The 144179-nt window shown below is 38.5% G+C and overlaps 1 protein-coding gene across 2 annotated transcripts; it reads right to left on the reverse strand.

Annotated features, from left to right (window-relative positions):
- Positions 1-42666: 42666 nt before the first annotated feature.
- gramd4.L (GRAM domain containing 4 L homeolog) lies at positions 42667-109931 on the reverse strand. Of its 2 annotated transcripts, XM_041586440.1 has the most exons (19): positions 109674-109931; positions 90848-91055; positions 86388-86508; positions 82660-82780; positions 80186-80244; positions 79471-79606; positions 78372-78397; positions 75599-75690; positions 74412-74503; positions 70179-70227; positions 67456-67527; positions 66782-66825; positions 66576-66685; positions 64796-64950; positions 59534-59681; positions 57502-57595; positions 54373-54457; positions 46604-46672; positions 42667-44399 (listed from the first exon to the last, which is right to left on the reverse strand). In XM_041586440.1, the coding sequence occupies exons 1-19, from the start codon at positions 109700-109702 to the stop codon at positions 44298-44300; spliced, it is 1812 nt and encodes a 603-aa protein (XP_041442374.1). In that variant the 5' UTR covers positions 109703-109931; the 3' UTR covers positions 42667-44297. The 2 variants fall into 2 exon arrangements, with proteins under 2 accessions (XP_041442374.1, XP_041442375.1); XM_041586441.1 differs by lacking the exons at positions 90848-91055; positions 109674-109931 and adding an exon at positions 86893-87502.
- Positions 109932-144179: the final 34248 nt, after the last annotated feature.

The raw sequence follows: 144179 nt of genomic DNA on the forward strand, positions 1-144179 counted from the left end.
TATTGCTGATTTGAATGGCTATTGTTCAGTCAGTGACACAGATTTCTCACAGTGGGTGAAGCGATTGGATGGGGTGATTTCTCTGCCGTGCTTTGATAAGTTCTCATCATGGTGCAGTGGAGTGTAAACCTTCTATATACACATAGTATCACATTTTCTTGGCTGAGTCCCTAGATCAGCTTGCAGATGGAATAATAACTGAATTAGATGCACTATCACAGATGTTACTTTGGACCCTGGCTCCATGTCCTTTTGCATTTCATTCCTTCTCTCAACTTTCTGCCTCAAATAGAGTTTGTTGACTGCTTCATTTTTAACCACTGATGCTTTTATGATGAAGTGTTTGTTGGAATTTTAGAAGTGGGAAAGTCATTTCTGTTTTCCCACTTTCAACCTTGCCTGGCTATTTTAACATTCATTCCAAAGAGCACATGTGGATTTCAGAGATAGCAGTGGATTGATTGACATTACACTTTCCACATGATCAGCACCTTCCAGGTGGAAAGCAGCATAAATGTGTTTATTTTTATTATTCCTAGATGGCCCCTGATGTGGCCTGAGCCATTTCTAATCACATTTTATACAGAAGGTCATAGCAATATACAATGAAACCAAAGCAGGAAAAAGTGGTTTGACATTCTGTATAAAATATACAAGCAGTGTTATTGATATAAAGAAAAAAAGAACATATGAAAAATATAAAACTGAAATAGCAGCAGAAAGAGATAAAATAAATATCAACAGATGATTAAGCGAGCAATGCACTGAATCCATCATTTTAGATTACGTAAATGAGATGGCCAAATACTAAACTGAATCTGAAACCTAAATTGCACATTTAAATCTGAGTACAATACTGCTTCATCTGTGAGCAACAAAAATGTTCTCCTTTTCTCCTTCTACAGTTGTGCAGTGCTTAACATAGTTACATAGTTAAGTTGGGATGAAAAAAGACCATCAAGTTCAACCCCTCCAAATAAAACCCATTGAACGCATCTACACACACTCACACCGATCCCTCCATACACTCACATAAACTTTATAGCTAATACATTAAGTAAATCAAAATAGGAACTATGGGTAGACATAAGAGCCATGTGCCTAAGATGTAATTCTGAGGCTCTTCTGCCTGCCTACCCCTAGTAACTTAGTATTCTGTACTTCATGAGGGATCAAGGGGGCTATCACGCTCCATGACTCAGGTAAGTCATATAATAGTGCTCCTATCCACCCCACTCATCACCCCATGAAAAGGGCAGGTGTTGCTGGGGCAAGTGAGGGTGTGGTGGATTGCCTCAAACACTAGTTTTTGTAGTGCTTTAAGAAACCATAGTATCAGGAGCATAGTGTTGCCACCTGCCCATTTCTGACAGCCTGGTTTTCTGGATGGCTGTCTGGGTCAAAACTGCCTGCCCAGATTTCCAACTTAGGAAAACCAGACAGGACTCAATTAGATGTAGCGATCGGCCAATTGCTGATCACCATGTCATACCCCTGACATCACTGCTGCTCCCCTGTCAGCAGCAACCCTGCCCCCAATTGCATCCACTCCATCCCAACGTCAGTGCCTGCCCCTCTGCCCGGTCTCACTAAAGCCCAAAGGTGGCAACCTATCAAAAGGAATGCTTGAGCTGAGTCCATAAACATAATCTTCCTCCTAATCACATAATTAAAAAATTAATATGGTTCAGTTTATACATAATCAAGCAAATGGAATGAGGGTCTTACATGTAAATGCTAAAAGCAAGCATACAAAAACTTTGCTGACCAAAGATGATTCACAAAATATCTTTTTGCTTAGGGCCAAAAAGATTTTGTTAAATGGACAAAAAAGCTTTGGGTTGAATAGAGAAGCAAGTTTGCCCGTTGGCCATTACAAAGCCAATGAGTAATACATAAAATGACTTGTACTGAATATTCAATTTGCGGCATGCGTATATTCTCACTAATCAGCTTTAAAATATTAATGTTTCATAAAAACCGATTAAGTTAAAGTAATTGCTTGTTTTCCCTGCTGAGTTCAGAAATGATGACATGTGGAATAGAAGGCAAAGCATACATATGGCATTTTGGCATGAATCAGCACACTAACATACCATTTGCAGTTATATTTTTAGCATGTATTTATAAAGCAACACTTTGCACAGCTCTTTGCAGAGATTGCTCATCACTGATACTCTGCTTCTGTGTTTTGAAAGAGAAGTAAAAACTAAGCATAACTATGGGTGGTGGGTGATTTTTAGCACATTGCAAAGCCCTAGGCCTGCATAGCCTTGTTACATCCATGTGGCTATTGATTGAAAGCCATGAACCCCTAAAGTGCCTAGATAAGAACAAATACATTGACTCCTGTTTTCTAAGGCTATAAAAAAATTATTTACTGCACACAACTAAGCACACAGCCCTGTAAATTAAACAAGACCTCAAATGGGAAAATCATTCTAGAGTAAAATTCAGTTTGGCTATAATAAACATAGTACTCTAAATTAGCAAAGTATTAACATAATACAAGACTACCATACTTGGATCTATACTTGGATCAGTACAAAGATTGGTAGTGTATGAGGATCCATCAATAGCTTCACTAGAAAGCTGCGCAAATAGTGGAAGCCATGTTTACCTCCACCGGTGTGTGTAACAAGTATCAAAATTGTTTTGGGGTTACCAGGATGCAAACTAAAAAATTACTGTTAGTAACTTCTGATTAAAGGTCTAAAAATCAAAGTCTTTACCAAGCCTGTAAAATGAAAGTTTTATATGTCTTTTTTACCTGAGATATCATAAGATATATCCAGTGAGGTGTACAGCTGACTCTGAACCCCCATATTCCCCAAATTACAGAAAAATAGCATTGGGGTAAAAAGAAAAAAAAGGGCCACATACACCATTAGTGTCAAAAGCCTTGTGGGCAGGTTGGAAGGGGACATGCAAGTGGAGACAAGCATCTGCATCTGAACACTTTATCAACAGTCTAATGCGTTCACAAAACTGCGTTCAAGCAGCAGAAACATTAACAAATGGTTTGAAAAGGGATGCATTGTTCCTTACAGTGCTGTGGTTCTAAGAAGATTTATGAAGACAGAAGTCAACTTGTAGTATGTCATTATACATTGCAGTTGCTTATGCTAATGTTACACCTGGCAGTTTCTGTGCAGGAACCACCAATGACACCTGTCACTTCTGTTACAGTCAGTCAGAGTCCAAAAACCAAGGCGCTTCGCTACAAGCACTTTATTTTTCCAGCAGAGAAAATAGTGGGTGGTAGATTAGCCTTAGCAGGCTAACAGTAGGCTGTATATTGCATTTGCTAAGATAATGTTCTAAGGCCTGAAATAGTGTTCACAGAGAAAGCAACTGCTTTTTGCATTGACGTAATTTCAATTCTGTTGTATTGTCTGTGCCTTTTCTGTATTCCCTTGTGGATGAAAGTCTTTATGCATATTTTGTTTCTGATTGCTTAGACACCCACTCTGTGGGAACAAGAGTACTTATATACAGATTCTGACAGTACTGTCTTGGTATGTGAATTCCAGCAGATTCTACAGCCTATCACTATAAGCCTATGTATGTTCTGTTATGGACATCTGACTTTCTTTCACTAGGCTAAAATGTTCCCCTATTCAGCCACGGTTTTACTGTTTATTTGAATTGCTGCTTCTGACTTGTTTTCATTGGCCTCTTTTACAAAGGCAGTGCGGTGTGCTAAGTTCAATTTTATTTGCCATGTTTTTTAGCAACTCTGTAAAAAAATTGACCCTAATTATGGGTAAATGCAAAAGTTGCATCTACTGCAATTTGTCATTCACCAATATGGAGGCAGGTATGATTTGTGTCTGTAAATCACATGTGGTGCATGCATTGCCAATCCGTTGTATCTATGGTTCATGGTGGCATTTATGGCATGCAGTGCAATGACCACATTAGCATCCGAAACACTTGGTGCAACAATCATCTGATACTTTGTGCTTATCATCCATTTCTCTATCTATGCGTTTCAAATTATTTTCTTAATATTATTTGACATTGCCTGCTCCTGATTCTATCCTGATTGCTGCCTGTCCTGACTCTTGCCTGTTTTCTGACCATTCTCTCGGATCCTGATTTGTACCCGCTACCTTTGTAATATGACCCAGCCTGTGAATTTGATTATGCTCCTGTCTCTCGATTTTGTACCGCGCTGCATGATTTGCTATTCTGACTCAGCCTGTGACTCTGACTACGTTCCTGTCTCTCGATCGTGTACTGCACATTATTCAGCTTGGTATTGACTCGGCCTGCCCTTGCCTACGCTCCTATTCTCAGTTCCAGTAGTACGTACGGTTCTCTTGCTTGCCCAGAGTTCTTACCTTGGTCCTCTCACATTAAGACCTGGCGGCATCTGAGAAGCGGAGGGCTCCTCCTGAAGTGAAAGGCGGTTGTTGAAGACAGAACAGTGAGCCATGACTGGGACCTTGGGGTTTACTCTGAGTTTGGGAGACCATATGTCACAATATAACTCCATTCTGATAGCCCATATAATGTTGCCACTTTGACCAAACCCATCCCATAGTTTTGCTCTACCAAATACATAAGAGGCTTCATTCAGGTCCTTTGATCATACAGTAGAAATATTATTAGGGATATTCTAACCCCTTGTACATTCTCCACAATCAGAGGTTGAATCTAGGGGACTTTTGTTTTTTTTTCAGTCTCAGCTACCATGTTCTTACATTAGAATAAGACAGAATGCGCATTTCGTTTCATGTGCAGTGTTCCCGAACTATATTATTCATGTTCAAACACAATTAGCACTGCCATAACAGTGCCTCGCAGTAAAGGATGAAAGGAGATTTATAGGCTGCTAACATAAAGATGTTCCCAGGGCAATCTCATATTCATATTATATGTATTTACTCATGTGGATGCACAATTTGACTAAAATGTGTATTTTTAGTCTCACAGGGTCAGTCTATGGATGGCTGAGCACTGATATAATTATCATGTTATGAAAAGAAAGTGCTCAGCATTTTAACACCAAAGATGTGCAAAATCTCTTTCCATGGCCACATGCACAGCATCGGTCAAAAGAAACACTAGAGAAATAAGATGAGCAGCATTTGTTTCATTTGGATTTCTTTACTAAAAAAAAAGACATTTCATGCAAATGTTTTCATTTCACCCATAGTGAACATACAATGTTTATAATGGAGTTTTGCCACAATTACCCTGTCTCTTGGACCACATCACTGGTTGTTTCTGCATGATCACTAAAGGATTTTAGTACGACCAGAAATTTTTCATAGCAAGGATCAAGTCTAGTAATGCACAAAATCCATAATATTTTGGGATAATGATAAGCATCATCTGAATAAACAATCGTTACCTTTTAGTTTTCACACTAATTTAAGGTTGCAGATAGAGCACAATGTAACATGGCTGCTTTAACGCTGCTATATGCTGTGTATAATCTCATGTAGTACTTAAATTTTGCATTTGTGATGTGCAGGTCATCAAAAGTCCACCTGTACCTAACCTAAACCTGCGGGGAGAGCAGAAGCAAGAGCTCAACCCGAACCCGACCCAGAAATCTCATGCGGAATTCGGTACGAAGCCCCCTGATCAGCAAGTAAACCCGTGGGTCCTGCAGGCTTCAGCCCCACACATCACTACTGTGCATGTATGTAACAAGTGTCAGATTGGCCCACCAGGATACCAGAAAAACTCCTAGTAGGCCAAGATGTCATTGGATAATCCTGTTCATCCAACCATCTGTATACCTATAGGCAATTCCCTATTTCTATCTGAGATCAAAGAGATGAAACAGAAGGAAGGATAGATGTTAAAATGGGAGGGAACCGATTAAAAGAATAAAGGAAGTTACTCAAGAATGAAGGAGGAAATAGTTTGGAGAGTGGACCTGCAGTCTAAGATCCAGATCAGTCTAGTTCTGTTCATCATGGACCAGGTGATACACTCTTGTTATATTATTTACATGTACATTTCATTACAGTTTACTGTGTCACCTGCACAGAGGCAACAAAAACCGGCATCTACCACAGTAAATGAGCACCAGTTTTAAGTGCAGCACTGCTGTTTTGAAATATACTTTTCCACTGATAGCAATTAGTCTTTCATCTTAAAAAGACATATCGGCACTGGCAGCCATTGTCCTATCTACAGATATCTCACTTCTGGTTTATACGTGTGCCTCTCTACTTCAACAATACTCGACCCACCCCTTACTTGACAGGGAGGCCCTATTTACCAGTTCCTCAAACTGAAAAAGCAACCCAAACTACCAGATTTTTTTTTTAAATGGTTTTTACAGATGTAGGCAACTGAATTATTTGATTCCCCACTTAATATCAAAAATCAACATACGCAATGAAGGTGGGGTACAATACAGTATTTTATAGAATACAGAAGTGCACAGCCGTTGTAAACATGTAAAAATGATTACACAGTTATTTGAACTTAGTAGTATATAAACTAATTTCCATTTGCATTTCTTTATGACAATATAATGAAATTTCGTTTGGTTCAATGTGTCGTGACTGTTTGGTGAGATAGGGAACTTGACAGAGAATTTCTATGCAGTTATTTTCATTAAAGCCCTATCTCAGCAAATACAGAGACTTAGTGAATTGAATCAATGATTTAAGCTTGCATTAACTCCTTTGAAACAGAGAGCTGTAATACAGCCTGGAAATTCAATTCAGAATGGAAAGTCTAGAAACTTCATTTATGAACACAACTACAGAGAGCTAAGTGCAATTTCACATATAAGTCACCACATGTTTTTTTATTTACCCACATTTCCCCTCCACAATTCCAGGGTAATTGCAGATGTAAGATGGCAGTGTGCCTGTTGCACTTGCAGCAGATGAAGTAAAACACACATGGTTGTGATTTGTATGCCATTTTACTGAAAATATTTACTGGTAGTAGCAGAAGTGGTATGTCCAGTGTTCCCTGTGTTAATATGTTTGCAAGAGGTGGTGGGAATGAAACTGCAGTGCTGTAAAACCCTATAGAGTCTGCTCGCAATTATTGCAGCCCAGACTTGCAAACTCCTATACACTTGCATTGCACTTGCTAGTACAAAAAAATTCAAATACTGTGTAACAAACTCACAGGCAAAAACAAGCCTCCATATTTCCAACCTCCTAGGCTGGTGTGGGAGATGTTAGAATTAAGACATAGAGATTACAACGGTCTGCTACACTAGAACAACCATCAGCATATGGCTGGTTTGTTGTGAATTAAAAAGTTAAAGAAGTTAATCACTAACTACTACACAGACAAAAAGGCGGACGCTTATAGCACCAGGTTAACCTTGTGTATTCTCCGCTTTTCACCTTTGGAAATGCAAACTCTGTTGAGCAAAACCTAGATACTACAATTTATGTGTGTTTGATCTACCGTATATACTCGAGTATAAGCCATCCCGAGTATAAGCCGAGGTACCTAATTTTACCTCCAAAAACTGGGAAAGCTTATTGACTCGAGTATAAGCCTAGGGTGAGAAATGCAGCAGCTTCTGGTAAGTTTCAATAAAAAAATTGAGGGGTTCTGCTCCCATTGGAGGTGCCGGCGTCTCGTTTTTGGATGCCGGCGACCATTCTTGGACGCCGGCGAATATTCTTGGAGACTATTCTTGGATGCCGGTGACTATTCTTAGGCGCCGGCGACTATTCTTAGACGCCGGCGACTGTTTTTGCGCTTGACCCGAGTATAAGCCGAGGTAGAGTTTTTCAGCATATTTTGGGGGCTGAAAAACTCGGGTTATACTCGAGTATATACGGTATATGGTCTATGTTACATCCATCTATTTTACAGCACTATGAAATATATTGGCTCTTTATAAATATGTGTTAAAGGGGTGGTTCACCTTTAAGTTCACTTTTGGTATGTTAAGAAATGGGCAATTCTGAGCAACTTTTCAGTTGGTCTTCATTATTTTTTTATAGTTTTTTAATTATTTGCCTACATGTTCTGACTCTTTCAAGCTTTTAAATTGGGGTCACTGACCCCATCTAAAACAAATGCTCTGTAAAGCTACAAATGTATTGTAATTGCTACTTTTTATTACTCATCTTTCTACTCAGGCCCTTTCCTGTTCATATTCCAGTCTGTTAATCAAATCAATGCATGGTTGCTAGGGGTATTTGGACCCTACCTTCCAGATTGCTGAAACTGCAAACTGGAGAGCTGCTGAGTAAAAAGCTAAATAATTAAAAAAACACAAATAATAAAAAATTAAAACCCATTGCAAATTGTCTCAAAATCTAAGTTTTTACATCATACTAAAAGTTAACTCAAAGGTGAACAACACCTTTAATAATAATAATATAATACTACTACTAATACTTATAATAATAATAAAGTGTATGCCATTGTCATTGAACTAGTATGCAGCATGTAACTTATGTTTAATGGGCTTTCCGCAGGACGTTGCATTTTCTCCTCATCAGTTTCCCTTACAGTCGCTGTTTTGGCACAATGAAATATAATACTGATCTATACTAGGAAATTCAAACACATATCCAATAAAATACTGTAAGCAGGAAAGGGCAAGAAATATAGTGGAACAGAAATAATTGGCCAAATCATATGAACAAGGCAGGTTTCATCCCTTCTAACAAGATATGTAACAAGATATTGTTCAGTGATAGGCAGACTGTGACGAACAATTTCATTTAAGCTTTGTCTGCAAGATGCGTAAAAAAACATAAAAAAGCTTCATTTCAGGAATAACCCAGAATTCCAGGGCCTTGTGTATTGTGGAGACAATCCACTATTTTTGTGCACAAAGTTGCAAAAAATGAACTTGACAGATCTGATTGATAGGAGTACTACATCATATAAGTTTAATGTCTACATATTTTATTGTGTGCCAATGAGGCGTAATACCCACGGAACTGTCTGGTTAACTGCCCAAATGCTAGAATATGACTATAAAATACAAGCAAACACAACCTAATAGAAATAACCTGGGAAACATATCATTATACTTTTTTTAGTCTTTGATGTCAGGGAGTGATAAAGAACCATACTACATATTTAACTTCAAAACTCTTACAAACATCTTATCGATAATAAAGAGCACAAAGCTGAAGTTTTCCTTAAAATGAAAAAGTTGGCTTTGCAAGAAATGATGTACTCCCTGGTGTGAACATACAGAATAGAACTTACACAGTTTTTCATGACCTGTAGGAGAGGCCAGAACCCTCATGCTCAGTGAATTCTAATGTCCTGTTATTTCCTAGCAGGGGAGAAGCTTACCCTTATATAGTGTATAAAGTAGGACATTGCAATTTTCTTTGAGACACATGACAGGTACTTGCCATCCCTAACCTAATGCGGTGACACAGTAATAGAACACCGTTGTGTTCACTTTTAATTCAGCCGCAGTTCATCTTCAGACACGGCGAAGATTTCTTAGACATTGTGTGTTATGTTTTGTTAAAGTCCCCACCTCAGGGGTAAGGAGAGCCTAATCTTCCTCATTGCTTGGCATGCAGAAATGCGAATGAACTATTACAGCTCATTTAATGAAAGCCTGTGAGATTCAATGGAAATAGAAATATTAAAATAACGCAGCAGAAGTGACTGTTCTTGGATACGACCCTAAAGGTTATTATTTCATGCATTCCTTTCACTATCTCCAAGCTATTTTAACAGGAAATATGCTTTAGTGGAGTGCATAGATGAAAAACATATTTACAAATATTGAACTAAATCCTTTAGAAAAGTGCTATGTTTTAACCTATGCAGAACACTTGCTCCAGAATTCCCGTATAAGTACAACTGGTGCCATCTCCCATAAACTCCATTTTAAGCAAATAATTTTTTTTTAAAGTTCAGGTATTGGACCTGTGATCTGGGGTTTTCTCGTAAAACAGATCTCTCCATAATTCGGATCTTCATACATTGTCTACTAGAAAATCATGTAAACATAACCCAATAAATAAACCCAATAGGCTGGTTTTAATTCCAATAAGGATTACTAATATCTCAGTTGGGATCAAGCATAAGGTACTATTTTATTATTACAGAGAAAAATTTGGATTATTTGGATAAAATGGAGTCTATGGGAGATGGCCTTGCCGTAATTCAGAACTTTCTGGATAATGGGTTTCCAGATAATGCATCCCAGCCCTGTATTTCCTTGTTATCTGTAATAATACATCATCTTGTACTGGATCCCTACTAATACATAATTAATCCTTAGTAGATGCAGAACAATCCTACAGGGTTTAATGAATGTTCAGTGTTTTTTAGTAGACTTACTGTAAGATAAGGATTTCCAAACTATGGAAAGACCCCTTATCCGGAAAACCCCAGGTCCAAAGCTCTCTGGATAACTGGTACCATACCTGTATAGGCATTTATTGAATCTTCTGCTGACTATTATCTCCACTGCAATTGCAATTGACATCTCAGCACAGATGTATTTACATTGTGTTTTGCCACAAATGGGGTGCAAGTTAGCAGCTAGCATTTCAGAGTCGTGGGAGAGTATTATCACTTCAGGAGAACAGTTACGCACCATTCATCATAAGAGACAGGACTGAAGCATTGACAACCATGTGGGAGTGCAAGAGCTTGTTTGGACACATGTAAAATAAATAAATAAATTGCATCAATTTGCACTCTTCGTTGTGTCCATTTTAGAGCACCAGCTCTTGCACACTCATTTCTCACAATGTCTCGCTTGCTTCTTCACGGGTCTGTTAACCTGCTGGTTTCTGTTACATTCTGTTAACAGTGCAGCAGTGTGGAAAAAATGAGAGGCAGAGATATACTGCTTAAGTAACAATTACATCTACAAATAACTTTGAAACCCATTGAAAATATGTTATAAAAGAATATTGGGAAGTATTTTAGAATTATAGGTGCTTTTACACATTTTACAAATTTGCATGTGTCCCAATATGCACACAATAAAATCCCTCACTTCTCTGTGGCAGATTAAATTATCATACCTGACAAACATTTTCACTTCCACTCACCTTTCTTTCTGCTACGCCTCTACAGTCTTCTTCCAATCTAAAAAAAAAGTGTCAGCTCTTCTTTCGCAGTCCAATATAACAATTTATCAAGGTCCAGGAAAACAGTGTGCAGTTGATCTCCCAGCCAGGTTACTGAGGCTGAGCTGACTCTCAGTAACTTCATTCCACACATTTAACACCCCATTAACAACTGGATGTGCAAGGTAGGGCCCCATTATTACAGCAGGTGTATTCCATTCACACAGCAGTCATTTCATACAGTAGTTCATCCCCCACTGTTTATTTTTTTATTGTCAATGTGGTGCTGAAGGTAAGCAATTGGAAGGCATCACCATCTCACTACTTACAGATGGGTTGCCATCTGTTACATGTTTTTAATTGGGCAAGAATGAGTTCAGGGAGGTTAAATGGCCGTCTCACTGGTCATGTAAGCACATCTGGTCCCCAATTTGCCCATTAGTACAATTAGCTAATGCAGATCCTTCAGAGGTAGCTCCATGGCAGCATCTCACTGACATACCATAGTGTTGTACATCACTGATAACTATGTAGGAATTCTGGTGACTGATATGAAGTCTCTCTGTCATCGCAGGTCATTTTATGATCCTTCAAGCAACAGTGCCACTTAGTAAATGACTGTCCTGATTTAGTCACTAGTTTAACAGGTTCCCCTGGCAGGTCCATTCTTTCTTACACATTAATAAGGAATGGGAAGACATTATGAAGTTGTTTAACATTTCCCTTGCTAGGGACTGAATGTCCTGTTTCCCTACAGTATACAGTATGTGAGCAATGTAGTAATGTGATGTCCAGCTGCCCCATGCAGTGAAAGAGTGATCCTTAATAGATATTTAAGATCACAAATAGGTTCTGAGCACATGTACAAGAAGTCCCACCTGCAGGAGAGATAGGACCTGTAATGGTTGATTCAGCTGATGCCAGAAGTACACAAAGATCACTACAAAGATCAGCTACTGAAATGTGTACATCCATCTGAGTCACCTTCCATGATAGGATTCAAGGACCACTGTATTTCTATATTATATATTAGGATATGTGACACTGCCTATGGAAAAAAGCCAATGCTGCCCTATAGGTCAACAGTGTTTCTTAAATAATGTTCTGACCTTGGCCTGCATATGTATTCATCTAGATCTGATGTTTCATTTTAATGTGATGGTGCAGGTCAGTTTCTTCTTCAGCCACTTTTTTTTTTGCTGCATTAAATAGCAAATATTGCCATATCCTATGTTGAAACAAAAGTCATTAAAGCTGGAAAGACATCAAGCTAATGAATCTCTGCTACCCTCTGCAGGCATGTGTGTGATATTACTCAACTAATATTGGGAAATTCTAATAAAATTGCTCGAAAATACAGCAGCTTGTAAGACAAATGGATTAGCTAAATTATTTTTGACATTGGCTATAACATGAAGTCACACATATCTGTATTCCTTACATTTTCCTTTCAGTTTAATTTTCATTTTTGTGCTGTTAAGTCTTTGTATGCTGTACTGCAATGCAAACATTTTCCATGCTGAAAGCAGTCATCTATGAAAATGGTGGGGGGGAGAGAAGAAGGGAAAGAATTATGAATCTCTGCTGCCCCCTGCTGTCTTGCCGACTATAATACAGAGCTAATAAATGTAGTTTGGTTGAAATTGTAAGAGGACAATTGTGACAGCTTAGTATGCGAGGACATGCCCTGAAATAAACATTGCACATTACATATGTTTAGACTGCACAAAGAAAATGGCAAGACTGGCAATATGTGCCTGGGGCTGCTATGATTTGTACTGCAACGACAGCTGGTAAGCACCAAGTTCCTGCTCCACATAAACACAAATTTAAACCCACTCATCCAATTCCCAGTTCTGTCTCTGTTAACATTGCTATGGGCAATGTAGAGCCAACAAGTCTGACTATGCTCTAGAAGTGGGTTACAAGTGAAATTGCCTTTTGCAGTGCTATTTAAGCAATAGGTGAAAAGTGGGTCATTTGTCAGGGAATATTTGATGGACGCAGAAGAGTTTCAGCTGTATTGCTGCACTACAGTTTTATGTATTTATTTTTTACCATCACTGCCAGAATTACCCACACACACAGCAGTAGGTGACTTAACAGTTGTCTCTATTGCAGTACAGGAACCACAGCCCTTTGGTTTATGCAGGAAGCAGGGGGTGGGTAACAGGCGTATTTCTCTTTAAGGGATAAAGCCCTCAGCCATGTCTTGATTGATGTGCAAGTTCATTATCCTAAAAAGATTTCGCTGTGGGGCCCAGTAGCTTCTCTTTGTGACCTTGCACTGTTTCTAAATATTCCGTTCCATTTATTCTTGACTTATGTAAGGTATACGGCTTATTGGATATAGCTGCCCAGAAGGCAGTGGTGGAGTACACGCATCAGTTAAGACAAGCTGTTTAATGGCATGCAGAGGTGGCTGCACTGTAAACCTTATAGAAAAAAATGAGATTAGAATAGGGCAGAGAAGGAAAAATATTCGAGGCATACACAGGTGAAAGCCTGGTGACAGGAAAGCAGGAGAGCTTCCATTCATAATTATTGTAGGATTGATGTGAGAGCAGTAGTAAAATATGAGGTTTCCTATGCCAGTAGGGTCGCTAACACCAGTGTTAAATTTTGGAAGGCAACATGTACAAATAAAATCCTGGAAACAGTGGACATAAAACTGCTCCAATATTTATTGTGGCATTTGAATGTGGCCTAGAGCACGTTTCTCAACTCAACAAACTATACTCATATAGAGAGTACACCTGCCTTTAAAGGGGTTGTTCACCTCTGAGTTATCTTTTAACGTGCTATTCTAAGACAATTTCCAATTAGCCTTCATTTTTTATTATTGGTGTTTTTTTATTTAACTTCTTTGTTCAGCAGCTCTCCTGTCTGAAATTTCATCAGTTATCTGGTTGCTAAGGTAGCAACCAGGGAGCGGTTTGAATGAGAGACCGATATATGAATAGGCGAGGGACTGAATAGAAAAATAAGTAATAAAAACAATAACAATAAAATAAAAAAGAAGACCAACTGAAAAATTGCTTAGAAGTAACCATTCTATAACATGCTCAAAACTTAAAGGTGAACAACCTCTTTAAGGCTCGCATTCAGGTGCCTTTAACTCATTGTTTGGCCAAGTTTAAACCCTACTTACTAGTAATACCCCTAATATGATTTAAATTATTATTAATTATACATTATGGGGTTGATTTTAAAAGTCGATATTCTGTTTTTCCTGAAAAATTTTAGAGGGTAGTTTCACTAAAAACTAAATTTTCAGGATGAAAAAAAAACACAAATTTTTCGAGATTTACTAAGCTGCAAAAAACCTGAATCCGAAAATACTCCAGCTAAAACCTGTTGAAGTCATGTAGAAGCCAATGGTAGAGGTCCCTTGAACCATTTGAAGATGTTTTTTGCCTTCATGATTTTTGGGTTTTTTATGGTGCTTTTAGCTTGAAAACTCAATCAATTCGAGGTATTCAAGGTTTTGTTTTTTTTGCCAATAATTTGATCAATTCAAGTATTCAAGGTTTTCCCCCCAATTGCATTCAATCGAGTTACATTCAGTTTTTTCATAAATAAGCAAACATTCGAGTTGTGAGTTTATTGAAGAAAAAACTTCACAAACCTCACAAACCCAACCTTTGATAAGTAACCCCCTAAAAGTAATTTCAGCTTTTTTCCTTAAAGATTGATGTCCTAGATGGAAAAGTGTAATGAACTAATCAAGCTTAAGTCAAACTATGACTACATACTACCCCTAGTCCCTACATAAAACCCACAGCAGAATATTTTTAATTTCATGAAAATTGAAAGCATCGAAAGCACAAGCTCATGAAGGAAAGCATTCCAATCAGTAAGTAGTAGACGGACTACTGTAAATTTGCAATTATAAGGAGTTATATCACTGTAGGCTTAAGGTTGCCCCAAAAGAAGCCTTGACTCACATGGGCAAGCTTTGGCATCTACTGCTAGAACTGCTTCATTTCTAGTGCTGTTCTACAGAGCTTATTTTGGAGACTTTGTTTTGTACAACAGATATATTTGGGAGTTTGGCTATGTAATGCACTCCTGAGGAGTTTTTGTTGTTATATGATGCTTTTCTGTATATTTTCTGTAATATAGGACCTATTCTACTTTTTGTCATATAATCAGCTTCTTTCTGTTTAACTATCTGATCTTTATTCCTTATATGTTGTTAGTTCTCTTTTAGCTTGTCTTTTATTATCATTATTTTTTTTATTTTGTTTTATTACATTCCATTCTGCATGCTTTCCTAGTATTTGAAGACCAGGGTAGGGTAAAAAAGAATAAATCATTTGCATTCATTCTAATACAAATTGATTGCAACTGTTTACTAAAAAAAAATCACAAATTATATTTTCCAAGTTTTTAGAGTTAAAAGTTAATTTTAGATTGCCTTCCACCCTAAACATAATAAGACACATTTAAAAAACAGAATAGGAAGGATCTTGTATACAGGAATAACTTTAAACTGGAATCTGTCACATATTTCAGTGATATACTGTAGAACATGGACTTTGTGTCCCAGAGGTGTGCAGCCGGGGTAACCAATCTGTGCCATACAGATATTATCTGTGTGGGAATTGTTGCTCCTAACAGCTGGAGAACCACAAGCTGGCAATCTCTGGTCTGCGGGGTTCATTTAACTCACAGGCATCAAAACATACAGCCATTATGTAGAAAGCTATGCTTTACACCAGGGGGATGTCCATCCTGTGCCTCCATCTGCTGCTGAACTAGAACTCTGCAACTCTCAGGCACAGGACGCTGCAGTCTAACAACAGCTGGGGAACAGGTTTGATGTCTCTGCCCTGTGCGAGGCTATGCATGCATTTCCAATAAAGCGTGGCATTGAAAAATAAAATAGCGTCTTTTACTCGTTTTACTAGCATGAAAGTTTTTACTCCTAAATTTACAATTTAGTCCTGTCAAGGAATTTGGGAGCTGAGTGAGAAGAAGCCAGGCCATTACTTATAGGGATAAGACAATCTCTGAAGGAGAATTTGATTCTTGGGATCCTGATGAAAAAAAGGTGAACACTTTTCCCCTGCATGCCAAGAATTTATCTTGTGTTTGCCAGACTGTGAAGGAAATGAGAAATAGTATGCAATCACGTCTTAAATAGCCAAGCGCCAGACAATGCAGTTTGTGAACAATTACATGGAAATAAAGAAGTGGAGAGGTCTCTTGTAAAAGAATTTTTATAAAGGCTATTCTACATAGACTACTTCAAAATGGGCAGCAATAGAAAATTCAGCTCATGCACAAACTTTGCTCTTATTCACTGTACATGTTTATAAGTCTGCCTGGGCTCTTTTTTCTAATTACTGTTAAAATTACAGAATTTACTTAATATTATGCTGCTGAGCATTGGGAAAAGCCAGCTCAGTTGACAGATACTTGGACCTGCTAAAGGTCATTCACTCAACAGCATTTTGTAGTTTAACTGTGCAATTTCAACCAGGTACAAAATACTGTATATTTTAGTAGAAAGACAATGGGAATGGGTTCCAGAAAAAATATTTGAGTTAGACTGTTCATGCATAACTGAAAATAAACTCCAAATATGCACCCAGTGGACACAATTTCACTAATAAAGATCTCTGTACCTGCTCTAATAATACAGAAGCATTGTGGATTTACATATCAGCATGGGCAGTAAAAAATGATATTTTACAACAGAGGTCTTCAAATTACAGTTTTAAATTTGTTTATTTTACAATACGTCCCATCATCCCCACACAGCCAAAGGATACAGTTCAGATACTCCTGGTATAACAGAAAGAATTGCAATACAACTATACATCTATTTTCTATAGCTTAAAGCTGATAGGTACCCAAGTTCTAATTTTCAAGTCACAGCTGGGAACTTAAATCTGTATAGAAATTCTACCTTGGTATCAAAAATTTAGACACTATATTAATGAAATTATTGAAATAAAATAGCAGTTACTCATATGAGAAAATAAAAGTCTTTGAAGGATTTTCATTAGGAAATTATAGTGTGTTCAGGCATGTGAAAGTCTAGGAGAATTCCCAGTGGACTAAATTAATCAGATGAAAATTATTGCCATTTATAATCAAAACTTGCTCAATAATTTCCCTCTATCCTGTATTTAATTATAATTTCTGCTCATAGGGGATCAAAGACTAGTAGTGATTATCTTTCCTTTCATGCTGCTTTCAATGGCTTATGTATTAAAGATGACAGGTTAAGCATCTTTGAAAAATCCCATTTTGGGATAAAACCTTACATTTGTAATGATCGCAAAGATGGACATAATCCCACTGATCAGAGGATTCAGACTGAAGTCTTGTTGTAAAGTTGCCAATATAAACTGGCAAACAGAAGTTGATTTAAAAGCTACTGTAAAGTTGTATTGGCCATCTTTATTACAGTTGTAAATAAAGTGTCTTTTTTAATAGTGTTACAGTTTAGCAGGAATATCTCTCAGACTATTCAGTCTTCAGGCAACTTAGCCCTTTCTGTAAGAAAACCTACCTGCCCTGGTGGTCTAGTGGGGCGGCGGGAACGCCCGCTGCGCCGCCATCGGCGGGGACGCCCGCCGCGTGGTCCTCTTCCGGCGCCATCTTGCCTGCCTTAGGGCGCGCGCGGCGCGCCTGCGCATTGTTTATAGGCGCAAACACGCGTTTTGTCACAAATGGGCATGTTTTGGGCGCGAATTCTGTCCCCTATAAAAGGCCCATTCTGACTGCAGACAGATGCCCGTGATAGAACTTGTTTCTAGTGGTTTCCTGAGCCTTGTGCATCTGATCTGTATCTTGTCTGTCTGATTACCCGTGTTTGACCCAGCCTGTTCCTGACTATTCTGCATTCTGTATCCTGACCCTCGCCTGCCTACGACAACTCTTCCTGCCTAACCCCTTGATTGACAACCCGGTTTGACCCTAGCCTGCCTGACGATTCTTGATATCTGCCTGCCTCGACCCAGCCTGATATCTCTTGCCTGCTCCATTTGTACCGTGACCTTCGGCCCAAAAGACTCTGCTAACAGCCGTGCCCCTTTGCCAGTTACAATTTGTAACATCAGTGTTTACTCCCTCTTCCATGCCAGGATTTCTGAAGAACTGTTAAACAGCTGGATTTTAGCAGCGCCTGAGAGGATTCCAGGGGCGGCAAAAAGCCGCTCCTGCACCTTTAAGAGCCGAATTTCCGGTTTTTAAACCGGAAATTCAGCTGCGCTATTGCGAGAGAGCGCAATTGCGCTCTCCGCAATCGTGTTCCTGCCTCCCCTCCCGACAGGTAAGTCGGTGCGGGGGCGGCATTGCAGGAGCCGCCTCAGGTGGCTCCTTCCCCAGAAACGGCGCTGGAAACAGGTAACTGTGATGGGTATATTAGAGGTTTCTCTGTTATGTGGGCCTCTTTATCAAGTTTTGGTTTGGAAGCCAGAGTTCCCTTTTACCATGAAGGTTAACTACATCTTTAAGGCATTTATCACCTATAAATATGTATGCTGGGATAATTGACACTTAACATATTATCAGCCCAATAAACCCCAACGCATCAATTCTGGCCAACATAATAATACAGTTAGTACTCATTTAATAAGGTCTGAATTAGACTTACATGTTACTCCTACTATCATGACATCAAACTGGATGCCTGTGGATTTCGATGGTAGAAACACCACTGGTAAAACAGGTGCAGCAAATTTGAACTGAAACCTTTTAAGGTAAAAATACATATTTTGTAATCAGTGCAATTGCCCTTTATCAGAGAGATTCAAAAGTATGCATGGTGATTATTTTTATATCTAATCCTAATTTTGATGGCCCAAACAGTGACAGATAACTCATTACTTTGTCTTTAGAATTTAAGATGCCCCTGGGAAAAATCATTGTAACTATGTATTATAAGTTGGCATGGGTATGTAAGCAACTGCGTGACATGCACATTATAACCAAACAGATTTTTGCCAGCAACTTTTCTGGTATCTGTGCACAGACTTATAAGTGCTCATTTGAAATCCTCCCATCATAAGTAAGACAGATAAATAAAGAGATGCTGAGGTTGCTAAGCAACCAAGATAGTTGGTACTTCGACATTCATCACAAAGACAAGCCACCAATTCAGAAATAATTAACCATGTATATTCTACTGTTCGTGTAAAATGTCTATACACTTGTATTGTCACAACAATGCTTGTGACAAGACTTTGAAGTGTTAATAGTACATTTTGTATTACAGCTCCCATGAACTACAATAGTGGGAGGCCCATTCACCCTTTCCACTGTGTGTGCAGTGAGTATACTTGTAATTCCAGAGCATATTTATGTTATACTACAGTGTAAACCACTAACAACCAGTTTCTCGTGTCCAGCAGCTACACAACGTGCATTATTCAATATGAGGCTGCATCACCACAAAGTGATATTTTTATGATGTAAGTGTAAGTGTGGGTGTATCACCTGCTTCATAAAAAATTCCCAATATACTGAGTGCAGTGCTGGAATTGGGGAGGTATGCACAAGGATTCCATCCCTTCACTTTTTTATTTCTGTGAAATAGCATCCCCTCAGTGGGGATGCAAGAGTTTTGAATCCCGGAACTTTATTTTGCTCCTCTTCACATTTCCATGCAAATAAAATGAAGAGGTAAAATATAATATAGTTAAATATATAGAGGATAAAAGGAGAGAAAAGATTGCTGAGAGAGAGAAGTCGATAAGACATAGAGAAGTGTTAAACAGATAAAGGAGGTGTAGGCATCAGAGAGGGTTATAGAGAAAAGGATAGAAGAAGAAATAGCGAGAGAATGATATATATGAAATAATCTTGGGTGATATAGAATATGATGGGGTTGTGCAATGTTATGCCACACAATACACAGGTGTATGTTTGCAGAAGCTGAATTGCAGCCAAGAAAAGCCAAATTCCAAATTTTCATTTTGGGGTCCCTACAGGTCACATACATAAATGTATGCATACTGGGCATCAAATTGTACATTAGAAGAAAATACAAAAAGCAAAGAAAATAGCAACATGGTTTTGCTTTAAAGTGAGTAAAGCCAGAAAGTATTGGTACGTGAGGCTTTTATAACAATGGGTGTGGCTTATGGTTGTGGGAGGGGCTTGTTTTAACATACCATGCTATGCTCACTACAACGAGCATCCATCCACTTGTTCACTCCATTCCAAGCACTGCCTGAGTGGATGTAGTGGAAAAAACAGGATGTTGATTAAACCATGTGCACAGCATTTGTAATATATTGTGTTTTTATTATTAACTTAATGTAAATAATTTCTATTATAAGATAACGTTTGTTAACATATATTTTCATTGCACACATGCTAGAAGTCCTTAGAGCATTCAATTAAAAGGCACCTAACCACTAAGTAACTAACTAAGTAAATGCTCTGACATGGGCCTGCAGCTGCACACTTCTCTTGGGACATTTAAAGAGGCAATTCACCATAAACTAAACTTTTTAAAGTTTGTTATAGAATGGCCAACTCAAAGCAACTTGTCAATTCGTTTTCATTATTTCTTTTTTTATAGTTTTTGAATTATTTGCTTTCCTCTTCTGACCATTCCAGCTTTCAAATGGGGGTCACTGACCCCCATTTAAAAACAAATGCTCTTTAAGGTTACAAATGTATTGTTATTGCTACAATACTTGCTATTCTGGTCCTGTCTTCTTTCATATTACAGTCTGTTATTCAAATTAATGCATGGCTGCTAGGGTAATTGAACCCTAGCAACCAGGTTGCTGAAATTGCTGACTGGAAAGCTGCTAAATAAAAGCTAAATAACTCAAAAACCACAAATAGTAAAAACAAAAATGAAAACCAATTGAAAATTGTCTTAGAATATCACTCTCTACATCATACTCAAGTTGACTCAAAAGTGAACAACCCCATTAAGGTTATTAAAAAACAATATGCATATAACTATTGTATGAATTTTCCCTAGAATTTCAGTGCAAAGGCACTTGCTGACCTTTTTTGCAAGCTAAGCAGCAACACAGGTTCAAACTGCACCTCTGTTTGTAAATGAACTGCACCCCTGTTTGTAAATGACATGCAAGTTGCTCTGGCATCATTATTGGTGCTTATCCAATGGGAACACTGCGTTTACCTTCTCTTCTGCACCTTATACCTCAGTCACTTTAATGGGTACCAAGGGGAAATAGAGGCAAGTGCTTTATGAAACTGTATTACAAATATGGACCAAACACTTCTACCTATTGAATTAAAACCATAATATCTTTCACTGTGTAATTAACTGCCTATAAAATACTGCTATAAAGGGAAGTTGCACTGGGCTACAACTAAACAGTAAGGATAAGGACAGACATTGACTGGCAATCTGTAGCAAAGCAGTTGCTGTAAGATGCCATAGACAGTCACTATTTATTAGGCATGTTGGGGATTGTTTGGGTCTCTGTATACTTGAAATGCCAGCACCTATTTTTAATCTTAGTCCGGACCTGAATAAGGACAATCTTCAGACTAGTGTAGAACAAAGGCCTTAAGTTTGTTATTACAGTGGAAATTGCAACATCAAATGTACTCACTGAGATATCCACCTTGTAGCTACATAACCTACTAGACAGATACAAGATGCCTACAACTGTTTGTAGTGTAGCCGGTAGGTTTCCATGGTTCCATTTTGTCCAACCAAAAATTTCTTCAATAAATTGCTTCAGCGACACTTCAACATCACCTACTGGTAGTACTATGATTTATGAACTATTTGGGGTTGTGGTATGCACAGTAGTGCCTTGTAAATGCTATAGGTTTCCTATGCAATGATTTTTGTGAGGAGGAACATAAGCAAAATATATCTTTATAATTGCCTCTTTCTGACATCTGACATATATTGTATTATTTTTCTGGTTGAAGCGCTTATATATTATAAATATGAAGGACAAGTACAGCTACAAGGACTGAATAAGCATGAACTGTTTCAACCCATATTTATTACAATAGAAACCCAATTTTACATCTCTGTATTTTACATTTGCCTGGAATTGATGTGATGTTTTTTCAAAGTCCCATTTAGGCAAGCTGTGGTTTTTTTCCCCCCGGATTTGATGTTTTCGCAGAGTTTACGTCCGTTTGACACAGTTGCTGTATTGGCTGAAAGATAAATAAATGCTTGGTAGAAATTCTTTCTAAAAAAATCTCTCACAAACTGTTATGTTTGGATTTCGTAAACTTTTATTTATTCTATGGCTATGATCAAGTTGTAATAATACAGGTTGACTGCAAAAATTATTAAGCACATAAAAGCATGTGACAAAGAGGAAAATGTATTTATTTTGCTAAAGATCTAAACAAATCCATTTAAATCATTAAATCCTGCCAAGAATACCACTCCAGCTAATGTCTGGTTTGATGTGTACTCCACAGAAATTTTTGTCTAGAAAAGGTGTGAAAAGTCAAGGTTCTGTAAAATGCCAACATGCAGTGTGACATAGCAATCAATTAGCAGGTAGCATTAACATTTTATTGGTCTCTCTGGACTTGCACGTTGGCAAACCCTTTTATTTTACATATGAGAGACAATGTAAAAATATATATTTTTCTTTTAAATGTATCTAGAACATTATGCAACCAACAAAAGTTACAATGCAACATATGCAAACATACTTTACTGAAAACATGCAGAAGTTCCCATCTCTTCACCACCCATATTTTTTAATGTGGGGGTCACATTTAATAGGGGTCAATCGTGTTTCCATTGCCCAGTGCAAATTTAAGTTATGCACATATAAATTAGAGCTTGCGGGTATAAATTGGCTGCTGCCAACAAGCTCGATTTACCCATTTAAGACTCTTGCAGAAGTACATACATAAGACCCCTACCTGTAGTATCCTCTGTACACCCCTGATGGTGGCCCTGGTGCTATATGTGTGGGAAGACTAAATAATACTTTATATTAGGCCCCATTTGCAATACCTTAGATTACATAAGAATGATTACAGAACCAAATAAAAACCCACAACTAATCCTCAATTAGTAAATCAATTCACCACTCCATCTGCTAACCATGGAATACTGTCTTTGCAAACCTATGGCCTACTCTTATACAGAGTAACAAGACTGATCATATTGATTATGTCAATGAGTTGCCATTTTCTTTAAAAAAATATTTTAAGCAATTTAAAAAATAGCCGAAAAATATATTCCTGCTGGACAGTGTGTAGTTTCAGATGGAAATAACACATACTCACGTCTTCATTTGCAGAAAAATGCTTGCATTGTTTGTGCATCATATTGTGTCAATAAATCCTTGATCTCTGGAAAGATAATTACCTTTCAGAATGTAATGTACCACTTTGAAAAGCTCTTTGCTTTCCATGGAATGGCAGATTGTTCTCTTCATGGAAATATAGATTGGAAATAAAGATTGTTTTGTAAAATACATCTCAATCTCACTGCTTGATAAGTCCTACTCATCACATTGAACAAGCATACACACTTTAGTTCATTATTTTATTGTAATTTATTGCTTGTTTCCACAGTGCCACACATGATGAATAGCACCAATTTAAACATGCAAAGAGAGCAATGTAAAACCAGTACTCAGCACTTTAGTGTGGACAAGTGATGGGGATCTTATAGCACGCAATATCTATTGGCAGCTAGAGGTTCCTGGTTGGAATCCAGCAACAGCTAGAATAGCATTGTTTGGTCATTCTTAGATAATGGGTTCTATTTTCACACAGACATGGGGAGAACATACAAATTGTTCCATATAATTTTGCCCCTTGCTGCATAATTCCCAACATTCCATTAACCCCTGGTTATATTTCAGAGGAAAGGGTTTCTAGAACCCTTAAATAAAGCTGCTATCTTATTTAGTTCCTCTACTCCGATGTCCCATTTACTCAGAAGCTTTATGAACAAAGCTAAGTATGGCGGGAGTCTGCCACCATGTCACAGATTCCCTTCATCCTGTCTCCTGTCAGCCAACCTTTAACAAAAGGTGATACCCATGACCTGATACTTTCTTCCCACAAAGATTCAGTTCTTTGACCTACATTTTCAAAGTTATATGTCAAAAATATAGAGCAATGGGAACACACAGGAAATAAACAAAAGGAATAGGAAAATTAATTCTTTGTAGGTAAGTCAGTTTCCTACCCTTCCAATGTTGAACCTTTGTTGAGATGTTATCTAATTTCTCTTCACAATTAGCCTTGGCATTATCTCCCTTACCAAATTTGACCCTTAAAATTTTAACTTAATTCTGCTGGGGCTACTAGAATTTTTTCAAAGCTTGGCTCACTTTCCATAATATGTTTTGCCTTCCTTCTTTCCCCTGAAGCTGCCAACCTTGTATCTTACAAAAAGATGGCATCTGCATTTGCTTTGCCTAAGAAATGCCAAACATCTGGACCTTTATACTGCAAGCATTTGCAGCCAAGAACTTAAAAGATACATCCATTATTTGGTCCTTTTATTTTTGGCATCCCCGCAAAGATTTACATTACTTGCCTTTTTTATTTGGACTTTAGGATTCTCATAAACCCCAACTGCACAACCAGTTTCTTCATCATCTAGAGATTCCCACTCTTTACAAAAGTCTCCTTTCTCCTTATCTACTCCTTATCTACTCCTTATCGGAGGTGTCCACTCTTTCCCTTTTCATTTTCTGCTTCTTTGAGGGAGAATAAAACAATTATTTGTATTAATTGTAATTTTCCCTAAGGTAGAGTTAACCTTACTAGACTTCCTTCTCACTGCTTTCCATTCCTCATCCACAGGTACATTTTTCTAGTTACCTAAGTTTTTTCCTTTCCAGACAGTAGCCTTTCCCTTCCTGATTTCCTTCAGCTTGCTGCTACTTTCCAGCTGCTCCCTAAGATTTTCTTCTTCACTGTATTTCTTGACCTAGCTCTTGCTCCAAATTTGCATATGCATTCATAACATATTCCCAAGCCTCAGGACAAGACCTGTGAGCATAACCAATCTTAAAGCTCAGGTTTCATCAAATTATATTGCACTCTTTGCAAGGGTGAACTATTTCCCCACATAAAGCACAATTTTGAACTGAACATTTTCCTGCCAAATGATCATTAGAATCATATTTGAAACAAACCTTAGGCTGGCCAACATAAAATCAGATCCCTCTATCCTTACTGATAAAAAAAACAACAATAAAAAAAGAATCTGGCAAATGCTTAGGGAGTTGCTGATTCATGTGTAGTTTTACTTGGACGCTCCAACCTCCTATCCAAAGGTCCTCCTTATCATAGATCTTGGTTAACAGGGATAACGCAGTACACAGCCAGGAAAGGACATCTTCTTGTTGCACCATCTTGTTTTTAAAAATGATTATAACAGTCTTTGTTTCTGACCTAAAAACAGGGATAACCTTAAACCCATCCCATTCCGGGGAAACCTTTTCCAGAAAAATTCAAGACGTTGTGATATCTTAAAACTTAAATCAAATTCTATATCTGTGATATCAATATATAATATAATCTGCTGTAAACCCCAATGGACTATTTATTAGGTTGCTGGCAGCACACCTTCTCTCTGGGAAGCTCTCTCTATCTTTCCTCCACCCATTTTATCTTCACAACATTGTTCCTCTTAATTTTATGTCTTTCCCCTGAAACATTATTTGCAAAAACCCTATTATCACCCTAGACATTCCTCTTACCATGAGATGAGTTACTTGCAGCATTGGCACTTGGAAAGTTCTCTGGCTCATTAACTGCAGTCCTCTGTGTACTTGCAGTCCTGGTTTCAACCACAGTCACTTTCCCAGCAGCCTCAGCAACCACATTCTATCCCCCAGCAGCCTCAGCAACCACAGTCTCTCCCCTGGCAGCCTCAGCAACCACTCTCTCTTTCCCCACAACCTTAGTAATGACAGCCTCAACAACGCTCAACACACTTGAAGTGGGTAAAATATTCTTCTTCATGATGGAAGCAGCACAAAAAGAGCCAGAATGGGAGAACAGGGGAGGATGCCAAAGTACCCAAAACAGCAAAGGTCCCCCCAAACCAGCCATGCCTGGCATGAAAACAGCTTCTCTCTGGAGCTCAGCAGAAACACACCCTCTCAGTAAGAGAGGGTGATATCACTCCAACTTGCAGTGCAGTGCAAGAGTGACTGAAGTTTATTAGAGCACAGGTCACATGGCTGAGGGCACCTGGGAAACCATGTCCCCACAGCACATTTCAAAATTAATGTTTTGGAGTGCAGGAGAAAGCAGAGTACCCAGAATACATGAAACAAAATACACTAAATCCTTGCAGGTAATGTTCTGGTCAAAACTAAACTGAAGATCTCTTGCCCAGATATTGGTAATAATAATGAACTGATTGTAACCAATAATGTGCTGCCCTCCAAGTTGAGTCTATAAGTGACTTTGGTTGATTGTTACTCTCCCCACGTACAAGGAGTTCTTATAGTAAACATCTTAAAAAATTGCATAGAATGGTTGTAAAAGATAAGACTACTTTGGAGTTCTTCCAGGACATTGATTACATTTGTTTCTCTAGAAGGACTGCCCATCCTCAATACGATTTACTATGTGTGACGTGATAAGACTGCATATTCATTTTCCATGAAACTATACTCAATATCAATGAGGATGTCCTATATCATTAGGCTTTCATTGGAAATGTCATAGAAAAAAGAAATTGCATATAAAAATCACATTTTTTTATTGGAGAAAAGACTAAAAATAATATTATGTACTTACATTTTAGCAAGTTGTTTGAATATGCCATAATTAGTCTCCATTAAACACTGAAACTGCTAAATGTAGTTACTTCAGTGTCACAATGTCAGGGCAAAGTGAAAAAAGATGGCATCACTTGCAGTATCCATTTATTAGCTTTAATTAAACCCAGTATTTCCACGATGTGTAGGGAAATATAATATTCAAATCGAAAGTCATACATAAGCATGTGTATCATTTTCAATTTGAGGGTTGTAGAGAATTCAGAAATGATATATTATAAACTGTATACAGATATGGAACTGTTTTCCAGAATGCTTGTGAGCTGGGCTTTTCCAGATAAGGGGTCTTTCTGTAAATATATATATATATATATATATATATATATATATATATATATATATATAATCTGTATTTTATAAATTACTGAAAAGAAGGGAGCTATTTTTCAACAGTGTAATTATTTCATTAAAATGGACTCTATGGGAGATGGACTTCCTGTAATTCAGAGCCTTTCAGATAATGAATCTGATACCTGTACTATTCCTTATTCCCTAAAATGAACTATGTTTCCTATAGTGGTAGAAAAGAGAATAGCGACCACCATTGATAACATGGAAGCCAGGATACAGGTTGCAATCTGCCATTTTTTTGCACTTTTCACTGCCTTCCACACAGGTCTCTGGACTTCATTTTAGATTATTTTACTAATGATAAAGTGCAGCGCACAGCCAGACCGAGGAACAAGTGCACTAAATAATGAGCACTAGGGGCGTCTCTTTGTACTACTGAACTTCTTCTCCAGATCTTCGTTAAAGATTTGTCTTCAGCATTTGTGTTTACATAAATAACCCAGACATGACCATCACATCTAATAACAGACGTTTTTGATTCTTGCTGTTCTGGTATTTATACTGCAGGGATTTAAGCAGAATATCTTCCCGGCTTTCATTAGGAGGCCTGTGATTACAGAGCAAGTAAATGCCCTCTCCATCGCAGCTAATGAAGAGGTCATGATGGAACTGTGGTACCCTGGGAAAAGAAATCACTAGCTGAAAGAGATTGATTGGCACAAGCTTTGCTGCAGGCTAGAATGGAGTGGGGAGATAAGATTAGCGTGGGATATTCCCTATTTTTAAATGAATAATACATTGTGCTTAGAAAGGACTAAGGACAAGCAATTATTTGTCTTCCTTTCTAAACCCTGCTGTCGGCTTAAACATTATATATTAGATAAAAACTCTCCAATGATGCGTCTTTGTAAAAATCTATCAGCTTTAATGATTTACCAACAGGAATGGCCCAGTGTGAATAAAAGAGCACAAAAGCACTGTATCTTAATGATAGAATGAAGTCAAATGCAGCCATTCCTGCTACTTGCTGCAGAAGCCACACATATCCTACCTGGATTAGTTCTCTGGGAGTATTCCACATGCCGCTGCACAGCAGACTTAACTAAAGTTGTCTTTGTTCAGGCACCATACCAGTAAAATCAAATAGTGGTCATTAGTCAGAGTAGCATCATGAAAAACCAGTCAAGTGTTGCCTCTACAGCAAACCTTCTCTTCCTATAAACAACAGATTTATCATGGTTATACAGGGACTGGTGGGAAAAGAAACCCAGATGCTGACTTTTATCATACTGCCTCTAACAGCTCATTGAAAGATTGGAACATTTAGCCAAAGCAGCAGCATAAAGGTACTTTGTTAATTAATACTTACATACAGAATTTGAGCCTGGCCAGCATGTAGACTCACTCTTATACTCTCTGTATTACAAACAGCTAAACATATTCATCAAATGCCACAGAAAAACACTTGATTGGTGCTGCTATTTGTACAACTGTATTCTATTCTATTCCATGTTGTGTTTGGGGGGGTATTTATAATGCTGGCCATAGACGCAAAGATCTGATCGTACGAATCGAGGATTCGTACAATTTTCGAACCGTGTGTGGAGAGTCCCGACATTTTTAGTCCAGCGGAGATCGGTCGTTTGGTCGATCGGACAGGCTACAAAATTTCTGTCGGCTGCCGATAATATCTCTGCGTGTATTGCCGATCGTACGATTTTCAGTGGGAGACTGTCAATAGCTTTGGTTGGACATAGATATCGTACGATTGCTGTCAGGGGCAGAACATTGCTGATCTGTTCTTTTACTAATCTGACTGGTAAGACTTTGATCTGAATGGTTAGTGGCAGGTCGGGAGATGGGAAAGTCCGATCGTACGATGATTCGTACGATCGGATCTTTGCATCTATGGCCAGCATTAGGGGCACATTTAATAAGGGTCGAATTTCGAAGTTCTAAAACTTTCGTATTCAACCAACGAATTGAAAAAATTCGATAGTCGAAGTTTTTTTTTTTTATTAAATTTAGCAGTTTTTGATCAAATTACAATTGTTCGATCGATCGTAGAAATTGTTCGAATAGATTTTCAAAAAAAAAAAACTTCTAAATGCTATATGTTCTAGGAGGTCCCCATAGGCTAACATTGCAATTAGGCAGGTTTAAGGTGGCGAAGTGTCAACGTTTTTTAAAGAGACAGTATTCGATTTCCGAATGGTCGAATATTCAAAGTTTTTCCAATTCTAATTTCCCCGAACTACCTTCCCGCCGGCTAGAATGTAAATCGCCGGCGGGTGGCACTCAGAACGCTTCGTTTTCCTAAGTCGCCTGAAGTTGCCTTACAAGAAAACTTCGGGCAACTTTGGAAAGCCAAAACACTCCGAGTGCCATCCCGCCGGTGATTTACATTCTAGCCAGTGGGAAGGCAGTTCGGGGAGATTAGTCGCCTGAAGAAGAAGCGATTTGTTGCTGGGCGACTAATCTTCCTAAATAGCAGTGTGTGTCTCTGACCATTAGGAATAATACTTGATAACTGGACAAGATGTTCAAAATATGAAATCTTATAACTAGATCCTCTTAAACTGATTATTGAGAATAAATATAAAGAACGGTCCTGTGTCTGAAACATCTTCCTTAAGGGAAAGATTGTTTTAGGCCTCATCAGCCCTTGAGGATTAAAATGTGTATGATATTAAGGGTTGTGATGGGCGAATGAATTTCCACGTTTTGCCGCCAGCGAATAAATTCGCAAAACTGTGGTGAAAATTCGCCAGAGCAAAATCCGCCGGGTAAAAAAAAAATTGGGCTGGCGTCAGAATAATTGTGTACATAAAAATTACGCGTGTCAAAATTATTCACAAAATAGGCGCGTTTATAAAAATCACGAGCATCAAAGTTGAATCTCGTCAAAATAATTTTGACACCCATTGACGTTTTGCGGGACAAATTCGCCCATCACTAGTTGTGACCTTCTAAATATAAAGCAGAGGGGGCAGGCCAATGATGCGGGTGGGCGGTGGCAATGAAACAGAGGGGAGGGCCACAACCTGAAGGAGTATGATTGTACAATTGGAAGGACCAAAGAAGGTAAATTTAAACAGGAATTGGGCCAGGCCAGGGAGGAAGGAGAACATGTTACAAATTTGTAATATCTACCCCAGCCTTAGCTGGTAAAATATTGGCTGAAGGCAACTCGAGTTGCATTAAAAATACAGCTAAAGTGCAAGGCAAAGAATTGATCACATACTCTCCCCCCCCGTGGCTCACAATCCTGACACCTGGGTATGTACTCCTTAAAGGGATACTGTCACGGGAAAAAAAATTTTTTTCAAAATGAATCAGTTAATAGTGCTGCTCCAGCAGAATTATGCACTGAAATCCATTTCTCAAAAGAGCAAACAGATTTTTTTATATTCAATTTTGAAATGTGACATGGGGCTAGACATTTTGTCAATTTCCCTGCTGCCCCAAGTCATGTGACTTGTGCTCTGATAAACTTCAATCACTCTTTACTGCTGTAATGCAAGTTGGAGTGATATCGGCCCCTCCCTTCCCCCCCCCATTAGCCAAACAAAAGAACAATGGGAAGGTAACCAGATAACAGCTCCCTAACACAAGATAACAGCTGCCTAAGATCTAAGAACAGCACTCAATAGTAAAAACCCATGTCCCACTGAGACACATTCAGTTACATTGAGAAGGAAAAACAGCAGCCTGCCACAAAGCATTTCTCTCCTAACGTGCAGGCACAAGTCACATGACCAGGGGCAGCTGGGAAATTGACAAAATGTCTAGCCCCATGTCAGATTTCAAAACTGAATATAAAAAAATCTGTTTGCTCTTTTGAGAAATGGATTTCAGTGCAGAATTCTGCTGGAGCAGCACTATTAACTGATTCATTTTGAAAAAAATTTTTTTTCCCATGACAGTATCCCTTTAATCCCAGATCCTAATCACCATCGATGAGACCATGTTGCATCACCACATTATGCTAAATGATACAGACAACAACTATGTTCAAATCTTTGATGGGGGGAATAAAGAACAGCTCCCTTAGTATCTGAAAGGAATTGAAAGCATGATTTAAAGCACCTGCAAGAAGTGCCCGATGACTTTGCATGTCTTCCAATGGGCACAAGTAAACCTATGTTTGCAGGGGTTATCAGCTATGGCAGAAGATCATAATCTGCATCTCCTAGAAATTCGAAACCAGAACAAAATGGTAAGGGGTCATGTATAAAGATTCTTTGTTGTGCCATGTTCAGAAAAAAGTTGCTGCCAAATGCAATAAACTCCTTAGGGACAAATAACTGCCAATGGAACGCTCTGTTGGCGTGCTCAGAAACTTAACATCATTATTTCCCTTGACATACTTGGTAGAGACAGTACTATTGTAAGACATTGCAGATGGTCTTTATTGCTTGTTTTATATAAGGATGTGCAACTAGAAAATTACAATTTTAAAAAAACTACAATTCTATCTTTGCCATAAGGCAGTGACTATAAAGGTAACAAAAACCTTTAAAGGGGAGTTTATTCTAAAGCAAAAATAATGCAGACGTGGTATTTGCTAGAATTAGACAAGAATTACATTTTGCAGTCTGTTACAGCAGACTATATATAGTCTGAAAAATGTGTGTTATAAATAAACTCCTAGTGGTAATAAACATTGCTTTCATACTATCATATCCCTATAATGTAGAAGAGTAGTAGAAGAGATAAAAGGCACATTATTCTACCTACAAGCCAGTCCTCTGGAAGCTGACTGACAAAGGATAGTGGCATTGTGGATATTTCTGAGAAACCGTTATCGCACACTACCTGAACATTGATGGGATGGGAACTCCTCCTATTGTTGAACGGCACCTGCTACTGAACGCCAAGGTAGTGTGAGTGGAACATGAGCAGAATTGAGGGCTCTCAGGCAATTTGAAAAATGCCAATGAAGGAAAGAAGGAAATGCGCCTTTGTGTGTGTGTAGCAGATGCTCTCTCAGCACTTGAGTTAGTTTTCTACTGAAGGTGGGACTGGCATGCAGAGACCTGCTGGAAACTGCTACTGCCCATGAAATGCAGGACTACAAGCAGATACAGATCCTGGGCAGTGCCTGAGACCACTTAAAGGAGAATTCAACCGTTAACTAAAAAAACCCTACCCCCCCACCCTACGTTGAATCTGCACCAAGGGGTAAGTAAAAAGTTAGGGGCATTTCCCTGTGGGGCAGCTAGACTGGGGGGGAGTAGGGTCTATGTAGCGCAGGGTGTAGGGTTTTTTTTGTTAACGATTGAATTCACCTTTAACTGTAATTCTCCAATATTATGCCAACTCAGAAATGCTGAGGTAGCCTGAGACCATGCTGTCACCATTTCCAGGCCCTGACTAATAGACTATAGACCTGGATGATAGTGACAAGGTTCAGTCAGTACCAACTCATCATTAGGCAGTACATAAAGGGAGGACAAGTCCTTTCTGAAACAAAAATGCATAGTCACCTATGACTACGTATCGTTGATATGAAACGCGTCAGGTGTTTTGTTTTTAACCTTGTTGAAATAAATTCTTTGTTTTAACTTCTCGTGTGGACCCGGAGTGCTTGCCGTTTTTCTTCAGTTGTTACTCGCCTTCAGCTACGGGCTCGGGCGATGCACCCAGGCCACCTTTTTCATCCAGTGAGTACGTGCTCCTCTGCCAAAGTTTTCCTCAGCATTTACAGCAGTAACGGTTCACCTAGAAGCGGGATCCGGGGTCACACACACCCGGGTCATTAGTCTCGACGGGTGAGCCTGATATATAGTCCTGGGGTGGATCGCTATTATATATTTATATCTTGATGAATGGCATAGTCCCCTTAGACCCTAGCGTTAACCCCTTAACTAATTTATTAAACCTCAGACGTGCTGGACTGAGTTAAAACTTTCTCTTTTCAAGGTTCAGTCAGTACCAACTCATCATTAGGCAGTACATAAAGGGAGGACAAGTCCTTTCTGAAGCAAAAATGCTGCCTTGTGGCCCCTGTTGCTGCTGCTCCTCTCCCTGCCTTGGGTCTTATCCTTCTAAAAAAAAAATGAACTCGCAAAAAGTAGGAAGCAAAGAACAGCCTGTCTTGGTCAAAAGTTAAAAGTAAAATTCTAACATTCAAGATTTGTATGACCTCAATGGACCTTGGCAGCTTAAACCTGATGAGGAAACAGTTTTCTTGGAAAACTGAAATATTTGTGATTTTGGTAATACTGCAAGGTTAAATAGCCCCAGCTAAAGTGAGAATACTATGTGTAGGTGTTGTGTTTTGTACCCTAATGATGACTCCTTAAAAGAGAGTTCATGTGTGAATGGTGCACCCATGTCAGCTGAACCTTTGCTGTAGGTCTTTAGCCATACCTCCCAACATTTTGGAAGTAAAAAGAGGGACAAAAAATTTTTTTCCGCACGTAGCGCAGCAATTTTTGACCACACCCCTTTATGTGGCCACACCCCCTAATTACCATGTTTGTTTTACAAAATTTGGCAGGTTATGAATGTTTGAAAATATTTCTCCTTATCTAAACTGTGTTTTTGTGTCTCAAAATTGTTACAAAGTATCTTATTTGCACCTGTGGCTGTTCTGGGCTCTCTGCTAAAAGCCAATTAAGTGAGAAACTTTGTTTCTTTTTCTGGCTGTTCAGTGCAGAGAAAAGAGGGACTTTCCAGTACAAATGAGGGACAGCGGGTTGAGCTGTCAAAAGAGGGACTGTCCCTCCGAAAAAGGGACAGTTGGGAGGTATGCTTGAGCAGTGATGGCAGAACTACTGATTTGGGGGAGAGGACAGTGGAAAAAAAATTCAAGCTTGTTCCTTTGTTGTTAGTGATACAGACAGGATTCGATCAATTAAGGAATGTGTCAGTAACAAGGATATAAGCAGCATTCAGCAGCAGCAGGATTGCACAATTAAACTTCAGATGCCCTCAGTTATCTTTGTACCTTTCATCCAATATTTGTTCCAGCTCTGTAAATAGTTTCATGCTGTATGTTAACAAATGCTACATGTCTGAAATCAAAGATAAAATTAGATGACGTTAATATAACCTAGCTAATTCGGGAAATGTCTTTTGTTTTCAAGATGCTAGTCTGCCAACCACATCTTCTGCTTACTTTAGTAAACACTGCCATCTAGTGGTCTCTTGGCAACTAACAAATCATTTTTTGCTGGCTATTATAGTGATGGATTGCAGAGGTGAGGCTCTAATAGGGTATGAAAATACATAGTTAATACCGTTAAACAAATTCATATACACACAAATCAGCAAAGCCACTGAACAAGGCTATAAGGGGAGCTATAAAATATATTTCACATTCAAAAATATACAAATACAGTGAATTTATAACAGGAGTAAGTTTTAGCTTATGTATTTTATGAAATTATATCACAATCATTTAACAGTATTAAAATGATTTCCAAAGAATAATGATTGATATAAGCAAATCATTAAAGTTCACCCTAACTTTCGAATGAAGTTATAACATAGGTATGTTCAAACTAACAAAGGATTCTAGAAATTTGCATCCAAGAAGCCACCCCTGTCTGTTTCATTCCATTCAACAGAGTTTAACTTGGTCCATTTAACATTTTTGTACCTTAAAGGAGAAGTAAACCTTAAAAATTAGTGAATGTAAAATTGACGAGGGTGCTATTCTAAGTACTTTTGCAATGTAAATGTATTATTTATTTACTTTTAATTCCAAGATATTAAAGGATACATGTACTGTTAATATGAATGAATTTTGTTATAACAGCGCCACCTGCCAGCCATTTCCCGACCTGTCTGACCACCAAGTAGTCAAGGAAATTGTCAGAAGAAAGAAAGATGCTGCTCTGATGTTCTTCTGCTTAGGAAAGGTTTGAAAAAGGTTTCTAATTTTTTCCCTAAGCAGAAGAACATCAGAGCAGCCTCTTTCTTTCTCCTGACAACTTCCTTGACTACTTGGTGGTCAGACTGGTGGGAAAAAGACCAGCAGGTGGTGCTGTTGTAACAAAATTAATTTTTATAAACAGTACATGTATCCCTTAATATCTTGGAAATAAAACAAAATAAATAATGAATGTACATTACAAAAGTTCTTAGAATAGCACCCTTATTAATTTTACTTTCACTTATTTTGAAGGTTTACTCATCCTTTAAGGTTCCAAGGCTTGTGTATTCTTAACACTATTTATAAAAAGTATTCATTAAAAAGTTTGGTTTCATGTTTATATCAGAGATATGTCGATGAAGGTCATCAGGGCCATGATATACACTCCAGTATGTTGAAAATCTTCCCCCTCTCTTCTGAGCGGTTTCTTCAGTTCAACAGAGGTGCGAAAGTATAAACTGGTTACAATGATACAGGTATAGGACCTGTTATCCAGAATGTCCGGGACCTGGGGTTTTCCAGATAAGAGGTCTTTCCGTAATTTGGATCTCCATACCTTAAGTCTACTGGAAAGACAATTAAACTTTAAGCCCAATAGGACTGTTTTGAATCAAATATTATATCTTAGTCGGGATCAAGTACACAGTACTTTTTCATCACTACAAGGAAAAAGGAAATTATTTTAAAAAAATGTTTAATTATTCCATTATAATGGAGTCTATGGGAGACCGCCTTTGCGTTATTCAGAGATTTCTGGATAACAGGTTCCTAGATAACAGATCCTATACCTGAATCATAAACCTCACTGATTTTTCCCCTTTAAAATTTGTTTTCAGTTTCAGTTAAATTTTACAGAAAAGAAAGTATGAAGGAAAACAAATAATAGACTGATCACCCTCTCGGGCCACTGAATTAGCCAGTAATTAAAAGTCAAATCAATCACTGCTGGAGAGGTTTGTGCACACTTGACCACATGCTGCATGTCATTTTATATTTTTATAGAACTGGAAACAGTTTGTGCACTTAGGAAATGCAGTTTGTAACAAAAACAGCCTTAAACATTTTTTTTTAGTATTAATGGGTCTTAAAAAGGAATATCAAATCTATTAAAAAACAAAATAATGAAAAGGTACTTAATTTAGTACACTGGATATTCATGGCAGATCACATGATCTTTACCAGTCATTACCAAGACAAAACGGCCCAGGCATTAGATTGGCAAGTTAAAGGATGGACAAGCCACCCCTATACTCTAATGGATTATGCATGCACCTCTGATGGATCTGCAAGTATTAGAAGTAGGGGAGCTGCACTGGAGCATGAAAAAGGGCAAGGGAGCTGGTTATGAGAAGGCCAAGTGAATAGCCTGACCTGAGGGTGCCTAAATCTGGCCCCAATTATCAGACAGGGCATAATCTATCCTGAAGTTCATTTTACAGTGTAGAAGGTAGTATGGAAAGTCATATACATGTCAGCAATACAACTTTAGAGTTACAAAGTGCATATTTTAGCAGTATAGATGTGAATTTATACAGTATATGCACTTAGTTCTGCTCCATGATAGATAGATAGATAGATATATTCAAGCAGCAACATTTAATTCTAATCTTCACATACTTACCATGATACATTCCCTTGTTTCTCTCTTTCTTTGCTGCATTTTTTTTTCTTTTATTGGTTTCTCCTCCCTATGTTACCCTCTACATATTTACTCTTTACGTCTTCCTCACTTACTATTTTCAGATTAAATATTGTTCTCCCCTCCTTTGTCTCCATGGTGCTGTAGCTAAAAATGATTCTGCTATAGCCGATTATCAGCACATGCAGTCAGAGCACTAGTGTTTTGCATTCTTCTCTATTTAAGGGCCATATTTACGAACGGTTAAAATTTGTCATATTTTTCCAAAAAAACAAAAAATCAACCACAACATTTGCAATTTATGAAGGTGCAAGTATGACAAGTTTTTGATGTATTAAATTTGCATTGGTGCGCATTTACTGCATTTCAATACTTACAACTTAGGGCTAGTCCACACGAGGAGATTCGGGGAGATTTTGTCGCCTGGCGACTAATTGCCTCGTCTTTTCAGCGACTATCTCCCCAAACTGCCTCAGCGTTTTTCCCCATAGGCTAGAATGAAAAGTCGTCTGCGCTAATGCACACACGGCGATGCATTTCAATAGTCGCCCAAAGTTGCCTCAGTGAGGCAACTTCGGGCGACTATAGAAAACGCATCGCTTATGACTATAAAGAATCTGAATGAAGATTTGACCAACCCAGGAGTGGTGTTCCACCATTCCCTGGTGTATCATTGCTTGCACAAACATGCTGTATCTGCATCAGGAGGAATCCTTACCTGTTACATTGCATGTGATGTATGGTAAATACCACTTGTTTGCCTCTGGCATTTACAAAATAAGACAAATGAGACACAAAATCTGGCAGTGCAGCATATTGCATTGGCCTCCCATTGGTATGTCTGTGGGGGTAAACGGCTTTACGGAGTCAATATAGATGAAAAAGAATTGACCAGTGTTTATTTAACCAAAATTTTATTTTATACAAGAATTATGACCTTGTTTGTTATGCAATAAAAGTTTTTTTTTCTCTTTAAAAAATGTACAGGGCAAGTTAGTCATTATTACATGTTTCATCGCCTAAAATTATTCACAACTAAAAAAAAAAAAAAAAAAAAAAATAGAGACTCTGACTTCAGACATAAAAACTGTAACATATCCTTCTAATGCAGTCTTAATACAAGAAATAGCCTTCTAAATTTACAGAGTTCAGTAAAAACTAACATCTTTATACAGAGTTGAAAATGTCAAAAATATATACACACACACTTGGATCTTCTGGCAGAAAGTTCCTTCTCACAACATTTTCACTACAAATATGTTTTATTATCCTCATTTATTTGTATGAGTAATGGGCTAGCAAATTTGAAGATCTAAATATTGTGGCAGTGTAGGTAAACTTTACACAGTTTAGCAGCAATCACTTAAAGGCTTTCTAGTGTTTTTTGAGCACCGACTCTGGTGTTGACCACTTGCCTAAATATCAACCTGTCCAAACATTAACTTTTTGTAGCAAAATTTGTAGTGTTGATCCTTATGCTGGAAAATTACTGCAAACTGCAGCACAAGATAATATTTATAGGCAATTGTACATCGAAATGCACCACGTTTAATGTGAACAGTTCTTGGTTGATTCACTGTGATTCTAGCTACATAAAACTACAGCAGACAAGGCTTCCAGACATGAAAAATAAAGCATATAATAGGGTGTGGTGTTCCAGTGACCCCCAAAGCAGTGGTTTCTGAGTAATGTGTCGCTCTGCACCACCACTCAAGTTTTTGAGGCATGTAAATATAAGTTTACTCTAAACAGAGCATTCTGAAGGCTGCCAATCCACATAGGGATACCAAATAGCCAATGGCAGTGCTTATTTGGCAATCTCTAGGAACATTTCATGCTTTTGCATCTCCCCAGCACTCTTCACATTTGAGTTTGTAAAAAAAAGGTTGGAGACCCCTACTCTAGAGGCTGTTACTTGTGAACATCGTGCTAATTGTAACCATTGAGTGATGTTTTGGAAATGCTGAAAATGAAACGTGCAATATACATAATCTGAAAAGACATACATATGTTTTCAGTGCTTGTGCTTAATCCAGAACCATACTTTTAGTCTGTGAAGGGAGGCCATATCCAAAACAAGTAGGAAGCCTTGTGTGATTTCAGGTTAAAAAAACTATGGTGAGTTCTATTGCAGTGAAGCTAGAACTCACCACAGTTCTCTACTCAATATATTCTATTGAACAGGGTCTTCATGGGAATATTTATCAAAGGATGAAAACATTTCTACCCTTTGAAAAATAAGATCCTAAAATTACTATACAAGTGAATAGAAAAGTAAGTCCCATGCCAGCTACATTTTGCCTCACTCAAACGAAGAAGAAAAAACCAAACGCCTCATACACTGCGACTGAATGGGAGTTATGGTAGGAACCACCAGCACATACAATTTCCCATTTGGGAAACAAGTACATGTAGTAATAGAGAAGCCATGCATAATTTTCATTTGTGACAATGTGAAGTGATTTTAGGAGAGTCCTGTTTTGAGCAACTTGAGAGATAAGCCTTTGTATGAAAGGAAAACAAATATGCATTTATATAAAATGTTGTGCTATGATCTTTAAGTCCCATTAATCATGTTTTCTCTAGGAAGGGACTGCAAAACATATTGTAACAGTGGATGCGCTTATTAAATCATCTGTATCATCTCCAGGGTATGGTGCAAAATGCACAATGAAGTTAAATACTTGGTATGGTATGGTAGACACATTCGGATAATTAGGGCTGGTGGTATCTTGCCATACACCTTTTTGCTAAAACATCAGTACACCAAGGATCCTAACATGTTGCATAAAAACACACAGCAAGAATGGTTATTAAAGGAAAGGTGAATGTTTAAGACCAATTAGTGGACAAACACTTGAAATTTCCATTAATGATTTTCTGCCTTTTCTCATGTCTATCCTAAAGATGGAAACCTACTTGTGGAACATCTATTATTAACAGGGCTTCACTTAAGCACCATGTTATATGACCAATTAAATCTGTCATGACAATGTTCTACCAATAAAAACATTAAAAATAACCCATTCTCCCAAGTATCTCTGTGAATATGCACTGAAAGCTTTTCCTATTATTACCTCTAACAGATTGCTAATATGAGAAGCCTAAAGGTGAGAAATCCCATAAACCTTTTCAAGGTTTGCCCTTTAGGACTATTGCCATTTAACATGTGTTTGCATTATAGTGCTTTCCAGTTTTGTGTTATTGTTAAAATATAACATGCATTGGTTATCATTTAAAAACGATGTCAATAGGCAGGATGAGGGCCATAAAATAAACTGGAGAGCCACACCAAGCCCCCAAAGCACAAAGTTGTCACTGTCACAAACTAACTCAATAGGAAGTGTTACTTGACTAAGTAAGAGGTGATTTATTTTACTTCAGTGTTGTAACAATGTAAAAAGAAATGTGAAAAGTTCATTTCTAAACTGATCATTCCACAATGTAATGCAAATAGCCCCTGGGTGATATTTTCAGTGCTTAACTAAGTAGAGATACATTTGCCTAGGGGACACCAGCTTTTACACAACTTTGAGAAGGACTTACAACATGATACAGTATATATTTTTATACATTTAACTGGGCACACACAACATTTGTTTTCTTTTTTTTTTAAGACAGGGTTGTTTTCATTGTTCCTTCGACATGTACAGGAACTCGAACCAACCACTGTGACAAACATTTTTTTTTTTTAAAAAAAAAAAAGCTGTCAAACAAAAATATATTACAATCTGTTTCAGAGACAACCAAAAGGAATACAAACATAACAAATGTCACAGTTAAAATCCAGCACTGCAAAAATAATTTGTTCTGCTTTCCATATACTCAAAAATTAAAGTATTCCAGAATCTTAAAAGTCTCTTCTTACAAGCAGGTTATGTAACATTCACATCATGACTACCTTTGCCTCAATGAAAATAGTACCTTTTCAGTGTAACAAATATGTGCCAAAGAAATGTGCGTGTAGTATTATTACTGGTTTCCTCTGTAGCTTTTCCTGTGCAAAACTGCAATGGAGAAAAACATGTCATGGCTTTTCTAATTTAATTACTTCTGAGTGGACTGGGAAATAATACCAGCCAATCATTCAGCAGTTAGTTCTAAAATAAACTGATCTTGGGAAAGCATTTATCAAAAAGAGTGTAAAAAAAAAAAAAAAAAAAAAAAAAAGAGAATTTGTATTCATAGCCTTTTTCTAATTAACTCCTGAACCTATGCACACAGTTTTTGAGTTTGCCTTGGGAAATTTAAAGAGGTTGTTCACGTTTAAGTTAGTAGTTAGAGTGTCACAGAATGTCGTATTATCAACTTTTTTTTTTCTAACAATTTGCCTTCAATTTCTGCCTCTAATTTAAAAAGCGGTCACTTATCTCGGCACCTAGAAATGTATTTTAATGCTACAATTTGATTGTACACAAACATAATTATTAAAAAGTAACAATAATAGACACTCTCCTATTCTTTCTCTGTCTACTGTCTGTGTAATATCGCACAGCTGTCTGAATTTGAAACTGGACAGATGCTGACCAAAAGCTAATTAAACAAAAAAAAAAAAAATCAAATAAAGTAAAAACTGAAGTCAAATTGCAAATTTTGTCATAGAAGTAAATTTTAGGTGAACAAACCTCGTTAAATTGTTTCACAAAGGTGTCAATGCAGACATGCGTGTGCAGTTCTTATATCAAGTTATTGCCTTGCTTTTTTTTTATTAACTAAAGTAAAAGGCTTCCCAGTGCAATGATTAACAATGTATAATACAACCCCCCCAACCCCACCCCCATAATCCACAAGAAAATGTTGTAGTTAGTTTAATTTTGGTATTTGCAAACGCCTTCAATTACCATGTGAATTGCAATGTTGCTTTATCGTTGCCAGGCAATTGTCCCTAAAAGTAGAACAAGCCTAAGTGCAAATGTATGCTTGCTAAATAATTTTGCTGATGTAAACACATAAAGAGCAAGAATACCAGTTTTTCTTTGCCCTGAAGGATATTACACTGCAATAGCATTTGCACAGAGTTTTGACTGCTGCTGCCATAAATGTCCTCCATACAAATCTATAGCAGGCAGACCTCTTCTCACAAATGTTCCCTTCATGCCCACCTGTCACTGCTATGTGTGCTTTGGGCACTACATTTCCTACAATTACTAATAGCAGATATGGCAGTTTTCTGCATGATGGCACCACCAGAAAAAATACTCTTTCCTGCTTCAGGAAAGTATGCACTTCTTCAAGTCAGGTGTAAACCTATCACCAAGTTAGGTCTGCGTTATAGGATAGTCAAGTTATTATACAAACTTGGTGACCAGAAAAAAAAAGAAGTTATTCCTAGTCTGTGGTCACATTTACCACTGATGAGAGAAGACATATAATACATATAATATACTGTATAGGATGACCCTGAATGAATTTACCAACAAGTTCAATCAGAATTCTATTCATTGCCCGGCCAATCGGCAGGCAGATGTGGAACTAGTGTAGTTAGAACTGGTGTAAGTTTACCCAGCTAGACATGAAGCAACCTTGTGGGTTTTCTCATTTTTACTGTGAGCTGTGTGATGTCTTCACATCCCATACTTAATATACTGTAGTTATTTGCGATTACCTTCATTGGGGAAACATGTATGTCTAGAAGCCAATATTAACTAGGTGCAGCTGCAGATCTAAAGTTTCAAGAAAAAGACGTCAACAGTTTTCACAGCCAACAAGACCAAAAGCCACAAATGCAAGAAGATATAATAATCATACATCCTGTGCTTTATCCCATGTTACTTGAGTCTCTCCAGTGGTTAATGCTAGTTGTCAAAAACCAGTTTATTGGTTTTAGGGAAACTTAACGTTTTCTACATGGACTGAATGTTATGAATTCCACCTTTTCACAACACATGGTTTTCACTCTGTTGGTCTGTACCCATCAACAGTGCAGAATTTAGTACTGATCAATTAATTACTATGAGTTCAGTTTTTATGTTTACTTCCAGTTCATCAGTTCAACATGTGTTATCCTGTGTGGTAAAAAACTTAAAGATGTACTTGGGTACCATTTGGCACATGAGGTGTATGGCATTCTAGCCACCAAAATCTACCACTGCCACCTCCCATACACTTAAATGAGAAATATGTGCCACCTGCCTAAGATCCAACAACTTTTTCTTTTTACCATTCCCCTAAAATGGGATTAAAATAAAAAAACTAGACATCTCCAACCAATGTTCTTTCGATTGCTACTGATCTACATTTCAACTCCTGTTGAACATGGTAGAGGGTAACAGACATTTTAGTCCATCAGCAGCTAACCTGACTAATGTAAAACACCCATGCATTTAGTTAATGAAATGAAATAAAATGAGAAAGAAAAATCTCATATTTAAAAGCAGGCTATAATGACAATTGTCAATGACAATTACCAATTATTTTCAGACATGATTTAACAAATATACAAATTGCAAGTATACAAATTATCTTTCCCAAGGATTCAAGCCCTCTGGGGCATTCATCAACCTTTAGGAAAAGATTAATTAGTATTTACTGTCCGTGCAAGGAAACCATAGCTTAAAGAGTAAGCTTTAGGATGATTTTTGGAAACCATCTCCTGGATGAGAGCACAGGGAAGTTTGTATTAAATGTAGTTGGGGTTAAGTTTGATGTGAAGTGGTTAGATATAATGTATACAAGTATATATAACATTCATCCACATTGAATTAAACATCTATATTTTGATGGATAAATCTGAACTAAATTCTTGCCAAAATAGGCCCATCATTTTTCTACATCACAATGCTGGCTGTAACTAAAACCATACCTTATACACTTCACACTGCAAAGCTTTCCTAACAACAAATCAGATTGCACACTGCAAGAAAGCTGTAGTTCCTGTTCTCTTACAAAACTATTTTGGATTTGTTTCTCAGTTAGGGTTTAGCTGAAGTGCAGACCAGGCTCTTTTGGCTTAAAATGAAGTAGCCAAGGCATGATATTGTAACAGAAGATATTGCCTTAACTGCTTCAGTACTAAAGAACCCTTGCCATGGAAAACATCACACATACAGATGTTCAATGAACAGCAGCAGAATGGAAGTAATCACGCTATAATTTTGCTCTGATCCCCAGAACAACAACCAGGAAAACATAGATTTCAATAGATTAGCAGTGAAGATTTGGATTATCCTAATAAATATGTGAGCATGTTGCCTAAATCAAAGATTTCAAAACAAACTTTCAGAGCAGAAGTGCGGTAACTTGATTTAAAATGAAAAAATCAAGCAAAGGTCTCAAAATCCCACAAGCAGCATATTCTTCTTAGTAACTTCATAGAAACCCATAAAAACAACAAAAGGTTGTTGTGATTTCAGCCTTCATTCCAAAATCACTGCTGTAATAGACTATATACATGGAGTGTACAATATCAAATATTAGGGCTTTATCATTTTGGGTGGATGGATATGAAGGTCTTTTAGGATTAAGAGCATGGAAGTAAATAAAAGATCCTTGGTTCTTAGATCTGTAAATTCCATTTGCATTCTGTTAAAAATAATGGGAAAACACTGTGAAAAAAAAAGTGTACATACAAAGAAAGACGCACATAGGAAAAAATCAATACTCATTTACTGTAAGAGAAAAAAATGTAACGCTCTATTCAGTAAAATTATTGCAAAATAGAATAAAGAAGTAGAAGGCAAAGATGACCGCTATAATGTTATGGTGGCAGGCGAGTCCTAGGTGTCATTGTTTGTTACTGCAGATGTGATTTTGACATACTGGCTGAAGATGGTTTCAAATGCTTCATCTCTATGAACCATGGCACCAAAAACTAGTGGCTGAAATTGAGAAGAAAAAAAATGAGACACATTGTTATGTATTATACTGTATTAGAAATTCCAGAACCATTTTTTTTTTTTTTTTTGCTTCATTTTGTTTTGATGCTTAGTTTCCAACTGATCTAAAGTTCTCATTCAAAGAAGTACAAAAGCCATTCTCTTCCACCCTAGGCTCCATCCAATGGCCTTGCTCCTTGAACAATCAGTTAGCCTGAAAAGTGTTTTATAGAATGTTTGTCTTCTGCACCTTTTAACAATTCACCACTGCCAATTATAGATTATATTATAGATGTGCTGATAACTGCATAAATTAACATTTGTTTGATACCCCAATGAAAGGAACTGCTAGAAGAGTTATTCGTGTCGCACAATCCATAAATTAATTTGTGTAAAATTCATTGTGTGTGAAAATACAAAAAATAAATAAAAAAGTCCTTTCATTTGAAGTAAATCAATAAAATTAATTGTGTGAAAACCGTTATTCTGTGTGATTATTGAATCATTTAATATAAGTTATCAAAGAATTCAAAAATTGATAAAGTGCTTATAGTGAATAAAGTGCTAAGTATGTCATGAGCCGTTCTCAATCCACTGAAGTGTAATATGAACCTGATTAAAACATAACATTTAATAGCTACATTAAAAAATCTAATGAGGGAAAATTCATACAATTCATGTGTATCGATCTGGTATCAGAGTCTCAGGGATTTCAACCTATACTTCTCAAACAAATGTCTCTCTCTTAAAAATGCAAAGTTGTGCAGCGGGGTTAACAGACACAATCTTGCCCCACTTTAAGTCCTCTCTTGTTGGAAATCGCTGCAGCAGCATGTGCAGTTAAAGCTGATCTGGACCAATCAAACAGAAGAGGAAGTTGTCAGGCATTAGATGGAGCCTGCTAAACCTGTTGTGCAACTCTGCAAAATTAGGAAGGTGCACTAAGAGAGATAATTTTCAGAACTGATGGCGTTGTGAGGGAGGCCACCAGAGGGAAGCATTTGTTCTCATTTAAGCCTAAATGCTTCCTGTCCTAAAAGATGTTAGGTGGTATAGCTTGAAGGACCAGTAACATCAAAAAATTTAATTGTTTTAAAGTAATAAAAATATAATGCAGTGTTGCCCTGCACTAGTAAAACTTCTGTGTTTGCTTCAGAAACATTACTATTGTTTACATAAATAAGCTGCTGTGTAGCCATGGGGGCAGCCATTCAAAGTAGAAAAGGCTCAAGTTACATAGCAGATAGCAGATAAGCTCTGTAGAACATAATGCTGTTATCCATTATATATCCTGTGCCATAGCTGTTTTTCAATTTCTTCCATTGCTACTCTGCAGCTTGTTTACATGAACTATAGTAGTGTTTCTGAAGCAAACATCAGTTTTACCAGTGCAGGGCAACACTACATGATATTTGCATTACTTTAAAAAACCTTCAGTTTTTGGTGTTACGGTTCCTTTAAGAACTAGGAACCTGTAGCTCCAGGTCCTTGTGTACTACATTTTGCAGTATCTAATGAAGCAATGGCCTGCCCCACTAAATCTGCCTTTATGATGCAAAAAAAAAGTGTTTAGTTTAATCTGCAGACTCAAACATACAGTATCCACATGGCACGGTGTGCTCTATTATCAGAGGAGCGGGCCATGATGTGATCTAGATAAATGTTCTAGCCTTACTGCACAACATGCTTTAGACATAAAAGGAGCACAGTGCTCAATGGCAATGCAATACAGATGACAAGTTTGATATAGTCTCGAGATTCTTGTTGTATTCGTTCAATGTCATAGTTGGTTTTATAGTTTTTGTTATAAGTGAATCAATATTAATGGGTCACATTTTTTATATTCTGGTTTTCTGTTATAAGTTGTAAGTGAGGTGGACATACATGCAAGATACTCCAATGGATCAAATACTGCAGGTATGGGCCCTTTTTTTTTTTACAGTTCTGTTTGTTCAGGCTGACTGCCTGTTTGGAGCTGTAGGTAGTAAAGAAGTTCTATTGCTCCTGCCGAAAACGATACTTGCCAAATGGTTTTGCAGTATGATCAAAATTGGTCAAACCCCCTGTAAGAAGTCTTATACGTTGCCTCTAAAGCACATTTGGAAAGGTTAGAAACCGTGCACTAACATATTCTATATTTTCTCAAGTCCTTTGAGGCAGAATGCCTAAGCACTGAGATTTAATTGATTATATACAATATACACTACCTTCTGTGTAGATGGTGTTGATACAGCTATACCCATCCCAGACCCAGGCAGTACCGATAACACTTTATACTGAGGACAAAACACAAAGGAAATGAAAAACCACATGAAATAAAACAGACAAAGAACATCATTTTAACAAACATGTAGATCTACAAATATAAACCAGGTTTTATAGGTCAAGTTGTAATCATTTGCGATTTAATAATGAGAGGAAGTTAGTTTTATAGTTAGGTTTTGGTTAAAATGTTTTTGAATCACTAGATATAGCAAGATGTCAAAACCAAGGCCAGTTAGTTACTGCTGTCCTGCATATAACCTGCTATAAAAACAAGACTATGCAGGATAGCAGCAACTGCCCATCCTAACCCTTCAGGCTAAGCGCCCCACTATGACAACTAAAGAAAGGAATCAGGGCTGGAATATTCACCATCAGGGCAGTTATTAGGTAAAAATTGTTATGTCTATTACAATCAAGAAATGTTTTTTTAATTTAACAAACTAGTTAGCTTGTGGTGTGGTTGTGTCAAGGAACATTTGCCGCATGAACCTCGAGGTAGTAAACAGTAGGGATGTAGCGAACGTCGGAAAAAAAGTTCGCAAACATATTCGCGAACTTGCGTCAAAAATGCGAACGGTTCGCGAACGTCGCGAACCCCATAGACTTCAATGGGAAGGCGAATTTTAAAAGCTAGAAAAGACATTTCTGGCCAGAAAAATGATTTTAAAGTTGTTTAAAGGGTGCAACGACCTGGACAGTGCCATGCCAGAGGGGGATCAAGGGCAAAAATGTTTCTAAAAAATCCATTGTTGACACAGCGCTGCGTTTTGTGCTGTAAAGGGCAGAAATCACACTACATTTCTAAACCTGTGTAATAAAATGCTTTAAAACGTCCGGCGTCTACATGCCAATCAAGTCGTGTAAAAGTTACAGCCTGTTCACACGCAAAGACGAAACGCGGTGCTTACTGCAACGCAAAAAGACGCAAAGAGCTTTAATGAATGATACCGTCAAGTGAGCAAATAATAGTTTTTAATTACTAGTTGCTTGTCACCTCCAGGATGTTCGTCCTGTTGGTGGCAATATTTCTGTAGTGGTGTGTTTAGCAGTCACCGTGCTTGTGCGCACGTGCACGGTCAGGCAGAGGTAATTCAATGTACAGTGAAGTGAACCAAAAACACTGATTCTGCAGTGTGGGCCCAGTTTTGGTCTACTTTATTGATCACCTGCGGTGACCATAAAAGATGCGATTTTGCCACTGTTGCAGAACCCTGAAAAATTAGGCATGTGTACTTTCCTGAAAAATTATGTTTTTTTTGTCGCAGCCACTGAACCAGAAGTCCAGAAACAATATGCCATATAAATGCTGAAAATATTAATTTTTTTTTGTGGCAGCCACTGCAGCACAGAGGCCAGAAAAAATATGCCATATAAATGCAAACGATATTAATTTTTTTTTGTCGCAGCCACTGCAGCACAGAGGCCAGGAAAAATATGCCATATAAATGCTAACAATATAAATTTTTTTTGTCGCAGACACTGAAGCACAGAGGCCAGAAAAAAATATGCCATATAAATGCAAACAATATTAATTTTTTTTGTCGCAGACACTGAAGCACAGAGGCCAGAAAAAAATATGCCATATAAATGCTGAAAATATTCTGTTTTTTTTTGGTCGCAGCCACTGCAGCACAGAGGCCAGAAAAAATATGCCATATAAATGCAAACAATATAAATTTTTTTTTTGTCGCAGCCACTGCAGCACAGAGGCCAGGAAAAATATGCCATATAAATGCTAACAATATAAATTTTTTTGGTCGCAGCCACTGAAGCACAGAGGCCAGGAAAAATATGCCATATAAATGCTGAAAATATTCAGTTTTTTTGATCGCAGCCACTGAAGCACAGAGGCCAGAAAAAATATGCCATATAAATGCTGAAAATATTAATTTTTTTGTCACAGCCACTGAAGCACAGAGGCCAGAAAAAATATGCCATATAAATGCTGAAAATATTAATTTTTTTGTCGCAGCCACTGAAGCACAGAGGCCAGAAAAAATATGCCATATAAATGCTGAAAATATTCAATTTTTTTGGTCGCAGCCACTGAAGCACAGAGGCCAGGAAAAATATGCCATATAAATGCTGAAAATATTCTGTTTTTTTTAGTCGCAGCCACTGAAGCACAGAGGCCAGAAAAAATATGCCATATAAATGCTGAAAATATTCAATTTTTTTGGTCGCAGCCACTGAAGCACAGAGGCCAGGAAAAATATGCCATATAAATGCTGAAAATATTCTGTTTTTTTTAGTCGCAGCCACTGAAGCACAGAGGCCAGAAAAAAAATGCCATATAAATGCTGAAAATATTCAATTTTTTTGGTCGCAGCCACTGAAGCACAGAGGCCAGAAAAAATATGCCATATAAATGCTGAAAATATTCTGTTTTTTTTGGTCGCAGCCACTGAAGCACAGAGGCCAGAAAAACTCAGGATTTACCTGGATTCAAATTAAACCAGTAGGGTTTGCACCCTAGTTTGTAACGGTGGTGGAGGGAGGAGGACGCTAAAGGACAGCTGTATGTGGAGTCATGAGGCGTGCAGAGAAGGACAGCTGCATGGGGAGTCAGAATCAGAAACTCAGAACAAGTCTTCCGGCGTGCAGTAACCCTCCGAGATCCACCCCTCATTCATTTTAATAAAGGTCAGGTAATCCACACTTTTGTGACCTAGGCGAGTTCTCTTCTCAGTTACAATCCCTCCTGCTGCACTGAAGGTCCTTTCTGAGAGGACACTTGAGGCGGGGCAAGACAAGAGGTTCATGGCAAATTGTGACAGCTCTGGCCACAGATCAAGCCTGCGCACCCAGTAGTCCAAGGGTTCATCGCTCCTCAGAGTGTCGATATCTGCAGTTAATGCCAGGTAGTCCGCTACCTGCCGGTCGAGGCGTTCTTTGAGGGTGGATCCCGAAGGGTTCTGCCGCTGCCTTGGGCTGAAAAACATTTGCATGTCTGACGTTACAGAGTGGCCAAAGTGCTTTGTCCTTGCAGGTGCGCTCGTGGCAGGATTACTGGCACCTCTGCCCCTGGAATGTTGATGAGTTCCTGAAGTGACATCACCCTTAAAAGCATTGTACAACATGTTTTGCAGGCTGGTTTGTAAATGCAGCATCCTTTCAGACTTGTGGTATGTTGGTAACATTTCTGCCACTTTATGCTTGTACCGAGGGTCTAGTAGAGTCGCGACCCAGTACAGGTCCTTCTCCTTAAGCCTCTTGATACGGGGGTCCTTCAACAGGCATGACAGCATGAAAGACCCCATTCTCACAAGGTTGGATGCAGAGGTATCCATCTCCGCTTCCTCGTTATCAAGGACTGCATCATCCACGGTCTCTTCCCCCCCAGCCACGTACAAGACCAGGGGTCCCCAAAAGGTCACCACCAGCCCCCTGGGAAGCCTGCTCCTGTTGGTCCTCCTCCTCCACAAAGCCACCTTCCTCCTCTGACTCCACTTCTGACACCTCTCCCTGCGTTGCAGCAGGTGCCTGGGTTCGTTCTGGTGATTCCGACCAGAAATCGTGCGCTTCCTGCTCCTCGTCACGCTGGTCTACAGCCTCATCTGTCACTCGTCGCACGGCACGCTCCAGGAAGAAAGCAAAGGGTATTAGGTCGCTGATGGTGCCTTCGGTGCGACTGACCATATTTGTAACCTCTTCAAAAGGGTGCATGAGCCTGCAGGCATCGCGCATAAGCACCCAGTAACGGGGGAAAAAAATCCCCAGCTCTGCAGATCCAGTCCTACCACCCAGTTCAAACAGGTATTCGTTGACGGCTCTTTGTTGTTGCAGCAGACGTTCCAACATGAGGAGCGTTGAATTCCAGCGAGTCTGGCTGTCGCAAATCAAACGCCTGACTGGCATGTTGTACCGCTGCTGAATGTCAGCAAGGCGTGCCATGGCTGTATAGGAACATCTGAAATGGGCCGACACCTTCCTGGACTGCCTGAGAACGTCCTGGAATCCTGGGTACTTTGAGACAAAACGTTGTACTATTAAATTCAGAACATGTGCCATGCAGGGCACATGTGTTAAATTGCCCAGTCTCAGTGCTGCCAACAGATTGCTTCCATTGTCACACACCACTTTTCCGATCTTCAGTTGGTGTGGGGTCAGCCACCGATCGGCCTGTGACTGCAGAGATGACAGGAGTACAGATCCGGTATGGTTTTTGCTTTCCAGGCACGTCATCCCCAAGACAGCATGACAACGGCGTACCTGGCACGTCGAATAGCCTAGGGGGAGCTGGGGGTGCACAGGTGTGGAGGAGGAGGAGGACCCAGCAGCAGAGGACGAAGAAGAGGAAGAAGACGAGGTAGAGAGCGAAGGAGGAGTAGAGGTGGTGGCAGAACCGCGTGCAATCCGTGGCGGTGACACCAACTCCACTGTCGTTGTTGAGCCACACATTTCCTGCTTCCCAGCCATGACCAAGTTCACCCAGTGGGCAGTGTAGGTGACATACCTGCCCTGACCATGCTTGGAGGACCATGCGTCAGTAGTCATATGGACCTTTGGCCCAACACTAAGTGACAGAGATGCGGTGACTTGGCTCTGCACATGGTGGTACAGGTGTGGTATTCCCTTTTTTGAAAAAAAATTGCGGCTGGGTACCTTCCACTGCGGTGTCCCAATTGCTACAAATTTGCGGAAGGCCTCAGAGTCCACCAGCTGGTATGGTAAAAGCTGGCGGGCTAAGAGTGCAGACAAGCCAGCTGTCAGACGCCGGGCAAGGGGGTGACTAGCAGACATTGGCTTCTTATGCTCAAACATGGCCCTCACAGAAACTTGGCTGGGGGCAGATGACTGGGAATGGGAACTGGTGGTCAAGGTGGAAGGCGGAGTGGAGGGTGGTTCAGACGGGTCAAGGACAGCAGAGGTAGAGCAGTAAGATGCTGGACCAGAAGGAGGGTGGCTTTTAGTTTGCCTGTTGCCTTTGAGGTGTTGCTCCCAAAGTGCTTTGTGCTTGCCGTTCATGTGCCTTCGCATAGAAGTTGTACCTATGTGGCTGTTGGGCTTCCCAAGACTCAGTTTCTGACTGCACTCATTGCAAATTACAACGCTTTTGTCAGAGGCACACACATTAAAAAAATCCCACACTGCTGACCTTTTTGAGGCTGGCAATCTGGGGGTAAAAGTAGAAGTCGGCGGCGTTGGCGGCAATGGCGGGTGCGTTGGCCGGCTGACCACAGGTGCCGATACATGTTGTTGCCCTACTGTTCCCTGCGAGCTGTCCTCCCTGCTTCTTCTAAGTCTTATTCTCCTCCTGCCTCTCTGACTCTCCGTCTCTCCATCTGAACTATCCTCCTCTTGCTCTCTTCTACTGGGCACCCACAAAACATCAATCTCCTCATCATCATTCTCCTCAGATGCATCAATTTCTTCTAACAGCTCACAGAAGGAAGCAGCAGCGGGGACCTCCTCGTCATCACTCATTATGTCCATCTCTGTTGTGTTCTCTGCCAGAATTAAATCTGGTGTAACGTCCTCATCTCCTTCATCTTCTTCTGCCAATAATGGTTGCGCATCACTCAGTTCAAGAAACTCATGTGAAAATAACTCCTCTGACTCCAGTGAAGAAGGGGCGCCGGTGGTGGAGGAAGTGTTACGTGGGGTGCCCATAGCAGTGGAGGATGAGGATGTTGTGGTAAAGTTAGAAACGGTAGAGGATGGGGTGTGCTGTGTAAGCCAGTCAACTACCTCTTCAGCATTTTGGGAGTTCAGGGTCATTGCCTTTTTAAAACTGGGCAATTTCCTAGGGCCACAGGATAGCATAGCAGCACGGCCCCTAGTGCCTCTGCGTGGCGGCCTGCCTTTGCCTGGCATTATTTTTAAAACAAAAACAACTCAGGTGGTGTTTCTGGAGACGGTATTATTATTGATATTTAGACAGAATGTGAACAAGCTCACAGAGCTAGATGGGAGTTGTTTGAAAATGAAGAAGAAAAAGAACACACTGGGCAAACAAGGCCTACAAGGTCAACGTATACACTACTACAGCAGTGGATACGGAATATATTATTGCTGCCTGAAAAACGTCACTCGGGTGGTGTTTCTGGAGACGGTATTATTATTGATATTTAGACAGAATGTGAACAAGCTCACAGAGCTAGATGGCAGTGGTTTGAAAATGAAGAACACACTGGGCAAATAATGCCTACAAGGTCAACGTATACACTACAGCAGTGGTGGATACGGAATATATTATTGCTGCTTGAAAAACGTCACTCAGGTGGTGTTTCTGGAGACGGTATTATTATTGATATTTAGACAGAATGTGAACAAGCTCACACAGCTAAGTGGCAGTGGTTTGAAAATGAAGAACACACTGGGCAAATAATGCCTACAAGGTCAACGTATACACTACAGCAGTGGTGGATACGGAATATATTATTGCTGCTTGAAAAACGTCACTCAGGTGGTGTTTCTGGAGACGGTATTATTATTGATATTTAGAAAGAATGTGAACAAGCTCACACAGCTAGATGGCCACTGGGCAAATAATGCCTGCAAGTGCACTACTATTGGTGCACTACTATGAAGAACAGCAAACAGCACTGGACACCTTAAAGAACAGTAAGATAAGTAAAATAAAAAAAAAATTATATGTATATTAAAAAAAAAAAATATTCTCGGGTTGGTGCTGCTGAACTACTAGGAGCAGCACAGTAGCACACCAGTCCCACTCCCCAACACTGCTAGACTAATAGCACTTGGCTGTTAAAGTAGCAAAGTAAAACAACAAAAAAGAAAATAAAAGCAGTCCTTACAAGGACTATTGGGTTATTACAGCAGTCAGCAGATGAGATCAGAAGAGATCAGTGCCCACAGCAGGCAGCTACATACAGAGCACTGCAGTAGAAGGTAGATTACTAGCCAGCAAAGCTACCTAACCTAAAATGTCCCTCAAATCCCTGCAGACTTCTGTCCCTCCAATATAGAGCAGTATCAAGTAGATTACTAGCCAGCAAACTTACTATCAACTGTCCCTCAAATCAGTGAAATCACTAACAGCTCTCTCCCTACACTAGCTCTTCCAAGCACACACAGGCAGAATGAAAAAACGCTGCAGGGCTTCAGTTTATATATGGAAGGGGAGTGGTCCAGGGGGTGTGGGGGTGGTCCAGGAGGGAGAGCTTCCGGATTGGCTGCCATGTATCTGCTGGTCTGGGGTGAGAGGTCAAAAAAAAGCGCCAGGTAAGGGGAACCCAAAATGGCGAACGTCGCGCGACGTTCGCGAACTTGCGGCGGACGCGAACAGCCGATGTTCGCGCGAACAAGTTCGCCGGCGAAACAGTCCGCGACATCCCTAGTAAACAGGAGTCTTCACAAAGGAAATCATTGCATTCTTTACAGCAAAGGTTCTCACTTTCTCCCTCGCATGCTTACATCAACCATCCCCAATGTCTCACCCATTTGAAATATCATTGCTGAAGTTACAGGTACATGTAACAATTTTAACTGTCTCACCCAAAACAGTCTGCCTGTGGAATTGGGATGCAATGTTTTGGCTTGGAAGTAGCTGCAAATACTTATGTATATAATAAGGTTTGCCATCTTGATTTGCTGCCGTTTACCAGAATGGCATGCTTTAAGGCAAGATTTGGCTATATATTATCAATACAGCAGTACAGATGTTGCATTCCTTGAAATAAAGACGGAGCTGTCATTAATGCCACGGTCTATAAGAAATAGAAACTGAACAACAAAATCAACTTACCTTCTGAATGTCTGTTATGTCTGTAAGCTTTATGACTTTATTTCTTTTAGAAGAACCCGACCTCGAACTTTCAAAGCATAAATAGCTGTAAATATTAAAATGATCAAAGATGCACGTTAGGTTGTTTGCAGAGGCCTATCTTTGATTTCCTCTTGTAAATTGAAAGTTTATGGTGTTTGCTCAGACACATCAACTTGAACATATAAAACATAAATAAATTTAAAATACGTCTATTCGAGCCATTAAAACTTAGAGGAAAACTATACCAACAAATGTCCAAAGAAGTAAATTAGTCCTTATACCTAGTCATCCGTAGTGGTAACTGCCTCTAACAAGCTGTATGCCCCATGCCAGCTGCAAGTAAGTAAAGAAGTCAACCAGAGAGCTCCATGTATATTATCTTTTTTAACAATTTGCACTAGTGCAAATGATGTCTCCATATATAAAATCACTGTGTTGAAAAGATAATATACGTGGTTCTCTCTGGGTGACTTCTCTATTTATAACAAGAGATGACATATTATTAGTCGTGACCTATTAAAGAATCTTACCAAATTTTCATACACATATTGGTAAATATCGCCCTTTTACATCTTTTCCGTTGAGCCACTATTTTGTTACAGTCTGTGTGCTCCTTCAGAGATGTGTAAATGTAACAGGAAGAAGTGTGAGCGTAAAAGACACATCTCTGTCCATTCATTGGCTAAAGTAACTAAGCATGTATTCACAAACTTGGTTTGTGTGTTTTTATCCTGCTACAAACAAGCCAGATGGAAAAGCCAAGTGAGCTTCAAGGGAAACTAAAGTCTAAAATAGAATAATGCTAGAAATGCTGTATTTTGTATACTAAACATGAACTTACTGCACCATAAGCCTAATTAAACAAATTATTTCTGTTTCCAAAGTTGGCCCCAGGGGGTCACCATCTTTGTCTCTGCAAGACCAAGACCACGCACATGCTCAGTGTTGTCTGGGCTGCTGTTGGGAGGCTTAGGGATCGTCTTAAATTATCAAAACAGCTTAAGGAATAATATTGCCAGAAGCGGATACAGCAAGACTGATTAATAATCAGAATATGCAGACTGCACTGCGTCCTGAGTCATGTAATCTAATGTGGATTTTATAGTATTTCTTCTGACATCTGACATTTCGAGCATTCAAATTGGGGTGATATGGTGACAAAATCTCATTTCATGACTATGCTGTCGATTATACTAGACCCATGTAAGGACAACTATTAGTTGTCATTAGGGATGGGTGAATTTTTTCACCGCGGAAACAACGCACATAATTTTTTTTGATGCCCATAGACTTTAATAGGCGTCGGCGACATTTCACTGGCGGCAAATTTTTGGCGAAACGAAACGGGTCAAATTCGCCTATCCCTAGTTATTATACAGGTATGGGATCAATTATCCTGAATGTTTGGGACTTGAATTCATGCAACTTAGTTGGTGTCAAGTACAAGGCACTGTTTTATTATTACAAAGAAAAAGGAAATCATTACTTAGAAATTAGAATTTTGTGCTTACATGGATGGTTCACCTTTAAAGGACCAGTAACATCAAAAAAAAATTTAAAAAAATTCGTTCGTATACATCAAAAAAAAAACACCAAGGCAAATAAAACTTTAAAATTGCAAAGTCTTTATTAAGAAATAACTTACCAAAACTCCACTTCCGCTCCTCTTCAGAAAAGGCGATACGGCGACCATCCATCTTGCGGCACTGGACTGCTCCTCCCTGGCTATGGACAGCTTGTGAAGCAAGGGACAGAATGGCATTGAGAGGAGGCGAGTGACGGCGGATCGGGCGTCACAGCAGCAGCTTCCACTCATTCCGGGGTGCCATCACAGCAGCTGCCTGGCGGGGGGCACTTGCGTGTCTTCCTGCCCTGTGGATTGTAAATTCCCCTCCCTCTCTTTTCCTTGCCACCGCAAAGTCGCTGGTAGGAAGGCGCAGCCGGCGCTGTTAGATTTCTACTGCCACATCCCATTCTTCTGCAAACTGCAAAGTCAAGTAGAAATCAGCCGGCACTGTTAGGTTTGTGCCGCCCGGATCAGTGCGCACCAGCGCTGCTTCAAAAACAGAGAAACGGCTCGTGTTTTTGAGCAGGTTTAGAATAATGGGCGATACCTAGTGCCAGCTGATTTCTACTTGACTTTGCGGTTTGCAGAAGAATGGGATGCGGCAGTAGAAATCTAACAGCGCCGGCTGCGCCTTCCTACCAGCGACTCTGCGGTGGCAAGGAATAGAGAGGGAGGGGGATTTACAATCCACAGGGCAGGAAGAAACGCAAGTGCCCCCCGCCAGGCAGCTGCTACGATGGCACCCCGGAATGAGTGGAAGCTGCTGCTGTGGTGCACAAGAAACACCAAACGCCCGATCCGCCGTCACTCGCCTCCTCTCAATGCCATTCTGTCCCTTGCTTCACAAGCTGTCCATAGCCAGGGAGGAGCAATCCAGTGCCGCAAGATGGATGGTCGCCGTGTCGCCTTTTCTGAAGAGGAGCGGAAGTGAAGTTTTGGTAAGTTATTTCTTAATAAAGACTTTGCAATTTTAAAGTTTTATTTGCCTTGGTGTTTTTTTTTTTTTGATGTATACTAACAAATTTTTTTTAATATGTTTTTTATGTTACTGGTCCTTTAAGCTAACTTTTAGTATGTTTAGCCTGTTTGGCTTTTTCTTCTGACATTTTCCAGCATTCAAATGGGGGTCACTGATCCCAACAAGAAAACAAATGCTCTGTAAAACTACACATTTATTGTTATTGCTACTTTTTCTGTGTCTTTCTATGCAGGCCCTCTCCTATTCATATTCCAGTTTTTTATGTAAATCAGTGCATAGTTGCTAGGGTAATTTGTAATTTGGATTGCTGAAATTGCTGAAAAGTTGCTGAAATTGCAAACTGGAGAGTTGCTGAATAAAATGCTAGAACTCAAAAACCGCAAATAAGAAAAAAATAATTAAGTAAAATAATTGTCTCAGAATAACACTCTCTACATCATACTAAAAGTTGCCTGAAATGTGAACAATCCCTTCAAAATGGAGTATATGGGAGATGGCCTTCCGAAAAATCAGAGCTGAATAACCGGTTTCTGGATAAACTGCTGAGAAAAGAAGCACTTACTTTTCTGTAACATAAAGGATGCCATTGCGGATGTAGTCAGTGGGCATTTTGCGATCTCTGTTAATCAAGCAGCAACGCCAGCCAGTTTCACAGACTAGACAAAGAAAAAAAATGAAATGCGGTTGTATGAAAAGAAGTTATATAAGCTATACCTATGACATGTTAGTATGATTGACAGTTTGACTACAATAGAAGAAAAGCAGGACTCACTAAGGAATGCTGTTACCAAAAAAAGCACAAGGCTGCAGGCAAAACAACTTGATATAGAACACAGAGCTCTATCTCTGCCATGTGATCTAATATTCCAATTTTTGTAAGAGGGTACATTCAAATTATAATTGTGGGTTGGAAAACTTACCAAACAATTTGGTCTGTCAGCATAAAGCATTCCAAGTGGCCACTATTCAAAATACCATCACATACCAACTTATCGGATGCCCCTTACCAATATCGCATAAAAACCCAAGACTCTGGCTACATAGCAAATACTACATGCATACTGTAGAATACCATTGTATTCTATTACAGTGCTTATCTGTTATCTGCTAAGTAACCTGTGCATTTTCTCCTTTATCATCTTAAATGGCTGCCCCCATGGATACACAGCAGCTTGTTTTATAACTATTGTAGGCTTTCTAAACCAAACACATAACTCTTACCAATTCTATTTTAATTACTTTAAAAGTTTTCTTTTCTGGTGTTACCGTTTCTTTAAGGCTTATGTGCCCATGTGGCTTTGCATATATAGGCAAACAAGCAAAGAAATGCAAACCCACTTGAATAAGCACAAGTCTTACATTAGAAATTATCAACCTCCCTGAAAAATAGTAAATTGAGGAAAAATGATAACTCAAAAATTTAAAAAAAAAAAAAATACAAGCATGTTTTTTTGTTAGGGACATTTTTTTAGGGTTCTCCCAATTAAGGTGGCATTTATAAGTACAGACAACACTGGGTTAGGGCTATTGCATAAGCACTGTATTAAAGGGGATCTAAACTCAAATAAGAAAATATAGATTTGCTCAGTGTACTTATTCAGGCACATTACATACATTTTCATTAGCAGTTTAGTATACTAAACAGGCTTCAACAGGTCTCTTTAAAGGCCAAGAGTGAGAGATTAAGTTAACGCTAGTATTGCGTATTGTCAAGTTGAGCTCAGGAGAGCTGCTGCCACTAGGCAAGTTGAAAAACTCACCTTGGACAGCCGAACAGAGCAAAGTTCCAGGGGCCTAAAAAAAGCCGCTCCTGGTAACGTTAATAGGCGAATTTCTATTTTTAAACCTGGATTTTGCTCTGCTAGTGCGGGGAGCGCAAAGGCACTATCTGCACTAGCAATGCGTCCCCCCCTGGACCCGCTTCGGTGCAGAAAAGGTACATCAGGGTGGCAAAAGGTAAAGGATTGCCCTGGATGAGCCAAAAGCCTGGTATTAAAAGTTTAAATGCAAATATCTCAGAAACCGCTAAACATAGAAAATGAATGAAAATTGAAAAAGTGCTCATACAAATACTGTTACATGAGTTAATTTTTGAAAGTTTAGATCCATTTTAACTATCAGAAGCAGGCGCGCTCCAGGCTGTTTTGCCGCCTGAGGCAGCGTTTAAAATGCCGCCCCCCCCCCCTGCTCATCAATGCTTACCTTAAAATCGTCGACGAAATTGCGCTCTCTGTGCTAGAAAAGCTGAATTTCCAGTTTAAAAACTGGAAATTCGGCTCTTAAAGTTACAAAGAGCGTCTTTTTGCCGCCCTTTCTAGGGAGATACTGCCTGAGGCAAGGTACTCACCTTGCCTCATGGCAGAAACGCCCCTGATCAGAAGCTGAAAAGTTGGATGGGCTACCGCTGAACTCTATAATGGTCACAGCCCACAATATAAAAATGAGTAAATAGAGTCTATAATACTGTACTTATGAGCTTCTGAGTATAAAAACCAACTACCCCCATGTATTCAGAATTCTTAAACTAGCTCTCGCTCTCCTTAGCATTTTTCAGTAAGTGGGCATCTTATAAAAGCATGGTACAAAGTAGTTACCTGATAGAGGGCGCTCTGTATCAGCCAAACTGAAGACCTCATGAAAACTACTCTTTTTGGTACCGTGAAAGCGGCCTGTTTCTTCATCTCTACCGAGTCCCTGTGGGGCACTGGAGGCCAGATTACCTCTAGAGTAAACAGTCTGGATCTACAAAGAAGCACAGGGAGTATATTGATCTATACTGTAGGTCTGTGAAGCATAAATGGAAAAAAAAAACTGTTCAATTGCATGGAATAACAGAATTAAAAGCAGCAGGCCATGATGTGAGGTGCACAAAACACTTTTATACTTCATAATCTGTTTAGCCAGTGAACTAAAGGCACAATTAGTGTTCATCATGGAGCTATATTTAGTGAAATGGCAAAGATAGCCATCTCAGACACTCCATCTGCAAGTAACAGGAGTATTCACAGGAAAATTCAGCTGCTTTACTAAGTGTCTATTACAGTAAAGCAAACCTCTCTATAGCATATAACACACTTTGATATAGCAGCACACAGGGCCATTCATCATGTGTGTGTGCACCCACAGGGTTAGCCTGTGGGTGCACACACATATGCAGTAGACAGGGGCCAATGAGAAAAATGGTGTTGGAAAAAACACAATAAGCGACTGTAGCCATAGACTTACTATTTTCCAGCTTGAACCTGGAAATCTGTCTACACCAGGGGTCCCCAACCTTTTTTACTCATGAGTTGGAAAGCAACACAAGCATGAAAAAGTCCATGGGGATGTCAAATAAGGGATGTAATTGGCTATTTGGTAGCCCCTATATGGACTGGTAACCTACAGGAGGCTCTGTTTGGCAGTACATCTGTTTTTTATGCAACCAAAACATGCCTCTATGCCAGGAATTCTAAAATAAGCTCCTGCTTTGAGGCCACTGGTAGCAACATCCATGGGGCTGGTAAGCAACATGTTGCTCACGAGCTACTGGTTGGGGACCACTGGTCTATACCATACTAAAAAGTTAATTTTATGGTGAACCACCAAGTTTTGGCGCAGCCACCAGATTCAGCTATAGCCCACTGTCCAATTGTGCATAGAACCTGCAATCCTTATGGATTCATTTGGACATATATGGAAATGCTCATGTGTATGTACATCACTATTTTTCTGTTTACAGCTATTTAAAATGTGGGGTTCTGGAACAAAGTTTCAAATAAAACGTTTGAAATGGTACAGTGGTTTTTCATTTTGAAGTTTAGAATAAACCATAAACCCCCTAGGGTAAATAGACAAATGCTAATGGTCCCTCAAGACAAAGGGGGCCTAGCCCTGCCACATACCGTGTCTAACTCTACACTGCCCAACTAATGTGGTTTAATCCGGACCCAGAAATACCACTCTCAGCTCTACATGCTACTATAGCAGGGTCCTTCGAGGCACTCCACAATGCTCCATATATGAGAATAAAGGACACCCCTGAGCTGCCCCCGGTCCTGGCTTACCCACAAAAGGCATGCTCAGATTGTCAATACTTCTTGTTCCTGCCAGACTTCCACTACTGGCTCAGACTGGGAATTAACCACTTACAAGACCGATGGTCAATGATGCATTCCCTACTTTGGGAAACCGAATCAACCAAAAATTCTCCTATATCGATACTTACAACTGCATCATGCCTTTGCTTAAGGCCCCCAAGCAATCAATATCACCCTCTTATCCTATGAGTGCAGATTGTGGGACCCGAACCCTAAGAAACTTGTTTCTGGTCTGTACAAATCACTACTTCCTTGTTTGGGGGCCCCATTTGAAAAAGCAAAGAACAAATGGGCTACCAGAGCATTGACTCTGCTCCACTTTGTGTATGCGCAATCAAGCAGAATTTGTACTTTTCAATGCAGATAAATGGAGCTGGGGAACCAGAGCAAATCCGCCTCTCTCAGCCTGCAGAATAAAAGAGGGTCCTTGTGGCATTAGCCTAAAGGATTACACAGCAGATACCAGAAAGTTACACAGAAATGTAAACATGGATCACATGGTATTCATGGCTCTCTACAGGATTATATATAATGAATTCCTTGCTCATATAAAATAAGGGGCCTATTTATCATGATGTGTAAAAATTGGGGAAAAACATTACTGGTAATGTGGCCCACAGCAACCAGTCAAATCTTTGCTTTTGTTTTCGAACTTGACTGTGACTGTTGAAATCGAATTGCTGATTGGTTGCTATGGGCAACATCACTGGTTAGGTTTTTCACAGCATGAAAAATAGGCCCTAAAGTGTGAAGAGGCCATGTTTTTGTTTCTTCCAATCAAACAGTCATAATCATCACTCACCTAGGGGACCCACAGTCTCCTCTTTCACATGATACCATTATGTAAGATATCAATTCTTTCTAATGCTTTATGATTAGTTATTTTAGCAAGAGGGACAACAAAGCACACAAGAGCAATCTAATCATCACTTATTGAGAAATTGGCCCACATATTTAAAGAAGTATTTATGTGCAAATGCTTATGGGCATCATGGACTGCTGCTTTAGGCAGAAATAAGAGGCAGATTAAGTAGCACTATACACAATTCTGCCATTGTGAGTTCAAAATTAACTAGTAGTAGATTTAATTAAAACCAAGTGGCTTTTTAGAATAAATGCAAAAAAATTAATTGTATTCAATTTTATCATATCGAATGGAAACCATGCTGGTTGTTAAGTGTTCAGGTCTGACAGGACCCTATTTTAGCAACACGTAGTGGTAAAAGATTGCTGAAGCTACTGGTGTTCCAATGTGTAATAACATTTTTAATATTTTTTATTTTAAAAAGCCCATTTCGTTTCATAACTTAAAGGGCGCATATCATCTGTCTCACTTAGGTGTAGGTTAAAAAAGCTCCCAGTGCAGAGCACTCATAATTAATATTGCTTCCATTATCCAGAGTGGGAGAGGAGGCAATTTTCAGGTGATCAATGCCCTTAAGAAACATTTGATTACTAGACCCTGTGTGTAACCAGTACTACTAACAAAAATGCTAATTTATCTCTAACTGATGTATGAAAAGATAGCATTCTTTTTTCTATTTAAATTTATTTTTTGTGTTGAAATTAAAAGTTCCAATGTGAAAAAAAAAAAAAAAATCCAAATCCATCTCTACATAAAGGGATTCAGATGGTTCTGCAGCACTGTGCTAAATACTGACCACAACAGAAATAAATACAAATTTTATCTGCTTTTATAATCTGCATTGATAAATGTGTCAATTTGTTAAAATTCATTCGCATTAAGCATGAAACATGCAACTTTGCATTCCCTAGTTTTATTTGCAATAAATGTGCCCATAAGACTTCTCTTATTGGTAGAAATCAGTATTGTGCTAGACTGCGTTAATTTTTCACTACGTGCAGAGAAGTAGTGTATAGCCTGCTTTCCATTACCATCAGTGCCAGCCATTGGACTCAATGGAAAATATATCCATATTTCTCCCCTTAAATAAAAGGCAATCTAAGAGGGCATAAAGTAACCCATAAATAAAACTTCTGTGTGCATAATGAGATTTTAGCCTCATATATGGAAATCAACCCCAAGTATAATATGCATTACATTAATATAATGCCTACAGATTTGCACATGATTGTTTTGCATGGCTTGATCATTAGTGTAAAACTAAACACACAAATTTAGTGTTTAATTAAGACATAATCAGAGAGGTATAAAATAAAATACTAAATTGTTATGTAGACAAGATGCCAAAAAACACAAAATGTCACTCTATGTTCCATACCTTGTCATGCCCTGACAGCTAGCAGGAAAAAAACAAACACAAATGTGACAGTGACAAAAGAAAAAGTGAGGTCTTGTTCACGTTATATACACATTACAAAACAAACTAAGTGAGAGGATTTAGACACAAGTATATGCACAGTGAGTGGTCTCCACCAGGAGAGACAAAATGGTTGACGTAAGATTATGTGGGTGTTGTTCAAACAAAAAAATGGCAGAACAGCAAAGCAGGACAATGCATTGTTTAACTTTATACAGCGACTGATTTGTAACTACCAGTGGCAGCATCACTAGAGCAAAGAAGGACATTTTTTGTTTATCAGAACAGCAATAGTGGATAAAAAACTTACAATATATTTTGCTGCTAGAGAAAGGACTTGCATAGTCTAAAATATTACCGAGACCCTGCTGTATGTAAAATACTTTTGTTACTGTGGAATGGGAGTGCTGTGATTCTTGTAATATTAGCTTAAAAGGTACGTAAAGGTGAACATATCATGTTCCATGCTCCCCTTTAAGGAAAAGACTACAACTGGTACAAGTTCTGGAAATGTGCTATTATTGTAGGTCATTTTTCTCTGTGAATGAAATCAATATATAGTAGTCACAAGATTTAAGATGTTGGAACAGGAAAATGAAACCATGTGTGATGTAGAGAGTGCTTGTCTTGCTTCCTAGTTAGAAATGTTGCCCTTGCACTGTTTTGACTTTGAAAGCGTAAATAACATTGATGACCTCAAAGCAGAAAGCTGCTGGAAATAAAATGAACAGAGGCTAGAATGTGTATCCTCAAGCCAAAACAAGCATCAGTCTTCAAATCGGAAACCCCAAAACAAAAACGAAGGGATGAACCATATCATTCCTCATAACCTTACCTTTCACATTGCACAATTACTAAAAATGTTGCTTAGGCACTGCTGCATTACTAACAGAGACAGCACTGTCAAACTGAAGAATATTTCCTTTTTTTGTTTCCTTTTAGGTTTCCTTTTTTTTATGAATTGCTGTGGAATGTTCTGTCCCTATATAACCTCAGATTTAAGACAGTTTGTTCTTACTAGCAGACTATCTACAACAAAGCCGTTTCTTTTGGCAGTGTATTGAAGCCATATATCTAGTAAACTTTAATGCTCCAGCTCCAGAATTAGAACTCCCAGAATTCCGCTGTCAGCAATTATAGTGGTATACTTCTGCATCTGCTGGTAATGCACACAAATTTCAATCACTATTCAACTCCTTGAACTGCTGGCACCCTCTCCTTATTAGTCTACGGGAAGAGTTTTTACCTATGGAAAACCCATAGAGGGTACTGGTTTCAAGTTTCCTAGTGTTACTTGGTGTTTGCGGTGGTGTTCCATGGACAGTAAACCTCCCACATAGTTTCCTGAAGAGGCCTTATGATCACTACATATTCGACTATAAAATTAGCAATGATTAAAACATCCCCTTCCCTGCCTTTAAGCTGTATCAGTTAGAGGAATGATTCAAAGTTTTATTTTTTTGGACTGAATCGGAAGCAGAACAAAGATACATACTCTTCTTGATGAAGTTGCATTTGTCCTCTCTTTAAGTTGGGGGTCTGTTGGCAGACATGTCCATATAATATAAGGGGTGTCATACTTTGCTCGAAACCTCGGACAGCGTTTAAAGATGAAGTCAATGAGAAAAAACTTGATTCCAGCATACAGTCCTGCAGGGTATACATAGTAACATGGTGTTTCAGGAACATTGAAATAGGCTTTTTTCATTTAGAAAAATCATGGTTGAAGCCATTAGAGAAAAGAACACATATAGAGGACACTAACTAGTATGCATGCAATTTTAAAAGTACAGTAATAAAACCATTGCTCTTCCATGTCTTTGTTAAAAAAAAAAAAAAAAAAAAAAAAACAACAACAGCGTGATTTTAACAATCAGGTAATATTGATAACACTGCAGGGCTCATTTATCAATTCTGGGCAAACTTTACCATGGGCAGTAACTCAAAACAACCAATCAGTATTTGGCTTTTTTTTTTTTCAGCCAGCTGCAGGTAGAACAATGAACAAAGCAATTTGACTAGTAGCCATTGGATAGTGCCCATACGAAAATGTGCCCAGTGCTGCTAAATTACCCTGTGTAGTTATAAATATTGGCCCAAAAACAGACCAGTCATTAATTTATTGTACTCTATAACCTATAAAATAACCGTTCACCAATATTGAACAGGCTGTTCAGGGACAAGGCTATCTCCTAATAATTAGTGAATATTTAACCGGAGTCACTATAAATGGCACATTTTCTATTCAATATTTTACTACCATACAATTGTTATAGCACATACCAAGATATATATCTATCTATCTATACAATACTTTATCAACCAATTACATATACATGTGTATGCTTTATTACAAAACTACACAACGCCTGAGCTTCATGCTTGCACCAGAGAGCTAGTATTGGTGAACAATTCTGCACTTGAGAACAAATAATCCTGCACCTAAGGATTGTGTGGTATGTATTTTTGTATATTAGAAAATAAATATCTTTTTATTTGCTTTTATATTATTTTGAGGTGCAGAATTTCTTTTTTTTTTTTTTCATTCATGGGCTTCGATGTCACTGGAGTTGGCTGCACATAAATTAATTTTATATTGTAGTCACACTCCCTCTACTATGGGTGTCTGCAGAAGGGGGTAAGAGGGGGCAGTTGCCCTGGCTTCTTCAGCTAGTTGCAATAATTAAATAAGTAAATTTGGTTCCCAAGACAAGCCTTAATCATCTTTTACTCGAACAGTGATATCAGAAGGGACTATGGAGGACTTGAAGGGAAGCCTGCAGTACCAATAATAAAGTTTATTGGTAGGCAGCAGCTTACCTGTAGCATTTGCAGAGGATTGGCTGAGCTAAGAACCTGCAGGTAGTAAGTAGTGTTTATTGGCTGTTACCATGTTAGTGGAGGGCTTAGGATGGAGGAAGTGTGCTCCTGATAACTGAATTACATGAGAATCAGACTTCAATTGAAACCAAATCTGCCACCTATGCTGAGTAGAGCAATGTAGCATTAAATAACAAAAGGCAGCTGTAAATGTTTCCATATATAAAAATTAATTTAGCTAGGTGTGTTTTCATTTATTACCATAATATGCATAATTAAGTTATCTAAGTTATCTGCATTGTTATGAATAGGTTAATTTTAAGATGCTTCCCTATATATTATTAGCTTATTCCCCCCCCCCCCCAAAAAATGTTCTGCGGGCACCCATGCCCTCTATTCAAACATGCTTTTCACTGTATTCTTGTGCACCACAAAAGCAAAAGGTATACACCTACCCATACAAAGGCCAATTGTCTTGTAGGAAAAAAAGCAGGATGCAACGAACGCTGCCCAAAGACAGATATACAGTTTCTGGGTTATTTCTGGTTGAACCCACATAAAGAGGCTGAAAATTTGAAAGAAAACACACAAAACATGAATTACGTTTAGCTTCAGTTGCATTTAAATAATGTTTATAGGTTTAAAATATGAAAAATCATACTTCTTGATTTTTTCCAGTATGTCAGCCATCTTCCCAAAAAGGTTCTGCATTAAAAGTAAAATAGGTATTTTTATGTTTTCTGGTTACTCTGACTCACCAGTATGAATTAAGAAATATTTTCCAATTATTTTCTGTAATTTGCATAAAAGTTGCTTAGCTGATGAATACAATTCCAACAAGACTTATCATTACATTTCAAAGAGGAAAGAGAGATTGATGCAACTATAAATTTCTTATCTGTACAGAACAGTATGGCAGCTTCTACTCAAATGAATATGCGAGTTACTTTGCATTCTAATAATTGTATTTTAATATTTCAAGAGCCCAATTATGTGGTGCAATGAACTAGTGAATTGTAGCTAAAATGCATCAGTGATTGGGCTTCTGCTGTGGATTACACAAATATTAAACATTGAGGTGGGAAATAATGATATCAGTAAGGTTTACTGAAAATTCACAAGCAATAAAACTCCAAAACTATGTAGAGTATATTAGCTGTTGAAATGGTCATTGACCTGCCCTAAAAATTTGTAAGGCAATAACACCGATCTTGAATTCTAGTCGTAATGCAAACCAGTAAAACCAGGTTGTTGTAAGTTAATGTCGGTTTGTTCTGTCCAGCATGAATCTGAACTATGCAGCTGCTGATCAGTGCTGGGAATGGAAAACTGTACCTGTGCTTTCTGTGCCACATCGAGGACTAGCTGAAACTTCTCAGATACTGTCAGATCTTCTTTTGGAAGTTCCTAGGGAAAAAAATAAGTTCAACCATGGAAAACAAAAATTTTTTTTATTTATTTAAAAAGACACATTTATAACAAATAGCAGTTACAATGCATAAGAAAATAAAATAAATGAGGATAACCTATTAGGGCAGTTGGGTTGTTTTGTTGCCTACGTTAAATGGGTGGTACACCTTAAAGGGCAACTAAAGTCTAAAATAGAATAATGTTAAAAATGCTGTATTTTGTATACTAAATATAAACATGAACTTACTGCACCAGAAGCCCAATTAAACAAATGATTTATGCTTTTAAAGTTGGTGCAGGGGGTGTCATCTTGTGACTTTGTTAAACATCTTTGCAATACCAAGACTTCGCACATGCTCAGTGTGGTCTGGGCTTCAGTTGGGAGGTTAAGCTTAGGGATTGTCATAAATGATCAAAACAGCACAGGTCAAATAATATCTGCCAGAAGCCAATACAGCAAGACTGATTAATAATCAGAATATACAGACTGCACTGGGTCTGTAGATACAAATCTACACAGCTGTTACAGGGAAACAAACAAAGCTGCTTGAGTTCTGGGAAGTAAGGTGGGGTTGCTCCCCACTGTCGTTTGAAACTATGATCGTTTCCCTGCACAGCAGTTAGGGACCGTCTGAAGTTTCCTAACTGCAGCTGTCAGAGCAAGTAAAACGAAGAGAGAATTTCACTGCATACAGTCAGGTTTCTTATAAAAACTGTACACATTTTTTAATCAAAGTATATTGGAAATAGGTTTCCTTTTGATTATAGAAAAGTAAAGAAGTAAAAATGGGATTTTATTTTTTTTCCTTTACATACCCTTTAAAATTAACTTTAGTATGTTACAGAATGGCCAATTCTTCATTCATTTCTTTTTTTATAGTTTTTGAATTATTTGCCTTCTTCTTCTTTGGACTCTTTCAAGCTTTCAAATGGGGTTCACTGACCCCATCTAAAAAAAATGCTCTGTAAGGGTACAGATGTGTTGTTATTGCTACTTTCTATTATTCATCTTTCTATTCAGGTTCTCTCCTATTCATATTCCTGTCTCTTATTCAAATCGATCCATGGTTGCTAGGGTAATTTGAACCCTACTAACCAGATAAGTGGAATTGCAGACTGTAGAGCTACTGAGTAAAAAGCTAAATAACTCAAAAACCACAAATAATAAAAAATTAAAACCAATTGCAAATTGTCTTGGAATATTCATCTGTACATCATAGAAGTTTTTACAAAGGATAACAACCCTTTGAAAGTGCAGACAACAAAACAATTGAAATGTGGTGCCATTGCCAGCAATGTAAATCCCTTTAGGTAAATTATACAAATCATGCCAACATGCCTTGTAGGGTATTTTCACATGAGTACACAATTTGAATAATTGACTTGCCATGATTTACATTGCTGGTAGTAACACACTTTCATTTAAGTGGCCAACAAAATGAGCCCTGTGTCATTGCACCTAACACACTACACCTAGCAATCTTAACCCCAAATATTTGGAAATGGTTGGACAGGCACTTTAAAAGGCCCTCTTTTCAACATTTAGGATTGGGTAATTTTCCAAGTTGTAAATAGGAATGACAAGATATACAGAGGCTGTCAAACGGCTGGCAAGAATAAGGCTTTGGACTGTTGCACTTGGCAATGTACAGTTAGTATAGTTAGTATAGTTATACTTATTTATGCTTGTCTTCCTTGTGAGTGCTTTTCCATATTGTCAGATTGTAGAACAGTGCATATCATAACAATGATTTACTTTAACTGGTTTAGAATAGTTTTGTCATGAAACAGTTTCATTCATTAGTTATTCTATTTCAAACCTCAGTGTCATTAGTAGAAAGAAAAATTCATAACTCGCTTTGTTTGGTCTCTTTGGGATAAACTGGCCATATTCTAATGATGTTGAAAATCTAGTGTTACTGAAAGCAGCATTCTTTAAACCAGTTTTAATCAACTCTTCCGGAAACAGCTGACCCTTTCTGTAAAATTTTGAATTTGAGTACTGTATTTTTAATAAGGCCTAGACAAGTTCTTTAATTTTAGTACTTCAACTGCAACAGAAGATTCCTGTATGACAGCTTAGAAAAAAAAAACAACAAAGTTTAACCTCAATAAATGTGGTATTAAGCACTAATGAAAAAATTAATTAATTTGCATTGTGAAAAGAGGGGTGTGGAACCCGCAACTGGGTGACCATAACAGGTCTACACATTAGGTAATTGAAACACTTGATTGTTTTATTAAAGAATTATAACTTCCTTGTAATTCTGCTGTATATGGTGCACTTCTTTCAAATTTCAAATGCCTGGGTGCCAGTAAATAATATATTTGCATATGCAACACAAATTACAGCACTCAAGGGGCTTAAAAAATGTGCATTTCATTTGCTCGGCCATTTAACAAACCCAATTTGCACTTTTGTGACTTATTATGAGTCACTGCAAGTGCAAATTTTCTCAGTGATGATAAATGAAATTTTATTATAGTGCTGATTGATTAGGAAAATTGTATTTTAGTGCTCCTATTCCCAGAAATATAATTGCATATGTAAGAGTAGGTTTGTTGATAATCCCCCCCCCAACACACAACCGTTTTTAGCATAGATTTGTATGATCAACATTCAGCAATATGCAGTAATTAATACTTACTATGGTTTCTGAAACTTGAGGCACAATGCTCCACTGTATTCTCCACCCCCTAAATAAAACAGGAAATGAGTAAAAATATTCTAACATATTTCTTCAGCAGATGAAACTTGAAAATACTGTAGCATTTTTTGAGCATTACCAACACTGGGAGGAAGGACTAAATATCACGGCTGTACCCTGCTAACTGCCAGCATTAATTGACAGTTATGTAACATTTGTACAAACGCAGAAAGGATTTGATAAAAGATTTATGTGCTTAGACAGTAATTTGCTGAACAGCTAAAATGAATAGAAAGCAATGTGTTGTGCAAGATGCAGCACCAGTTTTACGTTTTAATCACTTTTAAGTGCTACATTGCATAAATGTGCTGGGTTGCTTGAGACATTTATCAAACAAACACACCAAAGGAATGACAGATTGTGGGTGAGAAAGGCTGTAACAAAAGCTGTAACATAAATTAATAACATTTGAGGACCTGTGGCTCAGAGTAAAAGTAGCTGAACAGTGAACAGAGAAATGCAGTCTGCATATTATTCGAAACAAAATGCTAACATCAGAAGGGCCCCAATTAATTTAAGGGAAATATTATGCAAGTAAAGATGGCCCTGTCAAACAGATCCGTAACAAATAACAAAGTTCACTAATATTGCTGTTCTGTAAAGTGAAACATGGCTTATTAACCAACACCCTTCTGTCAAAGAGAACTACAAAAAATGAGTCACTATAAACCATCTGTAAAAGGACAGTGCTTCCCAGAATATCAGTTCTGACTCATGCTTAATATAAAATGTAATGAATTGATTTTGCCCTCTCTTCTTATACAGTCATAATGATACCACTACAGCACCACTTTGTTGCAAAAAGTGAAAAATGTAATTTATTAGGTCAGACAACCAGGCAACGTTTCGGGACTTACTCTTGCCCTTTTTCAAGCTTGAGTAAACCCAAAACATTGCCTGGTTGTCTGGCCTAATAAATTACACTTTTCACTGTTTGCAACAAAGAGGTGCTGCAGTGGTATTTTTTCTTGTATTTCTATGTAAATCCCTGGCAAGGGTTTCCAGACTGCTTTGCACCCACCTCACATGGTTGAAGCACACACACAATATCGACTACTGTGGATACAGTCATAATGATGTCATCACAGGCAAATATTGTCATATCTCTTAAACCTTATATAGAGAGGTCCTGCAGGAAAAAGGCCCTGTATGTATATATATTTAGTTTAAAGGACTAGTAGCACCAAATGTAAATGTTTTATATGCAATTAAATATCATATACTGGTCATACAACGGTTTCTTTGCTTCAGAACCACTACTATAGCTTATTTAAATAAGCTGCTGTTTAGCCATGGGGAAAGCTATTCAAACAGGAAAATGTTTACACACCAGATAACAGATAAGCAGTGTGGAAATCAGTGGTTTTAGTTCATGCACTGGAAGATAAAGATATCTTCCAGTGCAAGAACTAAATCAATAGTTTTTACTGAGCATATACGTTATCCGCTATTTAAACTTTGCTATAACTTGATCCGCTATTTAAACTTTGCTATAACTTGAATGGCTGCCTGCATGGCTACATGGCAGCGTATTTATACTTATTTATATAAATTATAGCAGTGTTTTTGAAGAAAACATGCAATTGTACTATGGCAGGGTAACAATACAATACATTTAAAATGGCAATAACTTTCTTCAGCTTTTTTCTTATGGTTTTAACCAAAAAATGTTTTTTTGTTATATTTTAAGCTGAACAGGGCATCCAGATAAACTGAAGCTAATCAATGTTTGGTCATTGCAAGGGGAAGGGAGGGGTTGTATACAATACAATTTAGAAGGATGGAGACAGGATCCAATGGATCTGGGCACACCTGCACACACTGTTGGCCTAGTGGACATGAATGACAGCACAATCACTGAACACTTGGATTTCAAGAGTATTACAGACGGAAAGCCAACTGCATATAGTGACTGTGGAGACTATAGGAGGAGACTATAGAAGGCAGCAATTCATGTACAAAAAAGGGGCAAAACATGCTATATTTTGCACTTTGCACCAAGCCTTTCTATCTTCCTTTATGAACTGCTGCAAAGCACAAAGACTGTGGGCTACCCCCATAAATACAGCACTGTGTCGTTCACTGGCCCTGTATTCATGAAAAGCAGGTGGGGAGGCATGTAGGCCTCCTGTACCCTAACATGACCATCTGATTGAGTGGCTGTGAACACCGGCCACAATGGGGTCCTGCTTACCCCCAGCCCTATAGTAGGCTGTAACGACAGGGCTTGCCTGTGTCCATCAATTCGCTAAATTTTTTTATCCAGTGCTAGGTGCAAAGTGCAGCCAGCCCCAAGGCAAAAATGCTAGAAGCACGAGCTAGAAGCACCTTTAGCTTTAATGTTTTGATTAGACAAACCCATAGGGAAATATGAGGTAAATGTTTATTGGCCCTTTAAAGGAGATACTGGTTCCTTCTCTTGGACTGCATGATCCATTGCTTAATGGGACTTTTAATGAACATTACACTGTAAAATTAGCTTTAATCTTAGTTCTGTGAAAGGTTATTCCCTTAACTCTGAATCAGCTAAAGATAAAATTAGCCTTGGCAAATGTAATCTGCTAGTGCTCCTAAACTACAGCAGGTAAGTTGAAGGCTTGTGGAGCATGGGGTAGGCTTACATAGGGCATGAAAATGATTATCAACACCAAGTAACTAATCATTAGGTCTGCTAAACGGCTTTCAAGCCTAAAGCAATGATGCTATAAATATCCAGTCAGCAGAGTTTGCCAATAGTAGCTGACAAATGCATATGTGATTTGCTCTATTCGACCTTATCCCTCAGTGGTCAATGATTACTGGAAAGTCCCCAGTGTGTCATTAGCCATTTCAAGACAGAATTATGGTGCTAAAGTTTCTCTTTTTAAGAGACCAGAAAGTGTTTTTGTACTTTAAGGGCTATGGCACACAGGGTGCTTTGTTAACTGATGCCATCAGGTGGAAAACCGCAGTATAAACCTGTCTGTTATTGCTTCCAATACTATTGAATACACACCCTACAGAACATGTAGAGAGGTGACAGACAGACACAAACACTAAAGTGAGTACTTTGGCATAGCGATCCTCCTTGTCACTGCTCAGAAGGACACTTTCCATTCACTAGTTCTAGCAGGTGCGACAGATTGATAGGGGTAACTAGTTAATCACTGTTTTGTACCAGATGACAGCGGAGGATAAAAAAAAACCTTGTTGTAATAGCCTTAAATGCTGTATCTGTCTAATCGGCAATTGTTGCCAAAAAATATCCCATTTATAAAGGATAAAAGGTTTCCATTCTATTGCTCTGTAGAGAGCAGTGAATTACGTGACCTCTAATTACCCTCTTGTGTAAAAACTAAAACCATTGTATTCTACATATCTTATCAGTTATCTCCTATGGTAAACATGCGTCTTATGTGTAATGGCAAACAGGGCATTTTTTACCAGTGATAAATCTTCACTGATGTGGGTAACAAAATGTCCCTTGTGTCCTTTCCACCAGGTCTGGACAGAGAATTAAAATAGGCCCTGGCATTTCAGGTACACAGAGGCCCAAACAGCCCCCTACTGACTTTCTATGGCACCTTATGGCAGCCCCTCTGGCATTTGCCAGAACCCACAGATTGATGTCTGGGCTTGCTTTCCACTGGCTAAAATATATTGGCAGTGAGGAAACATGCACAGCGCTTCAACTTTCTGAAATAGCACAAAGTTTCCTGAGTAGAGAACTTTGGACAACTTCACACCATGGATGTTTCCTACCAGTGCATTTGCATTTTACAATTGCACTTGGGAAGGAAACAAGTTGTAGCCAAAATGTATTAGCAGAAGACAAAACATCTCATGTGCCATTACCCTTTGGCTCTTAATCTGCCCATCAGTGAACAAATTAAATTTTGGTATAAAAATACATACTTTTACCACAAATGTACAGGCAGGTGCATATAGTAAGGCAGAAGGCAGCAGATCACCTCATGCAACTTGACCCTTACAGAAAACTCAATCTGCTCTGATCAACCCTGTGGTCTGTGCACACTGATGAACGGCATCCTCCTGTCACTGGCTCACAAGGGGCAGATTTTAGCCAAAGATGTTCAAGCCTAGAGAGACTTCTCAAAAGAGTTTATTATATTGTTACAGTATGCTTGCGAAGGACATATAAACAGGTCAGCATATGTATTTAAAATCAGTTACCTGGCTATGAGGTAATTTAGAGATAACCTCAAAATAGCTAAAAATAAAAACATAGGTATGGCCCAGCCATGCCAAACAGCATTCATGTAAATCTGCAAAAGAAAAAAAATACAGTTTAGTTAAACAGCATGCACAATACAATTCTATGGTAGTGGGATAAAGAAATAACAGGTCACCCTAGCTCAGGAAAACAAATCAAATACCATGGGGTGACTAATTTCGAACCAACTTTCAAACTTTTTCAAAAAACACTATTTTCTTAGTTCATTAAATGAGTATGGTAAAACAATCTTAGATGGCAATCATTTCTGGTTTCTCTAGCTTTATGTCAATATGCCTCATTATTATTTCTTCCTCTGGCAATAACACAACATACTATTGCAGCATGTCATAAAACGGTTTACCTCAAAATCATGAAAAGAGGTAAAAGCAATGGCAGTGTATCCCCATTTTCTGCCGATAACAATAATGAACAAAGAAAGTTTGCAGTCTTTTTCTCAAAATTGCCCATTGAGTTTACTGTAAAAAAGCTTATATTCAGCATATTGTGGAATCTATTTATGTATTGAAATTAATATCTTAATGGCAAAACATTCCTTGAGTCTGGTCTTTAAGAAACTCCTGAAAACACTCAACGAAGAACTTTTCAGGCAATTGTTGACCAAAACAGGCACGGTTTTGCTTTCAAGGGAGTCACCTGCAAAACTCAAAGTGATTTTATGCAGTGTCTATTGTCTATTAAAAAACATGGCAGGCAAGGATCTGAAATCACCCAGTGTGTCACTGCCCTTAGAAAGTGGACCCTTATAGGGCTGTAGGAGACTTGCTTATGGGGCACTGTAAAGTATTTGTTAAAAAAAACATGGCAAGCAAAAAGCACCACATCATCCTGTGTACCACAGCACCCAAAGGATCACCAGCTTCCAGATATTTTATCAGTTATTCAGGGCTGCATATTTAAAAATGTTTCCTATTTTTTCAGGGATGGTTTCTATTGAATACTCATTGCTCATTTTGAGCAACACGTTGTATCTAGCCAAGCTCAGTAACCACACACACTAGCATGACAAATGCAAGGTAATGGTCACATGGATTTCTTGCATGCATGTTTGATGAGCAAAGAACTGAAACCAGCAAGAAATATATATAGAACTTCCTTCTACAGTTAGTATAACACAGATACTTACAATAAAGGCAATAGCAGAGGTGTAGACAGAATGCCAGTCTGATAAGGCAGAAAGGTTCTTTACAAAATTTGTAACAGGTTTGGCACCTCTCTCTGGAAATGCAAATGAAAAAAACATTACTACACAGTATTTGTAGAAATACGATCTTGTCAAAAAAAAAAAAAAAAATCACAAAACCGTATATTTTATTTAGTTTTTATCTTATCTATTTAGGATTTAAAGAATATAATTAAAAGGCTGGAGCAATGTTCTGTTTGGAATATACCACATACAGTTAAATAATATTGGTACTGATGCTGAATATTGGTATTGATTCTCAGCATGGGATAAAATCATAAAATATGAACTCACTCCGCATCTTAGCTGCAACATTCTATTTTAAGGAAAAAAACACCATTATTTCTTTTAATTTCATATAAAAACTTTCATTTCATGTGTTGGCCTTCCTGCTGGTCCATAGTTTGTAAGAAAAATAATCTTGTTGTATTTGTAGTTGTAACGTGGCCTAATCATTATTATTGTGAGATACTTCCACTTCAGCAATTTAGACCCTCTTCCTGCTTGAACCCAATTCTTTGGTCTCCTTCCTTAGAGTCTGTTCCTGCCCCATCGCTTTGCTGAGTAAAGTATCTTTTTAACTATTAATAGTCATAGTCAAAAGGAGTAATTTAAGCTCCTTCTAATGTTAGATGCTCTGAATTGTGTCCACATAAATGTACATTTATACTAATTGGCACACCTGCAGCTCCCCTGTTTCTGTGTACCATACAGTCTGCATTTACAGGCTTGTTTGTTGCTGAAGTCAAAGAGGTTGTGCACCTTTAAATGAACTTTTAGTATGATGTAGAGAGGGATAATCTAACACAATTTGCATTCAGGGTTTTATTGTTCCGTTTATTTGCGTTTTTTGAGTAATTTCAGTTTTTGTTCAGCCGCTCTCCAGTTAGGAATATGTTTGCTTGGGTCCAAATTACACAGCATTGATTTGAATAAGAGACTGAAATAGGATTAGGAGAGGGCCTGAACAGAAAGATGAGCAATAAAAAGTAGCAATGATAATAAATATGTAGCTTTACAAAGCATGTTTTTAGATGAGGTCAGTGAAAAGCTGGAAAGAGTCAGAAGAAGAAGATAAATAATTCAAAAACTATACTAAAAGTTATCTTAAAGGTGAAACACCCCTTTAAGTCCCAGTAGAGTAACATGGGGATTGGATAAGTGAAGTTTGAACTTCCCTCCAGTTTATTCAATCCCCATGCGGCAGTACTAAAACGTTAGTGTCAAATGAGCATACAGAAAGCAGTGTAGGGAAGGAAGATGAAGGCACCGGAGCTCTTGCAGTACCTACATGTATTTGCTGCAAAAGTGGGCCCTAGATTTCAGGATCTTTGCTGGGCCCTAAGAGTTCTACACTGCCTGATGTTGATCAACACTTAGAGTGCTTTACATCAGTCCCTGTACCAGTGCAGCTTACTATTTAAATACCCTATCACACAATAAACACTAGGACCAGTTTCCTCAGGAGCCTGTCTGTATGTATGCGTGTGTATATATATATATATATATATATATATATATATATATATATATATATATATATATATATATATATATATATATATGTGTGTGTATGTGTGTACGTATGTATGCACGTATGTATGCATATGTGTGTATGTGTGTACGTATGTATGCATATGTGTGTATGTGTGTACGTATGTATGCATATGTGTGTATGTGTGTACGTATGTATGCATATGTGTGTATGTGTGTACGTATGTATGCATATGTGTGTATGTGTGTACGTATGTATGCATATGTGTGTATGTGTGTACGTATGTATGCATATGTGTGTATGTGTGTACGTATGTATGCATATGTGTGTATGTGTGTACGTATGTATGCATATGTGTGTATGTGTGTACGTATGTATGCATATGTGTGTATGTGTGTACGTATGTATGCATATGTGTGTATGTGTGTACGTATGTATGCATATGTGTGTATGTGTGTACGTATGTATGCATATGTGTGTATGTGTGTACGTATGTATGCATATGTGTGTATGTGTGTATGTATGTATGCATATGTGTGTATGTATGTATGCATATGTGTGTATGTGTGTACGTATGTATGCATATGTGTGTATGTGTGTACGTATGTATGCATATGTGTGTATGTGTGTACGTATGTATGCATATGTGTGTATGTGTGTACGTATGTATGCATATGTGTGTATGTATGTACGTACGTATGTATGCATATGTGTGTATGTACGTACGTATGTATGCATATGTGTGTATGCATGTACGTGTATGCATGTACGTGTATGCATGTATGTGTATGCATATGTGTGCGTGTGTGCGTGTGTGTGTGTGTATGTAGGAAACGCATGACTTGGAAGAAACCAGGAGACACAAAAAACATACCAAATATGTAACTACAGACTCAGTGACCATAAAAGACTCTCTTACAGATAATATGAATTTCTATTGAGGATTACTTCCTTAACTATACTTGTTGAATGCCTCACATTTTCAAGTATGTGTTATTCAAATACAACAATGCAGAGCAAAAGTGCAAAAAATAAATAAACAGGAGGGTTGCCTCCCAGTTATAAATGTTAATGTGACCTCTTAATTAGATTCCCAAAGAGCCACCCACACGTTTCACATTTTTAATTTGTGAGACAAAGCATTTCCCATACAAATTCATGCTGCCTGTTCTCTAAGCAGAAGGTTTTAAACTATGCCAATAAAACAAGATCAATACTTACTTAGCCTTCTCATATTTTCCGTCAATCTAAAAAAGAAGTAAAGAAAAATATATATTTATCATAATATAATGTAGATTCGTGGGAAGATGGGGTTATTCTTCCACTGCACAGAGCACTGGTATGGCCCCATCAAAAATATTTCGTACAGTTTTGGTCTCCATCACTCAAACAGGACATTATTGTATTAGAGAGGGGGTCCAGAGAAGGGCAACTAAGCTGGTAAAAGGTATGGAAAATCTTAGCTATGAGGAAAGACTGGCCAAATTGGGGATGTTCACACTGGAGAAGATGCTCTTAAGGGGCGATATGTAGGCTTGCCATCTGGCCGGAGATATATATATATATATAGATAGATAGATAGATAGATGATAGATAGATAGATAGATAGATATAGATATATATATATATATATATATATATTTTATAGTGCTGTATATGCACTTTAAAAAATATATACTTTTGACTTGTTTCACCAAAACGCCCAGTGTTGCTGGTCTTTTTGAATGCTACATACATGGTTTTGCCGTGCACCTGGGTACTCAACAGTTAAAGCGGTGTGCCACCCTACGCACAAATGGGCACCTATTCCGATTAGAAGAAAGGAGTTCTGTCTAAATATTTGGAAAGGGTTTTTTACAGTGAGAGCTGTGAAGATGTGTAATTCTCTCCCTGAATCAGTTGTACAGGCTGATACATTAGATAGCATTAAGAAGGGGTTGGATGGCTTTTTAGCAAGTGAGGGAATACATGGTTATGGGAAATAGTTCATAGTATAAATTGATCCAGGGACTAGTCCATTTTGGAGTCAGGAAGGAATTTTTTCCCCCTCTGAGGCAAATTGGAGAGACTTCAGATGGGGTGTGATCCTTCCTCTGGATCAACTAGCAGTCAGGCAGGTTATATAAATATACTTAAAGGGTTGAACTTGATGGACATATTTTTCAACCTAACTTACTATGTTACTAGTCAATTCTGGCTTGCAACATTCTAGCTGAATGCAAATGCCACAGCTCTTTGATACTAGGTACACATAAAATTGCAAAAGTACATGCAAATACTGCACAAAGTTTGCATGATCATAAAAGGTATGAAGTATTACCTTCTAGCACTCAGAGGTTCCTCAGTTTCCACAGTGCACTCTTCTGGCTGAAAACGAAAATCCTCGATGTACTCCCCAAATTTGTCATAAAACCACTTTTGGACTCTATAGCACATGGTTTTACTTCTTTGCTTGTCTTAGGAGGTAATAACAAAAACAATCATACATATTAGATAAATTCAGTAGTGCAGAATTATAATAAGCAACCTCTGTTCATGTAGGCTTCAATTTTAAATCATGCCGAGAAAAAAACGTCAGTACTCATTAAAGGTCAAGAACATAATCTAGGAAAAAAACTCTCCCAACGCATTTCAATAAACATGGATTTGACAACATTTCCTCTTTCTTCTTCATGGTTAGCTCTTTTGCTTTTATCATGTATTTAAGCTTAAACATGTATTGTCATAAAAAAAGTCACATGCAGAAACGGATTTAAAGTTTCATATCATATATTCACACACACACACACACATCTTCCTTATTTTTTTTACAATTTACATTTTGTATGGTAAAAATTATATACTGCACTAGTACTGCCCAGAGAATACATTGTAAAAGAGAATGCATGGCTTGGGGAACCCAGGGGGTTAGAATTTGTAAACATCAGGTGGCCATATAATGGAAGGCCTACTGGAAAGGTTAATATTGTGCACTGTATGCACATGTATTAAAATTTTATCATGTATCCAGCCGAGACAGCGAGTTCATTCAGTACCTGCTCCATTGGTCTGAGACGGTCCTTTTGAAAGTTGCTGTGTGGCAGATTCATCTGTCCTGAAAAAGGCAGCAGACAGTTACAGTATAAACCCTAAAACACCATCCTTTGATTAAAAGGTGCAGTATTTTAATAGACAGAGTGAACAGGGCAAAACTCTAAAAGACTTATGCTGTTATCAAACACTTCAAACCTAAGTAAATGGAGGTTAACAGGACCCTTAAGGTCATATTATACAAATCTGGCATTTAAGTGCAATTATCAATACCTGTATTAAAATATTAGCCTCATCAGTCTAAAGGTTCAGAATTTTTGTAATGATAATAATCCATGCCCTCAAAGTTGCGCATAGGAGTGTCGTATAAGGAACGTGGCCAGCTGTTGAGAAACTAATCTTAGGGGTTGTTAAAAATTATAAAACAGAAAATGAGGTTGATGGTGCAGGGCTAACTCTTAAATTCACATTGCACTGGTTTCTGAGCTGCCATGCAATGAGAAACTGAAAAAATTACTAATCAGCCTTCTATCAAGGCTTTTATATTCACTATATTGTAGAAGATGATGGCTATAGTCCCCTTTACTTGACCAATATGCCCAAATAAATCAAACCTATCGCTATTCTATTGATATAGGTGTAGGTTTGGCATGCCAAAATGGGATGGAAGGGCATATTGTCTTCCCATGTACATTTCTTGATAGAAATGTCAATTTCTTTTATCCACCAAAATTAATCTCTTCAAAAATACCAATGCCTGTGCATCAAAACATCCGGCAAACTAATCTGTGATTGTCTTTAATTCCTTTTTAATCTCAACTTGGTCTATTACAGACACAAATAAATTTAATGTTGTAATAAATGGTTTTTGGTGACATTAAGTTAAAATGGAGCACACAATATGCATATTTTTAGGAGACTGAACTAACATTTCATCCCCAAACAGAATGCAACCAAGAAATAACAGACAACTAAACGGTCAGATGCAATGTAATATACAGTATAAAACTGGTGTTTTGGGCTAAAACATAATGTGCACAAAAACAACTGTAAATATGTATTCCTCAACCTTCAGCAGGTGGCATGTTATATTTTAGATGAACAAATTATAATTCAGAAGAAAGAAAGGAACTTCATAGTGCCTCACTTTCACTGTTGTCTGCCCCTGTGTAAAACACAGCACACAGCCACCAAGATATTAGCAAGCAGATCTATTTTTAAAGTGGATGTCTGGCAGAAGGTTATGTTGACTGTGATAAGAATGTTCATCAAGTTATTCTTCATTCCCTGAACTTTATTTCTATGCTACAATTACTTTAGATTATGGCAACTTGTGCAGAAAGGAGAATCAGAATCTCGAACTTGGGTTAATAACACTAAAATATGAGCCGGTGAAAAGCGTGCAGTCACTTTCTTCAAAACAGCTAACCTGACTATTTAAGGGTAAGGATATTTTACATAAAATATTATTCAGACATTATTAGCATATTTCTAAATCACATAAAATCGTCTTTTTCTAACCAGTACCACAGTATCAGGTATGGCATGTAGAGTAATGCCACTGGTCTTAGCAACCTCATTGGTAAATAAGCGTACAATTAACAAGAGAAAAATAGTCAGTTTAAAAAAGGCAATCATTTCAAATGTCACCTTTTATAAAGTTACATAGATGCTTTATCACAGGTTTAATCCTAGATAAACTTTTAGGCAGGCTGACAGCAACTGGAGCTTTCAGCCTGTGTGCCCACAGCCTTAGCATCCCACACCCCATTTGAGCTGCAGCAGTAGCAATGAGGCGGTCAGCCATTTTAGCAATTAATTTAGGCTTGCTTAGATATGCCCTTGCCCAGTGGCTACACAAAGTGACACCAGCCATTCCACACCAATCAATCGTAGCAAGTAAACGAACAATGTATATGTGTATGCCACAAAATAACGGCTTCTAAGGGCATTAATGCTTGCAGGTGCGTATTTCTGGGACTACATGATTTGATTGACCTACCTGCAGTGATTTCGATACAGGCATGAGATCCATTATCCGGAAACCTGTTAACCAGAATGCTCCCGATTACGGAAAGGCGGTCTCCCATAGACTCCATTATAATAAAATAATCCAAATTTTTTTTTTAATTATTTACTTTTTCTCTGTAATAATAAAACCGTAAAATAAAATACAAGTACTACATCCAAACTAAGAGATAATTAATCCTTATTGGAATCAAAACCAGCCTATTGGGTTTACTTAATGTTTACATGATTTTCTAGTAGAGTCAAAGTATGAAGATCCAAATTACGGAAAGATCCGTTATCCCAAAAACCCCAGGTCCCGAGCATTCTGGATAACAGGTCCCATGCTTGTATTTGGAAAAGGTAGGGTATTGGGGATGTTTTGTTGCTTGCACCTATAAACACACAACAAAACAGTATACACGTTATTGATCTAAGAGAATGATTTTCAGCTGCTGGACACCAAATATACCTCGTCTTGGCGATTTCAGTAATTTTTTGCTCCAGTTCTGTTCTTCTTTGTCTCTCCTTTTCCAATTCTTGCTTTATTGTTTCTATATTTGTCTCTTCCCTCAGCTTCCTTAGCTCTTCCTCTGTACAAAAAATAAACAAAATAATGATTAAAAATACCAAACATATATGGTGTGCATGTGCAAATAAAACATGGTTCAATCTCTGTGGCACGCAATGGAAACTTCCTGCCCTCCATGCGTAATTGCCTTAAATTCCTCACCACCCCCTAAAAGCGAAATGCTGCCAAGAAATTATGGGAGATATCGTTTAATATGAACTCCAAGTACCAGGCCCAGACTGGCAGAGGGGCTGCTGTAAAATGCCATAGACACTTATTATTGAGTGAGCTGGTAGGGGTCTTTTTTGGTCTCTGTGCAATTAATACACCGGGCCTATTTTGACCAGAGTCCATAGTAGAAACTATGCAGGACTTGCACTCTGAAACAATCCCATCATACAGGCCAAGTATAAAAAAAATTATTCAAATATGTACATGGAAGGCCTAATGTGTTTTATGCCTACATGGCACTTATGCTACAATGACATGACATGCAGCAAGATATTATATATTTTATTGGGGTATAACTATGAAACATACATCGATAAACCCCCCATAAATGTTCTAAAACAATAAGGAAGCTGGAAAATCAAAGTGCCTGGATGTCAGTACGTTATAGTACAAGAAATAAATTATACCACATATACAAAGTCTGGCACATTCCTCCTTTGAGTTTTTTTTTTTTTTTATTTACTGAACATGTTATACAATTTTGGAAGTCTTGGTTGATAGGAGCTGGCTACTTCCACAGTAATACAAGCAGTAAGGACCAGCAGCAAAGATAACAGCAAGTTTAAAACAGATAGCACTGCTTTCAATAGCAATTGCATTAATATGTAATGCCCATATGTAGCCAAACTATACAGTATCACAAGGGTCAGCTTAATGCTGCACACAATCTACAATCTGGGTGGAATTTCTGGTTATGAACCTTGCTCAGCTAAGACCAACAAGGAAAGTATTTGATATATACAGTTAGGCAATAAATCTTTGAACAGACAACTTTTTTCTAATTTTGGTTCTGTACATTACCACAATGAATTTTAAATGAAATGACTCAGATACAGTTGAACTGCAGACTTCCAGCTTTAATTCAGTGGGTTGAACAAAAAGATTGCATAAAAATGTGAGGAACTAAAGCTTTTTTTAACACGATCACTTCATTTCAGGGACTCAAAAGTAATTGGACAATTTAAAAAACTGAAAATAAAATGTTAACATCTAATACTTGGTTGAAAACCCTTGCTGGCAATGACAACCTGAAGTCTTGAACTCATGGACATCACCAGATTCTGGATTACCTCCTTTTTAATGCTCTTTACTGCAGCGGCTTTCAGTTGCTGTTTGTTTGTGGGCCTTTCTGTCTGAAGTTTAGTCTTCAACAAGTGAAATGCATGCTCAGTTGGGTTCAGATCAGATCAGGTGACTGGCTTGGCCATTCAAGAATATTCCACTTATTTGCTTTAATAAACTCCTGGGTTGCTTTGGCTGTATGTTTTGGGTCATTAGGAAACCTGCTTCTGTCCTGTGTCACATCATGGATAAACACTAGTGTCCCAGTGCCACTGGCAGCCATGCACGCCCAAGCCAACACACTGCCTCCACCATGTTTTATAGATTATGTGGTATGCTTTGGATCATGAGCTGTTCCATGCCTTCTCCATACTTTTTTCTTGCCATCATTCTGGTAGACGTTGATCTTGGATTCATCTGTCCAAAGAATATTTTTCCAGAACTGTGCTGACTTTTTTAGATTTTTTTTTTTTTTTTTTTTTTTGTTAGCAAAGTCCAGTCTAGCCTTTCTATTCTTGATGCTTATGTGTGGCTTGCACCTTGCAGTGCACCCTCTGTATTTACTTTCATGCAGTCTTCTCTTTATGGTAGACTTGGATATCGATACACCTACCTCCTGGCGAGTGTTGTTCACTTGTTTGGCTGTTGTGAAGGGGTTTCTCTTCACCATGGAAATGATTCTGCGAGCATGTACCACTGTTGTCTTCCATGGATGTCAAGGTCTTTTTGTGTTGCGGAGTTCACCAGTTATTTCTTTCACTGGATGTACCAAACTGTAGATTCTGCCGCAATTTCTCGGATGGGTTTTTTCTATTTTTGCAGCTTAAGGATGGCTTGTTTCACCTGCATGGAGAGCTTCTTTGACCGCATGTTGTCTGTTCACTACAAAATCATCCACATACAAGCACCCCCTTCAAATCAACTCTGGGGCTTTTATCTGCTTCATTGATAATGAAATAACAAAGGAATTACCCACACCTGCCCATGAAATAGCCTCTGAGTCAATGGTCCAATTACTTTTGAGCCCCTGAAATGAAGTGATTGTGTTAAAAAAAAAGGCTTTAGTTCCTCACAATTTTATGTAATCTTTTTGTTCAACCCACTGAATTAAAGCTGAAAGTCTGCAGTTCAACTGCATCAGAGTTGTTTCATTTAAAATTCATTGTGTTAATGTACAGAACCAAAATTCGAAAAAGTTGTCTCTGTCCAAAGATTTATGAGCCTAACTGTAAGAACAATTCTGCATACATTGCAGCTACAAATAATTTGGTGCTAACAAGTAATCACTTCCATGCATACTATTGGTATTTGAATATCGGTGTAGATGGTAAGATCAAGCTAGATCCCAGTGTTAGGTCTATGCTTTTGTTCCTAAGTTAATGTTTGTATGGACACCTTATGTCTTGAAATTCTGTCTCCAGTCTCCATCTCATAGTAATTTGCTCTGGAATAACAGGTAATGTAAAAAAATATACAAAGTTTGCCCAAACATAGTTACCACAGAAAACAATGAGGTTTGCTTTCTAACAGCTGACCAGTAAATGCTGCCTGATGATTGGTTGCTACAGGTTAATACAACTGTAGCACGTACACTGTTCTAAAATTATGTTTAACAAAAACTGAACTAATGCTTTTTTACTTTTAATTCAACTACCAAATTTAAACGATGAGGCAAGCTCAAACTTGGGACAGTATGGTAGCTGGAGCCCCCATAAAAAAGGTTTTATGATTTAGTTTGAGAATTGATCAATTAAAAGTATTGTAGTATTTATCTACAACCCCTTCTTTTTCTGATTCAAGAACACGACCTCTTCCATTTTTATTTTTCAAAAAATAAAACTATTACCTATACGGTTAATTTTATATACAATAATGGAACTGGGTAACCAATCATGCATCACCCCACAATTTACCTGGAAAGTTTTGGGTGCAATATTCGGCAAGTAAATTATTAGAAATAAAGAGACAATTAAATAGCAAAAGGTTACTCCACTGTATAATGTAACATCTGTCATCATAGACCCAGGCTTTAAGCAAAATATGGCACTAGACATAAAGCAATAATAGCTGCAGACACCGAGCGGAAAGCAGGCATAACTTGTGACTACAGATTAGTGTAGGGTTTAGTAGACTAATTTTTCTGTAGACAGTACACCCATTGTGTGTCTAACACAGTTTAACTTGAAATATAAAAAAAATCTGCTGAATCTGCAGAATCACTTGAACTGAAAAGGACACATAAGAGAAAAACAAAAATGGCCCTACACATAGCCAGCACTGTATCAGACTTAACTAATCTGCATAATAATCTCATTTGCATTTCTTGCTCTACTTACGAAGAAAGTGTTTTTCCAGTAAGGCGATTTCTAGATGCCCTTTAACCTCATTCAGTCGATCAGTCTCTGTCCTGTTGTATTCTGCCACTCCAGAAGCCATGATGATGGTCCCTGAACCAGCCTGAAGACAAATTAAGACATCGTATACAAACGCTCCAAACTTAAAGGACAAGGAACATCAAACATTAAAATGATTATTGCTGTTCATTTCTTTTTGTTCCATAAAAATAGATTTCCTTGCACTGTGTTTATAATAAACTCTATATAGCCCTGCCACAAAAAACAGGTGTTTCCAATTGCAAATATCACACTTTTTAGAAATGGTGGAGAATATTCCTAGTGTTACTAGTAAGAAAACTAGCCATGAAGATGTAAATATAGAAGCACAGTAAAGAGCTAGAATATATCATTTCCTCTTCCTACAAATAACATTCATTCAGAACACATTATCTGCTAGCGAACGCCAATGCACAGATGCAGACCTGGCAATTAGAATAACTTTCACCTGATTTTTGATGTGTGGTAGTCAAAGCAAATGTCTGAATGAGCAGAACGGTAACATTCTGCAGATGCTTCAGAAGAGGCATAGAGCCTTTTACAGGCATTGGAATCTCAGGGAAATAATGCTGGTGCAGAAACGGAGATATGCTGTCCGTGATCCTGCTGCAGTATAGGAAACTACAGCGTCACTGAAGCCTTCAGAATGGTAGGGAGGAGTCCAAGTGAAAAACATTGCAGAGCTACAGAAATCACATTCACTCCTGCTCTAATTCCGTCTCATTCATGCCTTCACTGTTCACAAGGCGTTACCTGTCCGAGGAACAATGGAGGAGGGGAAATGAAAAAGCACCAGACTGAATGGTTCAGTTTCTTTTTCATTGGTTCTCTTCTGCAAGAATGAGCAGATATCTTTGACAATAAAGATGGTAAACCTATGGACCTCTGGCAGCTGAACAACAGCTCTCAACATACTCTGGCAGCTGAAGGGTTGATAGATCATCATCCCTCACCTAAGAGTACTGCATCTACTGGAAGCATAAAATAACAAAACTGCTATTATAAATCAAACACAAAACATGTTAGATGTGTTTCAAGGCAATCTGATACACACTTTGCTTAAACAGGCGGTTTGTTATTTTTACCATTGTGCATTCCTGCTGCTTGTACACAAGAATTTTACAAACAGACCAGTTGTGAAGAAAATCAGCTGTTCATCTCTGTGGCAAATTCAATTTACTACTTCAAGTCTTGCTTTTTTTTTTAATCTCTTAATTTACATTTCAAAGCCAAAAATTGCACATGGTAAGTAATGTAATCTTGAGTCACACTACAATTAGGCAACAATACTACAAAAGTCTTACTTTTAAGGGCAGAGACAGATGAGAAGATTCGGGGAGATTAGTCACCCAGTACGGTTTCTATTTTTGCAGATAATACTAAATTGTGCAGAACTATAGGTTCCATGCAGGATGCTGCCACTTTGCAGAGTGATTTGTCTAAGTTGGAAAACTGGGCAGCAAACTGGAAAATGAGGTTCAATGTTGATAAATGCAAGGATATGCACCTTGGCAAAAATAATATAAATGCAAGTTATACACTAAATGGCAGTGTGTTGGGTGTTTCCTTAAATGAGAAGGATCTAGGGGTTTTTGTAGATAACAAGCTGTGGCCACTAAAGAAAATTAAGTTCTGTCTTGCATAAAAAAGGGCATTAACTCAAGGGATGAAAACATAATTATGCCTCTTTACAGGTCTCTGGTAAGGCCTCATCTGGAGTATGCAGTGCAGTTTTGGACTCCAGTGTTTAAAGCTGGCCATAGGCCCAAAGATCAGATCGTACAAATCGAGGATTCATACGATTTTTAAACTGTGTGTGGAGAGTCCCGACATTTTTCCTCCGGTGGAGATCGGTCGTTTGGTCAATCGGACAGGTTAAAAGATTTCTGTCGCCAGCCGATAATATCTCTGCATGTATTGGCGATTGTACGATTTTCAGAGGGAGACTGTCACTAGCTTTGGTCGGACATAACTTTCATACGATTGCTGTCAGGGGCAGAACATCGGCTGATCTGTTCTTTTCTACTTTATTTGATCGAAATGGTTAGTGGCAGGTCGGAGATGGGAAAGTCCGATCGGATCTTTGCGTCTATGGCCAGCTTTAGAGATATATATATATATATATATATATATATATATATATATATATATATATATATATATATAGAGATATAGAGATATAGAGATATAGAGATATAGAGATATAGAGATATAGAGATATAGAGATATAGAGATATAGAGATATAGAGATATAGAGATATAGAGATATAGAGATATAGAGATATAGAGATATAGAGATATAGAGATATATATATATACTGGAGAGAGTGCAGAGACGTGCAACTAAACTGGCTAGGGGGATGGAAGACTTAAATTATGAGGGTAGACTGTCAAGGTTGGGGTTGTTTTCTCTGGAAAAAAGGCACTTGCAAGGGGACATGATTACACTTTACAAGTACATTAGAGGACATTATAGACAAATAGCAGGGGACCTTTTTACCCATAAAGTGGATCACCGCACCAGAGGCCACCCCTTTAGACTAGAAGAAAAGAACTTTCATTTGAAGCAACGTAGGTGGTTCTTTACAGTGAGGACAGTGAGGTTGTGGAATACACTGCTGGGTGATGTTGTGATGGCTGATTCTGTTAATGCCTTTAAGAATGGCTTGGATGATTTCTTGGACAGACATAATATCAAAGGCTATTATGATACTAAATTCTATAGTTAGTATAGATATGGGTAGGGATGTAGCGAACCGCCGCCAATGTGTTCGCGAACACCGTTCGCGAACACCGGCAAAAAAAGCGAACAGTTCGCGAACGGTTCGCGAACGGTTCGCGAACTTCGAACGCTCGATAAAATCGTTCGATTTTATTCGTTCGATCGAAGGATTTTCGTTCGAATCGAACGATCGAAGCTATTCGATCGAATGATTTCATTCAATCGAATGCTTATAATCGTTCGAACGAATGGAAATCGTTCGATTTTAGCGATCGAATTGTCGAATGGTCGAACGAAATTTTACTTCGAATCGAACGCGAACACCAATTGGCGAACGTCGCGCGACGTTCGCGAACATTCGGCGGACGCGAACAGTCGAAGTTCGCGCGAACAAGTTCGCCGCAGAACAGTTCGCTACATCCCTAGATATGGGTACATATATATCATTTATGTGAAGGTATGCAGGGGTGTGTGTATGGATGCTGGGTTTTCATTTGGAGGGGTTGAACTTCATGGACTTTGTCTTTTTTCACCCCGATTTAACTATGTAACTATATGTACAATACTCTGTTTATAGAAGAGAATAGAGACCATTTTAAAAAACAGTTTTAGATATTTTTCCAGATAAACAGAATTCCATGTGCTTTTATTTTAACCCATAAAGGGGGATTACCACTTTCTTTTTTCACTGATTTTTCTTTATAATATTTATAAAGAATGACATTAGCAGTTCAACATTCCTACATTTCCCCACTTAATAACTAACATTCCTCAGAGAACACAAAGTTGGCCATGCTCCAGAAGATCCTCTCATGTAGGGAAACGCCCATCGTTGTCTATATGTACCTCATCTTTGTAATCTCGGTCATAACTAAAACAAGGAACCAACAATTCTCTATAGAGATGTAGCTTCCTTGGATTCACTTCATCATTGGATGGGCTTATAAGCGTCATAGATGTCGCTCAGGCTTGCACATAATCAATGCATCATCACTGACACTATTAAGCCCACCATTCGGCATCTAGCAAAGGAAATCAAAAAGGGCCCAGTGCTCATCGTCAAGCCCAGGGCATGGGGAAGGGGGCTAAAATGAAACAACGTACATCACCCAAGAATTTGGTGGTAAATGTTTAAAGGCCTTTGAGATAAGCATATCTTGTTTGTTGGGTTTACTTCTTTAATAAACATCTCCACTCAAAACTGTTCTTGATTCATGAAATAAATAAAATATAATTCTAAACAGCATTACATTATACAATGATGCAGAAATTCCAATGGTAAAATGATAATTATTAAAATCAGTTTGGGGTTAGGTTGTTTATAGACTGCTTTGTCGTTTCTGACTCCTTAAACAAGAGAAAAGAGAGGGATAATCAAACACTTCTGTCATTTGATATAACAGCTATACTTTTGTACTTTATAAAAGAAAAGAAAAAGGGGACAATGTGCTACTGAAGTATAGCATCTGCAAAAACTCAGCTGAAAAAGACCCTGCTATGTTGTAGACTGTTCAAGTTTCAAATTGGTCCTAATCTTTTCTAGTTTTTTTAATTATTTGGTTTTCGGTTGGGAATTTTATGTTCCATGTACATTCCAAGTTTTCAAAAGCCCACCAAGGCAAAATTGAGAATAAAAATACAGCAAATATTATCCTGTTTTAATGTTTGGTAGATGACTCACAGGGTCCTTCAGCTCCTCAGTATCTTTTAACGACGTTCGAGGTATTTTCATGGGGATTTCATCTCCACATTCAGTGTCTGAAGCATTGGGAGACTCCGCTAAATCAAGAAACTCGTCTCGCTTCTGACCTCTGAACCTTATCTTGTCCAGCCTTTTAAGCATGTTCAGCAGCACACCTTTGTGTTTTACTTTAACATGACTGATGTCCCTGCAAGGTATAAAAGAAATGAGGGAGATTTAAAAACATCTTGGTTGTACAGCAAAATATCCAATTCATGTAACAGAGCTGAAAACTTGATTCCAAAATTAGGGAAAATCTTAAAAGGCAGTATTCACTGTATATGTTAATGGAAAATAGATTTCCAAAGGCAAATTTGCCTGCACCATAAACGACTTCCTTATACCATATGTTGGTGAAAACCCACACCAAAGTATTTCAACAGACAAATATGTATAACAGAGTTACCAGATTACTTATAAAATTCAGGGATGCCTCAAATAAATGCATGCTGTAGTGCTGTCCCGGAATTCTCAAGTAGTCTGGTAACCCTAATGTATTACCTTATTGCCACTTTTATTTAAAGGGTCAGTTGAGCTTCATAAAGTTCAGTTGCTTTCTATATTCATTTTTGTTATCATTTTCCTAAAATATGGTAACAAAAATATGGTAAAATACCATGCTTCCTTTTTCACAAGCTCTGTAAAATTGGCTGCCACCATCTTTCTAAACTGGTATTTGATATTTCAAGTCATACATAAGTTCCGGGCAAATTTCTGATGTTGCTGCGAAATGTATCAAATTGTAACAATTTATAAGGTCAGAGATCTGGCTTGATCTGAGCTGCTAATGGGAAACATAAGAGGGTGAAAAAATGATATTTATTTTTAAAACAGAAGGGAATTTAGTCAGTCATATTTGCACCATTTGAAGGTGAATTTCTATTTTTAAAAGAGATATATATATTTCTTAAAATGTACTATTTGTGATTCACAGAAAGTGTTTATTTTAAAAGTACACTGCTGTTTGTATCTACCACTCTCCTGCACTTTCTCCTTCACTGCAATGGTGGTGCTGGTCCTCCAGTGACCCAGCCAGGTCCCTTAACAACAGTAGTGAATACAGGGATCTGCACACACGCTATTATCTACAGTTGGGGACTTGGCCCCTCTTTTGTTATACTACCAGTAAGATATTACTGGTGGTATAAAAATAAAAAAAGAGGGGCCAAGTCCCCAACTGCATATAATAGTGTGTGTGCGGATTTGTGTATTTACTACTGTTACATTCTAGCAACAGACACAAAAGCATTATGATTGGCCTACTGACTAATTGTCTGCAACACAATTGTCACAGTTCAGGGTGCAGGCTCCTACTAGGTCTTCTTACTCTAACTACTGTAGTCTGGTTTTCAGGGGCCTGACTGCTTTACTTTAAAATTAACTGTTTATCGCTAAGGTTTTTGCCAGTCACAGCAAATCGCTGAGTCTACAAAAGCACTAAAAGTTTATCTTAGGTTATATAACACTGTCAGCAGCTGAGTGATGTACTGCCCAATACAGAAACCAGATTATGTATTAAGTACTTTGCGTTTAAATTTATGGCACTGAAAATCTAGAATATTTACTTTCAACAGTTTCTAATAAAAATCTGTAAAATACTTTCTATTGTGCAATGACCAAATATATAGATCTTTCTTAAAAATTAAAGGGGTAGCATACATCTATATTAAATTTTGTTCAGCATAAGCACAATAAATAGTTTTTGTGTTGAAAAAGAACTCCTTTAATTTATATTGAAAAATAACTATTATCCATTATGATCTATTATAAAGCATGTGTGCATGTGTGATGTATCATTTTACCCTAACACCTGTAATTGGGAAAGTTTGTTTAAATAAAGATAATGAGCGCTGCATGAACAGAACTATCTATTCCCCTAACTGCAGCCTTTGTCTCAGGCTTACAGGTAATTCATCTGATGGATGATAATTTGAACTAGAGAGGTACATTTCCTGAAGAAAATGTGAGTGGTGCTTGCCGTGGCAAAACTCAGGCCCAAATCTGATTGGCTGTTGTTGCCCCGCCCCTTTTTTTCCTAATTGTGAACCACAGTCACTCAGTGACTAACATACCAAAGTTTGGGAATGCTGTCATTTAATGTGTAAAAATGGCAGCATTTCTATTTTTTTCTATTGAAAATCAATGAATGAAATTTGATTGGTTGTTGGTGGCTCCGTCCACTTTTTCTAAACTTGAAGTGGAAACCCCCAGCGACCACATTTGTGATATTCAAGGTCCCTGACATCAATACTGAGAGAATGGCAGCCTTCTTAATTTTTCCCATTAAAACCAAAGAAATCTGATTGGTTGGTTTTGGCTCCACCCACTTTTCTTAATTTTAATCCCAGTCCCCCAGTGACCAACTGTGCCAACTTTGAGGAGGCTGCCATTAACCGTCTAAGAGCGGCAGCAGTTTAAAATTTTCCTATTTAATTGAATGGCTGAAATTTGATTGGCTGTTGTAGACTCCGCCCACTTTTTGTAAATTTTGGCCACAGTCACCCAGTGACCCACGGTGCCAAGTTTGGGAGCTCTGGCTTTATTACTGTGAGAATTACAGCCGTTTACATTTTCTCATTGAAGTCAATAGGGAAAATCTTGTTTGCGGCTCCGCTCACTTTTTTGGGTCCCCAAAAAAGGACAGAAAAGTCACAACACCCCATTCCCGAATAAGCTGAACGGTTTGACACCTCATTCATGGGTCTGCGACAAACTAATTATTCGATAAATTCCCCATTATAAGTCAATGGGGCAAATTTGGGGACCTCTCCTGCCCCGGGGGTAAAACTTATACCCTCGTGTGGGGTATCATCTGACACAGGTCGCAAACCTCTTCAAATGTGGTAAATTTAACGTTTCTACAAGATTCCCTCTCTGCGCTAGAATCCGTCAAAAGTTGGCCTCAATGTTAATCTATGGGACTTTTCGGGGTGGTTAATTGCCCCCGCAAGGGGCAATTAACCACCCACCCCTTAGAAAAGTCATACCACCCCATTCCCGATTAAGCCGCACGATTTGACACCTCATTCATGGGTCTAGGACAAACGGTGCGGGACTAGTTACGCGCCAAACTTTCATACGGAAGAAGAATAAAAATAAGTTTGCAAGATAACAGTAGTGATGCTTTGCTTCGCAAGCACCACTAATAAGTTTGCAAGATAACAGTAGTGATGCTTTGCTTGGCAAGCACCACTAATAACTGCTGTTTTCCTACCACAGGGGAAAAATGGGTTTCTTGCACTAAACAGGGAAAACATTTAGAATAAATCTAAAATCAAAATCTAGTGGCATAACTAATAGACAACAGAATATGGGGAAGGAGGGGCAAGAAGTGTTGCAGTTGCATTGGCTGCTCTCCCAGTAGTTATGTCACTGTCAAAATCAATTTCCTGATCCCAAAGAGCAAAGTAGAACAAACTATAAAGTAGTCCACTGAGAAGCCTCTGTATGAAGAACTGCTCTTTATCTAAAAAAAAGATAACAGGTTGTACCTGGGGAAAGAGATACACAGAGATATACAGGTGGCAAAGTTTGTATGGAAAGATGATGGTTTTAGGAGGACAGGAGTTACAGTGAAGATGTTCAGAAACATATGGGAGCACAAAATAAAGAGAAATGAAGTGAAGAGAGGAAAGGAGGTAAAAAGGGAATTCGGTTAGTAGTGAATGTGTGAATGACACAGCAAGTATTTAAATGCACTAATAAACAATTGGCTCATTTATTCTTAATGGTTTATTTGAAGATTAGTATAAAAGCTTCAGAAAACCCTCCAGTAACATTCTTTTCTGCATTATAGAAACCTCTCAAATCCACATGAACTTTGGTACATTTTCACTGAGGGACATTGTGAAACACAGGAAAGAGAAGAAATAGGTCCATTCCTCATGAAATACTAACAGAGGGGAAATCTAAACAATACACATTGCCATTTCCCTTAGTAAAAGCGTCTAAGCCATGAGAAATGTGCGTGATGTCTATCAAAAATTGTTGTACTTTTCCAAATGTTCTGTAGAACTAAAAACCTAATATCTAGCACTAGCTTGTAACCCTTTTGAAAATCAATTGACACAGACACACCGATTTAACTACCTAAGATTCTCTAGCCTATCTAGGCATTCTGTTGTGCAGCACACTTTGAAAAAGTAAATAGGTTTTTGCAACATGTGGCTCTTCAGTTGATGTTGAACTTTCACTTCCAAAACTTTGGATTTAGAGATCAGCAACAGCTTGAGTGTCAAAGAGTAAAGAAACCATGAGCTTTAGAGAGAATAATATACCAGATGAGGGATCACCAACCTTTTGAACCCGTGAGCAACATTCAGAAATAAAAGGAGTTGGGCAGCAACAAAAGCATGAAAAATGTTCTTGGGATGCCATATAAGTGCTGTGATTGGTTTTTATACAACCAAAACTTACCTCCAAGCCTGGAACAATAAGCACCTGCTTTGAGGCCACTGAGAGCAACATCCAAGGGGTTGGAGAGCAACATGTTGTTCACAAGCTACTGGTTGGGGATCACTGTACCAGATACTATACAGTCTCAAGAAGAAACAGACACAGAGAGTATTATAGTGAAGGTACCAGGGACTCTAGATCAAGTCAGCACATGAAGTTATTAGAGCCTACAGACCTTAAAGCAATATGTTCAAAGTAAAAACACAAAGTAGATCTTTACTGTAGAGAATGTTTAGAGGCATAGTTAACAGAAAGTGAAAACTGCGTTTACACCATTTACAATTTTGAGCATTGTGCCTCTAAAGTCCACTTAACGTTTACAGAAAGCTAAGAAATATCTTTCTGGTTAACTGTGGCACTGTGGTTTTCATTTGCGAATACAGTCTCAAACTTGCATATATCTATTTGAATAGTTCTTGTCAAACTTTGAAATGTGTTCTTATAAGCAGTGCTTTGTGCTTCAAAACATTGTTCAAATCTGATCTGGAACTAAAGGAAATGTTTGATAGAGGTTACTGATGCTAAATAATGTTGTACCAGTCAGTAGATATATAGGTTTCAAGTCCAAACTGTAAATGCTTAAACAATGTGACCAATACCAACAAAAGGTGCAATTGTTGGTATTATTTATTTATGTAGGTTGCATTTGTAATGCTGAGGGCACACAGGATTTTGGCTCTGCTTTGTGTAGGCACACACAGTCCGAAAACATGAGAGCAGGCACTTTTGGGCAGACCTCTGCTGTATGCATCTGCACTAAAACAGAAGATGAACTTTTCAGTTCAGATAAATGGAGCTGTGGCAAAAAGCGCATCCGCTTCTCTCAGCCTGCTAAAAAAAAAAAAAAAAAAAAAAAAAGGATGAGAGTAGCGTAGCCAATACTCTGAATACTTGCCCTAACTACTACAGTAATCCCAGTAATATCAAAGGGTTACAAACTTTTTCTTGTGGATTTATTACACTCAGATTGCCTTGCAGAACTGTGTTTATAAAAGAGAATCTTTATGCTGGTATACAGGTACAGGACTGGTTATCCAGAATGCTAGGGACCTGGGGTTTTCTGGATAACTGATCTTTCTGTAATTTGGAACTTCTTATCGTAAATCTATTAGAAAATCATGTAAATAAACCCAATAGGGTTTTGCTTCCACTAAGATATCTATATCTTAGTTGGGATCAAGTACAAGGTACCATTTTATTATTACAGAGAAAAATTATTTAATAAAAATATGTATTCATTTATTATAGTGGGAGACTGCCTTAATTTAGAACTTTTTGGATAACGGGTTTCCGGATAATGGATCCCATACCTGTATTTCTATGAATAGCCTTTGATTTATAAAAAGGATTCTTAATCTGTGGGCTGTGAACCATTTTATTTTGCATACAAATTCTGAACTCCTTATAATCATAAATAAGCAGCTACCTAACCTGACAATTGAATGTTATTTTAATAAAGCTGCACTGTACTCAGCCTATTGATAAAAATGATTATCCATCCACTGATGGTAAATGGCCAGTTTTCAGTAACTATGCAGGACTAGACACAGACCCTAAGGACTAAACTTAAGTGGTGTTGGCACAAGGCATGTAGTGGATTATGTCCATGAAGCCATTGCTCAAATGTCTGAAGGGACCCATAGTGTTAATATGGCTTATCCCTACACTTCCTTATCTCCCAAGTTGCTGAGCAGATGCCAATGTATCCTATATAATAAAGTTGAAGTGTCTCTGCGTCCAGTCCCTGTGTCCGTGGGATTGCGCTACTGCGCATGTGCCCCACAGACCGTCTCTGGCGAATGTTTGACTACATATGTTCTAGAGCCCGTTAATTTAACGGGCTTAATGTCTAGTCTAGCTATAATTTACATATTCCAGTTATTATGTGACCACATCCTGTCACACTTAGGTATAGTGAGTGAGAAGGAGTGGGTCTTTCTCTTTGGCTCCTGGTGGTGTCTGACCCATCCAGATGTTTCCAGGGAGCCTGGGTACACAAGGCCCTGTAAAGCTTATTTGCATTCTTCAGGGAATGCATCTACCTCTGATATACTGTCTGAGCGGTGTGCCTATAAATTATGCAAATGCCTCTTTACTGATGTAAGTAACCTGTGGATCATGTTTGACTGCAAGAACCACCTGGCACCCATTTCTTTATTGGTTAAAGCACAGTAGCCCGTGGGAGTTGTAGTTTCACTACACCGCACCTTCAATACTTCCCTTTTGCGAAGTCCAGTGTAACCCATGCTCTACTATACTAGCTGGTTATTAACCCCGTTGGTGTAAATAGGCCAAAATAGTGTTATGTGTCCTTCTTCTGTTACTGGCTCTGTGAGATTGCTATATTTGTCAAACAATCGCATAAACAGCACTGAAAGCAGAGGAAATATGTATGGGGGAGGCAAGTATATTATAAAAGGTTGTACAGGTCTACATATTTTTTAACTAAAATCACTGTTCATTGTAGCTTGTGCTTTCTAGATACATTTTCAGTCTAGAAATATTCAGTACTACATCATTACCTTACATTCACCTTTAAATTAACTTTTAGCATGATGTAGACATTGAGATTTCCCAAGAGAACTTGCAATTGGTTTTCATTTTTTATTATTTGAGGTTTTTGAGATTATTTAGCTTTTTTTCAGCAGCTCTTTAGTTTGCTTCAGTTCAGCAGCTGTGTTTGTTAGGGCCCAAATTTCCCTAATAACCATGCATTGATTTGAATGAGAAACTGGAATATGAACAGGAGAGGACCAGAATAAAAACATGAGTAATAAAAAGTAGCAATAATAATACATTTGTAGCATTACAGAGCATTTGTTTTTTTGAGATGGGGTTAGTGACCCCTATTTGCAAGAAATTCATAAGAAGAAGGCAAATCATTTAAAAACTATATAAATTGAATAATGAAGACCAATTGAAAAATTGCTTAGAACTGGCCATACTATAGCATACTAAAAGTTAACAAAGGTGACTCAACCAAAATGACTCAGGCTGACAACAGCCGCTGATCAGCCACTAAAAACAACCTGTGTATCCATAGCCTAAGTCTAAGGGCTAGATTTATTAAGGGTCGAATTGCAAATTCAAATTTTCAAAAAAAAAAAAAAATGCTCAAATTCAAATTGTGAATAATCCAAACTCGATTCGAATTTTAATTCAAATTTGAAAATCGATATTTATTCAGTACCTTGACCCTTGTAAAAATTCAGATTTGACTATTTGCCACCTAAAACCTGCCGAGTTCATGTAAAGCCAAAGGGAGAGGGCCACTGACCAATTTGAAGATGTTACGAGCCTTCCTGACATTCAAGTCTTTACGGAGAAAAAAAAATGGATTCGAGTTTAGTCGAAGTCCATTCAAATTCGATTCGAGTTTTCAGGTCGGTAATATTCGTTCGAGTTTTAGATATTTGATTTTTTTTATTAAATAACCTCCCAATCGAATTTAGAGTATATTCAAATTTATTAGAGTTGAAAAAAAATTCACATGAATTCGAAATTTGACCAATGATAAATGTGCCTCTAAAAGTGACAGCCTACTGAACATATTGATTGCATATCCATCTAGTTATAGCCTGTCTAAAACAAAGCCAATAATAGGACAACCAGTCTATGCTAGATGTATTGTCTCTGAAGCAAAGACTACATTCATGGCTTTAATTCAGCTCTTTCACAAAATGTAATTTTACCAAGGTTAAACTCAGTTTATTAATTAAGGATGTATAGGAATAACATTTGTCAGCATGCTGCAGAGCCTGTTCTAAATAGGCTCCCTACTTTGAGTGCCCCTATCTTTGTAGAAGAGGAGCAGTCAGCACATCGATTCTCACTTTTTTTTTTTTTGAAGATGGTGCACGTTCTACAATGGCCACTTTCCATTGGCAAAACTGTGTAGCAGAAGATTAGGGATGGGCGAATTTTTTCACTTTGTTTCACCATGGAAATGCCGCCCATAGACTTGTATGGCGGCGTGCGGAAAAAAAAAAATAAAATAAAAAAAGACGCCCATAGACTTTTATGGGCATCGGCGACAATTCGCTGGCGGCAAATTTTTGGCGAAACGAAACGGCTCAAATTCGCCCATCCCTATAGAAGATTAATTGAACAGCACCACCAACTCTTCCAATAGTTAGAAAGCCTTTATTAATGCTTTTGTGGGCATCACCGCAACATTTCAGTCCATGCGGCCTTTTATCAAGCTGCCGCATGGCCTGAAACGCTGCGGTGATGCCCACAAAAGCATTAATAAAGGCTTTTTAACTATTTGAATAGTTGGTGGTGCTGTTCAATTAATCTTCTGCCCCTATCTTTGTAGCATATCTTGTATAGGAAAATTAAACCAATTAACATGTCAATAATGATTTTATTGGCCTGTGATCTATATATAGCTTGCCAGCAGTAATCAAGCCATCACATAGTCTATTCAATTAGAGAGGCCAACAGAAATATATCTAATTTAGAGCTCACCTGTTTTTGGGAGTAGAAATCTACTGTGATAAAAACATTCAGTTTATAAAAGCCAGTGTTCTTTTTAGGATAAATTATGCAGCAGCTCAGAGAAAAAAGTTTACTGTTGCACTGGGGTTTTCAGGGGCCCCCCACCCCAGTCATGAGTTTCTCCACATGGCATAACTGGTGCTGCAAACTTTGAGAGTAACCTTTTACTTCTCGCCACAATCAGGCAGGGGGTCGAATCTAAGGATGCCACCTTTTAGATCTGGCCCTACCGGCCAGTGACAAAGAGGGTGGGGGTAGGTCAGAGCGGGACGGGGTTGTGCCATTCGACAACATTCCATGAAGTTTCAGGGGCGGGATTATGACATTTCGGGGGCGGAATCACAGAGTTTCGGCAGGAAGGGACTGCAGACCTTGGATTAGGCAAGTAGGCGAGCTGGGGAGAGGGGCGGATCTGAGGCGTACAACAATAGGGATTACAAATTTACTGGCTAATACATTGACATTTTTCCCAGGTCCCCCACTAGCCAAATCCAACCCTGGTCCAGTTTCGCCATCTTATTTACCTTTCCCAAGAGTCCCTAGCACATAATTATACTTGTGTGTGCAGTATTGCATATAATCCACAAATCTTTCTGTACTATACATAAAAATGTACAAATTTTCTCCAGACTACTAAAAGACATTTTATTCAAGATCTTGCATTGTAGTATTGTTTTGTCATTCATACATTTCATAATAAAGATAACCCTTGTTGTATCTATTATTATCATCAAGTATTAAAGCACCAAAATTCTGCAGTACTACACAAACATACATGTCAAACATACAAACTGCATAGAAAAAAAATAATCAATACAGGAAATAAGAACTCCATAAAAATCATTCAGACTTGAAACCCCTATTAACCAAGAGGTAGAATTAAATCATTGCAGACTGCGTGGGATGTTTTCTGTCAGTAGACATGAGCAAAAAGATAAACAGTAGCAGATGTTCAGGATGCCTAGGCTAGATACTCCATCAGAGAAAATTAAAGGGAAACAATCAGCAAATGTTAATAAATAAATAGCGGAACATTTCTTAGTTTCCTCTCATGAAGGAAGAATCCATTGGAACGCTAACAGAAAGCTGTTCATGCAAAGATTTTTAATGATATACAGTTATTCTTCAGTCATTACACTTATCTACTCATTTTGGTCTCAAACACATTGTTCAAAATGCTAATTGATGACCAAAATATTTCTGAAACCACCCATAACAGTAAAATCTAGGTTAAACAATGCTTATAAAAAAGTGTTGAAAAACTGCTTAGTTAGTTTCAATAGCTAGGGCATGTTTCTATCTTGATCTCAAACTGTTCTGGTCAAAACTATCCACGGCATATAAGTTTCATATATGCAAGGTTCGGCAGGGCAATGTGGCTTATTTTGACCATACTACCTGATCTTCTGGATATATTAGTTCAGGGGTACATTTGAGCAGACCATCCCGTGGCAAACAGATTCTTGCCCCATTTGGTCACCCATGCATGGAGACAAATTGGGTATATAAAACAATTTGTTTAATTATCCAGAAAACGTCAATCAAAATAAGATAAGCAGTCTTTACCGTGTTAATTGCAAGGGTTAATCAATGCAGTATTAATGTTGCACTATGGGGGGCATGTGCAAGACCTCTCATACAGTCACAATCTAAAGCAATAAGTGATTTGTGCATGACTGTATGAGGTGTAGACTTGACTATAGACAGCTAAAAATGCATCTAGTTACTATCTAAAACTCTTTATTTTATTTTGACTCGTGTTGAGTCAAATGCAGCAAGATGACAAAACATACAATTTGCTAAGTAACATAACCCCTAATACAGTTTGTTCAGTGGGAGATATTAATGGGCAAGGTTTCACTTTCCACTTTACCTGATCTTGTTAAAAGAGTAAGCTTACTGCAACATTTTCTCCACATGGTAGAAAATTATTAAAGCTATTATTTTTCAGCTCCCCTGACGGCTTCCTATTTCTGACTAACTGCAAATGAATATGGAGCTGTTAATATGGCAGTGCTCATTAGCAAACGCTGTAAAAATTACGAATTGACAACTCCTTGACATCACCAAGGCTGGAAAAATAAACCTGAAACATTGGATTATTATTTCACATGACTAAACAAAAGGTACATCTTTTTATCCAGTAAAAGGTAAGAAAAACCAACTGGCTGCTTTTGTTTTAAAAATGTCTGAATCCCAAAACAGGATTAAATCTCTGGATTTCTGCGGCAATAAAAAAAATTTACAATTTTTTTTGATTTATGGCCACATCGAGGCCACATAGCTATGCAAGCTCTGAATAGTGTAAATACAAATGAACGTTGCTCTGGTCAATGAACTCTCTTAATTCCTGAGATGCTGTACTTCTGTTGGAGTTCATTATTTTAATTACCACAAGACTATAAAACATGTCATTAGAGTAGTAGAAATAAAGCTAAACAAATTAGGACAATCATTTTTTAGATAAGGCTGTACCTGGGCATAGACCATTTAAACTTCAATTACATGTATACACCGGTTTTTGTTCTGATCTATGATACAGAGAAACGCTTCTAGCTGTTTTGACAGAATAACGCCAATATTCCGATTTTACAGTTTCCCGGAATTCACATTATTTTTTCATGGTCCAATTCATGTAAACTGCATTTTTTCAGGCCAAGATTTCTCAGAATTTACTCAGTTTTGATTTACTCCTCAGTTCCCCGAGAAACATAAAATGTGGGTTCTACTGTACAAGGGGGCAATCACTGTTGTGTTCACTTTTCTCCAGTCAATTCAGAATAATTCGGTCACAGCCCATTAGCAGTTAATATCTGTGCCTCAGAAAATGACCCAAGTGGTTTCCCATCTACTTTTCTGCTGATTTACAACACATGCTCTGGGCTGCAATCAGTTGCCTAAGCATAAAATCACATTACAAGGCTTATTTGTAATTCATTCTGATTCATGTTACATGGCAGCTCAGAAACCAGTACATTCTACATCAGAATAAACTAATCAGCACTGTAGTAATCACTTCAATGACAGGTTCTTATTTTGTGCTAATTTATTAAACCCCTAGGATTAGCGTCTCAGCATGAAACCCAATGGCCCACAAAGCATACTGAGCATGTATGTGCAATGTTACTGCCACTTAAAACATGACCTAACAAGATCCAAGATGGCAAGCTCCTGTGAACAATGAAGAAGGCCTGGATCATTACTGTTATAGCTGTGCTGAACCTCTGGCCTGTTCAGTAAGTTTTGTACATACAATGCAGCACTGATTTGTACATACAATGCAAATTGAAGTTTACGTTATAAATGTTCCTGGTCTCTGATGTTTCAGCCTTGCAGTTTAGTTAATCCAGGTGCAGAATATGTTTCAATTTGTTACATTATTTGAAACAAGTATCTATGGGATATTAGCAACTATTGTATCAATTCCAACAGCTACCTTTATTGAAACTCAGGGATTCAACTTATGTATCAATTTAGAACAGTTTGCAGAGTCAGTGACCACCCTCCCAGAGCTGCTTCAGAAAGACATATAAAAAATGTAATCTTTAAACTTCTATATCAGAAAAACGGTAACAAATAGAAAATAGAGAGTAACTGTAAAAGTCTGTATTTCTCATGAACTATCTGAAAACACCTGAACTGAAAAAAAAAAAAAGTGTTGGAAGGCAAACAACCCCTTTAACTGCCAGCTGATTTGGCTGATTGGGTACTTTTATTGCCAGACAATTTTTGAATATTTTGTACTCACTTTAAGGGCCTTTCATGGGGGGGGGGGTGTCTTTTAGTTTACCTCAGGACAACCTGAGCTTTCAAAATATGCTAGCATTTTGGTGTAATTCAACTTCTGTAAAAATATATAGTATCTAATAAAATGAAAAAAAAATCATGTTTCACATAGTACAATGACATATCAGAAACATAATTTATTTTGTGTTTGCGAACACAGACAATTTGGAAAGTTCTAGGTCTCCTGAACCCGCCAATATATATAGTTTTATGGAGATTTCTCTATAAATTTCCAAATCACCACTCTACAAAACAACATACTTCTGATTTTAAGGCCAAACATTCCACTAACCGTAGGTTTACACTAGAAAACTATGCATAATTAGAAAGAGCAGATTCTGGCAAACCAAAAATGAACAGTGAATGTAGCTGTTATACAATACTATACTAAGAAATGCAGGAAATACATTATCAGATGGAAGGATGTATTTTAGTAGAGAGATTCTTATTTGCCACTTTCCGGTTGCTGGTCTGAACAAGGTACAGCACATATACATTATATATTTCCTCTCGACACCACAGAACAGTTTGACAGTCATTTGCTTCTTTAGTGCTTCTTTAGGGAACACAGCCAACAAAACTGTGGGCATCGGACATATCACACAACTGCTCAGTATTTTCTCAAATGGATATCATTACATTCTAAAACTATATGTAAAGCTGGCCATACAGGATCCTGTACAACTGTAGGATCCCCATTGGTAGCCAAAACACACCCAGATCTGCTTGTTTAGTGATCTCACCAAACAAGTGGATCTGGCTGTGCATGGGCAAATTATTTTGTACAGGTGAATACAACAATAATTCTAGGTACCTGCACAATGTACTACAGAGGCTAATACTGCTGCTTTGGTGACAGATTCTGACACAGTATTAAATTATCCTTTCCACTGATGAGTAGGCAAAATGCCATAGAACACTTGAAGGTCAACAAACAAAAAAAAACATATTTTTGCTTGTAGCCATACAGCCTCCTATTCCCTCCTGTGTACAGTCCTTTACCAACCATAACTGCCACAATGTGCGTTCCCCCAGATGTGCAGTGGTGCAAAAGCAGCAAATTGTCAGCCTCCATCAATGAGGTAATAATGTAGAACTTTACTTGCACAGGGCTGCAGTATCTGGGTCTCATACAACAGTCATATGTACGTACAAAGCCCAACATACTGAAAATTGTATTTTTCAGTCAAAAGAGAAGGCTGCAACATTTATTAAAAGAACACTGCATCATCATAAAAGTCATCTTGAGTTCTCTTTTGCTTTCAAATCACATGACTATGGCTGTTTTTTTGCAGAGTACTATGGTCAGGGGTGAGTTGTCTGAGGGAGCAGCCAGACAGTCTAGACTACTCTACTGTACAACGTTTGGCACATGTGTCGATTTTTGCCAACTAACTGTGCCACATTTAACCAAGCCAGCAGCATAAAAGATCATGTATAGAACCAAAGGGTCTATCTCCCAAATTGATTTCTGCTTCTGGCTTGGCTAGACGGCTATCAAGCTAGCTGGAAAATGCCACTGGGAAAAGAGCAGCATTGGGCCATGATGTTATTCACTCCCGATAATATAATCTATTCAGCCAAGGTTGCAAACAATCAGTCAGCCTGATCTGGTATATGCCTTGATCTGCTTGTTCAAAACAACAAAAAGAAAGCAGATCTTGGTATTTATCATCATATTTAGGGCAATGACACCCACGAAGATTTGTTGCCCACTTAAAAATTCTGGTATGGTAAGCTGTGAAAAAGACCATTTCAATGCTAACTTTCCACCAGTTGGCAGGTGGGTAACCTAATAACACAGTGTTAAAGCATCAGTGTACAGACACTAAGAGTGATTGTCTGTCTGAGTTACTTAAAATGTCAGAAACAGCCTTATGTTTTGTTGATATAATGTTCAAAAATACCTTTGTACTGAAGTTAAGGAATCGCTACGGTACAATTTGTTTACGTGTAAAATTGCCCGAGGAGGCATTTTTCAAAACAGCTTTACTTGAGGCAATTCCTTAAACTGCACGTTTACAGAAAACAATACCACATACCCATTAAGCAGGCAGACCTTTAAACAAAGAGATATAATATAAATATATATATATATATATATATATATATATATATATATATATATATATATATATATATATATATATATATATATATATATATATACTGTATATATATAATCCATATTTCAAGCGCACTCCGTACATAAATTGCAGAACCCAGGTGCTACCTAAAGAGGCTGTGTTATCAATCAATCGAAGGAGACAGGTGCGCTCCGGGATTTAAATAGTTAAAATGTCCACATTTTATTTAAATACTTTTAAAAACCAGAACTGGTCGACTGGTGGACCAGTTCTGTTTTTTTAAAAGTATTTAAATAAAATGTGGACATTTTAACTATTTAAATCCCGGTGTGCACCTGACTCCTTCGATTGATAAAATTGAGCATAGGACTGGCCAGATATGGGATGACTTTGACGTAGTTGGCCAGTTTAAAAATATTGCAATATATGGACAAACAATCCCTGTTTTGTTTAAAGGGTAAGGCATTTTTTAGTAGCAGTATGCACAAAATGTCACTGTCTTAAATATATTGATAATGGGTTGAGTGCAGAGGACTCTTGTGTTTGACTATATGTATTTTGTGGTCACAGCCTCATTGCACCCCGCCTAATGGTTTAAAAAAATAGTGGTGAGCACAACTTTCCCTTGTTTGTTGTATACACACACATACACAAATACTATTCCTTTAAATTCACCACAGTCATCACAAGCAGGAATGTAGTAAACTCTAATGAGCCATTTAGATAAATGGTAATAAATCAAGCTTTGTCTTGTGGAATAGTGGCTTTGATGCTAAATTAAAATCTACAGCCTGCCATAAAGCAAGGTGGAGAACCTGTTATGTGACATAAAGACAAATACAACCAGGAAACGGATTCCTTTTTACAAGCAAACAAGTGGCAAGAACTTTCCAGCAGAATTTTTCCTCCAAAACTGCAACACCTCATGCTACACTGCACATTATTTTCTGCTAAAAGTTAACACTTTTTCTTCTGACAGCACTATGCCTTTAAAACAGGATGTAATTGTAAACAGGTAGGTAGTTTTTCGTACATAAAAAAAACTAATCTAATTCTAGTTATAACTATTAAATCTAATACTAGTTAGAACTATTAAATCTTATTCTAATTAGAACCATTAAATCTAATTCTAATTAGAACTATTAAATCTCATTCTAAGCAACTGTCCAATAGACATTCATTAAAGATGGTTTTAAATTATTTGTGAAAGCAATGCTATAGAAAGCAGTATTTGTTTATTCTTTTATTTTGTCTGGTTTGAGTCTTAAAACAATGTAACAAAGTATGACTCTTTATGCATTGTAACAGAAGACAGTTCTTTAGGCCTCTTAATGGCTTGCAACATTGTTTCAGGAGTCACAGCCAGGAATGAAAAGAATGAAAAAACAATATAAATTTCTTTCAATGGCAATTACATTTGATGTACAGTGGAAGGTTGCTTAAAATGTCAGGCAATATCTTAGGAACCGAAACCAAGCACTTACTGCAATGCCACATGGACTGGAATTTGTTTTCGGCACAGCCCCTGCACTGCAATCTGCCCCTTACCTTGCCTGCAAACAGAACCATTGCATCGGCCCAGATTTAGGCACATGTAGCAAGTCAGCACCATAATGCAAACTCTCGTGTTTCAGTGCAGAAATCTGCTGCAGGCTGCTGAGATGGGCCTCCTGTGACACTAGCTTTAAAGGAGAATTCAACCCCCATAAAATAAAACCCACTACCCCCTACAATACATAGTCCCCCTCCCTGCTCCCGCCCACACAATCTTCGAGTCTTCTTCTTTCCCTTCAGCGTATGCGCAGTTGTCTGGAACCGGAAGATTGCTTCAACCATGCATGCGCCGATACTGCGCTTACGTTCCGAAGATTACTGAAGAGAAGAAGATGGCACCTGTTAGCTCCACTGCGTGTACTCTGCAATGAGGGCTAATTACAGGATATGGGGCAATTACTGGAGTTATCACCTGTGCGGGGGGAGCAGGGGACTACGTAGAGTAGGGGGTAGTGGGTTTTATTATATGGGGAGGTTGAACTCTCCTTTAAGATGGCCATACATATGTAGATCTGCTCGTTTGCAGAGGTTGCCAAACAAGCTGATCTCTCCCCAATATGCCCATATTGAGGTGGTTAATATCAAGCTCATGATTGTAGTGGGCCCTAGGGCCCAATGATCAGATCACAATGAGGAGAATACAGGTGGTCAGATCAATGACCACATCAACTAACCGATGCAGTACTTGATCAGACGGAATTTTTAAACACCCGCATCAACAAACTGACGCAGTCCTCGATCAGACGGGATTTTTAAACCTGCACGATCAACATCTGCCCCACTTTCGATTGGGGAAGCCCATCTGAGGGCCCATACACTGCTCTCTAAGCTGCCGACTTAATCTGTCCCCTACTTATATCTGCTCGTGTATGGGGCCTTTATGCAATGAAACATTTCAATAAAAAGCTGAATTTTATAATATACCTTTGATCGTTATCTTTATTGTTCATTTTAAAGCTGCTACTAAAAAAAACAGTTTGCTATATGTGCATTCATGGACATCTAAGTTACAAGCTCCCACAAAAACATCATTGTTTTTGGTTTATCACAATTGTTACAATTTCAAACAAATTGCCAATATCTTTGGAAATTATTGACATTAGACACTCCACTTACTTGATGGAAATAAAGTTATACAAGTGCCATTCTTCCTCTACCCTAGTAATAATTTCCTTTCTAAATCAGCCCTCATCCTTTTCTCCAATGAGATTAAGAAATCACAAAAAAAAAATATATCTGTCACTAGAGCGACTCCCTCTATGTCTCTTATACACAAGCACTGCATTCTGTGATTTATTGGACACTTATCTAACCCTGCTGGGATGATGATGCCATCTTAGTGACAGAGTCACCATACTGTCATTAATCCTTCAAATAATGGCACCTTTAGACACAAAAACACTCCATTTGTGGCACGGTCACTGCCACATATTGCCAGAATGGCAGAAGATTCTACATCTGTCTCATGATCACAGTCCAAATGTGGGCCTCAGAGAAATATTACATAGAGGAATGGTTATTATGTCCAACTAGTGGCCCTGTTGTTGTAAGGTCACAACTTTCAGGATTGTGGAAAGATGCAGTTCAACAAAGGTGGAAGAGGTTCAGACTGGAAAGCCACATGCATTAGGACAAAAACCCATGTGAAATACTGCATTCTAAACTTTTTGTAAACTGTATCAATAATCAATTAAAATAAGAACTGATTAATAGCTATTTGACACAGTTCTGTATTTAAAGGTTTACTATCCCATTAATTGTGAATGAAATCAGCCTGCCTAATGAGTGACTGTATGTGCACACATACAAGATAAAAGTATCGGCACAGGCAAGGGAAACAATGGGGATATTGCCCCCACACATAACACCAATGGGCTGTTCTGCAATGGAGGATTGGAGGATACGGAAAACAATAATAAAATGGAGCATAGGTGCCTGGTAGGTAGCAGTTAAAAGAGGCAAGCACTGGCACAAGAGGGGTGCCAGGCAAGGAATGGATTATTTGCATATTCTACAAGTCCCAGAAAGCATTCCATAGTTAGAAGCCGAACACTGCAGTGTCCTAAACAACCTACACGGCTCTCCCATTACAGAGGGGATGCCCAGCTTGTGTGCCCTCCAGCTGTTGATGATGTACAACTCGTAGACTCAGAGTGCTCGGGTTAATGGGCGACAGGTTGGGTATCTTTTCACTACAGACTTAGAACATGGGGGTGTGCCCCAAAGTACACTTGTGGAGGTATGCCAGAAGATCTGACCAGCAGAGGATGCTGGGAATTGTAGTGCAATAAAGGACAGAAACCCCCGATTGTTCAGAAGAAAAACCCTGTTCTATAGACTAACCTAAAGAGCAAAAAACACTAGTAGAAAGAAAGGGGCCTTACCCTGCACCGACACCCGTACAAACTTTCATCCAACCTGCCGGCTCTCGTTGCCCCTGTGCCCAGTCCAGAGCTCAGCAGTCGCCGCTTCTCCTATACAGTCCAGCGGTGGGGGAGCAGCATGAGACGAGCAAGCAGGTAAGACACAATACCATTCCAGTCCACTCGGCCCCCTGCCTTGCACACAAATGAGCCACCTTCTCTCCTACTAATTCCTGCTCAAAAGCCACCTCCTCTTTTTCCTTCCTACTGCCTGCGCCCCCTACTGGCTAACTCTGTGTTCGGCCGCTCACTGTCTGCGTAAGGGCTCAGTACCGGATCTGCTTAGGGGGCGGGGCTTGACGCAAGGTGGGACTTTTCGGTGCTGCCGGGTCCCAATTCACAATCGCTTGGTTCAGATGACCGAGAGAACAGCTATAACAGACTAGTGTGTGCCAATAAAAAATATAGCCTGTGACAGGATATTTCACACCTTTTCCCAAAAACACGTATACATAGAGCAGGGCTTGTTATTACTTACTTAAAGGGATTGTAAAACCAAGCACAAAGAGTTGTATATACAGTTAAGCACGTGTAATGTTATCCTGCACTGATTAAAAATGCCGTGCTTGCATCTGAACCACTACTAGAGTTTATATAAACAAGCTGCTGTGTAGCCATGGGGACAGCCAGTGTGACTGAATGACATAGAGCACATATTTACACAGCAGGTAAAACCTAGGTTTAAGAAGATTAATGAGTGGAAATTCATGTGGTCCATGCAGGCACACTTTAGCTGGAAGAAAAACAGCTCACATAATGCACATATCCTCAACTATGAATCAGTGGCACAGTGGCATTTTTATTTTCTTGGCCTGAAGGCTGGGGTGCACTTTGTCTTTCACGCACTAGTCTTACATACTGCTCCCCCATTGTTCTTTCCACTAGTATTAGAGAAAAGGAATCTGCACTGCACTTTACATCTAACCCAGGGGTGTAACTACATGTTACTGCAGTGCCGAAATAGTCCAAATATAGGTGCACACGTGAGTATAGGTGCATGCACACCCAGTGTCGGACTGGGGGTCCTGGGCCCACTGGGACTGTTACCTTGGGGGCCCCCCACAGTGTCGGACTGGAACACCAGGGGCCCACCCAAAGACTTTAGACCAGGGGCCCACTCTCGGTACTATTATTCTTCATATCCTCACTCAACTTCTATTCTCCTATTCTCTTTTCTTTACATATTATAATCTATTAATCCATCTATTTATCCTCTTTGTTTTCATAGAAATAGGGAATGACCATGAAATAGGCCAAATGTTTAGAAGGAGGAGGGCCCACTGCAGGGCCGGAACTAGGGGTAGGCAGAGTAGGCACGTGCCTAGGGCGCAAAAGCTAGAGGGCGCAAGGCACATGCCTTCTCTGACGCCTACCACATGTCCGGTCGCCTCTTTCCAACAGTCTCTTCTATTTGGCCCAGGAGTTGTGTTTTTGCGCATTCGCGTGAACGTCAATTGGCGTGTGTGCGTGCGAATGTCAATTGGCGCATGCGCGTGTGAGAGCGTCGATTCGCGCATGCGCACGAAAGCATGTGTGCCGCAAAGGAAGCAGCATTTTGCGCATATGCACGGCTAGCAGGCGCCGGACTGGCCAGGTTGCCTAGGACGCCTGGCCGGCATGGCCCAGTCCTGGCCCACTGACACCTTGGCCCATCTGGAGTTTTCCTGGTATCCCGGTAGGCCAGTCCGACACTGTGCACACCAGCCCAAATAGGTGCACATGCTCTCACAGTCCGCAGCAGGGCAGAGAGGAAAAGGGGACCAGACTAGGGGTTAAGAGGCAGAGAAGGCAAGTGTCTGATGCCCCCCGCTTTGTGCCTAATCTGCCTACCCCTAGTTCTAGCCCTGTGTTACTGGGCCCCACAGCAAATTCAATCTGAGGGAAAAACATTGGTAAATTGGCCTATTGTGCCAAAATATGTGAGAGTTTCTCATTAATTTCAGCCTTTCTGGGCCTCTTATACTCTGGCTTCCCCTGCAACTGCAGGGTCTGCTTCTTTATGTAGTTACTCCCCTGCTCTAACCTCTAACCTGTGTCTCTCTTATCTGTTAGTGGTCAGCGATTTGATGGGGGGCCACATGGGACATAATTGCTCAGTTAGTTTGCTTTTGCATCTGACTTGCATTCTCAGTTTTAAAAGCAAACTAACTGGAGAGTTATGTCCCATGTGGCCCTCCTTCTAGTCTCTGACTATCTAACAGTTAAGATATATAAAATCAAGGGAGTGAGGGAGTTGTGTTCTGGCTATGTAACATATCTATTAACTTCAGTCTTTATAGATAACTTTTTTGGCTAACTGTTTATATTGAAAACATTTTCATTTTGCACAGCCTATCTATTTACCCAGTTTTATTTTTACACTGAACTGTTTCTTTAAGGGTATATCGATGGGCTGGATCTGTTCACAGTTGAGAGATAGAAGCTGTAATCGTTAAACGTGTTTTAATTAATTTGCACCTTTACTTTAGTTATAGCCCATTGACATTCTTGTGATCCTGGTTAGACTGCAGTCACCATCTTACATAGTAACATAGTAAGTTAGGTTGAAAAAAGACACATGTCTATTAAAGGGGTGGTTCATCTTTCTGTTAACTTTTAGTATGTTATAGAATGGTCCATTCTAAGCAACTTTTCAATTGGTTGTCATTACTTATTTTTTATCATTATTTAATTAATTGTCTTTTTCTTCTGACGCTTTCCAGCTTTCAAATGAGGGTCACTGACCTCTTCTAATAACAAATGCCCTGTAAGGCTACACATTTAATGTTACTGCAACTTTTAACTACTTTTCTTTCTATTTAAGCTATCTCCTATTCATTTTCCAGTTTTCTTATTCAAATCAGTGCATGGTTGCTAGGATAATATGCACCCTAACAACCAGACTGCTGAAAAAGTAAACTGAAGAGCTTCTGGATAAAAAGTGAAATAGCTCAAAAACTGCAAATAATAAAAACTAAAAACCACTTGAAGCCTCTCCAATTTGCCTCAGAGGGAGAAAAAATTCCTTCCTGACTCCAAGATGGCAATCAGACTAGTCCCTGGATCAACTTGTACTATGAGCTATCTTACATAACCCTGTAAGTTTAATGTCACTTTCTCCCAGCACTGCAGAATGATGTGCATGCACAAATGTTATTTTCTTATCACATTGTAAGAAAAAAAAAAAAAATGGTGTAGGGCATGGCTTTAGATTTATTGAGCATGTGATGACCCAGGGGCAATGCATAACACCAAAAAAGAGAAATTAAGTGATGTATGACATGATTTTATGGGCAGAACAAAGATGATTGCAAGCAAATCATTAATTGGATGGCAGTGTTGTAAGTATGGTTTTCTCTTATACGTATACAGATGTGTTTATATGGCAAACAAATCTGACGATTATTTATGGTTGATTTTCTTTAAAGGGGACCTGTCACCCAGATATAATAAGCTGTATAATAAATGTCCTTTTCAAAGTAAACACCAAATCCAAATTCTTTTTTAAATCAAAGCATCCATACCTGTTATAAACATATTTAAAAATCTTAGCTGTCAATCATATATTGCCTGAAAACATACTTCACTGAGGGTTACAGGGAGTTGTAGTCCTCCAGGTCAGTATCTGTCCAACTGTAGAACAGTGCCACATTTACAAATAGTAGAAAATTACTTGAAATTGTCCACTAGTGACATGTGGTGTTATGTTGTTTCATCCATTCTTGTAAAAATGTTAAATGTTAATTTTAATATGCATTAGCACCTTAGTATTGGATGGAGTAATGAGAAAGGTTATGGACACCGGAAGGGGAAGTGAAGGGCGAGGAGCAGACAGTGTGGAGAGAGCAGCCAGGATTAAAAGCATGTAGGTCGCCTTGCCTAATCTTCTCTCCCAGACAGCCAGAAAGCAGGTACTGGCCATGCATGGGGGGGCAGAGGGTCGGCAGGGGGTTTCAGGGTCAGCAGGGGGTGAAGGGGCCTGTGGGAGTGTGGAGGTTTGGTGGAGGGTCAGCGGGGGGTTGGAGGGGGGAGTCAGAGGCCCCTGTGGAAAGTGTAGCCTGGGGGCCTTGCATAGTATTAATCCGCCCATGCTTCTGTGCACACCTCTGGTTTCAAGAGAGGGAATCTTCGGGAGCAGTGGAGCTGTGTACTTACCCACACCCAACCCTAACCTGCAATGGTTGGCCAAATTTCAAGTTAGGCAGAAATTGCACCTGCACCCCTGGCCTCTCAATTATCCACATATGGTGCTTGGGGTATAGGAGGATGGCCCCTCCACAAATCAATGAACACCAGTAACTCCAACACATGTAGCTGCTCAAGGGATTTCTCCCTTGTTTAATGTCAAGCCAACAAGAACAATGTTTCGGTGGCGTGCCTGACGAAGGGGTACGCCCCCAAAACTTTGTACTTTTTTGCTTGACATTAAACATGGGAGAAATCCCTTGTGCTGGAGTTACTGATGGCCAAATGTCAACCCAACCTCACCTAGCCTGTGGTCAACTCACGGGTCACCACAGGTTTTGGGTAAACCCGCACATCGCTAATGTCCGGAACTTTTTTCTACGTAGAAAAATACAGTCCAGTAGCGTTTTTTTTAGTCTCTACAGACTTATATACAGGCAATTGTTTCATGACCTCAGGGCTCATCACTTACAGGAGGTCATACGATTATGACCTTATGATTGGTTATATCCTATTACATAATGTAATCCATCATTTATGCAATACTTTCTTTTCTTTAGATGGATTGCCATAAAAGTTAACTACTGGCTACTATTTGTACCTTCTCTTATTTGTAAATAATTCCTTTTCTCATACATATATTGTTCTGGTGGCCTGCTGTCTGTACACGCAAGTCTAATTCAGTACCCTGGGCAGCAACAACCCGTTTGACCTTTTAGGACCCAGTGGGTTTGCACCTTTTTGTCACTGCTCTAGCCGCGCCCACAAGGCAGCCCCCCGCTCAGGTACTGGAGAGCGGAACCTGCTGCTGCAATATCTGTGAATGACGTCATCAGAGTGCGCTCGTAGCGCCTGTTTACCAACCGCGCCCACTGTGTGACTCTGTTGTCTGCTTGGGATGTTTTCTAATTATATCTTGGTACGAGAGCTATACGGTGAAGGGACGGCTAGTGGTGGGGTGGTTGTTCAAGGCTGGGGTGACTGTGGCTTATGTTCAGCTTCCCACATTTCACGGGTGTTATTAAATGTATTTATTTATTCTGTGGTTTCTGTGGTGAGTGCGCGTGATGTTTCTAAATAAAGATAGTGTGCAAGAGATCGCTTATGTCGTATCACGCTCTGAGGGTAGTGGTTATTAGAATTGCACCTCTTCTTGTTTCTTCTCCTTGGTCAGGTTATTATAGTACAAGCAGGCCCAGTGGGGGGTCCAGGGGTCGCTGATGGTCAGTTTTTAATCATGTCTTATGCTCAAATCTTAGATGGCCCTAAAATCCATTGCCTTAGTTTAGCCACTGACATGTAAACATTTAAAATGAACCTGTCACCCAGACCTAAAAAGCTGTATAATAAAAGTCCTTTTCAAATTAAACATTAAATATAAATTCTTTTTTTTTTTTTATTAAAGCGTTCATAGCTGTTGTAAGCTCATTTTAAAAGCTCAGCTGTCAATCAAATATTGCCTGCCGCTCCAGGGCAATCACTTTCACTTACCATTCAACACTTCCTAGATGTCACTGCTCTCCACACATTCCCCCAGTTCTCTTCACCATTTATTTGTGTAGCCAGGGCATGGGGATGGACATCAGGTCCCCCATTCTGGTGCACAAACAAGATTCTGAGATGATGCAAGGCTTGTCTTAATAACAGTGTCCACAAAATGGCTCCTGCCTGCTTCCTATAATTATGAATTCCCAGACTGAAGGAAAAAAGATTCAAATAATTTATACAGAGTAGTTAAAGTTCATTTTGCTTGACTAATGTGATAAAACAGGATTTGGAATAATTTTTTTGGGTGATGGGTTCCCTTTAAAGTAGTATGCGCCGTAGTATGTGCCTTTGGATAATCCCACATTGAAACACTGCAATTTTAAATTATTAAATTACATTCCAATATCTTGTATGAGGAAATATAGGGCTAATCCCAGCAAAACACAATCTAATTACTCTTATAAGGAAACCATCCCCTCAAACATATTAGAAAGGTAGTGTTCAGTTATATTATTCTTGCTAAAAACCTTAGGCAGTCCTCTAAGCAGGAAGGTTAGCCAGTACTTCTGCTAATATCTTCCCAATGCTGGCATACTAAATTAGGCCCTCTTAGGGGTCATTTTTCTGGTTACATGCAGCTTGATTTTGTTTGCACTCAAAATTACTGCCACACAACTCCTGGCAACATTAAGGTGGCCATAGATGGTGGATCTGGGCCCAGATTGGCCATCCACATTGTGGACCAAATTGAGCTGATGCCCAACAATCTGATCATCCATTGGGGCCTACTGAGACCCATCAGACAAGGATTCCATCAACACACCAGTGTGCTCCTCATCAAATAAGAATTTTAAACCTGCTGTGTGGGACATTTTTTCATCAGAAATTAATTATGTTAAAGGGATCCTGTCATCAGAAAACATGTTTTTTTCAAAACGCATCAGTTAATAGTGCTACTCCAGCAGAATTCTGCACTGAATCCATTTCTCAAAAGAGCAAACAGATTTTTTTTTATTATTTAAAGATTTTATTTTAATAAGAAAACAGTTTTCACAAGCATAACATTAACACGTATGATTTTTACAGTTACATTATCATGGATTGATATATCAAGATTTGCAGGCACTGCTAGATACATATCTCTTTGTAACCAATAAACCTTTGTATTGAACAGATAAATGCATCATTGTCTTTATTAGTGCTACCGTCATGTGCTCAATCTATGGTATGGGATAAGTAGTGTCCAATCCGTTAACAGATTTTTTTATATTCAATTTTGAAATCTGACATGGGGCTAGACATTTTGTCAATTTCCCAGCAGCCCCTGGTCATGGGACTTCTGCCTGCACTTTAGGAGATATATGCTTTCTGGCAGGCTGCTGTTTTTCCTTCTCAATGTAACTGAATGTGTCTCAGTGAGACATGGGTTTTTACTATTGAGTGTTGTTCTTAGATCTACCAGGCAGCAGTTATCTTGTGTTAGGGAGCTGTTATCTGGTTACCTTCCCATTGTTCTTTTGTTTGCCTGCTGGGTGGGAAAAGGGAGGGGTCGATATCACTCCAACTTGCAGTACAGCAGTAAAGAGTGATTGAAGTTTATCAGAGCACAAGTCACATGACTTGGGGCAGCTGGGAAATTGACAATATGTCTAGCCCCATGTCAGATTTCAAAATTGAATATAAAAAAATCTGTTTGCTCTTTTGAGAAATGGATTTCAGTGCAGAATTCTGCTGGAGCAGCACTATTAACTGATTCATTTTGAAAAAAAATATTTTCCCATGACAGTATCCCTTTAAGGTTCACAATTACTTATAACTGTACCTCTGAATTATATGACATCGTTATAAACTGTGATATAGGCAAGCTAAGGCTTAAGGGCAGATTTATTAAGGTCGAATGGTAAATTCAAATTCTATTTTTTTTTGTGTCAAAACACAAATTTTGATTTCAAAGCACCAAATCGAATGTAAAATCCAAATGTGAGATTGATCACACCTCGATCATGGAAACCAGGGCCGCCATTAGAAATCACGGGGCCCCGTACAACAAAATTTTTGGGGCCCCCTGGGCCCCGCCCACACTGACGACCAAGCTCCACCCCATATCCCGCCCACTCCACATCGCAGTTAAAAGACCACACAGACATCAGCGCTAAAAAAGTAACCCCCCCACACACAAGTTGTAAAAAGCTATTGATGGTCAGGGCCCCCTTATAAAAAATTGGGGCCCCAAAAACAAAAAAATTTAATTTTTTTTTTTTTTTTTTTTTAAACATTGGTGGCAGGGGCCCCCTTATAAGTTAAAAAAAAACTTGGGGCCCCAACAAAAAAAAATGTAAAAAAAACTAAAAAATAAACAAACACTGGTGGCAGGGGCCCCCTTATAAGTTAAAAACAAATTGGGGCCCCAAAAAAAATTTAAAAAAAAAAAAAATTTTTTTGAAAAAAAAAAAAAGCTGGTGGCAGGGGCCCCCTTACAAGTTAAAAACAAATTGGGGCCCCAAAAAAAATTTGAAAAAAAAAAATTTTTTTTTTGAAAAAAAACTGGTGGCAGGGGCCCCCTTACAAGTTAAAAAAATTTGGGGCCACCAAAAAGAAAATTAATTTTTTTTAAAAAAACAAACAAAAAAAACAATGGTGGCAAGGGGCCCCTTACGAGTTAAAAAAAAAAATTGGGGCCCCAAAAAAAAAGTTTTAAAAAAAAGATTGGTGGCAGGGGCCTATAGAATATTAAAATAATACATTGGTGGCCAGGGGATTAAAAAAAAAAAAAACACAAACTGGTGTTCAGTAGGATTGAACTCATGGCTTCAGGACTTCAACTTCGCCTCCTTTCGTGACTTCGGGTCTTTTCGCTGCTTCAGGACTTCAATTTCGGCTGTTTTCGTGACTTCGGGTCTTTGCGCTGCTTCAGGACTTCGGCTTCGGCTGTTTTCGTGACTTCGGGTCTTTTCGGCGCTTCGTGACTTCGGGTTTTTCCGTGACTTCGGGTCTTTTCGGCGCATCGGCTTCGGCTTTTCGGCACTTCCGCATTCGGCACGCAAGAGGCAAGACGTACGGCTCGGGCGCTCGTAAGGGGGGCCCGGATCTTCAAAAAATGCAGCGCTGCCGGGCCCCCCTTCATGCCCGGGCCCGGTACGCTTGTCCCCCCTGTCCCCCCCTGATGGCGGCCCTGATGGAAACAGTTCTAATTCGCCACCTAAAACCTGCCTAATTCATTTACAAGTCAATTGCAGAGGTCCATTAACCCATTTGAAGATGTTAATTGTCTTCTTGACATTTGAGTTTCATTCAATTCAAGTTTTCAGGTCAGTAACATTCGTTCGAATTTTAGATGTTTGAGTTTTTTCTTAAATAAGATAACAATTGAGTTCTGAGTACATTCAAATTTATTAGAGTAAAAAAAAATTCACATAAATTTCAAATTCGACCTTTGATAGATAACCCCCTTCAACACTATACAGTATCTAACTAACTATAGGTGCCATTACCAGGGGCACCTGGCTGAAGAAAATAGTGTCTATGAAGGATTTTATTCACCTAGACCAGTGATCCCCAACCAGTAGCTCCTGAGCAACATGTTGCTCCCAAACCCCTTGGATGTTGCTCCCAGTGGCCTCAGACCAGGTGCTTATTGTTGAATTCCAGGCTTGGAGGCAAGTTTTGGTTGCATAAAATCCAGGTGTCCTACCTAAAAGAGGCTCCTGTAGGCTGCCAGTCCACATAGGGGCTACCAATAATCAATACCCTTATTTAACACCATCCAGGAACATTTTTCATGCTTCTGTTGCTTCCCAACTCTTTTTACATCTGAAAGTTCCTCATGGGTGAAAAAAGTTGGGGACCCCTGACCTAGACCAATCAATACAGTATTTAATAGTGATAAATCTAAAGGAACTGGGCTTATATAGTAATCCTGAATACATTTCTGCAATCATCAGAACAGCTTCTAATAGCAATAGTTTCTCTTACCAAAAAACTAAGTCATTCACTTTTTAACTTCACAGTATGACTGAAAATGATTTTATTTACAGTGCGTTAACAAACAGACAAAGGAAAAAGCAGGACATGGTTACCCCCAACTGAAGGGATTCAGCAGAACAATCTCCACTTAACTTGGAACAGATTCTTGTGTGTAAGCCCAAATAAAAGGGCTTTAATATAAATGTGTCCAAATTGTACTGGATGTTTTGTATTCCTTTTTACAAATATGTTTTACCAGAAATTAAAAATATTACATTGGACACTTATTTATCAGTGACAGTTCCTAAAATAAAACAAATGTTTATTAAACTCAAAAGTTGTTGCATTTAAAGCAGCTTATTATGGGACCTGTTACTTGGTGTGGCTTCATCAATTGCCCATTGTGCCCTTTTATTCAAGCTGCCCATCATTTGTTAGAACACAGCAATATTCAGTCATTAACAGAGACTTCTATTTGACATATCTGTAAGAAATTTGTTAAAACAGTGGACATTCATTCTGAGACTAGGGCATGTCAATACAAGATGAAATTAAAGAATTAACAAATGAAATGCTTGTTATATATGTCTGCTAATTATTCTTTGTTTATATCATATATTTGATATCTGTATACCTATTGCTACATATGGCTCACTTTATAATGTATTATATATTTTACATTTATTTCTTAAAACATACACAAACACACACATATATCGTAGTAGTTTCAGTGTGCTTTGAATGCTGTTCTGTTACATAGTCTGATGTACTTTTAATGATTGGAGTTGAATGTTTTCAGGTCAGTGCCTGTGGGCATTATGGACTGGATTTATTTTGCACCACCAAACCACACGTGGACCCTGCTGGGGTATGTATGGATGTTGAACTATTTGTAATATTTATATTGATGTAAACTGTTATATATATAACACGGAATAGTACATTGGGTAAGTATTTCAACATACCACATTGCCTTAGTGTTTCTTCGCTGGTGTGTACATTATTAGTGACAATACAAGTGTGTTAGATATACACTGTCAATCACATAAAGCCCCCTAGAAGCCTACTGATTCTTGTTCAGATACCAGAATTTGATCTATTGCTGTGTCTCTAGCGTTCAACTGAAAATTGTAAACTGACTCTGGTATGAACCTAACCACTGGCTTGTTAGTTAATTCTTACCCTTGGGCAACAACGTTACATAACACAAGATTAATCAATCAGTGTCTAACATACTAACAAAGGCAGAAGAAATTGCAATTAGACTGCGTTATGACTGCTGTAATCACAAAGCAGGCAAGCACAGACCAATTTAGGGTAGCTATTCTTAGTAATTGTTTCTTTACAGAAACATTCTGCAGATGGAAATGGGAAAAGATGATCACATGCAATATCACTAGTGTTACACTATGTGTGCATTTTTAAGAGAGTTCAGCTCTTAAAGGGGTGGTTCACCTTAATTTTAGTATGTTATACAATGGCCAGTTCTATGCAACTTTTCAGTTGGCCTTCAGTATTTATTTTTTATAGTTTATAGAAATGTTTGCCTTTTCCTTCTGACTCTTTCCAGCTTTCAAATATGGGTTGCTGACCCAATCTAAAAAAACAATGCTAAATGTTGTTGCTTTGTTTTATTACTTATCTTTCTGATCAGTCCCTCTCCTTTTCATATTCCATTCATTTATTCAAATCAATGCATGGTTGCTAGGGTAATTTAGACCCAACCAACCAGATTGCTGAAATTGTAAACTGGAATGCTGCTGAATGCAAAGCCAAATAACTCAAAAACCATAAAAATGGAAAACCAATTGCAAATTGTTTTTAGAATATCACCCTGAACATAATAATACAAGTTAATTTAAATGATTAATTATTATAATAATTGTATTAATCAGAATAGTTAAAAAAAACTTCTGTGGAAGAGTACACTGTCCTCAACATTCTGGTTAAGATGTGCAAAGGTGCTACCAATGAAGAGGCAGGCTATGTACCAGGGATATGTAGTGATTTGTTACCTTTTTCATGTTGGTTAGTACTGGTCTTAAAGGAACTGTTCAGTGTAAAAATGAAACTGAGTAAATAGGCTGTGCAAAATAAAAAAAATGTAGTAATATAGTTAGTTAACTGTATTATATAAAGGTTGGATTGAATGGATGTCTAATGTAATGGCCGAAACCCAACTTCCTGCTTTGTAGTTCTCCAGCATCTTAGTTAGTCAGCGAGCAAAATTGTTCAATTAGTTAGTTTGCTTTTCAATCTGACCTGCATACTATGGATCAAAGGCGAACTAACTGAACACTTATGTCCAATGTGGCTGCCCTTCAAGTCACTAAGTGGTTAGAGAGATGCAAAGCAAGAAATAGTTCACTACAGCTTTTATAGATAGACGATATTAGAAACATGTTTTTTTTTATTTTGCACAGCCTATCTATTTACCCAGTTTTAATTTCACAACAAACTGTAAGACATTGCAGTATGTAAGACATTGCAACTTTAGCCATACTGCCTAGGACTAGTGCAGACTGCTGTGGAGAGCTCATTTTGCAATGTGAGAACACAATCAACCAATTTGACAGACTCTCAGAACTGAACTGGATGTTCTCGGACACCAAGCAAATGCTGTACCTTCCTGCCTTGATGGACATGTTGCCCAATCACCCAAGTGACCTAGTCCTTACTCAAAGCAAATAAAGTCTCCTCTTCTCCTCACAGTACATCAGTAGATAGCTTACTTGTTCAACAGCTACAAAGAACACTTGACCACTTTAAATGGCACTTGTTGCCAAAAAATATTATTCTCAACCAAAAGGTGTGTGCTAATAGAGCCTGTACTCAGGTTGTGGGTAACAGTATTTTTTTGTAATTGCCCCCTGCCAGCACTAGGCCACCTGCACCGGGAGGGAGCTCCCAGTGCGAGTGGCCATGTTGGGACGCATGCATGTGGCTGCTCGCACTAGGAGCTCTGTCTATTAGCCCGCACCTTTGATTGGGGATATTATTTCATATCAGTGACTTGAAAGGGGCCTTATGGGACATAACTGCTCAGTTAGTTTGCTTTTGAATTTGACCTGCTTAAAGCATAAGTGAACAGTTGTGAAGACAGAAGAGTGAAGACAGACTAGGAGATTAGTCACCCCACAATAAATCATCTCCTCTAACAGGGGTAACTAATCTTCCCTGAATGCTTCCCCAGCTGCTAAAATGTGAATCGTCACTGGGGAAATATATGCTTCCCAAAGTTGTCTGATGTTGCTTGTGAGGAAACTTAAGGTGGCCATACACGGAGAGATCCGCTCGTTTGGCGATGTCACCAAACGAGCGGATCTCTCTCCGATATGCCCACCTTGAGGTGGGCAATATCAGGCTGATCCGATCGTGGGCCCTAGGGCCCAACGATCGGATCCTATCGAACGGGAACGTGCGTTCAGACCATGGGACCAAATCAACGAACAGATGCGGCCGCGATCCAACAGGATTTTTAGTCAGATCTCGATCGGGGAAGCCCGTCGGGGGCCCCCATACACGGGCCAATAAGCTGCCGACTCGGTCTGTCGGCAGCTTTTATCGGCCCGTGTATGGCCACTTTAAGGGTTATTGTGGAAAGTAGTGTCACTGCATATGTTTCCCCAGCGGCATTTTGCATTTTAGCTGCTGGGAAGGCATTCAGAGATTAGTTGACCCTGCTAGAGAAGATTAATCATGGGGCAACTAATCTCATAGACTGTCTTCGCCCCTAAGAGGTTAGAGAGCCGCAAAGCAGGAAGTAGTGTTCTGGCTATTATGTTAGACATCTGTTCATTCCCGCCTTTATAGATTACATTTTTGCTAACTATATTATAAACATTTTTATTTCGCTCAACCTATCTATTTACACGGTTTTAATTTTACATTAAATAATTCTAATAAATGACTAATTTTTATAAAATATGTTAAATGTAAAATTCCCTTGATTGGCCCTGGGGGTTTAGACTTTCAGCTTCAAATGAAAAACTACATTTTATATTTTTTATATTCTGATGTTAAATTTTACATATTACATCTAGTAATGAACTAATACTCTGCAATTCTTCAGTCTGACGATTATATTTTATTTACTGCCGGTCAGCTGAAACTCACTGCACTTTTGTATTGTTGTAAATTGTATTGATGCAAATTGTGTCTTTCTTTCACCCTCCAAACCAACCTTTTGCATGCAAATTCTTTCAATTACTGTCCAAGTGATCTTGGCATTTGCACATTGACTGTAAATATACCATCCAAGTCGCTATTGATGTCCCAGTACTTGTATAATAGGTTTTTCTCAATTTACATTTCTCCAGCAGAAAGGTTTCTAATTTACACTTGTTTCTCATTTGTAATGTTACTGGTTGCTTTAAAATAAATTAAAATACATATTATATCCTTCCTGGATATTGGCAACATGGGGTGGTGCGATAGTTAACAGGGAATTATCTGCAAGAATTTTGTATGTTATCCCAGTGTTTCCATTGGTTTCCTCTGGGCAATCCAGTTTCTTTCCACACTGCAAAAAACATACAGACAGATTAACGAGTGCTTTATAATGAATAATAAAAATCTTCCTTGAAATGATTTTAATTTTCAAATAAAATACCCACAGAAGTTGAAAGAACAGAACAGCTAGGAGTGTTTTTGTCTGTTTGTTTTTCTTACAAATATGGTAGTCTCAGCTCACACCTAACATTTGGACCTTAGAAGGCAGTCTTCAGAAATCCTGTCAGTTATCTTAGCCTCTCTTGCAAATGTCAATGTGTTGCAGCCTACGTAGGTAATACAATCTTTCCTTAGTACAGGACGTGCCACTTCATGACAATGATATGATTACTTAAACAAAAACAAGCAGTCTATTTCCTGGGACTAACTTGCTCTTCATACATGTGCTTCAGAATGCTATTTAGAGAAACATCTGGATCTTTTCCAACCACTTGAATAACTACCAGTGCTCATACTTATAGCTGGTGCATGTTTTGAGCATTTATCCCCATTCAGTGCAGGGCAATGAAGACTTGATAGCAAGTGATTAAAATGCTTTGTAGGACATTGACAAAAAAACTGCATGAATACAGAGATAGCTGTAAACACAGTCAACCAAAAAACACGAGTTTTATCCTATTTAGCCTTCAACCTATTCATTTTGTTAAACAATGACTATAGCGATGTGGCTTATATAATTATAATCAGGCCCACCAGTAGTAATCATGGGGCTCCTCGTATAACTAAATTAGCAGGGTCTCGTTATTATTAGTGTACTGATCACCTGGGCCTGTGGGCAGTGGGCCCTGACAGTAAATAGAATGGAGCCTCAATGACAAAAAAAGGCCTCTCAAACATGGTCATGCTAGATAAGGTCAATAGCACCCCGTGATAATTCACCCAAACCATTCTACGTCCACAAGCTCTGCCTCTACATGAATAGCACTTTTTCATCTCTTGGGCACCCCTCTACTATAGGACCACTAACTACCACCTGTACCCTCAGATAGCAGCCCTGATTACAATACCTTACAGTTGTACAAAACATACTACAGGTATAGGATCTGTTATCCAAAATGCTCGGGACCTGGGGTTTTCCCGATAAGGGAATCTTTCTGTAATTTGGACAGATTAACGGCTATAGAGATGTGGTTTAGTTATCCCTAAATTATATAATTATAATCAGACCCACCAGCAGTAATCATGGTGCTCCCCACATAACTAAATTAACAGGGTCTCATTATTATTATTAGTGTACTGATCACTTGGGCCTGTGGGCAGGGGGCCCTTACAGTAAATAGAATTAAGCCTCAATGACAAATAAAATGCCCCTCACACACATGGTCATGCTAGATAAGGTCAATAGCACCCCATGATGCTACATCCTGCTTATAATTCACCCAAACCATTCTACATCCACAAGCTCTGCCTTTCCCTACATAGCACTTTTTCATCTCTTGGGGCGCCCCTCCACTATAGTACCCCTAACTACCACCTGTACCCTCAGATGGCAGCCCCAATTACAATATCTTACAGTTGTACAAAACATGCTACAGTTATAGGACCTGTTATCCAAAATGCTCGGGACCTGGGCTTTTCCGGATAAGAGATCTTTCTGTACTTTGGATCTTCACACCTTAAGTCTACTAAAAAATAATCAAAACATTAAATAAACCCAGTTGGCTTGTTTTGCCTCCAATAAGAATTAATTATATCTTAGCTGGGATCAAGTGCAAGGCACTGTTATATTATTATAAAATTTTTAACTATTTGATTAAAATGTAGTTGTAATTCTGAGCTTTCTGGACAACTGGGTTTCTGGATAACGGATTCCATATCGGTGTCCATTATTTGAATTTTCCACAAAGAATCCTAGTGATACTGGGGATTCAGAGATAATGCTTTTTCTGCCCAACATGAAAATTGACATTTGTCTGCGCTGTATCTATCTATTCAAATCTAAACTGAATAGATGAGAATTAGGGGACAGAGAGATGGGTAGATTCAGTTTAAAGGGGAAAACCAAGAGTGTTGAGATGGAAGCATTGGAATTCTGTCTAAATGAGATGGGGCACTGAGATGCTGATCTTGTTTTCGGTATCTCTCTCTCTACGAAATATAAAGAGGTTGTTCTTTTCACTCAATATCACTTCGAGTGGCTTTTGGCTGGCTACACTACCAATGACATAACATAATAGTGCACTAAATAATGGAACACCACAGCCGAAAAGATTCATTTTGAGGGAACGGCTATGGGAGAAAAATATAGGATTAAGGAAACAATGGCATAAATAAGTAGGGGTGAACTGAAGCCAGGATTCTGCATTTTTCTGCAGGATTTGGATTTCGGCAGAATCCTCGTGCCTGGCTGAACCAAATCCTTAAAAGCATGTGACTTTTCGTCACAAAACAAGGACGTAAAAACATTTTTAACTGTGTGCTGCACAAGGGAGTTCTCGGTTTCCCTCCCTGGCCCTGATTGGCATATGCAAATTAGGGTTATCTGATTTCCTTGCCCATGGAATGAACGGTGTGATCTTTGGCAATTGGACAAATTGCACATGATGAGCTGGACCAGTAACCAAATGTTTGGATGACATTGGAATGTGACACTATTGATACTATTTTTCATTGTCATGTAGAGGATGTCTTAAAGATAAAAAAAGTTGGGCCTCATGTGATGCATGGAAGACAACCATGTTTTGATGAGAATGGACAGACCTACCTGTGTACCTACACAGAAGCTACATTATTCTGCCACTTTTGATATTTACAAATGCAGCAAATATTAACAAAGCTAATTGCATATTTTAAAGACAGCATACTGTCTTATGATCCTGTCAGTGTATCTTCTGCTCCTTTAGAAATCCATTTAAAGGAACAGTAACACCAAAAAATGAAAGTATTTAAAATATAGTACACTGTACACTGGTACATATTGTTTGTTTGTTTGTTCGGAAATGCTACTATAGTTTGTCTAAACAAGCTGCTGGGTATCCATGGGGACAGCCATTCAATCTGAAAAGGGAGAAAAAGCACAGGTTACATAGTAGGTAACAGATGAACTGTGCAGATAACATAGGTAGATAAATGGATCAAATGTCATTGATAATGCTCTACAGGACTATAAAATGAACATGTCTCTCATATAAAATAAAAGTTTGTTGCCAAAAAAGAGTTTGTAGTTTCTAAATCAAATAATACTTTACATTTTTGTCCTTTCTGATCTTTAAGCAGTTAATTATAGTAATTATATATGAGCATACTACACTGAAGGTAACAATACTATATTAAAGAGGACATAATGTGCTACAGAAGAAGGTGTTCTGTGATATCAGGTACTGGGAGGCCTAAACTAATCAACATCCATTATGGAATGATATATCATAAATATTAATAATGTATTTTAAAATTGAACACGAACAAGCAAATTTTACTGGTGCAGCTCTAGTAGATGGCAAACTGCAAAAAGTTTAGTTGTGTCTTGCTAAAATAGCTTACAATAAAGAGGTACAGTGATCAATAATGCATTTTAAAGCATTATAATTGTTAATATTTTTATGTTTTTATTGCTGTTCTTGAGTAAAACATGAGATACTGCAAATTATTCAAAAGTATGATTTTATTTAATGACATTTTGGCCAGTATTGGATCTTTTGGAGTCTATGGATAAGATTTAAATTGCTGGTCTGATAAGAGTATGGAAGCTCACAAACTTATGTTCACATCTTTTACTGAATAATGAATATATATAGTACAAAAAAGGAAAATACGATACATTTGCAAGTGATATTCTCCTATACCGTAATTTGACAGCATCGGGCCCTTGCAGGCATTTTTTTTATTGAAAGTGAATGTGATGTGGTGATTTTGAGCCTTTTGTCTCGCTTGGTCAAAAAACACACTTAAGGTGGCCATACACGGGCCGATAAAAGCTGCCGACAGACAGAGTCGGCATCTTATTGCCCGTTGTATGGGGGCCCCCGACGGGCTTCCCCGATCGAGATCTGGCAGAAAGTCGGCCAGATCTCGATCGGATGGGACTTAAAATCCCGTTGGATCGCGCCCGCATCTGTTCGTTGATGCGGTCCCGCGATCCGACCGCCGGTTCGCGTTCGCTAGGATCCGATCGTTGGGCCCTAGGGCCCACGATCGGATCAGCCCGATATTGCCCACCTCGAAGTGGGCATATCGGAGGGAGATCCGCTCGTTTGGCGACATCGCCAAACGAGCGGATCTCTCCATGTATGGCCACCTTTAGGGGCAAATTTATTAAGGGTTCAATCTCGAATTGAAAAATTCAAATTCAAAAAGACCAACCGAAGTTAAGTCGAAGGTTTTTTTTAATCTGAATTCGAATCGAAGGAATAGCGCATTCGATCGAATTTGATTCAAAGTTTTTCCCAAAAAAAAAAACACAAGTTCACGAAGAATGACACAAGGGGGCAAATTTACTTATGGTCGAATATCGAGGGTTAATTAACCCTCGATATTCGACTGCAGAATGGAAATCCTTTGACTTTGAATATCAAAGTCAAAGTATTTACCGCAATCGATAGAACGATAAAATCCTTCGAACCGTTCGATTCGAAGGATTTAAATTCATCCATCGAACGATTTTTCTTCAACCAAAAAAAGATAGCAAAGCCTATGGGGACCTTCCCCATAGGCTAACATTGACTTCGGTAGGTTTTAGTTGACAAACTAGGGGGTCGAAGTTTTTCTTTAAAGAGACAGTACTTCGACTATCGAATGATCGAATAGTCGAACGATTTTTAGTTCGAATCGTTCGAAGTCGAAGGAGATGTCGAGCGCCACACATCAGATCTTGCAGTCGCCTTTTGTGAAAGACAGAACACATCCGGAAGCTGTGTTTATAATGGTATTTTTTTTTATTAAGCATTAATCATATAACCATTTCTGAGAGATAGATCTGCAGGTGAAAAAGGGTAGAGTGAAAAATAAATAGTGTTACGGGTCCTTTAAGGGTCTGGTGAAAGAACTGCCGTCCCTGAAAAAGTATATTTCAATTTGTAGGTGTCCATTTATTGGGTTTATGAATAATTCTGCTGTTGTACTGGATGAACAATACTGATGAGGATCTCTTTGAAAATGCAATATTGATGAGCATGAAATGTGGTCTGCATTTATATAGAACTGCATTCACAGTTCAGTGGTTATTGCCAGCTGTTTCTGAGTTTCACATTTTCCAATTTAGCATTAGGTGATGAAACAAGTTGGCTGATGTTTCATAGGTCCAAAAAACAAACAAAGATAGGTGGCCTAAACAGAGATGTAAAGTCTATTAGTTTAACCCTTGGTAATCAATTCACACCCCCCACCCCCAAAAAAACACTGCAGTCATAAATATCAGTAGAACGAATGAAACCATTCCCAGGCATCTATTCACCCTATCCCTAGGACAGATACAGACACCATTTGCATCCCCAGTGAAAAAGGACTCCTTTCCTGTATGGATTATTACAGCATCACTAATTATGTTGAGTTTATATGATTTTTGCAACATGGAGAACTATGCATGCTTCTATCCAAGAAAATTGGTCAGAGAGCAATGTGATTCACAGCTGACAAAACCCAAGGCATAACATTTAAAGGAATTCTTTCACCAGTGAGAAAAATGAGGACTCCAAATGAGGGGCCTTTGCATTGGGCAATGCACATTTTTACTTATTCTTGTTATTTTTAGGGAACACAGAGCTTCTGAGCAATCTGTTGAAGTGTATTCTGCCTAAAATAAATAATGTAAGCATTAAATATTGTTCCTCCTAGTTGCTATTGTAGGCAGTGTTCATAAAATGCATAAAAACTTTTCTGTGCACTATAAGGCTTATTTAAGAACACAAAGTGTTAATACATGCAAAATGTATTGCTCACTGACACTATTCAGTAAGGTGTCCATACAAACTCCTTTTCAGCTTCTAGCAAATGCCAAGGTGCCCCATCAGTCTGCTCTAATGAAGTGAGTGCAGTTGAGCACATTGCCACAAGGGAACTCTGAATTTACTGTCAACCTGGACCTGAGATAGAAAAAGTGTGGGTCATGAAAGTTATGAGAGTCATGAATAGCACACAGGTATTGGGTGGATCATGGAGAGAGTTTTGGTATGATAGGGCTGTGGCTGTGTGGGCCATATGTGCAAGGAACATTATTTTATGTGCTGGGACCTTTTTTATTCATTGTCTTACTGAACAATGAACTTACTCCCAAATTCAATTCTTAACAGAGTAGAACAGGTTCTCTTGCAGTATTTACCAGTATTTTATAACATGCATTTTTCTTTTTGCTTTAACACACCAGTCCCTGCTGATGAAAGCAGTAAAAATATCATCCTGGAACAACACATCATTTATTAAATATAAGCCTTTACTAAATCATGGCCAGATGTATTAACACTTATTACCAAATATCAAATAATGTTTTTATTGCTTTTTGTATTCCAAGCAAAACAAGGCTAAAAGCCTCATTTTAATAATCATTTAACCTTGGGAGCTGTTAAACTGATGAATTGTTCATTCATATGTCTTTCCTGAAATGGCCTTATTTCCTTTGTAAATACAATTTGAATAGGGTACAATTTAAGTCAGTTATGTAACTGTTTCATACATTTAGTGGTAATAAGGTCTTCCTCATATAAATGCTTCTGCCAGTACCAAATAAATTCAATGAATCTTACCAATAATAACCCAAAATACATTTTGGTGTTGGGAGTAATACATGCTATTATATGAATGGCTTGTAGTTTATTTTTGTACCATTTGCCCCGGAAATTTGTCAGGACCTGCCTGGACAAGAAAGCTTCACCAATTTGCAGCTCAAGGTCCTCTGACAATGGGTTTCACAAGCTTCAGGTGGGATGTAGCCTCCTAATAAATGTACACCAGCAATTAGATCAGACGTTATTGTTTAAAGCAGAAGATGAGACCAGTAATGAGTCAGCAGTTGACAGACGCACAGAAAACACAAGGTCAGTGTAGAATTACAGTTTCGTATTAGAACAGGGAACAGTGTTGATGCAACAATCTCCTTGGGATTTCCAGATGGGTACTGACCTTCCCTTTATCATTTATAGATGAGTCCTTCTCTGCAATGTTATTCTCTGCTTTGTGAAACAAAAGTCACACATACACCCAAGCAGAGGTAAATAACAATACATCTTGTTCTTTGTAATTGTACAAGCTGTTTTTACTATTTGTTCTATAGAAAAAGTTATTGCCACCATTTATTTGTGAATATTAAGGCTATTGGATTAAAGGGGAACTAAAGTTTAAATAAAATAATGCTAGAAATTCTGTATTTTGTATACTAAACATAAACTTACTATACCAGAAGCCTGATAAAACAAATGATTTATGCTTTCAAAGTTGGCCGCAGGGGGCTGTCATCTTGTAACTTTGTTAAACATCTTTGCAAGATCAAGACTTCGCACATGCTCAGTGTGGTCTGAGCTTCAGTTGGAAGGTTAAGCTTAGGGAGCGTCATAATTATCAAAACAGCACAAGTCAAATAATATCTGCCATAGAAGCAGATACAGCAAGACTGATTAATAATCAGAATATGCAGACTGCACTGGGTCTACGGGTACAAATCTCTACACAGTCGCTGTCTGCTTTATAGGGAAACAACAAAGCTGCTTGAGTTCTGTGAAGTAATGTGGAGGGCCCTGCCATTTGAAAGTATGATTGTTTCCCTGCAGAGCAGTTAGGGACCATCTGAAGTTTCCTATCTACAGCTGTCAGAGCAAGTAAAACTAAGGGGGGATTTCACTGCATTCAGTCAGGTTTATTATAAAAATGGTACACATTTTTTAATTAATGTATATTGAGATAGATTTATTTTTCATTAAAGAAAGTAAAAATGGGATTTTATTTTTTTGCCTTTACATCCCCCTTAAGACATATTGCCTTGTGTGGAATCATTTGTAAATAGTATTTTATTGAGTATATGAGCTGTCACACACACTGATTAAATGCCAAGGCCATATATATGATACTGTAGGTTGGGGCTCATGATGAAATGAACTGTTCACTAGATCTTCATGATAACATAAAGAATAAAAAGTCTTGAGGTATATAGCCACATTCTGTAGTGAGTCAGTGGGTAGGAGATGCTTCCTCTCAGTAACTTGTGGCAGACAATGTGCCACCTTGTGTGTCATTTGTAAGATCCATTCAGCTCAAGGTTGCATATAGCCAAAGGGGGTGGCAGGTTACAAAATGGTTTAGTGCTGTCGTTTCTATTTGCAGTCAATAATGAAATTGGTAGGGAACATTACATAAGTAGAGAATGCTGCAGAGCCTTGTACGACCATAGTAAGAACCTTTAAAGCCAAATTCCCTATATAACAGATCTACAACTTGTCTAAGCACAACACAGATTAAAGCAAAGGCAGAACCTTTAAGCCACAATGCCTAGCCCAAAAAACTATCTTCACTTCAAGTGCATAAAGTGTAATATTATGAGGTTAAAGCAACCAGTACAGAGAGATTTGAGCCCTACCAAAAACATTGCTTTTTTTACTACTCAGCATACCAAGCCACTTTGTAATACACACATATTTATTGAGTCACACTTGATCAGTTTTTACCCAATATATTTTCTTCCATGGTCATTTTCTGCAGGGCTGATCAATGTAGCCCTCTGCTGGTATTGTTTGTAAACAGTAAACAGTATAACAAGATTTACTCTACTACCACTGGAGGGAGGCCAGGAGCAAGATACTTAATGATGTTGCTGCTACTCACCTGCTGATGCTACAGGAGCACTGGCTGTAGCTATGGGAATGTGAGACATGAAACCAATGCATGTATGAGTGCTAAAATGGATGCAAGGTTGTGCATGTATTGATACTATACAATTATAGTCCTTGTATACCTTGTGTTCAAACATATACATTGCACTTCTGTATAATTGCACTGACCACCTATGGGCCCATCCTGACTGCTGGGGAATACTAGCGCTACCACCACCTTGGAAATGGCAGTAATTACTGGGTCCCACATTGGACCAGGTCCAACATGGGAACAGTGCAGGATGTGATGCAACACCCACTATGGAAATTTAAGAACCTTGTTTGAAGACTGAAAATTCAGCAATCCAGAAGCATAGGTGGCCACACTGGATAAAACTATAAAGCAGTAAGTGTTTTCTGTATCAAGGCCAGAGATCAGGACAGGATGAGATTTTCCAGGCCAAGGATCAAGTAGGTTGCTACCTGAGAGAAGCATGCCCATGAGAAAGGCTTGAGTACTCAACAGATTTCTAAAAGTGCACAGCTGAGTAACAGTCCATTAAATGGGATGTTAACCTTCCAAACACTATGTTCTCAACATGCTCACCGGACTTTTTTCAATTGCTTTCCATTTTTTATTTTTTACAGTTTTTCACATTGGCAGCTCAGTAATTCAGGTGCAGATTATGAACTGTTACAATTTGCTGATACATTTTTCAGCAGCATTTCTGGAATATTAGCAACTATTGTATCAATTCTAACAGCTGCCTTTAATGAAACTCAGGGATTCTGCTCATCAGGGGCAAAAACAAGAAATGTATCAACTAAAAGTATCAATTTAGAACAGTTTACAGAATCTGTGAAAATCAAAATGTTAAAATTCAATATTAGAAAAACAAAAATAAAAAAAAGGTTTTATTTCTGGTGAACTATCTGAAAACAACTGAACTGGAAAAAGTGTTGGAAGGTGATCAACGCCTTCATTGAAACCACATGATAGCAAGCTTTTGTGGAGTGCCATTAACTGTGTTCATCACTGGAACAGTGCATTCATTTTTGAGTAACCTTTTTATATCCAGTGAGATCAGGGAATGGGAATGAGTTAGGGAGTCCTCAAGTGATAAATTTGTCTGGTCTCACGTGGACATGTTATCCCTTGGATGGCTACTTTGTAACCTTTGCGCTTTTAAAATGTTGTCAACCTGTGCAAAATGTATAAATCCAATGTGTTGCTATGTCAGATACTCTTTTCCTGAACAATGAAAGTACAGTTCCAGAATTGTCTCCCTCTAGTGACTGTCATATATTGAGTATTTAGCCTTGAATATTATTTAGAAAACAGTGTATGGGGCTGCAAATGGGAAGGCAGCTTTTGATCCCTTGTCCATTGATCTTTACTCAAAAACCTACTGCTGTGAAATGATAGCTCAGTGGTAGTTTAAAGGGGTGGCTCGACTTTAAGTTAACTTTTAGCATGTTATAGAATGGCTAATTCTAAAAACATTTCAACTGGATTCCATTTTTTATATTTTTTTAATTTATTTGCCTTCTTCTTCTGACTCTTTCCAGCTTTCAAATCGAAAAACAAATGCTCTGTAATGCTACACATTTATTATTGTTGCTTATTTGTATTACTCATCTTTTTATTCAGGCCCTCTCCTAATCATATTACAGTCTCTTATTTAAATCAATGCATGGCTGCTATGGTAAATTGGACCCTAGCAGAAATTGCAAACTGGAGAGCTGTTGAATTAAAATCTAACAACTGAAAAATCACAAATAATAAAAAACAATTGCAAATTGTCTCAGAATATCACTTTCTACATCAAACTAAATGTTAATTTAAAGGTGAAGAACCCCTTTAAACACCACAGTTTTATAAAGAGGTGTTTCACGCCAAATGTTTATTCTTTTTAAATTTCAGTACAGACTATGACCTTTAGTTCTCATCTAAAAATTGACTCTGTATATTTGTTATGCTTATATATACTTGTTTATATTGCATACTCTTCATGTATGATCTGGAAATAACATTTGTTTCCTCTCTGTTTATATTGTACCTATCTATGTTGTCATCTATTTTATATATTTTTTATATATTTTCATTCCATATGATTCTTACTGTTGTATAAAGTTTTATGCACCAACACTTTTATTACCTTATTCACACTTTTAGCTGCATGACCTTGTACTGTAAATCAAGAATATTACATTTTGGCTTAGCAACCTCTTTTATATGCCAGCACAACTATAGGTTATATAGTAGTTGTAGCACTGGTAATACATAAAGTTCTATATTTCACTCGGCTGCATAGATCTTTGGCATCCATTTTTTATTTATAATATGCTGCTTAAAATATGCTATATGAACCCATCTGAATGGAATAATTTCACCTTGCTTTGAGGTGTTTGAATGGAAAAAATGCTAAAGAATAGTTACATGGAGAGAACAACATATAGGAGAAATACCAGATCAACTTCCTTGTTTCTGGCATGTGCTGCAAAGTGAAATGAAGGAAAAACAAAATTGTTTATTTCCACATGAATTCATTTCCATGGATTACCAATCAACTGTTCATTGAGAATATGTTCAGCTTTTAGCTTATATAATGACAGCATTCAAATATCATAAGATTTTTTTTACAGCTTTTAATACATAGTTATGCAGCAATTCACCCCTTTTTTTATAAGGCAAATCACTTGTTTGCTTATTGTAAAATGCTAATATCCATATATAATACACAAAAGCCATGAATATCCTGTAAATTATATCCTTATAAACGGTGAGTTCTGATGTCATTTCTGTCACATGACTCACTGAAATTTGTGTATTATAATAAATAAAGTACCCCCAGTTGTAAAATATGAGGATATTAGAAGTTACCTCGGAGTTCCATGACCCGTATAAAAACATATATAGCTTCAAGAAAGGTTTAGATTTTTTTTTAAAGATGGCAGGGTTACTGAACTTAGCTCTAAATACAAGTTGATCTGATCTTGGAGTCAGGAAGAATTTTTCCCCCTCTGAGCAAATTGGATGGGTTTTTTGTTTTTTTTTACCTTCCTCTGGATTAACTAGCAGTTAGTTAGGCAGGCTCTCTAACTTTATCTTGTTTAGTATATGATTCCTAGCCAGTAGATTTTTAATTCTATGCTCTGCCGTTAAGGGAAACACTTAGACTCACTCTGTCTGTGCTCGCAGCACTCCCTGAAATGGGACTACAACTAATTAGAATCTTTAAATTGAACGGAAATGTCATATTTAATTCTAGAGCTTTCAAGCATTCATTTGTTCAGGCCTGGACTGGCAATTTGTAGTAAGTCGCTATTTATTGGGCATATATGGGGCTGTTTGGCCTATTTTGGATCCCAGTCCAGGCCTGCACTTGTTTAATACAAACTACAGGTTGGATTCCATACACTTTTTCATTTCCAGACAAAATCTTTACTAAGCTATTATGCAGTGACAGAGGCTTAAACATAGAGCACTTGGGGCCCAAAGAAAAAAACTAGAGCATGAATGAAAATCCTACTAATTGGCCAAACAACATATGATTTTCAAACATTGAAATATCCACACAAAAACTTTCATAATGAAAATTATTAGCAAGTTTTCCAAAAGAAAACTAAAGCTTTTTTAAAAGAAAACTAAAGCTCAACAAAGAAATAGTCTAGACATGTTATACCACAGGTGTCATTTACAAACTTAGCACATCTCTCCCTAATTTCAGCAGCACTCTATTCATGTTGGATGAAAAGGGCTGGAGCCTAGCCCCTCCCCCCATCTGACAGCTAACCATCCAATAACTTGCACATCATTCAGATATGCAATATAGGGAGCGCCAATGGATACCAGCTTGTCTGGTAATGTAGTAAAAATCTGGCAGGAGGTGCAGAGTGCAGATAGAGCAGGTGCAGAAGTGTTTTCTGAATGAGAACTGAGGGGTGCAATATTGAACTTCTGTCCCAGCACTGGCAGAACTAACGGGGGAGCAGGGGGGTGCAATTGTACCAGGGCCCACACCCCCTGCAAGACTGCCGGCAGTTCGAGGAAACACTTTAAAAAATGCATCCGGGGGGTAAGGCTGCATGGTCTGCACCCGTGCCAACCACTCCAAAGTTATGTTACTGTGTCACAGGTCTTACAAAGTGACCCCCTTATAAGTGTTATGCTTCAGTACAAGCCCAAGGCAACTATAATTGAAGATCTGTGCCTCCAAACAGTGTCTCTCAGTCTTCTTTTCTGATGATTCACAGCTCATGTTCTGAGCTCTATTAGTTATCTGAGCTTAGAGACTGATTAAAACTATACAGTATAAATACGATATAAAATTTAAGACACAAGGCTAATTAGTAATAAATTAAAATTCAAAGTACATGACAGTACAGAAACCAGTGTATTCTACACTGGATTTGATTAGTCATCTGCCCTGTAGCTGCAGTTTTATGGAAAATATAATCTCTTTGCTAATGTTTTGACAGCCCCAAAGTTAGTTTCTCAACAGCAGCTCTGAAAACAATGAGCCTGTGCTGAGCCATTGGCTTGCTTAAGGTAACTGCCACACGTGTCTCTCCGCCTGTGTATAAATGCCAATCCACTCTCATTTGTTCAGTGACAGGCACTGCACCAGGCTATATGAAGATACAGGAAGCAGATTCTGGTTTGAAATTACATACTGTGACGATTTCAGATTGTTCCAAGGCCTGTCAGTTTAGATACAGGTCTGAAGAGATGAGGATGGATTGGCTGTTTCTATGCCTGCTTTTATACAATCATATGTGATATTACCTAACAAGAACAATATTTCAAAAAAAGCCTTTAAAAAATCATGTAAAGGTTTTATTCCCCATAAAGGGATTCTGTCATGATTATACTTGTACTTTTTACATTAAAAAAATTCATTAACAACATTATTTTTTGTTGTTGATGGTGTGTAGGCAGCCATATCAGGTCATTGTGCCTGGACATGTTTTCTTAAAAATCAGTACTTCACAATGGAACTGCTTTCAGATAAGCTATTGTTTCTCCTACTCAATGTAACTGAAGGAGTCATGACTTGGGTTGGCCAGACTTAGATTTTTACTATTGAGTGCTATTTCCATATCTACCACTAGGTGTGTATGGGCGTCAGCTGCTATGTGGTTAACTTCCCATTGTTCTGTTGATAGGCTACTGGGGGGAAAGGGAGAGAGTGATATTACTCCAAATTGCAGCGCAGCAGTAAAGAATGAATTAAAGGAGAAGTAAACCCCTTATTAAAAAAACCCTACTCTATATAGACCCCCCTCCCTCCTCCCACCCCCAGCCTAGCTGCTACCCCGGGCAAATGTTCCTAACTTTTTACTTACCCCTCGGTGCGATCGGAGTTCACTGGCACCATCTTCTTATTCTGTCTTCATCAGGTCTTCTTCTGGTGCTTCGACAATTTTCGTGACTTTCGGCGCATGCGCAGTTGACAAAAACCTGAAGACTGCTCCAACTGTGCACGCTTCTTTTGAAAAATGTATTGCAATGCAGGATTTTGCTGGAGGAGAGCTACCAACTGATGCATTTCAAAAGAACATATTGCATTTCAAAAGAACATATTTTCATGTGACAGAATCCCTTAACGTTATTAGTAAATGTAATTGGAATTGGAAGCAGTATATTTTTGGGAAGTCTTTTTTTCAGCAAGCTTACTACATTGTTCAGGAGGAATCAGAGGCAATAGTGCAGCATATATAAACAGACAGATTCAATAGCATATCTTTCAATATCAATTGCAGTTACAAATAATGTTAAAACATTTGCTTACAAATACATTTTCCTTTAGAATGCAGAAAACATGTTTTGGGTGGAGATAACCTTTAATTGATGCCGTTGTATGCACCAGGAGTTCCCCTACGGTATCACGAGGACTTGATGTCGTTAGATTGTATGCTATGATCTAAATGTGTATATCTGATGAGGGGGGGATATGGTCCAGATATGGATCAGGCAGGATGTCGGGAAGACCACCATACACAGGCCAATAACCTGCCAGCTCATTGGGGAGGGGCCAAGTTGGCAGTTTTTATTGGCCAGTGCATGGCAACGTTAAAATATTGGTGGGTTTTACCTTAAAGTGTACCTGTCACCTATACATAAAAAGTTGTATAACAAAACGTTTGCAAATTAAACATGGAACCAAAATAGTTTTTTTCATTAAAGCATTCATACAGTTATAAAAGTGTTTAAATATCTGAGCTGTCAATCAAATATTAGCTGCCCCACCTCTATGCTCAATTACTTTCACTTTCCATTCAGCACTTCCTAGATGTCACTGCTCTCCCCACATCTCCCCTTCCCTCCTCACACTCTATAATTGTGTAGGGCAATGTGTATGGCATTAGGTCCCCCATTCGGGAGCATACACAAGATTTTGGGGTTGATACACAACTTGTCGTAATAACAGTGTCCACAAAATGGCTCCTGCCTGCTTGCTGTGATTGTGTAATTCCAAAACTGAAGGAAACAAAATTTAAATAATACATGTAGTGTAAGTAAGTTTTATTTTGCTCAACTGACATGGTAAAAAATAATTTGGAATTATTTCTTAAAGTGACAGGTCCCCTTTAAATGTATCTAAAAAACTGTCAGCCTAGCCCTCACACATCGCACAATTTGTTTCATAAGAGTGGGTGAATTAATGCAGCTAAACTCAAGGGCTGTGCATTACCTATAACAGAGAAATAAAATTTGGTTACATACTGGAGTAATTATACTGGTTCGGGGCATTATCTGAGTCATCTGATGCAATCCTCATCATGACAGAAAAGCTTTGTACTCTTATAATTAGTTTTCCACCTCCTTTTTCTGTAGTGAAACATGCATGTATCAGTTACACAGCCAGATACAAAAGAAAGGTCACACCAGGTAAGCAAAGCAGCTCACATCTGCCTTAATGTCTTTTGCTTTTTTAGTGAATGACTGGTATTAGCAAAGCAAGCTGCACCAGTCACAAGTTCCACTGGCTTATTTAAAGTAGAACTAAAGTTATAATCACTGGGTGGGAAGGGGTGCCAAAATGTTAACAAACAGAAAACAGAAGAAGCCAAAGAAGATGGCAATAATGGACTTCTACAGAAATACCCCTGAGTGGGGCAGTTTTTAACAAACAGGAGCACCAGCCCTGGGTATCGGTATCAGGTAAGATATAATAATCAATGGGAATGCCTAACATTTTGGCACTCCCCTGTAAAAAATATATTTTGTTCTCCTTTAGGGGCACATTTACTAAGCTCGAGTGAAGGATTAGAATAAAAAATACTTCGAATTTCTAAGTACTGTCTCTTTAAAAAAAACTTTGACCACCTACTTCGCCACCTAAAACCTACCGAGGTACAATGTAAGCCTATGGGGAAAGTCCCCATAGGCTTTCCTAGCAATTTGGGATCGAATGAAAATCGTTTGATCGATGAATTAAAACCCTTCGAATCGTCCGATCGAACGAATTGCGGTAAATCCTTCAACTTCAATATTCGAAGTCAAAGGATTTAACTTCGAGGTTCGAATATCAAAGATTAATTAACCCTCGATATTCGACCAATAGTAAATGTGCCCCTTAATGTCTAATAAGTGATCCAATTTAAAAATGTACGTTCTTTGCTCAATAATTTACCTTATTTGTGATGTCTGATAATGTCCTATTTTTACTTCTCCTCATTTATCCCCTTTTAGGACAACCTTGTGGGCTTTCCTCCAATGAAATATACAAAACAAAGTGATGATACTTTTACCTATTTCACTGGTAAACTGTAAATATAAATTATTTTTATTACAGTAAACCAACAAAGAAACCTCTTGTTCAGAACCTGCTCAAACTGAAATGAGGCCATCGATGTAACACGAATAAAATCTAAAACATTGTCTATATTGTCTATAGATGTGGGATCCTAGCTTAGGCTCAGCTAGCTGCCACTTGGTGACTGAGTTATGTGCATATGGGTCTGGCCTGTGGCTATAAGAAACACAGTAGGCATATATTTATGTGCATGTCACACAACTGTAGTACAGCTTCCCTATCTATGCTGCAGCACTGAAAGCACCTTTGCCATACCCCTTCTATTCCTGGGCCCGCTCCCCACTTATGACATGTAAGACAGACTGGCAGTAGTACAGTAGTAGAATGCAGGGCCACTATAATGTACCTGTGGGCAGGGCAGCCATCAGGGGGGGACAGGGGGGAGAGTTGTAGGGGGCCCCAAGGTTAAGGGGGGCCCTGCCACGTCACACTTTCTTGATTAGCGGGGCCCCCCTGCTTTCTGAGAGCTGCTGACTTCAGGAAGGTAGGGCGGGAGCACAAAGGGAGGTATCTTCTGTCCATTACTTCCCCATATTGGTCACTGAGTTTAAGTCCCGTTGAGCTGCTCAGGGATTGGATAGCTGAGGTTTGAACTTCTCCTCCAGCTCATCCAATCACCATGCAGCTTTACCAGGACTTTAAATTCTGTGACCAATAAGGGAAGAAAATGTTGTCACTGGAAGAAGATGCAGCCACCTGTGCTCCCCTCCTCCCTTCTGTAGTTGGCAGCTCACTGACAGCAGGTGGACCACACTAATGAAGTAAGTGTAACATGGCGGGGCCCCCCTAAAGGTAACCCTTTGTGGTCCCTGTTGTGTGGTGGGGCCCTAGGCACCAATTTTTTTTAAACTTCTGGGGGTGAAAGTTTTTTTACATGGACGTTTAAGGGGGGCCCTGGCCACCAATTTTCTTATAACGTGGGGGGGGGTGGCCACCAATTTTTTTCCCCATGTGGGGTCCTAGCCACCAATATTTTTAATGGGGGGGCCCTGACCACAAATGTTTTTTTCTTTAAAATAACATTTTTTATTTGAGCAATATTTCCAAGAGAAATTTTCCATTACTACATATATATTTTCCTGAGCAGAAATCATGTACATCTTCACAGTAAAGGTATGACAATGACAGCGATTAACATTTACAGATAATATTAACAGGTAAAGCCTGTACGCTTGGTGTCTCGGTCTGCTCAGGTTGGTTCCGTGTGTCCCAGGTCTCATTCAGAATCCAAGTGTGCAGAAATGGAGGGTTAAATACACAATGTAGTGTCAGATAGGAAATCTTAATGTATTATGCAAACTCATAAATGCAAATAACATATTTACCACTATGTTTTCCAACAAACAAAAAGAAATAAAAATAAAATGATGACCACGTAAAGTACTCTTTCTATCCCTTCACAGGTCTCACCATGTCTCCAAAGCTGCGATGCCGGAAGCCCCATCTATTATGCTATACACAAAATGTTTTTTTCAATGGGGGGCCCTGACCACCAATATTTTTTTTATTTCTTTATTAACATGTGGGAACCATAGCCACCAACGTTTTGGTTTTTTTTTAGTGTGTGGTAGGGGGTGGACCTGTGGGGTGGGGAGGCCGGACCTGTAGGTGGGGCTTGTGGTGGGCGCACCCCAGGGGGCCCAGGAAAAATTTTTCTATGGGGCCCTGCGATTTCTGATGGTGGCCCTGCCTGTGGGCCCAGGACAAGTACCTCTTTGGTGGGCCCCCACAGTCCTTCCCACAGCTCTTCCAGCTGATTAAAATAACTGCCATTTCTGAGTAAAGCTTCAGTCATATAGTTATACAAGGCAAAAATGCTTGTGGTAGGGTGCGATGCTACTGTAAATTCCACATTATATCCTTTATGTCCTGCCAGGGAGCATACAGATAATGCTCCCAGTGCAACATTATCTCCTGTCCTTATACTGACTGTGAGGAAAGAATAGATCACAATATGTTGTATTATCCATATTTGTAATTTGTCCCAGTAAGGACAGAGAAGGCAACATAAAATGAAGGAACTAATTTGGTGAGTGGAAAATAATAAGATAATAAGATAAGCTGTATAGGGCTACTTTTCATGTTAGGCAGTTTAAAAGTCCTATCTTTATACAAACAAAATGTACATCTGTACATTTACATACCTTCCAAAATTTGAAAATAGAAAGAGGGATAAAAAGATCTTCTGGGTATAATATGTTGAAATTACACCACATCCGTTTAACAAAATTTGTCAGGTTATGGAAAGATTGAACACATTTCTTGGGGTTTTAGGGTCAGGTTTTATGTGTTATTACAGTTTTGCTTATGAAGGTGATTTGCCCTTTAGGGCAGAGACATACGCTGTGATTCGGAAATCTCTGCAGGGGTGGCACTCAGAGTGCTTCATTTTCCAAATTAGTCCGAAGTTGCCTCTGAGGAAACTTCGGGAGACTTCGGGAAACGAATCGCTCCGAGTGCCATAACGCCAGTGCTTTTCATTCTAGCCAGCGGGGAGGCAGTTCGGGGAGATTAGTCGTCCTGAAGAAGAGGAGATTTGTCGCCGGCTGACTAATCTCCCCAAATCGCAGCATGTATCTCTGCCCTTAATATACAAGTCACAGTTCTCCCAATAGACTTGCTTATCTTAAATAGTTACAATTGTATTGTTGCTTTTCCTAAATTGTTCAGAAACGTTGTACCTTTTTCTGGCTGTTCGGTGCAGGAGATCAAACAGAAACTTGGGACATTTCAATCACAATCCGGGACTTTGAGCTGTTGAGATTGGGACTGTCCAGTGAAAAATGGGACAGTTGGGAGGTATGCATTTATAGTACTTACAAAAATAAACTAAAGTTATTATATTGCTGTGGTACTGCTGGGATTTATGTCATCTGATATCCCTTGTTTGTATGTATATTTTTATTGACACAGCACTACTCAGATACTTATATTGTAGACAAAAACAATACATTATTGGAACAGATGGGGAACAATCCAATAATAAAGCATGCATAATTATATACAGTGCAAAACCATTCAAGTGCTAAGAGGCACAATAGGAAGGAGGCCCTTGTCCTATATATTTTACAACTGACTCTACACTTCAATCTACAAAACTAAAAAACTACATGTTAAAAACTACATGAATTGCTGCAAGAACTTCAGCTATTATTAATCCATTATTTTAATGTGTATTTGCATTGAATAATTAAATGACAAGGTTTAGGAATCTTAAAAGCACTTGCAGTAGCTAACCCATATTCAAGAGGCATTCCAGTGATCAGCAACTCACAGTACAAAAGCAATGTTCTCTCTTTGATATGTTGACAAAGTCCCACCCTACTGTTTAGCTCTTGTTAATTGAATTGTGATTTAAAATAGTGGCTAGCATCTTTTGTTGTGCACACATTATTCATACAGATAGTATCAAACATAATGTACAACATTTCTAGCCTACTTCTTTAGTTAAGCTTTAGTCCTCCTGTAAGTACTGCTTTATAAGCCCTGAATGGCTTTATCTATGACTTTTAATTATAGAAATGTTTTCGAGATTCTGACACAAACATCCAGTCAAAGTGTTTGGTCACTTTATTTAATGTTAAAATGTATTTAATCCCATTAATTTTTAATGTAACTAGTACAATCTGAAAATTAATTCATAGTTTAACAGAGACATGGACTGAGATTCTAAAGGAAATAAAAGCAAAGGGCAGAGACTGGACGTTTTTGTTTTACAAATGCTGGTAACTGACATAATTGATGAACTGGAAGTAATTTAAAATAATGAGCAAAATGCTGTAATAGTT

The sequence above is a fragment of the Xenopus laevis genome, chromosome 3L, assembly GCF_017654675.1.
Source record: "Xenopus laevis strain J_2021 chromosome 3L, Xenopus_laevis_v10.1, whole genome shotgun sequence".
NCBI lineage: Eukaryota > Metazoa > Chordata > Amphibia > Anura > Pipidae > Xenopus > Xenopus laevis.

Bases quoted from the DNA above. Each gene is read 5' to 3' on its own strand.
- gramd4.L (XM_041586440.1), bottom strand. From the start codon at position 109,702: ATGAAAGTTTGTACGGGTGTCGGTGCAGG. The intron at 86,509-90,847 runs GTGAGTCATCTA...ATTTGTCTTCAG, and splicing joins CTGAGGAGCTGAAGGACCCT to GCTGGTTCAGGGACCATCAT. The intron at 66,826-67,455 runs GTACAGTTTTCC...CTTTTAATGCAG, and splicing joins ATGTGGCACAGAAAGCACAG to AACCTTTTTGGGAAGATGGC.